The sequence below is a fragment of the Elephas maximus genome, chromosome 23 (assembly GCF_024166365.1).
Source record: "Elephas maximus indicus isolate mEleMax1 chromosome 23, mEleMax1 primary haplotype, whole genome shotgun sequence".
Taxonomy (NCBI): Eukaryota; Metazoa; Chordata; class Mammalia; order Proboscidea; family Elephantidae; genus Elephas; species Elephas maximus.
Genome location: NC_064841.1, coordinates 75,448,925 through 75,593,103, shown reverse-complemented (window position 1 = coordinate 75,593,103; position 144,179 = coordinate 75,448,925). Strand labels below are relative to the sequence as shown.

The 144,179-nt window shown below is 42.0% G+C and overlaps 1 protein-coding gene and 2 long non-coding RNA genes across 8 annotated transcripts; all 3 read left to right on the top strand.

Moving 5' to 3' along the window:
* The first annotated feature begins 10,108 nt into the window (after positions 1 to 10,108).
* On the top strand, positions 10,109 to 40,855 carry IRS2 (insulin receptor substrate 2). 2 transcript variants are annotated; one of them, XM_049867513.1, is made up of 3 exons: positions 10,109 to 14,310; positions 25,944 to 26,170; positions 40,767 to 40,855. In XM_049867513.1, the coding sequence occupies exons 1-2, from the start codon at positions 10,224 to 10,226 to the stop codon at positions 26,150 to 26,152; spliced, it is 4,296 nt and encodes a 1,431-aa protein (XP_049723470.1). In that variant the 5' UTR covers positions 10,109 to 10,223; the 3' UTR covers positions 26,153 to 26,170; positions 40,767 to 40,855. The 2 variants fall into 2 exon arrangements, with proteins under 2 accessions (XP_049723470.1, XP_049723471.1); XM_049867514.1 differs by lacking the exon at positions 25,944 to 26,170.
* A 14,748-nt stretch (positions 40,856 to 55,603) lies between these two features.
* On the top strand, positions 55,604 to 117,107 carry LOC126066456 (uncharacterized). Of its 5 annotated transcripts, XR_007515091.1 has the most exons (10): positions 55,604 to 57,191; positions 57,702 to 57,779; positions 67,327 to 67,857; positions 82,994 to 83,159; positions 106,071 to 106,216; positions 106,660 to 106,794; positions 106,884 to 107,220; positions 109,777 to 109,902; positions 116,313 to 116,427; positions 116,988 to 117,107. It is a non-coding gene; the product is annotated as an uncharacterized LOC126066456 (long non-coding RNA). The 5 variants fall into 5 exon arrangements; XR_007515092.1 differs by lacking the exon at positions 109,777 to 109,902 and having other exon boundaries at positions 82,994 to 83,102; XR_007515089.1 differs by lacking the exon at positions 109,777 to 109,902.
* Positions 117,108 to 128,122: 11,015 nt separating this feature from the next.
* LOC126066457 (uncharacterized) lies at positions 128,123 to 141,614 on the top strand. Its single transcript, XR_007515094.1, has 4 exons — positions 128,123 to 128,432; positions 128,874 to 133,556; positions 140,586 to 140,633; positions 141,196 to 141,614. It is a non-coding gene; the product is annotated as an uncharacterized LOC126066457 (long non-coding RNA).
* The last annotated feature ends 2,565 nt before the right edge of the window (positions 141,615 to 144,179 follow it).

The following is a 144,179-nucleotide window of genomic DNA, read 5'->3' as shown; positions in this document are numbered from 1 at the left end:
GGAACACTGAGCTCAGGGAATCTACCTTTTTCCTAGCAGGAAATAAGCGAGTCTGCTCTTTGTCCTGGGGGGAGCCATTACGTCTTCCCTCAGGATTTTCTGCTGCAAACACAGTCCTGAGAAATGGCCTGGGCATAGAGAAGTCAAGGCTTAGCCTTTTCTACCGGAAGAGGTGTGCTAGCGTGAGAGACCCATGGAAGACTGTCTCTCCCAGTAGGTGCAGTCAGGTGGTTGTCATAGTTTTGAGTTTTCGTACACCCACAGGACCAAATACAGTGTCTACCGCAAAGCAGATGCTTGAAAACTGTGGGTAAATTTGACTGAATCCAATATTTCATTGGACTAGTATGAATTTATCATCAGATGACCTAACTGGGAATCATATATTCAGTATCATTCTATTCTAAATGGATAGCTCCTTGTACTGTAAACATAGGCAGCATCGTAGTCTAAAATATTAGCTATACAAAAAATAAAAAACCTAGAAATAAACGAAATAGCTGTTAACCAAAAGGTTGGCAGTTCAAATCCCTCAGTTGCTCCTTGGAAACCCTATGGGGCAGCTCTACTGTGTCCTGCAGGGTCGCTATGAGTCATAATCAACTCAACGGCATTGGGTTAATAGGTTGATATTTGACTAATTAAAACTAATTTCCATGAAACAAAATTTCAGACTTTATTTAGTGTCCTCATTTTTTTCCCTCTGAGCGTTCAGTTGACAGCTTGGAAGATATGCACTAGGGTTAAGTAACCTTAATCTCTTTTAAATGGATGTGCCTTTTTTATACAATGGGGACGTGTTTATTATCACTAAAATATTTCAATTATGTATTATTACATTTGAGATTATCATCCAAACACGACTGGGAGTACTATGCAGAAAACAAACCTGGGGAGACATAAAAGGGTTTTTTCCTCCCGTGAAACTCTATACAGACGGCAAACAGCCTATAAACCAAACCACTGCCATCGAGTCGATTCCGACTCACAGCGATGACCCTCCAGGACAGAGTAGAACTGCTCCATAGAGTTTCCAAGGAGCACCTGGCGGATTTGAACTGTCGACCTCTGGGTTAGCAGCCGTAGCACTTAACCATAGCAGTAAGAAAAGCGAACTTATTTAAGAACTTAGAGAAAAACAGAACCAACGGGAAAAAAGAGTGACTGGAAATGGCAAGTAGTTCAATTATATTTAAGAAACATTTGGAAATGAATGACAGGAAACTCAAACCATTAAAACTGTAGAGTTGTGACTCTAACCAGACACTGAAGAGCTGAATAACATTAATGATGCTTTCTGTGGGGGCACACAAGAAGAAAGACATTTAACAGCGCAGGGGTGTGTCACAGGGTCCTCTGTGCAGGTAACATACTGAAAACAAAACTCAGGCTCATTTAAAAAATCAACGTAAATGTTAACTGCTCAGCCTTTAACATCGATCAATTAAAGACACTGAAAATAAGATTAATATTTAAGTTGCCTCGATTTATCTTCTGCCCTTTATCATTTATCTCTTTTCTTACTTCTAAGTGCAAACATAGTTCTAATCAGAAGATATTTCTGTTGAGTCAAGATGGAGTTCTGCTCTTGTTTTCTTCCTGTCCCATTCTATTGCCTTTTCTTGGAATTTTTCTGAATATGTAATTGGCTGTGAATATTCGATGTTTTGTGAAACCGCCTAAGCTCAAAGATGAAAAATCATTTCTTCTATCATCTACTTTTTATAAGAAGAGGCTTAAATATCAACATTAGGAATTAAAATTAAGAAAAAAAAATACCAGATGATGGTGATAATAACATCTCTTTTTTGTTTGTTTTTTTCTAAATGAAGCATGACAATATTTTAACAAAAAGTACAAAAAAAAGAAATTTCTCAAATATAAATCATTTAAGGGAAAAACCAAACCCATTGCCGTTGAATTGATTCCAACTCATAGCAACCCTATTAGGGCAGAGTAGAACTGCCCCATAGAGTTTCCAAGGAGCGCCTGGATTTGAAGTGCTGACCTTTTAGTTACCAGTTGTAGCACTTAACCACTACGCCACCAAGGCTTCCTTTAAGGGAGAGAGTGGCTTATTAGATAGAACGCTAAAGGAACAAAGACCTATATTTTTGATAATGCCGAAAATATGCTTGATGCTTAACATACATTTAACATGTTTAGTGACCTAATGTTCGCTGAGTTTTTATATCTTGTATTGACAAAGATATAAATACACATGCATGATAAAGGATAATCTCACTTTCGAATTATTCTAGAAGTGACAAAACAAAAAAAACCCAAACCTACTGCCGTCGAGACGATTACGACTCATAGCGACCTTATAGGTCAGAGTAGAACTGCCCCATAGAGTTTCCAACGAGTGCCTGGCAGATTTGAACTGCTGACCTCTTGGTTAGCAGCCATAGCACTTAGGTGAAAGACCATGCAATATAAAACAAAGTTAAATGGCAATCTGCATATTAATTTCTTTTTTAATTTGTACTGTAAGGAATATGGATGCCATTTTGAAATTATATTATATTTTTGGTATGAAGTAATTTTAAAATTTGATACAAGTTTACAAAAATACAGAAAAATATAGTCTCGAAATATAAATATTTCATTTTCTGTGTACTTTTTAATAGCAGTGGGAAATAAAATACGCTTTATTATTTCTTACTTTGTACTAACTAAAAAGACATTATGGCAGTATAAATGGTAATTTTAAAATATTTCCAACACATAGTTCTTTTAATCTTTCAATAAGGCAAAGCTAGGTTAACGTCTGAAACTTTAATAGAGAAATAGCAAATGTTAAGATACAGGCTGAGGTTTATACTTCTGGTAGTAATTCTTAGAATGTGTTTATCTGAACTGAAATCTCCATTTAACGGTCAGCAGAATATAGTAAATATTATCTGCTTTAACTTCACAAGTTGTTTGTTTTATTTATTTTCTTGTGAAACTCACAAATTCATACTTCCTTGATTAGTTATTATCATTTGTTATAAATGTTCTGGACAAAGCAATAATTTACTACATATCTAAATAATGAATTGTTCTTGTAAACTTTGTATCCATACATGGACTCATAGGACATATTAGCAAAGATTATTTAATAAGGAAATTAAAAGACCTAGGATCAATTCCTACTTGCATGATAATTATATAATCTACTTGATGAGAGAATATGTTTTTATTTACTCCACGTATTTGTAAGAAATAAATATAAAAATATGCAAGAACATACTGATAAAAAAACTCATTAGTTATTACTGTCATTGTTTATCAGGTTTTTTTTTTTTTCATCCATATGTAAAGATACCTCAAGGACAGGTTTGGTAGCAAATAAATCATGTTTTCTGATCCCTGCAATCAATTTGAATAACTTACTTGTAAACACGGTCGCTAACGTGAATGTCTCTATCATCTGCACTGGGTAAAGACTAGGACCAAGTGAATTAAGAAAGAAAAGAGTTGGTAAGTCTTGAGTACATGAGTTCAAATTGTTTTACTCAGTCCGAAAGATAGCCACATCTGACAACTAACTGCCACTTGTTTTTTAAAAATATGCTTTCTTCCCCATCATACTTTTCCACTTTGCTTTTCAGTATCTCTTAAGATGTTTTTGACTTGCTCTAGAATAAATTTGAGACTGAGAAGTCAATTTAAGGGGAAAATGTGACCTAAAAAAAAAATTTAACTAAAAAAGCCTTGCCAGACAAGTAAATCTTGATTGTAACTCTTATGGCTTGCCCTAGTAAACGTTCCAAAATAAATGCAAGTTTAAGATTTTTGTTTCTTTCTATTTTTTTGGCCAGGATAGTTTTCTAAAATCTTAATGGAGCTGACATAAATTTTTATACAACAATTGTTCTTGATAAGTCAATGTGCAGACTGAGGTATGAAATATATTAGAAAGTGTGAACATGTTGGCTAGATATTTAATCATAAAAACAAATTAATTTTTGCACTTAAGGATTTACTCATTTGTTTTCTGACACTGATCTTTAGTCATTGCTGATATTTCTGCGTCTCATCTCCCGTCGTTTCTATCAACTTTTCAAAGATTCATGCAAAGTAAATTTATGTTTGATTAGAACCAACTTTCTTACAAAAGTGGCCACCACCCTGGTTCTAACTTGCCTGAGAGCCCCAAACCTGTCTTGAGAAGAAACATTGCCAGATGGTGGCAGCATTCACGGGAGTGATCACATTTCCTCTGTTATCTTTAGGTTGAATTTCAAAACAACTCTAGAAAACAGACTCAGAGGCAAACCTGGAAACAGCACGTGAACAACTGCAGAAATGGAAGGTTTCCGAATTTAATTCAGTTCCACAAAACACTAGAGCGTCTGGTCAAAAGCAGGGTGGCTCCTGTTCTCCTATTTACCTTCCCCTGAGCAGTTTACAAAAACAGGGTGAGAGCTTGCTCCTGAAACAAACACTGGAATCAATGAACACAGGCTGATCTTTTCCCGTTTGTAACTTTGGTGCTCTGTTCAAGGACACTCCCAATCATCGATCGTCATTGTTCATCCCTCCCCCGCCCCACGCCCAGAAAATATAGCTGTGTCATTTTAGAGACATTTTTTATGTCATCTGCTCTGGAGGTACAGATTGAGAAGCAGACAATTTTCTTCTGATCTGACAGAAAAAAAACCTATCGTTTTAACCCAGAAGCTATAATACTAACAGCAAGCAATACACAGGGCATCAGTGTAGCCATGTAAAATGTACTACAGGTTTCCCCTTCTACCCAGAAGTAGATCATCTCATGAAACCTTTCCTAAGCCAAAATGGCGTAAAGTGAAGAAGAAATTATCATTAATGTATACACGAAATTTTTTTGAGCATTCCCAGACCCAAAACATAATCTACCAAGCCGTACCAAACAACACATAAAACCTTAAATAACACTACCATATAGTAACAGCAGGGTTGGTGCGATAAAAGAACCTCGAGCGCGCCACTCTTGCTGCCCGGGGTGCGTGCCGTCTCTTGAGAGGCTGCTGTAAAGCGAAGGTTGAACTCTATTTCTACTTTTTGTGTTTTTTTGTTTTTTTTTGAAAAGTGAAAATCCTCTTAGGATTTCCTTTGGTTAGTGAAAACAGTTACTAATGTAAGTCTTTCGTAAAAGTGAACCTCCGAAAAGCAGGCGATACCTGTATACTATGGGGGACAAATATTCCGAAGAAGGAAGGTGCTCTAAGAAAGAACCCTTCCACTCGTGTTTTTATTTTTTTCCTTTGTATCATTTAGTGATGCGATATAGTCATTCATGTGTAATTTTCATTTTAATCATGGAAAGCATTTTGGGAAAAGAACTTTTTAATTTAGAAATATATTTTCAAAACACAAACACAGCAAAACCTAGAGTTGCACTAATAAAAAGGAAAAGTTTCCAACTGCAGCCACTTTTTAATTGGGTGTTTATATTCCTTCAACCTAAGTATATTTAAAATAATTTTACTATGAAAATGTTGTGAATTATTGGGTTAGTTGCATTTGTGCCGACTACATAATGAGTATTTTTCTAAGCCATGTGAATTCAGTTCCTACATTTTTCCATAAAAAGTTATGGTAGTTTGCTCCGCTATGTATGTACACGAAGTAATTGTTTATCAACGCCTCCCCATGAACATTTAGGTAAGAGATTATTTAAATATATATTTAAATACACACACACACAGACACACACATTTTCTGAGCGGAATAAATATTACAAGTAGAAAGCTTTTACAATTTCCAAGGAACTAATACAATCTATTACAAAGCCTGGTTCTTTCAGTATTTGCAATACCATACTTGGAGAGTAAACGATCCAAACAGCAGTTACATTCTCTCACGTAAATAATTATGTTACAGGCACGCAGAGTTAGCACGTTACAAAATTCCTGTAAAATTTCAGTTGGAACATATTAGCAAATGGATTTGTAAAGAAAAACTTGCTCCTCAAGTGCACTGAAGTCTGCTCCTGAATTCTAGCTGAGGAAAAGGTCCTCTCTCTGTGCACAGCTCATTCAGGAGAGAAACGGACATTTAGTAGATGAGCTACACAACTACCCTGTTCAATAAAATGAAATGTGATGAAACGTTGCCACTCTTTTGAACGACTAAAAATATCATTTGATATAAACCTCTGACTGAAGTTACAATGTATACTTCCTAAAATACTTTTTAAATTAAAGCTATTCTAACTGTTCATGTAATACTCCATTTAAACACCTGCTCAGTCAGTTTTTAGGTCTAGTTCATCTTGACACAATATACTCTCAATGAAAAAGAAAAGAACAACTCAGGAGCCCTGAAGTTCTCCACCTTCCGCCTCCTATACAAGTTTGTTTCATCCATACTATGGGACACAATTCTACATTTTTTGTATTATGACTTGTGACATTTTTAACGGCTGTATTTTTATGAAATTGATTGTTATGAAAGGTAATTATTTTAGACATGACTTTCTCTTTTAACAAAAGAATCACTGTTGTATAAGAGTCTATGTAAAAAAACCTCTTTGCTAAAAAGAAATGGCCATTTTCTTATCCTTAAAGAAAGGAAAGAAAACTGCCAACGAAAGATCTTGGATCATGAGAAAAAATTTCAACCAGGCTGTTTGCTGGCAACAGGCCACACAAGCAGTGCCTGGTCCTGCAATACTGAGCTTATTGGCAGATGTTGTTAGCTGACTTTTGCTGAAAAAGTATGGGGGAACAGTTGGAAAATCACAAGGTGTAGAACAAGCTTTAAATAAATAAATAGCCTATTTGGCAATAGGAAGGAGAAAAGAAAGCATTCCTTGGTTAAGAAGACTGGGATACTTCTAATTACAGAGCTTCTCAGTGTTGCTTTCATGGACTGACTTCTTAATGAGAATTGAAACTGTACCTCCCACATTTGTATTTAGAGGTCCTAGGACTTCAGAATTACAATTAGTTTGTGGTTCTGCCCTAGGAGATTTGCAGTCTTCACTGTATGAGGCTGCCCTCTGGATATAGGTGGTGATTCTTCACTCTTTCCAGTTTTGTTCCTAACTTAGTAACTGCGACAGTAAATGAGGAAACCATTAATGGCCAAGCTTTATGCTTGTCAGAGCTTCTGACACATTAATTTAAAAATACAGGTACTTTACATTAGAGGAGCTTTAAGAAAACACTACGGAAAATCTAAATGGCACTTGTTAACAGGCAGTACGAAGAGCAAGTAAATATTCCGTAAATATATGAAAATTTAACTTTGTATTAAAAGTCAAAATCTCAAAAAAAAAAAAGACATTGGCAAAAGATAGTTTCTCAGAGGAAATTATCGCACGATGCTGAAAAAGGTCGCTCCCATCGTCACTGCTATTCGGGGTTAAGGAACCTATAGACAGAACACATTTATATATTTCATAACTGAGGTGTCAATTATTACAAAGCTAAAAAATTGGGTCATATTTTCTTCAAGTGCCATGGTAAGAATCCCTTCATCTTCTCTTTTTGATTAGACATATTGGTAGGCAACATTTGTTAACATAAAAAGGTACCAAGGTTTAAGAACAGTAGACAACATCCATAAAGGAGGTGACTCCAACACACACACACACACGTTTAAAAGGGGATTCCTTGTGGTACTCTTTTTAAAGTTATGATTAAAATGGAGGATCAATTTTAAATATACTTCTTCAAAGCAATTTTTATTATGACAATTTGCTGCACTGATTCTTCTTCCCCAAATTATGCTGTTTATCAATAATCGTAACATGCTAAAAATATAAGCAGATTTGAAGGCATGTATTTTATAAGTATTTTGAATATGTATCGACCCACTGCCTTCAAGTCGATTCCGACCCATAGCGAACCTTTTACCAGCCTTCCAAACATTACAATCTTAAATTTTTAAATTAGATTTAAGATTTAATTACATTTGAAAACAAGTTTTATAAATTATAGAGGACATTCAAAGGCAAACTTCCAGGACTTGATAAAAAATAACCAAGATCACAGTAAGATAAACACTTGTTTCAAAGTATTTCATGAAGGCACACAAATTAAAAAAACAAAAAAGTGTGTGTGGGGGGGGGAAGGGGCAAGGTTTTGTTATTTTTAGCCTTAGTTTCCAGAAGACCCAGACCCAGACCCCACTGCTTCTGAACTCAGGGAATTCCCACCGCTGTCAGCAGCCCTCCTTTGTTACTCAGGAAATACAACGGTATTGATACTTGTTTTTAACCGACTTTGAAAGTCACAAAAGCCACCCAGGCATAACAAGTCTAGGCGTTTCTTCAAGGGTATCTTCAACTCTGCAGTCTCTGGCCTGATAACGCACTTACTTATAGGTAGGGGGACGCCCACCTCCCCACGATCTGTATGCGGGTACACTGGGAGTTTTTGCGGGAGGAAGACATCCTGCCACGGATACCCGGGTTCCTGGGGGTTGTTTTCTTGCTAGTGCCCGCCCTCTTCCCTGCACTATGGAAACCGCATTTTTCTCTGCCTGCTTGTCCTCGTTCTCTTTCTCCTATTACATCCAAAACAGACGATTTCAACTTCCGAGAACCTGCCAAGTAAATAGGTGCTGATGACGCCCCAGAAAGAGCGCGCGAAGGCGGGGTGTGGAGGAGAGCGCTCCCGCCCCGCCAACGGCGCCCCCACGCCCGGTGGGAAAGCGGGAGGGGGCGGGCGAGGCTCCGGCGAGAAAGGCGGCGCAGCGAAGCCCGCGGGCCCCGGCTTTCCGGGGAGCGGCGTCCACCCGAGCCCCCGCCCGCGGCCTCCCCGCACCCGGCCCCCGGCTTTCCGGCCAGCGAAGGGCGCGGAGCGGCCGCGGGTCCCCAGCTCGTCGGCGGGCTAACGTGGGTGCCCGGAAACGAGCGCCGCCGGGCCCTGCGCACCGCCACCCCCGAGCTGCCCGGCACCCGCAGAAAAACGGGGGCGCAGACAAGCCGGCCGCGGGCGCCCGCCACCCGAGCCCGCGCGGCGGGACCCACTGCGCCCAAGGGGGGCACCCCCAGGAAGCAGTCCGAGCTCACCCCACCCGCCTGCCCCCCAGGCCGCGGCGGGGCGGGGGCGCCGGGGAGGGGGTGCGGGGCGCCGCGGAGGGGGTGCGGGGCGCCGGGGAGGGGTGCGGGGGGCCGGGGAGGGGGTGCGGGGCGCCCAGCCCTCGGCCAGCCGCTCGGCTCTTTGATCCCCACCGGGCCCCGTCCCCCCGGCCTGCTTTCCCTCCCCGGACCCCCTTCCCAGCGGAAGCCCGAAGATAAATGAATAGTCAGAGGCGGGAGGGGGCGGTCCTCCCCGGCGCCCCCGGCCCCGCGCTCCCCGCCCCTTCTCCTCGCTCCCTTTGCGCGCTCTGGGTGGCACTGCCTTCGCTGCATCCACAACAAGCCTCTGATTAATGAGGCGCCCGGGCCGCCGGGCCCCCACCCCTTCCCGGGCCCTCCAGCCTCCGCGCGGGGGGAGGGGACGGGCGGGAAAAGCGACCGAGGGAGGAGGGGGCGGGGGCGCCGCGCGGCCCGCCCCGTTCCCAGCCCGGCGCGCCATTGGCTCGGGGCGCCGTCGGTCCGGGGGCGCGGCCGCCAATGCGGGGCGCGGCGGGGGAGGAGCGGCCGGCGGCCCCGCGCTCGTGTGTGCCTGCGTAACGCCGAGTCACATGTTGTTTTGCTCTTCTTAGTTCAGTCACTCGGTGCGCGATGTGTTACTCACTGTTCAACTGGGACCCAGACGAGCAGGAGTCGCCGTTGGCAGCAGCAGCCGCAGCAGCAGCCGCAGCAGCAGCTCCGGCGGCGGCGGCGGCGCGGACCCCGAGTCCCCCGGCGCACCCCGGTGGCCCGGAGCGCAGCCCCGAGAAGGCGGCGGCCGCAGCCCCAGTGCAGCCGCGAACGGCTTAGGCTCCGGCCCGGCGGCGGCGGCGGCGGCGGCGCGGAGCCCCGGACTCTCCCCATCCAGCGCGTTATCCCGGCGGCCGCGCAGCCGGAGACCCTGGAGAGGGAGCGGCCGCGCCAAGTTGGGCACCGGGGGACGGCAGCCGACCGCGATCCGGGCATCCTCAGGGGGACCCCCGGCGGCGGCGGCGGCCAGAGCCCGGAGGGGCGCTACGCCACAGCGCGCCATCCTCCTCCCGTTCGCTCCACTTGATTTCTCTCCACCTTTCGCGCAGGAGGGGCGCTCGTGCCGGCGAGCGAGGGGAGCGGCGCCCCCGGCCGCGCCTCCCGCCCCCTCCCCTCCCGCCACTGGGTCGGGGCGGCCAGGACTGAAGCCCCCAGGATGGCGAGCCCGCCGCTGAACGCGCTCCCCGCCCCGGCCGGGGCCGCGGGCGGCGGCGGGAGCGCGGGGGGCGGCGGCCCCAACCTCAACAACAACAACAACAACCACAGCGTGCGCAAGTGCGGCTACCTGAGGAAGCAGAAACACGGCCACAAGCGCTTCTTCGTGCTCCGCGGCCCCGGCGGCGGCGGCGGCGCGGGCGGCGACGAGCCGGGGGCGGGCGGGGGGCAGCCGCCGCAGCCCCCCCGGCTCGAGTACTACGAGAACGAGAAGAAGTGGAAGAACAAGTCGGGGGCCCCGAAGCGGGTGATCGCGCTGGACTGCTGCCTGAACATCAACAAGCGCGCCGACGCCAAGCACAAGTACCTCATCGCCCTCTACACCAAGGACGAGTACTTCGCCGTGGCGGCCGAGAACGAGCAGGAGCAGGAGGGCTGGTACCGCGCGCTCACCGACCTGGTCAACGAGGGCCGCGCGGGCGCCGGCGACGCGCCCTCCGCGCGCTGCGCCGCCAGCTCCGCGTCCTGCAGCGCCTCCCTGCCCGGCCCCGGCGCCTTCGGGGGCTCGGCCGGCGCCGCCGACGACAACTACGGGCTCATCGCGCCCGCCACCTCGGTCTACCGCGAGGTCTGGCAGGTGAACCTGAAGCCCAAGGGCCTGGGCCAGAGCAAGAACCTGACCGGCGTGTACCGCCTGTGCCTGTCGGCGCGCACCATCGGCTTCGTGAAGCTCAACTGCGAGCAGCCGTCGGTCACGCTGCAGCTGATGAACATTCGCCGCTGCGGCCACTCGGATAGCTTCTTCTTCATCGAGGTGGGCCGCTCGGCCGTCACGGGCCCCGGCGAGCTGTGGATGCAGGCCGACGACTCGGTGGTGGCGCAGAACATCCACGAGACCATCCTGGAGGCCATGAAGGCGCTCAAGGAGCTCTTCGAGTTTCGGCCGCGCAGCAAGAGCCAGTCTTCGGGCTCCTCCTCCACGCACCCCATCAGCGTGCCCGGCGCGCGGCGCCACCACCACCTGGTCAACCTGCCCCCCAGCCAGACCGGCCTGGTGCGCCGCTCGCGCACCGACAGCCTGGCCGCCACGCCTCCGGCCGCGGCGGGCGCCAAGGGCAGCTCCTGCCGGGTGCGCACGGCCAGCGAGGGAGACGGCAGCGCGGGCGCGGCGGGGGCAGGCGGCTGCAGGCCCGTGTCGGTGGCGGGGAGCCCCATGAGCCCCGGACCGATGAGGACGCCACTGAGCCGCTCGCACACCCTGAGCAGCGGCTGCGGCGGCCATCCGAGCAAGATGCTGCTGGCGCCGGCAGGGGGTGCCCTGCAACACAGCCGCTCCATGTCCATGCCCGTGTCCCACTCTCCCCCGGCGGCCACCAGCCCTGGCAGCCTCTCGTCCAGCAGTGGGCACGGCTCGGGCTCCTACTCGCTGCCTCCAGGCCCACACCCGCACCTGCCGCACCCCCTGCACCATCACCAGGGCCAGCGGCCCTCCAGTGGCAGTGCCTCTGCCTCGGGCTCCCCCAGCGATCCCGGTTTCATATCCCTGGATGAGTATGGCTCCAGCCCTGGCGACTTGAGAGCCTTTTGCAGCCACCGAAGCAACACTCCTGAGTCCATCGCAGAGACCCCACCTGCCAGAGAGGGCAGTGGGGGTGAGCTGTATGGGTATATGACCATGGACAGGCCCCTGAGCCACTGTGGCCGCCCCTACCGCAGAGTTTCAGGGGACGGGGCTCAGGACTTGGACAAAGGGCTGAGGAAGAGGACTTATTCACTGACCACACCTGCCCGACAGCGGGCAGTGCCCCAGCCCTCCTCCGCATCTCTGGATGAGTACACCCTGATGCGGGCCACCTTTTCCGGCAGCTCGGGCCGTCTCTGCCCCTCCTGCCCGGCGTCCTCTCCCAAAGTGGCTTACAACCCCTACCCCGAGGACTACGGAGACATAGAGATCGGCTCCCACAGGAGCTCCAGCAGTAACCTGGGGGTAGATGATGGCTACATGCCGATGACCCCTGGTGTGGCCCCGCTCGTGGGTGGGGGTAGCTGTAAGAGTGACGACTACATGCCCATGAGCCCAACCAGTGTGTCTGCCCCCAAGCAGATCCTACAGCCCCGGGTTCCCACGTCAGCCTTGCCCCCCACTGGAGCTGGGGTACCAGCAGCAGCCTCTGCAGCTGGGAGAGGCTTTGCAGTCCACGGGGGCAGTTACAAGACCAGCTCCCCTGCAGAGAGCTCCCCAGAGGACAGTCGGTACATGCGTATGTGGTGTGGCTCCAAGCTGTCCATGGAGAATCCTGACAGCAAGCTGCTTTCCAATGGGGACTACCTCAACATGTCCCCCAGTGATGCGGGTACTTCCTGTACCCCACCCGACTTCTTCTCAGCTGCCTTGCACAGTGGTGGAGAAGTACTCAAGGGAGTACCCGGCTACTGCTACAGCTCCTTGCCTCGGTCTTACAAGGCTCCTTACACCTGCAATGGGGACAACGACCAGTATGTACTCATGAGCTCCCCAGTGGGGCGGATCCTGGAAGAGGACAGGCAAGAGCAACAGACCAGTCCGCAGCCGCTGGCCACCCCAGTGAGCACCCAATTGGCCAGCACCTTCGGGCCCAGCGGGAGCAGCCACATCCAACCTCACCACCCAGCAGTGCCTTCACCCATGAGGCAGAGCACCAGCAGCCGGCCAGAGGGATTCCTGAACCAACGCTGCCGGGCAGTGCGGCCCACTCGCCTGTCCCTGGAGGGGCTTCAGACTCTGCCCAGCATGCACGAATACCCTCTGCCCCCAGAACCCAAGAGCCCCGGCGAGTACATCAACATTGACTTTGTCGAGGCTGGAGCTCGCCTTTCCCCACCGGCTCCTCCACTGCTGGCGTCGGCGGCCTCGTCTTCCTCGCTGCTGTCAGCCAGTAGCCCAGCCTCCTCCCTGGGTTCTGGCACCCCTGGGACCAGCAGCGACAGCCGGCAACGCTCTCCTCTCTCAGATTACATGAACCTTGACTTCAGCTCGCCCAAGTCACCCAAACCGGGTACCCAGAGCGGGGACCCCGTGGGCTCCTTGGATGGCCTTCTGTCGCCTGAGGCCTCCTCGCCCTACCCGCCGCTGCCCCCACGCCCCTCCGCCACTCCTTCTTCAGCCTCCTCCCAGCAGCCGCAGCCACCCCTGCCGCCGCCACCAGGGGAGCTGTACCGCCTGCCTGCGGTGTCTGTCGCTGCCACCTCCCAGGGCCCCAGCGCTGCCTCGTCTTCATCCTCCGAGACTGGGGATAATGGTGACTACACCGAGATGGCCTTTGGTGTGGCTGCCACCCCGCCACAACCTATCGCGGCACCCCCAAAGCCAGAAAGTGCCCGTGTGACCAGCCCGACGCCTGGCGTGAAGAGGCTGAGTCTCATGGATCAGGTGTCAGGGGTCGAAGCCTTCCTGCAGGCTAGCCAACCCCCAGACCCACACCGGGGGGCCAAGGTCATCCGCGCCGACCCGCAGGGGGGCCGTCGCCGGCACAGCTCGGAGACCTTCTCCTCAACCACCACTGTGACCCCCGTGTCCCCGTCCTTCGCTCATAATCCTAAGCGCCACAACTCTGCCTCCGTGGAAAATGTCTCTCTCAGGAAAAGTGGCGAAGGCGGTGGCAGTGGTGTGGGGGTAGGCCTTGGAGGGGGAGATGAGCCACCCAGATCCCCCCACCAGTCGCAGCCGGCACTTTCTGTGCCGTCGCTTCCCCAACAGCCAAGGCCTTGGACACAGAGCCAGTCTGTGGGGTTAATAGGCTGCCCTGGGGGCAGTGGTTCTCCCATGCGTAGGGAGACCTCTGCTGGCTTCCAGAATGGTCTCAACTACATCGCCATTGACGTGAGGGAGGAGACGGGGCTGTTACCCCTGCAGCAGCAGCAGCAGCAGCCAGGAGAGAAGAACTCCTGGGGCCGGAACCATGGCCTTGGTGGTCTCATCAACACTGTAGGTGGTGGCAGCACCAGTGGGGTCTGTGGGGGGCCAGGCCCTGGCACCCTGCCCTCCACCAACGCCTACGCGAGCATTGACTTCTTGTCACATCACCTGAAGGAGGCTGCTGTCGTGAAAGGTGAGGAGGAAGGACGGGGAAGTTCCTGAGTGATTTGGGGCTTCACTGTTTTTTCCTTTTTTGGGTACCTTGACCTAAATGCCAGAATATTGGCCTTTGGCTCCCGTATTCTCCTCTTTCCTCAAAGCACTTGCCAAGTACAGTCAAATAGTCTCTGAGATGAACAAGAAGCTTCCAACGCGGGAGACTTTGATGTTTTTTAGATCCAGCCCGTTTCTTTTTTTCCCACTCTCCGTCTCTTCCCATCTGTTGACATTATGGAAGTCCTGCTTAGGTGGGCCAAACCAGGGAGGCACTAAGCAGGGCATTCCTAGTCTTTGTCCTGGAGAGTTCTGGGGAGGTGCATCCAGGTCCTCACTGCTCCCAAAGGCTGCAGCCTTCACTTTTCTCTCTGAGTTCCTGTAGCTGGAAACCAGAGTCTCCAAGTTTGTAAAGAACAGACCCTAAAATCTGCGTCCGTAATGAGCATCCATTTCGCTGGTTGCTGAGCAGTTAAGTTTTACATCTAGACCATAGATGAGTTATTTTTTTCTGAAAGGGGTGAAAAGGCAACGCTTTCGAGAAGTGGTTCTCAACCTTTGAACGGATGCGGGAATGTTTGTTAAAACATGGGTTCCTGGGCTCTGTGAACCTCAGAGCTTCTGATTCATGGTCTAGGGTGTGGCCCAGGGCTGGCTTTTCTACTAAGTTGCCAGGTTATGCCGATGCTGATTCTCTGGGGACCTTACTTGGTGCTGCCTTGGTGTTAGAATCACCTGGGAGACTTGAGAAATTATCTGCCTGGACCTCACCAGGTGAAAGAAAAGGTGAAATCAGAGGTGTAGAGCCGGGGCAGCCACAGTTCCCCGAGCTCTCCAGATGACTTTAACGTGCAGCCAGAATTTAGAATCGGTGCTTTAGAGGGAAGGAAAGACAAGACCCCTGGTCTCTTCTCGGACAATTGAATGTGACAGTGCTCTGTATTTGCTCAAGTTCTCATCAGACACCGGTGGGGAGAGAAGTGTGTGTGTACTTCGCAGCTGGCAGTGCGTCCTGGTGGTCTCACACTTGACATGTGAGGGAGGAAAGAGTGGTCTAAGTGGGGTGAATGTGGAGTTCCAGAGGGTTTCTTCTTTAATCCTGTAGCTGGTTCTTTGCTGAGTTGCTAGCAGAGGGGTGGAGAGGCTCTAAGGAGACCGTAAAACACATAGTAGCAGGAGATGCTGGCCTGAGGTGGACAGTCTGCCGGGGTTACAAAGTGATGACTGAGCTGCCTTGGGGATCCATTTGCCTTTTGTTCTGAAGATAAACAGACCAGTTTAATTGTTACTGAAATCTAGAGTATGTTTTACTGTGTTTTTTTGGGACTGTTACTTCGTGGGATTTCGAATGATAGCTGTAGGGTAAATCTCCCATTATTCTACGGTAATGGAGGAAAAACTGTTCCGTTTTTTATTAAAACCGTCAAGTCAACGATGAAAACAGGCTCAGAGAATTATCAGGAGCACAGCTCCTTGGCATCTGATTAAATCAATTGGGAGTCGTCTGAGTGGATCCCATAAAAGATGACTCTCAAGTGAAGGTCGCTTTGCTTGGGGTTATCCTAAACACCACAGGTTTGGCTGAGAAACTGCTAATGCGTCAGGGAGTTGCTGGCGAAGGCCTAGACCATGTCAGCACACCAGCACAGGTATAGCTGATACAGAAAACACACACACACACACATACATGCGTGCTCATTTGGTGTGCTCAAACGAGTTTATGCCATGCCAGTGACTCTGTTCTGTCCAAATCTGCCTCTGGTGAGAAAAACCCTGTGAGAACGTGATACGTTTTACTGTTTTTTTTTTTTTTGTGTGTGTGTGTGTGTGTGTGTGTGTGGAATAGGCGGTAAAAGCCTGGCCTGGATTCCACTGGGGCCCCAGGAAGGATAAGCGCTTGTCGTCTGCGTCTGCAGGCCTGAAAGAATGCAGAACCTTTCCCATAAAGTAGATTCAGAAATGGGGTTCACGTGTGACATAATGCCCTTTTCAGATCACTGAACGTTTTCGACTGCCGGAGCTAAGTTTATTTAGGGACCTGGTTTAGCTTGTTGTGTTGAAGCTTTCCCACCAGTATGAAATTGCCCTCAGCCTATAGGATTCACGATTCCGAAATCAAAACAGCGTTTTGCGCGTTCTGTGGCTGCTGAGCAAGGATGGGTGACCGTTTCGGCGGCTGCTTTTCCAGAGTGTGTGTGGATTCTGTTGTAAACACTCTTTTCAAAAGGAAAATGGCTGTTTTTTAAGCAACCTGGGTAATTGCAGTTGATCCAGTGGCCCAAAGTCACAGTTTTTGTTTTATTTTTGAGGAAGATCTAAATGTTAAACGGATGTCTAGTGAACAAACTCAATCACAAAGAACAGTACAACAGGGAAGGCCAGTATAGCATCTTTCTTTATTAACGTAGCAAGTAAGTTGTGGTCTGTGGGCCAGAAAGAGAACATTCAGAAACTCAAAACGAACATCCACTTTTGTTTAACTCACGTGTGTGTAGACACTTATTTGTGGTGCTTATAAATGGAAAGTTCACAGTAGATCGATGTCCTTTGAGAGAATGATTGATAGTAGCAAGACCTGCAAAGATTTCTTTGAAGATGAAATAGGAAAAGGACTTCCTTGGTTGCTGCCTGCCTTGCCCTGGCCCTTAGATGTGGCATTTGTTCCCACGTAGAGCCCCTCGTGCTCAGCACGGAGAAGCTTAACTAGTTATGCCGACGCAGAGTCGTTTGGGGTGGTGTTGAGAGTTTGCAGAAGTGGTGGCAGAGGGGAAAGGTTCCAGTAACCTTTGATAGTTGTTTACAGTAGAGTTGGGAACAGGAGTAGGGTTTAAAGTCTAAAGCCAATTAAAAAATTGGTACACCCTATGTATATAGTTTTTTTATGGGTCCAAACCAAATAAAAAAATTTTAATTCCAAATTACGCAACTTCTTTGGGGACAGCGGAAGTTTACTCGTCATGTGTATTGTGCATATGTGTGTATAGGAAATTCTCACCAATTTGTTAGGGTTTTGTTGTTTGGTGTCTGGAAATATGTTACTAAGGTCATGCTTTAAAGCTGCTTTAGAAATTTGCTTAATATTTATTTGTGTGTTTCGATTGGTTTATACCGTAAAAGTATGCTCCTGTAGTGTTTGTCTTTAGTGGGATTTTTATTCTAAAATTGATTTGTAGATGTGTATAAGAGATGAGATAAATATTACCACTGAAGGCATGTGTATTTAAATTTCGTTTGATAAAAGGACTCTCAGTGGGTATCATATAGAGAATTATAGGACAAAAGAAACGTTTCCAAAGGAACAATGGAGTCCTGATTTAATGTTTAAAAGTATTGCCTGTTGAAACTTGAAGCGGCAGATTTGAATACCTTTAGAAATCCAATCAGATGACTTGACAAACCACATAACCTTTATTTTTTCGCTGTTGTGCTTTAGGCGGCCAGCTCTTGTCGTAATAAAATAATGTTATACCCTGGCCCTCCCCGATTCCCAGGAACAGATGAGTAAGTTGCTAATGAAAACACGTCCACGTGTTCCTGAATGAAAGTCACGTGACCTGTTTCCTTCACTGAAAGAGAAACTTTTACAAAAATAGTACTTCATGGAAGGAAACCAGGTCTCTAGTCACTGATCTTAATGAGTCATTGTGGCTATAGAAGCAAGTCCCTTCATCCCTGTTCCTCACTTTCTCTACCTGTAAAATGGGCGTGATTGTTATCCTCTCCTTTCTCTGTCCCAGGCCACCACAGGTAAAGGAGATGGTGGCCATCAAGTGTGTTTGAAGCTCCGTCCAGTCGTCCCATTGGTACTTATGATCTTGAAATTGTGAATGTATATAGGAAAGGCAATTAAAAAAACAATAATAAACTCAGAGTACTCTGAAAACGGAGCCCATACCTTTTAAGAAGTGTGCTCCTTTGATAACTTGATCACCAGCTCAACTGCAGTCTCCGAGAAGTATTTTTTCTCTCTTTGTTGAGATTCGTTCACAGATAATTACCGATTGTAATGATGTGGTGTTTTAAATTACACAGTAAAATAACAAGAACAGAATTCTAATCCTGAAACACTTTTGATTACTTTTTATGATTTGTTTATGTACTAAGATGAAAATGTATCATTAGAATATACAATTTTTTTTAATTGATAGTGTTGGCTTTTGATGCAGGATGCATTAAAAGAAAAACAGAATCCTGAGACTTTCAGTTGTTTAATCATCCTTTGTTCAGCCTGGGGTTTTATTCTTTTGGGTTGATTTAATTAGATTGGCTATTCATGCACTGTTTTGACTCGTACCATTGTGCTGTTTGGCTGTCAAACAGGGTAGGAAAACCTCCATGTTTGATTACTTCCTTCTATCCAGAAAAAAAAAATGTAATTGATAATTAATGTTTTATTTTCTTTAGATTTATTTGTATTAAAACGAAGCTCCTTTTTTTTTTGGAGGACAAGCATTTGCAGAGTCTTAGTCTCAGCATGGGTATGATGAATGGGTTTTCTGTTAAAATTCCCACTTACGCATTTTGTGTAGAAGCATAGTTCCAAGAGCTAGTTAACTTTTGGTATCAGATTTGGCAAGTGGAAAGTTTTTTGTTGTTGTTGTTTTTGGGTAACACACAAGTGTCCCCATTTCACCTTAGAAACTTAAAGGAAAATGAAACTTTAGTCTTTTATCTGCATTGCCGATTGGAGTGGGGAAAACGCTCAGAAGCGCAGGGCTGTGGCTCCACCCTCCTAAGCCAGTTCTCCACTCAGGCAATTATAACAGAGTTGAATTCTCAGTAGAATTTCTCTAGTATAGACGTGATCAGAATGCATGTTTCTCTGCAAGATAGGCAAGGCATTTTAATTTTGGCATTTTAATAGAGAAACAAAAACAGAATTGTACAAATCTCTAAAATTATCACTTTTAGACATTGTTACTTATCAGGTCTTGGGTTTTGTGAAAACAATGCTATCCAATTTTAAACAGGAACACTCTCTGTTCATTTTATTTAGTGTGAATGTATTCCTCAAGATTGCCGTGATTGTTTTGCATCATTTAAGACAGATTTCTCTAGACGGAGCTCAATGTAGATTTTTCTGAAGAGAGTCAGTGCAGCCATCACTCAAGACCGAGAAAATGCTGAGCTTGATGACTGCTTCTGAATACTGGATGTCTTTCAAAAATAGCTGTGGAGACCTGCATTAATTGTGTACTAAAATAAAATACACAGAAGTTTGAATAGCAAGAGTTGGAGTGTGTGTTGTATGCTAGCATTTTTCTCCGTGGGCTCAAGTAATGTAAGAAATCTCTGGGTTGATAGCCTTCTTTGCTTAATTGGGTTCATTGTATTAGAATATGGAACTAGAATTGAGTTAAAACTTAAGGGCAGCATGTTTACAAATGAAAAAGTAGTCAGTTTAGTGGTTCTGATTTCTGTTACACTGGACAGTCATTAAATTTGGGTAAACTCACTTTTACATATTCAAAGACTTGGCATTGTAAAATTTCAGCAAGGGAACAGGTCTTTAAGTTTTACCTGCACGTATCTGTCGTACATGATATTTATGGACTCAATAAATACTTATAAAGTATTCATCATTTATTATGCTTTTATTGAAGTCTTGGAATATTTGGTCAAAATATGCTCAGTAATATATTTTCAAGATAAATGATCGTATGTATTGCACTTTGCACTTACTGTATCTTTTAATAGCAATTTTTTTAAGTTTTCCAGAAATAATTATTTGAGTGACATTCATGTGTGGGTGTGTTATGTGTGTGGTTGTCTGTATGTGTGTATTGTGAGTGTGGTTGTGTGTTCGTGTGTATTTTTGTGTGTGTGTGTGGTTGTGTATATGTATTTGTGTGTCTGTGTGTGTGTGGTTGTGTGTCTGTTTATTTTGTGTGCGTGTGGTTGTGTATGTATGTATTTGTGTGTCTGTGTGTGTGTGGTTGTGTGTATGTGTAGCCTTTCGTAATATCTAATCATGTAACAGGATTGGTGTGGCTTTATTTTTTTTCTCCTAAATTGTACTCAAATACTAAGTAATGACTTTAAGTCGTACCGTTATTTTAAGCTATCCCTAGGGTATTGGTATCAATACTTAGGGAATTATTATGATATAGTAATTTCAGCTTTTTCAGTGCATAGAAATAAGTAATATGATATACTTCATTATATTAAGTGATTTTAATAGTTACCTTAAAATCCATGTAGCTATGTTAAGACTGACTCGTGCTTTTGTGTACTATTACTCTTGGAAACTCTATAGGGCGGTTATACTCTGTCCTGTAGGGTCGCTATGAGTCGGAATCGACTCGATGGCACTGGGTTGGTGGGAATGCTGGAGAAACATATCAGTGTGACACAGTGCTGTCTGTTTACAAATACCAGAATAGCTACTTGAATTAGTTCATCTTTGTTTTTACACAAATGCAACCCAGCAGTCCCAAAATTTGGTGGACAGTTGATGAGTCTGAGAGAGTGCCATCGAAGTTGGATATGATGAGATTCTAACATTGTTTCTGATCAGTATTGAAAGATAATTGCAGACCTCGCTCCCCTTTGGGTCAAAAGAATTGCTTTTTTCTCACTTCATCGTTTTAACACATTTTCATACGTGTTGTATCACGTAATACTAAAAAAACAAAAACATAATATGGGCAAGGCAACCCAGATCTCCGTTTTTTTGGAATAAAGAACCTACAGCTTAGAAAGGCCAAGTGACTTGCTCAAGACCGCAGAGTCAGAAGGAATAGGGCTGAGTTGAAGTATAAGAAAATCTTGTTTTTATAGCATTTTCATATGATCCAACCCCATAACATCTTTTGACGCCCAGTGCTGTTTACATTATGTCACATTGTTGCCAGGCCATATAAATTGTCTACTTTGGAAGCACAATAGTTAAGATTTACCTAAGACCCCGTTAACATTGTTTATTTGACTTGGGTGGTAATTGCTTAATTTCTTTTTTATTCTACACTTAATCGTTTCTGGTAAAATGGGGACTATTAGGGAAAATGAGTGGACAAGGTAGGAAATCTTCCTAAATTTCATGCCAGTGTTCAGATCTGCCAGTTGGAAGAGCTTCGAATTTGATACTAATTTCAAGGCCCTCATTTTGTCAATGAATTGAAGAGCTGACCATCAAGTTACTGGTACATCATCTGCTCTGGTGGCTTCCAGCCCAGTTTCCTGGCTCTACAGTGGTCTGGAGAGGTGGAAGACTTTTATTCCTCCAGGTGTTTTTAGCATGTATCTGTATGTTAAAGCACGCTGTATATTATACTTGGTTAAACACTCTTTAACCTCAATCCATTAAAACTCTTTGGACTCATTGCGGCAATACTGTTTAAATCTTGACAGTCAGAGAAAAATACAAAGACTTTTGACCATAAAAGTTTGGGAGCCATGATCTAGTAATGTTTCTTTGTTTATTTTACAGTTGTGAAAACAAGCTGAGGGAGGTTGGGTGACTTGTCCAAGGTCATTGTCTTTATTAGCGGTAGAGGTGTTTGTAAACATTATCAAGAAAGAAAAGAATAATGAGTTACAAACTATTTGATATGTATCTGTTGGTTTTTTTGTTTACTGACGAATAACTTTCCCACAGGATAGTCCCTATTTAAAACAAGTTAGCCTTTTGATTATTAGCCTTTTGACCACGGAACATTTAATAAGTTGCTGCATGTATACATACAGTGGGCAGAAACAGAATAAAGAGGCACCTAAGTAAGAAAATATGTAAATCAGGAAAACACAGCTGTTGACGATCCTTTGGGCAATGTTTACCAAAGAAACAGAGTAGTGAAGGTTTGGAATGTATTCAAGGTGAAGTTTCTTACTTGTTAAAAAAAAAAAAAGGTAATGCAAATTTAAAGACCTGTATTATCTGGAAAATTTCAAGTCCTTCCTCTCTGTAGATTGTTTCAACCTGGACAGCAGGTCCAATAATTAACAAGGCAGCCTCAGTTTTTTAGTCACTAACTGTGTGTCTTCAAGATTCGTTTATTCTGTAAGTGAAATATCAGATACTCATTTTGAGTAAGTCCATTAACGGTTTCCCAAGAAATGAGTCATTAAGCTATGTAATGATGAGTTTATTTGAAAACTAACCAATTTCGGATTTGCCTAAGAACAGATAAGTAACTAATCAATCTTGGTAGGTGGTTATCTTCTGGGGGGGTGATTATTTTACCGGTGCCATTGTTATTTTTAAGATTTTTTTTTTTCCTGAGAAAAATAATTTAACTAAATTTTTATATAAAAAGGAGTGGTTTTCGAACAAATTTAATTGAATAAAAGCTGTCACCCTTCTGCTGACATGAATATAAACCCCCTTCTAAAAGCATAAAGGAATACTTCAGCAAACGCATAAAAATTCATAAGGCATCCATATATATATATATTTTTTAATTTTTAATACGCTAATATATGGCCTTGTGCTATCACGGGTGATTCAGTGTTTTGTTGACATTAGCCGTCAGTCTCTTCAACATCCTAGAAGGGAATAGGACTTCTTAGCAGATGGCAGCCTCGGGGCCATCCATGGGTCTGCCATTATGAGCAATATGCACGAGTAATCCACCCCAGCAGCACTGTTGACAACAGGCTAATGATTGGAGACTGTCTGCTTCGCGGGATCAACAAAATAGAAAAATATCCCCCCCTTACCATCCGAGATTAATGGAGCGGTGAAAAAAAAAAAAGAGTTCCCACTAGCCTGCCTTAGAGTGGTGGGTGTATTGAGCACTTATCACGTTAGAGAAATAAAGGGAATAAAGACTCAGATGCTTATCTAGGGAGTCATGATCTGTAAGTCCGGATGTCTTTTCCTGGGTGAGGTTTGGCGCTCTTAGGTGCAATCTTTCTTCTGCGGAACTGGGAATTGCGTAGTCACGTCCGTTGCCTGGTGCTCTGTTGTGGTCACCTAAAATAGGGGCTGAAGTCAGTGACTATTTGATCCTCGTGAATTCCTAGGTCTCTTGTAGAATCCATCCCTAAACTCCATCATCTGTTCCTGCCGTGCCAGGGACCAGCTCATGTTCACGTGGGCTGTGCTGCTTGCTTTTTTTTGTTTAGGTCTTTGGATGGCCTTTGATAGATGGATAAGGAGGGGGGAGGGAGTGTGAAATAGTGGGAGAAGTTTTGGAAATAGGCCAGGATGTTCTTACTAAATTTAAAAACTATGCAACGCATACTTTAGAAACTCCAGACCATAAACAGGATTAAATGATGCATGAATTAAAGCGTGTTGAACAGCTTGTTTTTGTTTGAAGAGGTCAGAAATGGAGGCCCTAGGACTGTAGTGCATTGTCAGTATCACAGGGATCCTGATCTTCTGAGGCAACAGAAATTCCTAGAAAAACCCCGTACCTGGATTACTGAAGTGGTTTGTGGCAAATGTTCATGTTCTTCTATGATACTGGGTACTGTTTTTTCTTTTTTTTTTTACTGTTTTCCTGCATTAAAGCGACACTTTAGATACGCAGCCAAATCACAAAACTAATCACTAAGTGACCCATAAACTCTCCTGGTTACATTTATCAAATGAGTTTAGTGAAACTTTTATAAAAAACCTGTATTATTTCACCAGGTAGACATCTGGTAAATGTACAGTTCAAGCAAAAATGTATTTAGGTATGTTTTGGCAAAATGTGTTCACTTTAAAACTGGAAAACCTCTATTTCTTCTTTAAAATATTATAAATCCCGGGTATAAATTTATTTTAATTGCAGTCAACTTAGCTAGTTGAGTAAAAAATAAATAAATAAAAACCACAATAATGAGCTGTGTGGAAATATTAAATATGAAAGCCTGACAGAACCATTATAAATGTAAACATTATAGAATCTTTAAACTCCCTGTATCATGTAAGGGACACATTCTTTTAAAGCTTATGTGGCTTCCAAATAATAATGACATTTTGGTATCCTTTGGGTCATAACAGCACTTTAAAAATACAGCAGAATCTATTCACCTTGATTCAGTCTTTCTTCTTCTCACTTGTTGCAACTTAATTGATCAGTGATGCTGGTTTATTAGTGGTCTTAGTTCCAAACGAAATAGCTACTGCAATAAAATATCCCAAGTTTTTCCAACATGGCAGATTTAATTAAGTTCATAGAAAAACTCTCTGGGTGATAAGCACCCATCTTAATGAATGGTCTGAGGTTAGCCAGTTCAGCTGGAATGTCCAGGATTCATTGGGTCTTCAGCCATTTCATAAAGGTGGAACAGAGCTGACTTCTGAAGCCAGTCAGCTTACTGAGAGTTCGCTAAGTGCCAACACAGGAGTAGATGTCCTGGAAGATATGGGAGAAATATGAAGCAAGGCCTCTGCTCTTCAGGCCCCTTTATAGTCTGCTCGGACAGCATCCCACCAATGGCTGTTTTCTGGGCAGCTAGTCTGGTTTCCTCAGTAGGTACCCACCCACCCTTCAGGCATTCTTGGCTGAAGACAAAGAATGAGATGTCCCTGCTTGGATTGTGGGTGTCCTTGCTGGAAAATTCTGGTGGCGCCTTTCAGATTTTAATCCCCTACACGCACACGTACGTGGGGTCCGTCAGTTGAGGCAGTATCGTTGAATACGTTTTCTCTCCGGGAAACCATAGGTTTGATTTTACTGCTGTGTCATAATTCCAAGGTACCAGTTTGCTCGGAGCTCTCGGCAGCCTTAACCCATAACTCTCGCCATATTTCTCGTTGTGCCTAGTTTTTGTTGTAAGTGGTAGTATTCCTGTCACTTCTCAGTTGGTAGGTTATTATTGTCTTTGTTCTTCTACTCCTTCTGGATTCTTCCCTGCTTACCCTCAACTGTCACTGAATAAAAGTACTCCTTTAATTTCTGTAACATGAATTTTTTCTTTGAACTCATCCCTTCTTTGGACGCCCTTGTCATATGTTTACATGTATACACATAATGACAAAACTTATATTTTAATATGTATTTAAGTATAGCTACTTGCATAAAACTGTGCCTTTCAAAACAAAATAATCGTTTTGGTTTTCATTAATATTTTTCTCATAAAGCATCCACAAACATTTAATATGATCATAGTTCTTTTCTCATTTTGTTTCAAAATTGCTTGATTTCTCATTTTCATAATTTTCAAATAGGGTTGTTTTTTATTAAGACATGCCTATAACTGTAAGACCATTGGAAACCCTGGTGGTATAGTAGTTAATAGCTATGGCTGCTAACCAGAAGGTCGGCAGTTCAAATCCACCAGCCGCTCTTCAGAAACCCTATGGGGCAGTTTTCCTCTGTCCTTTGGGGTCGCTATGAGTCAGAATTGACTCCACGGCAGTGGGTTCAGTTTTGGTTTCTTTAAGAGCATTAAGATCTGTGGCTGGCACAAATGGTTTGCGATTGGCTGCTTATCTAAAGATTGGAAGTTCAGACCCACCCAGCGACTCTGGGGAAGAAAGGCCAGGTGATCCACTTTCAAAAAGATGACAGCCAAGAAAAAACCTATGGAGTGCAGTTCTACTTGGTAACACGTGGGTTCACCATGAGTTGGAAGTGACTGGACGGCAGTGGGTTGTTCTCGTTTTGTTACTGTAACAGCGTTAAGGTGGATTTTTGAAGCCTTTTTTAAAAAGTGTTTATCCCATCCTTTTTACAGACATCCATGATCTACCCAGGAAAGCCCCCTTCCCTTCATGCGCTAAGGAGGCTTCGTTGCCACTGCCAGCCCCCACTGGTCATAGTGCTTCCTGCTCTGAAAACTTACTGCTGTTCGACCCCTTGCCTTCCACTATGGTGACCACTGTAGTTGGAGGAGGGAAACCACATTTGGCTGGGCAGCTCTGTGTTACCAACCCATCAGGCTGATGTGGCAGTCGGCTCCAGGTGAGTTTCCTGTCGTTCTTACCTTTTACCATCTTTTGCTGTTCTTTCCAAAACTAAACAAAAACGACAGGAACTTCACTTAAGGGCTGCTTGGGAAGGGCGAAAGGTGGGACACGTGGCGGAACAGGAGGGCCAGTGACAGGAAAGGTTGCGTCTGCCTTGTAATTCTTAAATATAACCGAATTATTAAAATTTTAACTTTTTTTTTTTCATTACTCAGATGCCAGTTGTTACATGTTGAAAACCTTCCAAACACTTCACCCATTCGAAAAATATTACAGGGCAGGATAGAAAGAAGTAGGTTGGGTTTTCTAGTTGAAAAGAAAAATAGAAGGTAATGTTAATAAGCCATTTACCTTTGATACCAGGGGGGAGAGGGAATAATTTTGAAGTGTGCTGAACACGTGCAGTATTGTGGGTGGTAGTAAATACTCTGGAAAAGAAAGCAGGGAAGAGTCAGGGAGAAAATGACATTTGAGCCAAACAACCTGTAGGTCCTGAGAGAGCAAGTCATGAGGATTTTTACATGGAGACACCATGTAGGCAAAGAGAGTAAATATCAAGTGCAAAAGCCCTGGGGGTGAAGATTGATATGTACAGAGAAGACAGAGACCAGTACAGCTGACAAAAGGGCATAAGGGAAAGAGTTATAGGTGAGATCAGAGACTTTGGTTCATATTTAACGGTATAAAAGGAAGGTGCGTTGTCTTTGGAACAACATGAAAGCATTTTAAGACTTTTATACCAGAGCCATCTAGTTGTGTCACAATGCGTGTGGCAGCCCTGGATGGTATCTTATACTTAGTGAGGTCAACTCTTGAATTTCTTTCTCAAAAAATTTATATAAAATTTGAAAAGCCCTGAAGTTTTCTAATAGGATGTAGACCAAAACCAAACCAAACCCATTGCTGTCAAGTCAATTCTGACTAATAGAGGCCCTATAGGACAGAGTAGAACTGCCCCATATGGTTTCCAAAGAGTGGTGGTGGACTCGAACTGCCAGCCTTTTGGTTAGCAGCTGAGCTCTTAAGCCCTGTGCCACCAGGGCTCCAGAGTGAAGACACTGAGATATAATTGAGGTTGAGGAAATTGGCGGAAACTTTTCACGAGGTAAACAACAAAATAAAAGGACAAGTGTTTAGCCACTGAATTACATACTTTTTAAAAATCAAAATGTATGTGTATAGCACCTTACAACTTACCAGTTTTCAGGTGCTACTTAATCCTAGTAACGTCCTCATAGGGTAGGTTCTTGTTACTTTATTTGACAAAACTAGGGGTGGGAGATATTAAGTGGCACCCCTAGCTCATGTTGCCTGGCTCTCTGAGCTGTATTGGAAAACCCACTTTCCCAGTCTGTAGAGATTGTTTTTCTTGAAGGCCTGTCGCTATCTGGTTCTGTATCTCCTAGGCAACACGATGCCTTCACTAAAATTAAAAAAAAAAAAAAGTTCCTCTGACAGTTTGTAAGCTGAATCTCTTAGAACTGGGTCTGTGATGTGTGTGGCTCTTTACTCCTAATTCTTGCTTGGGGCTGGGCTTCCAGGAAGTTCCCCAGTGCTGAGGGAGTTTAAGTTTAGGCTGACGAAACACATTGATCTCATCAGTTAATTTAGAAACTAAAATGATAGAAAAAAAAAAAAACCAGTGAAAGTAGCAAATATGTAGATAATTTGTTATTCCACGTATTTCATAGAGATTCTGGCTTAACAGGAAAGCACTAATGGAAGGAGCTTAGAGCTAATGGTGCCAAAAGTTCAGAAAGATTGGTATGCCGTGTGTGAAAGGACCCTGCTCTCCTTTTCACCTCTTGGTGAGGAAAATACACATTTAATAAATGGACTTGATGAGCCAAGTTTGTGCATTGCACTATAAAAAAAAACCAAACCAAACTCATTGCCGTCAAGTCAATTCCAGGTCATAACAACCCTATAGGAAAGAGTAGAACTGGCCCATAGGGTTTTCAAGGAGTGCCTGGTGGATTTGAGCTGCCTACCTTTTGGTTAGCAGCCGTGGCTCTTAACCACTACGCCGCCAGGGTTTCCACATTGTGTTATAGTTTATATAATTGCTCAAACCTGAAGTAGTGTTGTAGATGTATCTTTAGGATTTAGGCTCAGCTTTCTTTAACTTTTCTGTAGTAAGAATACATATAAATAATAAAAAAAAAAAATTTTTTTTTTAATAGCATACATAAAATGTCTTAAAGAAGTTCATTCATTTTTAATGAGATAAGAATCTTTTCCTTTATTTGTTTTCCATGTCTGGTTGCAGATACGTCTTCCAGACCAAAAAAAAGAAAAACCATGAAATTTAAATTTTTACTTCCAAATGTGTGTATTTTAGAAAAGATGTTTGTATTTGTGGACCTCCTGGGTTTCTGTGGTTCATAAGGTAACCCTTGTAAGTGGTATGTGGAAGGAATGATGGCAGGCGACGTGATAAATGAAAGGGAGGAAGGTGGTGGTTTTGTGTTGTTGGAAAAGAAAGGTGTGTTGCCAGGACACCCATGGACCTGCAGAGCTGCCCTTTAGAATCCTCTGTATGTTACAACCTGCCTTATTAGCAAATGGCTAAGATACATCCACAAATAATTTGGTTCACTTGTAGTCTTATTGTATCAGTTCAGAATGGTTTAAATGGTTAGTAAGGTTGCTATTTTTCTTTCTGTTACTCTTGGCTTAGGTCGCTTGAAAGTCTAAATGCTATTGGTCTTAAGTTCAATCAAAGAAGTAGAAGCTGTAAAAGTGCCTGTATCTCTCTAAAGAAAATCAAGAAGATAACAATTATTTTTTTTTTAATTCATCTATGCTAAGTATCACAAAGTTTAAACAACTAAAAATTTTTAAATCTGAGGGATGTTCTCTTGGACTGAATTTATAATATGTGATATAGTTATTATATATTCCTCAGAAATCTGCTTGTCTCCTGATTTTGTCATTTTAATATTAGAGATGTGGTTAAGAAGTTATGTCTCTTCTAAAGCTCATTCTTAAAAATCTTGAAGAGTTCATGTACTGCTTAGACAAATCTGGCACATGTCCCTGTAAATGATCACTCATAGTCCACCTTTTTTTTTTTTATATAATTGTATTTATTTTTTTGTTGTTGAGAATAGACACAGCAAAGCATACCCTAGTTCAGCAGTTTCGGCATGTATATATACAATTTCTCCATATACTTGTAGTTTCTACATGTACAGTTCAGACATTGATTACATTCTTTGAGTTGTGCATCCATTCTCACCCTCCTTTTCTGAGTTGTTCCTCCCCCATGAACATAAACTTACTGCCCCCCCCGGAGGTTCCTATCTAACCTTTCGAGTTGCTGTTTTCAATTCGATCCCATATAGGTAGTTCTTAACTTCCTTTTAATGTAAGAAATGATTTTTTTTTTTTTTAATTAATTGGAAAGTTTTCCCCATATCCAGAACTTTTAGCAGTTTGGGAAATCTTGTCTTTATAAAGTGTTTTATTTTTTCCTGCTGCTTTCTTCTCCTTTTGGTAAAGAGGGTAGGGTGACCAGGCATGTCTGTGATCACACCTCAGGAATGTTACAACTGTCTGGAAACAAGCCAGATCTGGCAGACTCTGTCCTTGCCTGTCTCTGTCCTTTATCACCAGATAGTGAAAACTTGCCAACACTGACATGCAGGACACAGAAGACTCCCCCTTGTTAGAAATCTAACAGTTTGTTGACCCTGGGGAAGTCATTTCATCCCCTGGGCCCATTAGGAGGGATTAGGTTCAGTGGTTCCCAACCTGTGTGGTCGTTAGAATCTCCCCATAAATCTTAACAAATACCAAGGCCAAGCTCCTGCCCAAGGCACCCCACTGCTCTAACATCCTTCTTAGCTCTGTGACTGTTTAAAAACTTGCCCAAGATCCTTGCCATTTTAGGTTTTGCTAAGACTGAAGAAGAGTCCCTGGGTGGTGCAAATGTTTATGTTTGACTACTAACATAAAGGGTGGTGGTTTCAACACACCCAGTGGCACCACAGTTGTGTTAAAGATGATCGCCAAGAAAACCCCTATGGAGCACAGTTCTACCCTGGAACGCATGGGGTTGCCATGGGTTGGAATCAGCAAGAAGGCAATGGGTTTGGTTTTGAAGGCTAAAGAAGATAAGTGCCAGAAAGTTGCTTTGGCTTAGACTTAATTTTTTTTTTCTTTTTGAGTCACATTGTAGACACTAACATTTTGGGCTGAAATTATGCATTTTATAAATGACCACGAAGGCGTGTGGAAGCTGGGGAGGAAGAATCTGGGGTGTCTGTAGGTGATGAGCAGATCGTGGGGGAAGTGGGCCCACAGAAGTTGACTTCTTCTGTCTCCACTAGTGAAGGGCTGGCCATCAGCTCCTGCTTCACCTGCTGGTTTTCTTTTTTTTAAGTATATGAACTTCATAAAGATAGTTTGTGACTTAGCACTTTCATTACTGAAATTTCAATCAAGAGTACTCCATTCGAATGTAAATCTCCTTCATCTGGGGCAGAAGGGCTTACACGCTCATCTACATTTTTGTGTATAAACCAAAGAGAACAAAAATACTGTTACCCCACGACCTGGACTGGATGGAGTCTAGTTAGTTTATGACGCATTGTACTTGCTCAGCCCATGTGAAATTAAAAGGGATTTGTGTGTTCTCCGACTGAGCAGCTGCCTGCACTGTGGACGTAGGAAGCCTCTTTCAGGGCGTTTTGTACTGTCCACAGCGTGTGAAGAAAGCAGCCAGGCAGAGGCCCTGGGTCTTTGCAGTGTTTGGGAGCTATTAGCTTTAAATGGCCTATAGTTACCCCAAGGAAAAAAAAAACAAAACAATTCTACTTCTGTTCTCCTTCTATCCAATTATAACAAGTTTATTCATTTTATTCCGAGAGCCATTTGCCATTGTTTTTGTGCATTCATCAGTTGTTTATTTGCTGTTTGAAGTTGCAATTGTTCGTGATGTCATTCATGAATATAATTTTGAATGAGGAGAAGGCCGAGATGGCAAATATGCCAAGAGCCACCCTGGCTGTGGCTCCATAAATTACCCGGGCAGGCAGAGTGGGAGGAGTAGTTTCCTTGGCATCCGAGGGCTGCCTGGTCTTAAGAAGTGTTTATAGTTCAGAGCACAGCATGTGATTACATGTATGCATCATTTAAAGGTGCATGCAGAGAGCAAAGGAAACCCAACTTCAAAATACTTCTCGTATCAGTGGCATACACATCTTTACATGTAAAAGTACATGCACGTATCTGTTTCCCTTGTACTATTTATTTGTATATTTTCTATCTAAAATCTCCTTTGATGGTTTCATAATGACCCAATGAGGAATTTAGTTCGGTCAGGAGAGAGGTAATTGGTGGGTCTGAGATTACATAGCTGGTAAGTAGTGGTTCCTGGGTGCAAACCCCGGGATCCTGACCCTGGTGTGGCCAGTGTGTTTTCCACACCTACATCATGTTTAGGCACCAGAGTGGCATGTGGTTTCAAGGCATGGGGATGCCTTCAAGGAGTCTCTCTTGTGCTCCTGGTGAACAGCAGCGTGGCTTTGCGATGACTAATTGATGGAATTTATGCTCCTGTCTGTGACTAGGGCAAAGAGAGCCTGCACTTCAGTGACTAAGTAGGGTTTGCTGCCTTAAACTTTATTAGAGTGTCTTAATAGTTACCTCTAACCATCTACACACTTGCCACCCCTTCCCTCCCCCCACAGCAAGGGGCAGAGCTGAAATCCTATATTATGTAAATGTTACAGGCTGAAAGAATATTGACCTACAGTGTTTCAGCAGCTCTGCTCAGGCCGTTGTGTCATGTGTGCCCAATACAAATGCATTATTTAGAAGAGCACTGGCCAGAGGTCTCTGGGCATCATGCCCTAGCCCTGGTGGGTGAGACCATTTTTCCTTTGGGGGGGGCGGGTGTGTGTGGTTTTTTATTTATTATTTTCTTTTCTACCATGGGAGATGAAACATTGCACTAGATGGTAATTTTTAATACATTTCCAAATCACTGCATCATTATTTAATGTGAAAGCCAGAGTATATTTAAGAATCCCAAAGACAGACCTGTTTAACCACATTCGTGAGAATGTTTCCTATTTAGTGTAATTATATAAAGGATGTGAGTTCTTAAATATATATATATAAAGGATTTGAGTTCTATTTGGCATAAATTCAGACTTCCAGAAAATGCTTATTTCGGTGTGAATTAAAAAAAAATAAATGAAGTATAAAACTTAGAAACAAACAAATACCAAGTAGCAACTCAAATAAGTATTTGAAGGAAAGAAAGGGTCGCTTGAAAAGATATATAACAGCAGAACATTTGAGATGGGTATATTTTCAGTTAATATTTATTGCACATTTCCTCCATTTCATAGGAAAAATAGAGTATTTAAGTTTTAGAACTTCAGATATAAACAGTATAAATATTTTTATAGTATACATAAATCTATTTTACATCTGTATGAAATTATAAAAGTAATTTGAATGGGACAGTAATGTATTAAATAAATCCGAGAAAAGGATTACATTGTTCATACAATATTTGCAATTTTAGTACAAGATACATCACTTGGCCCAAACACTTATTGTTTGGTATGGTAGAAGCATAATGCTTATACCCAAAACAAACAGACAAAAAAACCAAACCCAGTGCTGTCGAGTCGATTCTGACTCATAGCAACCCTATAGGACAGAGTAGAACTGCCCCGTAGAGTTTCAAGGAGCGTCTGGCGGATTTGAACTGCCGACCTTTTGGTTAGCAGTTGAGCTTTTAACCACTGGGCCAGCAGGGCTCCTTGCTAGTATAGGTTATATTTAATAACAATCATATTTACTCAGTACTTTGGTGTCATGCAGGAAAAACCAAGTAGAAGAGCAATATACAAACAAAAAAAAAGAGCAATAATAAAAAAAATTTTTTTTTTTTTTTTTTTTTGTAAATTAGGTCCAAAAGTGTGCTGGCTTCATAAATGATTTTATGACTTGCTTCCTCATTTTCGATAGGGTCTGTAATAGGATAGCATGGTTTTCAGGAGATAGTATTGCGTTTCCAAAGTACATAAGCTTGCAGCTAATTTGCAAAGGGGCTATCCATTAGCCTCTAAGTTTAACACATAAATGGGTATTTATGGTGTTATTTTGATAGATTTGCCCTTCATTCCCCTCATTATCTTCCTTAGTAAATGTTGCCATGTATGTGTGTTTCTTAGAAGAAGGACTGGCAACCTTCTTCTGTAAAGGGCTAGATACTAAATATTTTAGCTTAGTGGGTCTTAAGGTATCTGACATAACCACTCAGAAATGCCATTGTAGTGGCAAGGCAGCCTGATTTAAATGAGTGAGCGTGGCTCTGTTCCTGTAAACCTTTATTTACAGAAACAGACCGCAGACCAGATTTAGCCAGTGGACTGTATTTCTAAACATGAGGAGCCCTGGTGGCTCAGTGGTTAAGAGCTATGGCTACTAACCAAAAGGTCAGCAGGTCAGATCTACCAGTTGGCCCTTGGAAACCCTATGGGGCAGTTGTACTCTGTCCTTTAGGGTCACCATGAGTCAGAATTGATTCAGTGACAAAGGGTTTGGTTGTGTTTTTGTTTTGTTTTGTTTTTAAGAACATGTGAGCACCTCATGTGAGATGAAAAGGTTTTCTTCTGGGTCTCAGTTTTAGAGTTTCATTATCATTTAGAAGATATTATTTAGTCCATTTTTTTTTTTTTTGAGCCAATAAGTAGGGAGTACTTCGATATTAAAATAAAAGCCTTAGTTTTTGCCTACGAGAAAGGGCATAAGTTGCACATGGGTTTTTTTAATCTCAGTCAAATCAACAAACCTTTATTAAGGACCTAACAAAGCAAGAAAGTCATGGTCTCTTTCTCAAGAAGTTTGTTGTCTAGCAAGGGGAACAGATGCGTAAAGCATAAATAGGTGATCTGTGTAATATTTAATGCCTGTCAAGGACAGTTTTATAAAAAAGATCATGGGGGAGTGTAAAATTTTAAACTCCGGGGCCACAAGTGAAGGTTTCAGATATCCTCTGGCTCCTCCCCCAACCCCACCCATCTTTTGCCAGTGGATGGCCCACTGTGGAGCCTGAAGACAGTTGTCTGGGAGAACCAGAGGTCTCAGCCTTTCCGCTGAGTGGCTGTGAGATTTTAGGCAAGTCCTTTATGCTCCTTCATCTCTTCTTTAAGTAGACAAGTTCTAACATTTCATAATGTAAGAGAAAGCGTCCGTCAGCAGTTCACAGGGCATTTGTGCCCGTCAGGTGCCTATGCTGGACACAAATAGTAGTATTTCTCATATGATGGCTTTTGGACGATGGCGCTTCAGAGGTGGCTGAAAATCGTTGCCACAGAAGAGTACCTTATATGATGCACCTGTTAAGGCTTTTTAATAACAAATACAGAAAAGAAATGACTATTTCAGTATTACATTGTCAAATCTACCGAGGCTATACACTGTAAAATTGGTATGGGTTCTCGTGTATGAAATTTTGAATACGTAGGTAAAATACGAAGGACAGTATTTGACAGTTGAAGAGACATCATCTGCTGCCAGGTTTTGGGTGATTAAGACAAAGTTTTATGTGAAGGATTAAGCAGGAGCTACAGAAGGAAAGATGCCTTTTATTAATGCCAGCCTTACATGAAAACTGGATTGTCTCACCTTGTTTTGTGTTGTGTCATTAACATCAAGTTACAACTTGATGTTAGGAAATTTCTTTAATAACAGGCAGTCAAAATGGAATGATTTTAATTGTCAGTGGAATTGATGAGCTCATATGAAAGAAAGTTCTGGATCTTTCACAAGTAGGGTTCATAAAGTAATTTATTTCCCCCCATTTGCCATGGGAAACTTGGTCTTCCATATTTTCCTTTGAAGTGGACTTTTTTTTTTTTTTTTTTCAATTTAGAAGAAAAGTTCAAGTAGCCGTTTTTCTTAGAATCTCTGGCTCGTTTGTTATCACATCCCACCTTACTTTTTTTTTTTTTTTGGCATATTCTTAGACTGTTTTGCCTTTAAGTAAAGTAAGGATATATTGAATTATCAGGCTTTTTTCTAGGAATTTCTCATGTAACTGAATGGTATATTTTCCCTTATAATTCTATGTTTAACATAAAAAGCCTAAATTGGGCCCTCAGGTGTACCTAAAGAACATGTGTGGACTGATCAGTGGGTTTATTTCCTTTTTAACCCTAGTTGCTAATAGAAATACATGTTTTAATTTTTTGAAATATAAAGGATTTGTATAATATGTAAGAAAAATATTAAAAAAATGATATTTTTTAAGCATATCAATGTTTGTAACACTCCAAATTCAGATATAGCTGAAAACTGTAAGACATTTTTACCTGCTGAATGCATTTCCACTCCATCTGTTCCAGGCCTGTGGAGCACTGTTACCCCTTCAGCTATGATGCCAACCTCTGCACAGAGCCCAGTAGAGAATCCTGGTCTTCTTGGGCAGAGTTGCCAGGACCGAGGTGTATATTCTGGGCTTTGATCACTGAGATACGATCCTGAAGTCAGACATGTTCAAGTCCAAAATTTCATGAGAAATCATAACCAAAAACTAGTAGGAAGTCAGAATATACGTAGATTTCAAATGCTGGCTTGCTTTTATTTGCCCGAGCAATTTCACCTGATTGATTCTTTCAACAGTCTAGACTTTATGTGAACTGTATTTTTTTTAATGCAATTGTTGTAATGTGGCACCCAGCTCAGTGGTGTTTCAACATATTGGTGTTTTGAAGTTAATCCGGTACATTGCAAGGTTCACCTTACTGCTTTTCTAATACCGGAGTTTTTCAACCATTTCTTTGCTTTCTTTTTCCTTTTCCGTCTTTCTTTTCTTTCTTTCTCTCTCCTGTCTTTCTCTTTTTTTTAAGTAGAGCAGATTGAAGTTGAGACTTGTAGTAATAACACTCATACTCTTTTGCATTCCGATTGCTCTTTTAAGTGGAAGACCTTAAGAAGGGGAGAAATTATCGCAGATCAGCCGGCTTATGGGGGCGGTATCCCACATGCGAGGATCATTTGTCATATGTGACAGCAGACACAAAAGATGGGGACCACTGGCCTATGTGATCCATCATATGGAGGAACTTTCATCTACTTGCTACAAGTTTGTTTTAATCAAGTAACTGCATAAATGCTTCTTTTAATGGGTTCCTTTAAAAAAGCAGTGTCCAGCTGACATGGTAGTACAATGTGTGATTATGTGACAAGTTCAGTGTCTCTAAGTTTTAAATTTTTCTCATATACATTCCCTCCAGGAGTAGAATTGGTATATGTTGTTCTGTGATTGCATTCATGAGCAATGCATGATTCTTGCTGTATTTCTTTTTTGTGTTTTGCTGTTACACCTGAGTTCAAAGAATGTCTCCCATCTTAAAGAATATTCAGAGTGACCATAAAATTGATATTTTGTTCTTTGCTTCTAAGACGGTTACCATAGAACAAAAAAAAACCCAAATCTGTTGCCATCAGGTCAATTCCAACTCATAGCGACCCTATATGACAGAGTAGAACTGCCCCATAGAGTTTCCAAGGAGCAGCTGGTGAATTCGAACTGCCCATCTTTTGGTTTGCAGCTCTAGCTGTGCCCCTGTGCCACCAGGGTTCCATAGTTGACGTAGATAATGAAATAAATGTATTTTGTTGGAGTTTGATCATTAGAGGTTGAGAATGTCAGGTGAGTAGGATTAGAAGACTTTTTCCCCCTTAGGCTGGATGAACCAGGCTAATTTTCAGAGGGGAGGATAACTTACCTGACTTTAAAATTCAATAAAGAGGCAAAAATGCTTTCCCATTCCTGGGTTCAAGTCTACAATAGTACTTTACAGCCCCTGCCTTGTCTCTGCTGCTTTCTGAAGATAGGGAGGTGACGTTGACGGGTGAGTGTTTGTCAGGCGGGTGGTGGTGCCACCCTTCAATGGTGGTCTTCAACCAGGGGCACGAAGTCTTGGTTTTTGATGTCTAAATGCTGTGCCTGAACTACAGAAAAGCTGCTTGACCTACTGCCGTGTGTTAATCATTCTAGTTCAGGCATATTTCCTGTATAGCTCACAAGTCAACTCTCTTTAGGCTGGCTCCCTCTTTCTTTGCACATGCTAGAGGGTTTACAACTGGCTCACACTTGAAGAGGGTGTGTTAAATACCACTTCAGATGGACAGCTTGTGTCTCAGGCCTTCTCTCTCAAACAAATGAAGAAAGAATTGTATTTAGGTTTTTAAAATGGATTCCTCTTTTTCTGTCTGCACTTGTAGTGAGTTATTTGTTTCATAATTCTCCATTTTGTTAGAATCCTTTTGGTCTGACTCAGCGAGTCTGTAGTCCATGTGATCAGTCCATGTGATCATCTGTTTCCGGAGCCTTTTCTCTTGCTTCCCTTCTTTTCCCGCTCAATGAGGATTGTTTCTGATGGTTTACTCTGTTTACGTTTGGCGTGAGTACTTCTGAGCATCTGTCTGTATCAGCTGCAGCCGCATAGGGGAGAATCTGTAGGGCGTGCCCGTGGTAAACTGATAGGGTTTTAAGTGATAGTCTGCCTAGCAGCACGAGAGTAGAATTATAGAGGCCATAATGAGTCCTGGGGGTCGAAGCTCTCTCCCCTTAGCTGTGATAGGAAGCATCCTTAGAAACCAGTTGTTTTCTGACTTAATAGGAGACTAGTTATGTATCCACGTTGTATTGCTCTAGTGAACATTTGCAAGCTCAAAAATGTGTTTGCATCACTGCTCATTTCATATCCAAACTTCTGTCTCTGAGCTGGTGGCCATTGCCTTTCCAGTCTCTCTAGCCTGGTCCTTCCTGAGCGCTTCCCATGGGCTGTTAACAGATTCATCTTCCTGTAATAATATCACTTTTCCTCCTTCCCCAGAGTCGTCAGTAGTTCTCCCTGGCCTGTGTATAAGATCATGTTCCTGCCCATTGTTCCCTTATGTGCCTTTTCATGGCGGGCCTGGGGTCCACTCTGCCCAAGGTCTCCCCTTAGGGAATTGTGTTTGCTTTCAGTCCTGGCGTCACAGATAAAAACTTTATTGCCAGACAGTCCTCATTTCTGTTGCTGTCTTTGGAATAGTTTCTCCCTTTTCTAGTAACCACATGCTAGCAATCCTCCAAAATTCAGGTCACATCCCGCCCCGGTTTGCAGAGTGCTGTTCATGTCTGAAGTACTCCTGTTCCTTACTCCCCTGACAATTAGAATAACTATCATGTGATCTTCGTTCTGGTGGGCGCTCTCTCTCATGCATCTTTGTAGCCCATGGGCCTAGATGAGTCTCTGCATCAGGATAGAATTTATATATATGTATATGTATTTTTTTTTTATATATGTAGTCAAAAGGTCATTGAATGAGTGATTGTTTTGTCTTTTGCCAGCTCATTTCTTTCCTGATGCTAATGGTTAAAAATTGAGGTTTTGACAGTTGCGTTGTACTTTAAAAAATAAGATTACACCTTCAGCTTAATTAGAGCTCATGAAAATCTCATGAAAACAGTTGTATTGCAGTATTCTTAAAAACTGAGCATGAACTTGACTGGCCCAGGAATTTGCAAATGTAGACAGAAAGTCACATTTCCAGTAATAAATAACACCCCCCCCCCCATTTAAGTGACCGTGTTTTGATATTTGGGAAATTTAAGAACTTAGCTGTAATAGGTCTAGAGTTATCACGAGATAATTTAGCAACATTCAGCTAATTGTTAATGTAAAAATAAAGCAAGTTTCGATTAGAAATCTTGCTGCGAGTGGATCCAGAAGGTCTTTGTTATTTACTCAGAGGTGGCTGTGGAATTCACCTCACAACTCAGGGTCTGAGTTGTAAAATGCAAACTCATTTGAGGGTGAAATAGAAGTCCAGTTGAGTTTTAGCAAATGCCTGCTTTTTAAAGGATGCAAACTAACTAGGTTCTCAGTGCCGCCTCCCGGGACAGAAAATCACAGCAATAATAAATGAGTAGCTGGAGACCAGATCTCTACTTAGGAGAAAATTTTGAGCCCAGTCTTCCAACTGTTAAATTACGTATGCAAAACATTGTTTACCTGTTAAATTTTTAAAGGACTTAAGGCTTTTTTAAATGATAAGGTAAAATAGCACTGCCTCAAAATTTAATATTGTAGGGAACTTTTTTTTTTTTTTTCTTTTGGGAAACCCTGGTGGCATAGTGGTTAAGTGCTATGGCTGCTGACTCGGTGGCACAGGGTTTTGGGTTTTTTAGGGAACTTTTAAAGTGAGATATTAAAAGATATGCTGTTTACCTTGCGCTTTGACAGACATTGTGTAACATTTCGTATTTTTGGCTATACGATGCAACACCTCAAGTTTATAACAAAGAACACTAATCTAGAGAGCAGAACCTGGGGGTCGTTTTCAGACACTTTCAGCTTTAGGATACACTAAAAATGCTAGTCTTGCTGGGATCAGCCTGCTGAACTTGATATGAATAGAAAAGAATTAGATTCACAAAAAAAGTACAACAGGGAATGTGGCAAGAGATTAGCTGAATGATTTTAGAGAAGTGTTTAGAAATGAAGTTTATGTAATTACAACTGCAAAAGTAGAACATGTACTTCTTTAACATAAGAAAGGACCAGCGGTGTTTGTGTGTGACCGAATAGCAATGATTCTGGATGATGGAAATTAACAAGGTGATACATAGTGAAAGAGCCACGAAGCTTTAAAAAACAAAAAAAGTAATATGCTATTAAATGTCAGTGTTCCAATCTGGTCTGTCCCTGAAAGTAGGAATATATCAAGTAAAAAAAAAAATGCCTAAAATGTTGGAAATTGAGACAAGATTAAAGAAGTTTGATCCTCCGGCCTGGAAGGGAGGAAGCAATTAGACCTGGTTACACTTTGTACCACTGCTGAGCTCAGAGCAAGAGTAAATTACTTAACCGGAACATAGGAAGGTTGGGTAGATAAAAAGAAACCTCTCGTGGTGAGGGGTTATGTCACAGTAAAGGTGTGTCACTAAAGGAGCTTTTTGAAACCTTTGGTCATTTTCGGGAATAGGATAGATGATCCAGTTGGAAGAGCTTTCTGGGAGCCGAAGTATGGACTTAGTACTTCTTCCACTTTCTTAATATACTAAACATCTCTATAATAAGGGTAGTTTACCAAGCACTTAACACATACTGTTTCTCACCTTTCACCACTGTGAGGAAGGCGGTAGTTTTTATTTACCCTGCAGTATGCGTGAAGACACGAGATCCAGGGTGTTCAACGGATCGTTCCCATGTCACTCAGCTACTAAATTAAGGGGGAGAAATCATTCCCCTGTATCTTGTTCAACGGAGTGATTCACAGAAACACACGGAAATGTTTTTGTTAAACGGAAAATACAAACCTCACTGTGTAGACCTCGCAACTCACTGTAACCCTAATGGTTCTACTTCCAGTAAAACTGAACAGGCATTTACCCATTGAACTTGTTTCTGGAAGATGGAATGAGTAAATGTTGGCTTCTCCGAGTTGATCATTTTATGAAGATGACATGGAATTTCAAGGAGGCAGGTTCAGGAGGGCCTTTTCTGTAACTCTAAAGATTGCTCTGTTCTTGTGAGGACCACTCCTGACTTTCTTCCTTCCTTTTTCAGAGTGAAGAACTGTCTGGCTTTATCACCCTGACCTCACACATCTGAAACGTTAAAAGAAGACGCTCAACCTTCTTTTTTTTTTTTTTTTTCCAAATATGAAGCTGCTTACAGTTTACTGTTGGATTTGAGCAGTTACTCAGTTTAGAAACACTTATGGGATGGTGTTAGACCAGGAATCGACCCAAGGAAAGAATACCTGCCTCACTCACTGGTTCCCCGTATTTGGCATCCATTGTTGTGCTGCTGTTTTTGTGTTCCGTTGTGTTTTGTTCTGTTTTTTTAAACTAAGTTAGCTGAAGAAGTTACTCTCAAGAAAGTTGGATGTTTTCATTGGCCTTCTTAAAGTGTGTGGCCAGTGGCGTAATTTCTTTTTACTTTCATTTTGGCAGAGCAAATTTATCCCTCAGCATGCTAGGAGATTCTACGAATACCCATTCGAGTGGTAAAATCTGGTACTTACTGGCATACACTCAAAACTACCACAGTCCTACCTCAGTTCAAGATAAAGCCGGATTTGCGTGGTTGGGGGTACAGTAGGACTTCCCGTATGTCTGTTCAGAACGTGTTTGCAGTGTGGTCATCGGCCTTATTGAACTGGTTCCAGTAGACAGCTGCTTGTTGGACTTCAGTCCAGGTACCTGCAGTGTTTACTCACAGACAGAACCCAGTGTGGGACTGACATTTCTAAACCGAAATGAGATTTGGAATCAGACTTGGAAGATGGAATAATAAATAGTAATTATTACATGTAACTGAAGCAGCCTACTTTTGAAAATCATCGACTGTATTGGGTTGTGGGGGTGGGGAGGGGAGGGATTTGGGAAAGGGGCGAGTATCTCTTTTTACCTTTAACAGACTTGTTTAATCTCTCTGTAGATGTTTATGTAGGTACTTCAAATTGCAAAAGCCTTTTATCCTACTCACAAGCTCAAATTTCTCTGCTATCCTTAATCTTGAGCTTGCATTTCTTTAACCAAAAATCCATGTAGGCATGCTAGCAATTCAAGGGTGGTCACAGGTTTGTCAGACTAAGAAACATATTTATTCTCTTTAATATAATGCTGTCATGCCAGCCAACAAGGCTGCCCTGAACAAAAAAAGAAGAAGAAGAAACTGATAATAAAAATTTAAAAAAAAGAAGAGGCATTCCAGCCCCTGGTAGTATTCATGAGAAAAGAAGACGAAGAAGAAAAACAATCTTTCAGCACATGTCACTTGTCAAAAAAGCCCTGACAAGACCACCCTTGTTTTACGTTTTCAGTATTCTGAAAATACCAGTGTTGTGGTGATTATCGCACGTGTCACCTAGAACTGCTGAAATAGACTAGCAGAATGTTCTGTCAACTTCCTGCTCCCCTGAGACATCTGATTGGACGATTGTAGATGTTTTCCTCCCATGGGTGCATCGCCAGTGCCTGTCTTCTCTGATGGTCATGTATGTGTCACACTAATTCATTGGAGACTTTTTTTTTTTTTTTAAAAAAAAAAGATCCATACTATGGAGAAAAATATATATAAATATATAGATATATATCACTATAGAATAATGCATTAATAAAATGAGGTGTTTAGAGGAAGACCAAAAAAAAAAAAAAAGTCTTAAAAATATATTTAACGGCAATGCAAAAGTCTTCCTGCTTAACATGCTGAACTTTTGGCACGGAGGATTGTATTACAAGACAAAGCTGAATGTAAAGTCATCCCCCTGGACATTTTTAAGTTTTTTATTTTCTGAAATTATACATCACAGCAGTGCATAGGCCATACGATGGTAGTTTGAAGGTCAACTTCGGTGTATAATATACTTTATGAAAATGTATAAAATGTCCTAAAGTTTTTTTATCTAGTTTTGGGACTAGGAACGGATGGGTGGTATTTGCTATGTAACTCCCCCAGGTACAATAGGGTGAATATGGACCCTGCTGAATAGAGTATATCCATTCATATTTAAGTAGCCCCTATACTTAGAGTAGGTTTGCCACTATACGAATGCTCCATGTTCATAGTGCAACTTAAGCAAAATAAAAAGTTGATAATATACTAAATTTTCCTCTATCCTGTACATTTCAAAAAAAAAAAGGCATATGCAATATTTACATTTTTAATTTAGTTTACAGAATGGAACCAAAATGTATAAATGTTACGTTTGCTAAAACTTCACAATGTATATTGGGTCTTTGTACATTTTGCCTGACTTACCTTAAATTTAAAATATTTTTTGCTATATAAACTTTAACAGTTATTACACAGTGTTTCCTTTTTGGGTACGTATTGTTTCTGGATATCAAGATGTTAAATATATTTCTTGCTATTGTGATATGACAAGAGACTTAACTTATCTTGCTCTGTCTTCCAATGTACACGCTGTGTATAAGGATAAATGTGACGTTGCTGGAGACAAGAATAAATGGAACTAGAGTAGTGCATTGTATTTAGTCTGTATTGATCATGGATGTTCTCTCCTTAATAGCCATATGCAATAAAATAAAAGACATTATTTATGAAATAAAGCTTTGAGGGTATTTTTCTGTGTGGATCCTAAGTTTAGTATAAAGCTGCTTCAGAGTCCTAAAATTTGATACCTTTCAGTTTTGAAATTTTTCTTCTAGAAACTAGAAAATATTTTTAAAAGCCACAAAAATTATGAACATTAAATATTAAGGAAGACTTTCTTTACAAAACATGCTGGATGCTATTCTAAGTGCTTTACAAATACTAACTTCTATACAGATTATATCTACCTTAAAAACAAAAATGAAACAGTTGCCATCAAGTCAGTTTCTGCTTACGGTGACTCCACGTGTGTCAGAGTAGAACTGTGCTCGAAAGGGTATTCAATAGCTGACTTTTTTTGGAAGTAGATTGCCAGACCTTTTTCTAGGTACCTCTTCATGCATTTGAACTTCCAGCCTTTTGGTTAGCAGCTGATTGTTTTACCTGTTTGCAACACCCAAGGGCTCCATAACAACCTTATTTTGTTAGGTGCTGTGGAGTCGATCTCTGCTTATAGCAACTCCATGGGACAGACAGGGTTTTCTAGGCTGGAATCCTTATGGGAGCAGATTACATCCACAGAGCATCTGGGTGGGGTTTGAACCACAAACCTTTTGGTTAGCAGCCAAGTACTTAACCATTATGCGACCAGTGCTCCTTTTAACAACCTTGTGTGTTGTTGAGTCAAGTCCAGTTCAGTGACCCTATATGACAGAGTAGAACTGGCACTGGACTCCTTAAACAACCTTGCATGGTAGGATTTACCATGCCCATTTTATAGATGAGAAGACTGAGGCGCGAAGAGGTTTAGTAAATTGAGAGCATATAGTGCATGAGGAGTACAACCAGCAGTCAAACCCAGTAGTTCAGTCCAGAGTCCATGTGCTCATCCACTCTGCTATGCTACCTCTCAGAAACATACTCATAAAGACCTACTGGGAGCCTGGGTGGTACTGTGGTTATGAGCTTGGCTGCTAACCAAAAAGTCTGCAGTTCAAATCCACCAGCTGCTTCTTGGAAACCCTATTGGGGCAGTTGTACACTGTCCTATAGGGTCACGATGAGTCAGAATTAACTCGATGTCAATGAGTTTTTTTAATCCATACATTAAGAATACATAGAAGTAGAGGAGGTGGGCCAAGATGGCAGAGTAGTCAGACACTTCCAGTGGTCCCTCTTAAAGACTCAAACAAGTGAATCAATTATATATGACAGTCTAGGAGCCCTGAACATAAAAGGCAAAGTCAAGGAATCAAACTGAGCGGCGGGGGGAGGAAGAGACAGTTCAGGAGCAGTGAGGAGTTGGCAGACCTGACCTGTCAGGAACCAGCCCCCCAAAGGCCAAATCCACTGGCCCGAGCGTGGTGAGGCAAGTTGTGGCATTCAGGTTGCGTTTTCCACATTGGGAGAGACTAAGGGGTGAAGAGTTTACTTATGCCTCCAGAGTCAGCAAAAAGCGGACCTCTTGGCAAAAGATAAGTACTTGCGTTTTAGTCTACCACGTGAACCAAAAAACACTCCTTTGGAAAAAACTCTCCCATTTAACTGACTGCACCCCACTACACCAGATCCGGATCCAGCTTCAGGGATAGCCAATTTCCCTGGGCTGGAAGTAGGACCTGTTGCGCAGCCTGAACCATCCTCCCAGCCTTGAGAAGGAACAAATTAACAAATTGGGAAAAAATAGCCTGCCAGCTCCCCTAAGCTGGGACCTCAGGGCAGAAACAGCTCTTTGCCTGAGCACAGGCATAAGCGGTCCATGGACTTTGAATGCCTTTGACCCCTACATAGATCTGTGTGGGCCCATTTCAACAGCATAGGCCCTCATTAGCTCAGTACAACAGGGAATACACCTGAAGTCTTAACTTCAGCTATTTCAGCTACATGGTGGAGAGGCAGGTTTGTGAAGCTTCACACCGCTCTGCCTATTGAGCAGGATCCTCACTTACCCACATCAGGGGCCCGAGGACTGGTTGCTTCACCCATGCCACCTAGTCACCCTCAACAGGGATCCAAGGATAAATGGTACCTCCCAGTCCTTACAGCCAACAGCATTGGGTGCCCATAGTTTGGCTGCAAAACCCACCCACCTAGGTGTTCTAGGGAACAGAGATACGCTTTCTTCACAGATACTCAGGTGGTTGTCAGTCCCTGCCTTCCTCAGCCCATGACCCCCTACTGTAGCCAGATACCTGTGCCTGCACCAACCACCCCTGCTTGTCTAAGACTGTAGGTGAGAGCCTGCAGCACACACTTGGTGACTGACTACCTGGACACCTGAGCTGAATCCATACAAGAAAAGTAAACGGACTCCTGGGCTCATATACCAAGTAACAGCTCTAATCAACCTGGTGACAGGATGTTAGAGCTTCAAAGGCACCAATAATCAAAGTAGCTCACTTGAGCAGCTTATTTGGACATATCAAAACAACAAATCAAGAAGCTAGGACACAGCAAACATAAATAAATACAATAACTTATTGTTGGCTCAGAGACAACAGTCTATCAAATCACATAGACCATGATGGCTTCAGCAAGCTCCCAAAACAAAGATTCAAGAAATCTTTCGGATGAAGAGAACTTATTGGAACTACCGGAGGTAGGATACAAAAGATTAATATACAGAACTCTTCAAGAGATCAGGAAGGAGATCAGGCAAAATGCAGAACAAGCCAAAGAGCACATAGACATAGCATTAGAGGAACTTAAGGAGATTAGAGAAGATTTAATTTAATAGGCTGCAAGAATCCGTAGAGACAGCAAACAGAAGTTAACAATAAAATTTCAGAATTAGACAACTCAATGGAAAGTTATAGGAGCAGAATTGAGAAAGTGGAAGTCAGAATTAGTGAGATTGAAGATAAAACACTTGACACCAACATATTTCAGGAAAAATCAGATAGAAGAATTAAAAAAAATGAAGAAACCCTAAGAATTATGTGGAACTATATCAAGAGAAATAACCTATGAGTGATTGGTGTACCAGAACAGGGAGGGAAGACAGAAAATACAGACAGAATTTTGAAGATTTGTTGGCAGAAAACTTCTGTGACATCATGAAAGATGAGAAGATACTTATCCAAGATGCTCATAGAGGCCCACACAAGGTAGATCCCGAAAGAAGGTCACCAATCAAACCTGCCAAAACCAAAGATAAAGAGAGAATTTTAGGAGTGGCTAGGGATAAGCAAAAAATCACTTGCAAAGGAGAGTCAATAAGACTAAGCTCAGACAACTCAGCGGAAACTACACAGGCAAGAAAGCAATGGGATGACATATATAAAACCTTGAAGGAAAAAAATTGCCAGCCAAGAATTATGTATCCAGCAAAACTCTCTCTCAGGTATGAAGGTGAAATTAGGACATTTCCAGATAAACAGAAGTTTAGGGAATTTGGAAAAATTACAAGAAATACTAAAGGGAGTCCTCTGGTTAGAAAATCAATAACAGCAGATAACAACCCAAGACTAGAACGCAGGACAGAGCAACCAGATATCAACCCAGATAGGGAAATCACAAAAATAAATCAAAGCTAAAATGCTCAAAACAGGGAAACAGAGACGTCTGTATGTAAAAGATGACAATATTAAATTAAAAAAAAGAGGGACTAAAAAATCATGTAGTCATAGATCTCTCATATGGAGAGGAAGCCAAGGCGATATAAAGAAATAAAAATTTGGTTTAAACTTAGAAAAATAGGGATAAATATTAAAGTAACCACAAAGGAAGCTAACAATCCTACACATCAAAATAAAAAACAAGAAAAACATAAAGACTCAACAAATACAAAAGCAACAATGCAAAAGAGGAAAACTGCTCAGCGCAGGAAATTAGTGGAAAAAAGAAACTGTCAACAACACACACACAAAAAAGACATCAAAATGACAACACTAAACTTACACTTGTCAATAATTATGCTGCATGTAAATGGACTAAATGCACCAATAAAGAGACAGTGGCAGAATGGATATATGCTGCCTGCAAGAGACACACCTCAGACTTAAAGACACAAACTAAAACTCAAAGGATGGAAAAAATGTATCAAGCAAAGAATACATAGAAGTAAATCATCAGACCATCAGACCTAGGAGATGAAATTTATAAGACAAAATGTGAAACTGATGCCTGTTGATTTTTATCAGACAATTTTACCTCCTTGTTAGAAACAATTTTTGCATACATTCGTTTTACCCTAAAAGTACAGTCATGTAAATAACATGTGCCATTGCTTTAAAACACGTAAAATTAGAGCAATTTGGAAGATGCTTTTTAAATGATCACTTTTAAATCGACAAGAAGGACATATACTCTGTGGCCCTGAGAATTTGTACTGGTGGCTATATGAGTTGTTCCATTGCCACTTGTTGGTCACACAGAATAAGCAGCAGCATCTGCAGTGTTTGATATTCCTGAAATCTTGCTAACCCTTTTAATAATGAAAGGGCATATTTTGACTGTCATTCTAGAGCTGTATGAGCTAGGAATGGGCAAATGTGTTTACCCAAAAGCCAATTTTTAAATGAAGTATAGAGTTGTTTCAAAGATCTATGGATCCTGGAAATATGCATTCAAAACCAACTTATTTTTAGAGGGATGCTAAGTGTTACATGACATGATGACAGGAAAGATATAGATTGAGTTGGGGGAGTCTGATTCTGATCCACTGGTGGTCTCAACTGTTAGCTTGGAAGATGCAAATTAGCTCAGGATCTCACCATAGTATTCATGAGTCCAGTGTCATGGAGCTGACCTGCAAGATCATAGCTAGCCCCTTCTCCAAACAAGCTCTAGGTAAAGTATTACTTAATAACTGTCCAGACTGACTTGGGCAGATTGTTCATTAGTTTTTGCCTATAACTGAGTCGACTAGGTGGAGCCCTGGTGGCGCGGTAGTTAAGAGATCAGCTGCTAACCCAAAGGCGCGGTGGTTAAGAGATCAGCTGCTAACCAAAAGGTCGGATCGGCAGTTTGAATCCACCAGTAGCTCCTTGGAAACCCTGCGGGGCAGTTCTGCTTTGTCCTAGAGGGTAGCTATGAGTTAGAATCGACTCGACGGCAATGAGTTTCTTTTTTTTTTTTTTTTTTTTGGAGTGTTTTGAGTGAAGCTAGCTTTACTTATTTATCATAGTCACTTTTGGACACCACCAGTTGAAGTTCCAAGCTAATCACTGCCTTAACAATTTACATCATCGTTCTTCCCCCAGTACTGCAATACTTTCACATTTCTTTGAATTACACAACTAAATGAAATACAATGTTTATGATGCTGGAATTAAAAAATAATCTATATATAACACATAGACTTATCCTGAGCTCTGGTTGTGCAGTGGTTAGGAGCTTGGCTCCTAACCAAAAGATCAGCAGTTCAAATCTAACAGCTGCTCCTTGGAAACCCTGTAGGGCAGCTTTATTCTGTCCTAGAGGTTCGCTGAGTCAGAATCGACTCGACAGCAACAGGTATAGACTTATGCAGGTGACAGATGTAAAATATTAAACATTCTTTTAGAATCTGCTTTTAGGTTTTGGCCCTTCCAGCCGTGTTTCTCATATCTGTTCAGCCTGTTTTCGCTCCACAGTTCCAAATGGCCCTAAATGAGCAATATGGTTCTTTTTATCTGCTTATCATTAAAAAAAAAAAAAAGGTGCCCTTCAGTCAATTCCAACTCATGGTGACTCATGTGGTCAGAGTAGATCTATGCTCCACAGGATTTGCAATGGCTGCTTTTTCAAAAATAGATCTCCAGGCCTTTCTTCCAAGGCACCTTTGGGTGTACTAGGACCTCCAAACCTTTGGTTAGCAGCTGAGCACATTAACTATTTGTATCACTCAGGCTACTTGTCATTAAACCAAAACCCATTGCCATTCGAGTCAATTCCAACTCGTATCAACCATATAAGACAGAGTAGAGCTGCCCCATAGGCTTCCCAAGGAGCGGCTTGTGGATTTGAACTGCCAATCTTTTGGTTAGCAGTGGAATTTTTGGTTCCATGCTGAAACTATGTATATTCCTTGAGTCTACCTGAACTCTCAAACTGTCCATGGTATTTGCCACTGCAGGAGAAACTCCCTGTTCTAAGCATTTGATTTAATTCCTCTGCTTTGAGGTCTATCTGAGTCTGAACCTCCTAAATTTTATTTTCTATTATGAGTCAGAAACGACTCGACAGCACTGGGTTTTTGCGTTGTATTTCGGAATCTCGTTATTTTGTCTAGGACCTCTAAAAGCTCTAAATTTTTACAAAAATTCCCTACATCCCAAGAAGCCTCCTGCAACTCTCCTCCAGCCTGTCTGGGTAGCCTCAAACTCTTAGCAGTACAATGTGCTCCTATCTCTTCAGACCTTTCTATCTAATAAACCAAACCAAATCTATCGCCGTCAAGTTGATTCCGACTCATAGCAACCCTATAGGACAAAGCAAAACTGCCCCATAGGTTTCCCAAGTCTGTAAATCTTCATGGAAGCAGACTGCTGCATCTTTCTTCAGCAGAGTGGCCAGTGGGTTAAAACTGTTGAACTTTCGGTTAGCAGCCAAGGACTTAACCACTGTGGCACCAGGATCCCGTCTATCTACCACATCATTAATTCTTGGATGACATTGACGTAAAAAGAAAATACCATATTGATTGATAGATTTTCCCAGAAAAGATACATAAAATACAATAAGGTAGCTGAATTAATTAGAATGCATTTAGCTGGGAGTAATAGAAAACCCAATTCAATGGGTTAAACCAGTAGTTCTCAAACTTTGGGGCTTATCAGAACCACTTGCAATGCTTGTTAGAATACAGATTGCTGGGCCTCACCTGCAGCCTTTTTCCTTCAGCAGGTCTGGGGTGGGGGCTGAGAATTTGCATTTCTAACAAGTTCCCAGGTGATGCTGATGCTGCTGGTCTGGGGCTTTGAAAACCACTGGCTTTAAAAGTAAAGAATTTATTATCTGATGACAAGAAGCTCAGGGTTGGGTTAACTCAGCAGCTAAATGACGTCGGCAGGGGCGCAGGATTTTTTCATCTCCCTGCTAATCCACCCTCAGGATCCTAGCTTTTATCTCTCAGACTTGTCCCATCATAAGACGGTCACAGCATCTCCTCCCATGATGGTGACCAATAAAGACAGTCTCTGTTTCTCGGGTGCCTTTTTTGGAGTGATACAAATGATCCCAGAACCACCCTGCCCTCAGGAGACTCTGCCTCACTTCCAGAAGTGAATCATATGCTCCTTTGGACATTAATCACTATGAAACTCACTGCAGTTGAGTTGACTCTGACTCATAGCAGCCCTGTAGGACAGAGCAGAACTGCCCCATAGGGTTTCCAAGGAGACGCTGGTGGATTCAAACTGCTGACCTTTTGTTTAGCAGCCGAGCTCTTAACCACTGCACCACCAAGGCTCAATCGCTAGTAAAGAAGAATAGGAATATGACAGTAGGTTAACAGTTAAGGAGATTCACCTTTTGGGGCTGGAGGGGAGGTAGCATTCCGTGAAACACCTACCTGTCAGCTGAACAAAAGCTAGGTACTGGTAACAAGGAACAAGAAGAGATGATGTCTAATCACTAGGCAGTGTCAGCTACAGCAGCATAAAATGAAAGTGTGATCGAAACACTTTTTAAACACAATTATACCTTAAATGTGTCATCTCCATACGTGGTGAGCATATTCCCAAATTGACAGTGATTTTGAAAATGGGTTTATAATAGACTACAGGTAGAAAGGAGTCCCTGGGTGGTGCAAATATTTAACCGCTCAACTACTAGCTGAAATGTTGGTGGTTCGAACACACCAAGAGGCCCTTGGAAGACAGGTCTAGGAACCTGCTTCTGAAAGGTCATAGCCTTGAAAACCCTATGGAGCAGTTCTACTCTGCACACATTAGGTCGCATGAGTGGGAATCAACTTGACAACAACTAATAACAGCAACAGTTAGAATAAAACTAATAATTTATATTTATCAAAAACACAATAGTGATATTGGCCTAATTCACATAATTGTTAATTTCAAGACCCTGGGAATAATTCTACCACTATGTTCTTTACATGTGTTTGTTTTTGGTATTGAATTCTGTTCAACAGTGGAAGCTGTTTTATAAAAGATCAAGATGCGAAGGATCGGAAAATTCGACTTTTGAAGATACATTACAGAGCTAGGACTACTTAGGCTAGAAAAGCAAAATCTAAAGTATGATTTTGTATCATCTCCAGTTATTTCAGAGGCTATTATAAGAAAAAGATTGGTCATGCTGAGTGCAGCACAACTAGATGGTGCCTGGCTACCACCTCTGACTGCTCTGACAGGGATCATAATAGAGGGTCCCTGACAGAGCTGGATAAAAATATAGAATAAAATTCTAACTCGCACACACACACACAAAGACCAGATTTACTGCTCTGACAGAGACTGAAGAAACCCTGAGAGTATGACTCGAGACACCCTTTTAACTCAGTACTGAAGTTACTCCTGAGATTTACCCTTTGGCCAAAGATTGGACATACCTATAAAACAAAATGAGACTAAAGGGGTACACCAGCCCAGGGGCAAGGAAGAGAAGGCAGGAGGGGACAAGAAAGTTGAAAATGGGAAACCAGGGTCAAGAAGGAGAGAGTGTTGACACGTCATGGGGTTGGTAACTAATGTCACAAAACAATATGTGTATTAATTGTTTAATGAGAAACTAATTTGCTTTGGAAGCCTTCATCTAAAGCACAATTTAAAAAAAAAGATTGGTCAGCTGAGCTTCTCAAAAGAAAATACATCCAGAAAAAGAGACAAAATCCAGTGAGAAATGTATTATTTTCCACAAGGAATAATTTGGTAATAATGAGGGATATTAAACATCAACATTGATTTTGAAAGAATTGTAGATCTCATTGTTGGAGGCCTTAAAGAATAGGAGTTTGCAGCCCTCTTTCTTCAAGGTGATGAGAGAATATTTAGCTAGTCCTTTATACACTCAACCAACACTTCCTACCAGAACCATCATATTTGTACAACTTGGAAATTTGAGGACATTCACATTCCCATTTCCTGTCTTTTTCCCTCATGTTTATTACTTATATTATTCTTATTTTTATACTGTCAAGGTAAAAACAAACAACCCACCACCAACAAAAACAAAACCATTGCATTTCTTCTGTCGCATAATTCACGATTGTTTAGTATTCATTCTCTATTTAAATTGATTCATTATGTTCTGGTCCTTTGAACATGCCTTACTTTTGACCTACTTATTAAAGAAGACCAGTGTGGATTTTGTTACTAAAAGCAAACCAAAACACCTAACATTTTTTTCAAGAAACTTTTATACATGCTATATTCCCTAAGCCCCTTCATGTTCGGGAGTATCTGCCAGTTGCCTTTCTAGAGGAGCACCAAATTGTTTGGCTATAATGCCCTTAGGTTTCATGTTCTTCTCTTAACCACCTGATAGACATTCTTCCATTGCTTTCTGGCATTGAATGAACTTGTATAAAAATCTTAGCTAACCTAATTTCTTTCTCTTGTATTAGATTTTCTTTTCTGCTCAGTTTCCTGACAAATTCTGCCTTTATCCTTTAAGTTCAGTAGGTGAACCAGGATACACCTCAGTTTTAAGCATTTTGTTTCAAATATTCTTGACAGATGTGCTGTTTGTATTTGCAGATGCAGATTTCTTTATTTCAAAAAATTTTCTTGTATTATATCTTTGAATATTTTTAATTGAGTCCTCTACATTAGGGACAGCATTACCCTTAATTAGATGGGCTGTCCCTAACTTTATTTCTATATATTTTGCCTTCTGTCTAAATGCCTTAAAATCTTTATCCTTTTCACCTGTATTCACTATGATTAGTTGAAGTTTCCTCTATATCAGTAATTCGAACTTCATCCGCAACCTTCAGAAACATGTATTGTTTCTAATTTACTTATTAATTAATGCTGTATCAATGTTGCTTTGACCCCTGATTTGTTTCCTTTAGGCCTAGGTTGATCTATTTCATATCATTCTGATTTTTGTTTACCTTATTTTGAGCTCCTATTCCAGAAATTTTTCTGAATATTTCCTGAGTTCAGATCAGTTTGGGGGAATTTTGTTCATTTATATTTTCTTCTTGACTGACTTCTTTGTCTTTTACCTATTATATTTCTGTTTGGGAGTGTTGGGTTTATGTTTGTGTATTGTCCATGTAATTTCTTCTTGTCTTGCTCAAAATAGAATCTCTTCCCGGACCTTCAATATACTCCTATATATTGTGGGTACTTTGAGTTTCCTTGGTCATCTTATCTAAGACATGTTTGTTTGAGAGCTTGGTGTATTGTGTTTTACACTTTCTCTGTATGCTGAGTACATAATGGGAAGACATAGTTAGCTCAGGCAAGATGCATTTCTGCTCCAACTATGGAGACTAGGTGAAAAATCCTAAAATAGGGTTAATTTCACCTGGTTTAAAGGTGTTTCTAATGCCTAGTTTTAATGCCTATGGAGAGACACCCTCAGATGTCAACTCTTTCACCCAACTCGGTGTATAGCCCTGGAGCCTTCACTTCTACCGGTGTCTCTACCCCATGCAGAGATGGATTATTCAACAGGTAAGGTAAGCACAGTGCTTACCTTGCTTACCAGATCATCTGTAGTGAACAATTTCACTTTTTTTTTTTTTAACCACACCAAAGGCTTTGCTCCTATGTGTGGCTGATGTCTGTCCCTCTCCCAACCCCCCAGCACCTTCCTACAGAATCAAAGCCTATTTTCAAATTTATAATCCCTGACCAGGTCAGATGACCCAGTGAGCAAGGTAAGCATGGGCTTACATTTGCTTACTTACTCATCTATAGTGAACAATTTCACATCTTTGGTGGGGTAAAAACCATGTGAAATTATTCACTACAGATGATTTGGTAAGCAAGGTAAGCACTCTGCTTACTTTGCTTATTGGATAATCCACCCTAACATCACGTATATTCCCACTGTACCTTTTTCTCCCCAGCATCTCTTTCCTCTGTTGTTCAGTCACTCACTTTAGAAAGGGGGAGTTTGCTGTCATATTGTGGGGATTGCAACCATTGTCACAAAACAATATGCTCATAAATTTTTGAATGAGAAATTAACTCACACTGTAAACTTTCACCTAAAACACAAAAGAAAAGAAAAAACACAACAGATTGCCCTATACAACCTGTTCCCTATCTACCTAACCAAACTCAGCTTCTACCTCTTCTATCTCTCTATCCCATGGGCCCTAATATTGGTAGCAGTTGTACCGAACTTGTCACCAAATTTTACATCTCTTACTGACTTTACACCTTTGCATATAAATTCCCCTTTGGTAGAGTGATGACACCTCCTTCTTTGTCTAGAAATCTGTACCCAATCATCAAGACAAATATCATCCCTTGTATTAATCGGGATAGAATAGGTAATGCTGCAGTGATAGCCAACCCCTAATTCACAGAGGCTTATTGCAACTGAAGTTCATGTCTCATTCACAAAAACATGTCCAATGTGAGTTGGCCAAGGGGAAGGCACGAGGCGGTTTAAGCTTATTGCAGTTACCAGAGACCCAGGCTGATGGAGGCACCATCCTTTGCTTCTATGATCACTGCAGCACTGAAAAGGAAGCATGGCAAATTGCCCGCTGACTCTTAAAATTTTCGCTTAGGGAACACTGCACCAGTCCTGTGTGTAGACGTAGTATTTTGAAGGCCCTGGGAATTGTGTCAAATTTGCCACGTACAGACAGTGTAGCATTTGACATGTAAAGGCTCACCAGAACTCAAGCAGCTAATCAAAGATCAGTGCTTGCTGGCTTTGCCAGTGACAACTCCCTTGGCCTTGAGCCACTTCAAACTTCTGGGGAATTTTCATCTCCTCCTCAGGATGGGGAACTTACTCCTAGAACAAGAGACATCCACATTGCAGCTAACAAAAGAATGGTTTATTATTGCCAGGCTTTGCCTCTTTAATGCTCTCATTCTCTGCTACAGGTCATCAGAGCCACAGCTAGCTTGAATGCTAACAAGGTAGAATGGTTTTGAGGATGAAAACAATGGCTTTCTGACTGATGGCCTTGAAGGAAAAAAGAATCCTTTTTTGTGTATCATTTGCCATCCATGCAACACAAGCACTTATTTCTGGTACTTTTTTTTTTTTCTTTTCATAAAATTGCTGATGCCAAAGCTTTGTATTAAAATAAATAATAATAATTTTTTGAAAATTCCACTTAGAACTGGGACATGTCGGCTCTGTTCATTTTTCATTGACCAAAGCTTATTCCATGGCTACATCTAACTTCAAAGGGGACAGAAAAGAAATCTCTCCATGTGTTAAAAAAAAAAAAAAAAAAAAAAAATTGCCGTCAAGTCAATTCTGACTCATAGTGACCCTACTGGGTAGAGTAGAACTTCCTCATAGGGTTTCCAAGGAGTGGCTTGTGGATTCAAACTGCCAAACTTTTGGTTAGCAGCTGAGCTCTTAATCACTCCACCACCAGGGCTCCATGCGTTAGAAGGTTAAAAACCAGAAATAGTTGGTAAATGGTTATAATGACGACAATGCAACCTATTTTTCCACTCAGAGAGCACTATTTTATATAAGGATGGTCAGGAAAGGCCTCTCTGAGAAGGTGACCCTTGAGCAGAGCCCTGAGGGAGCTGCCATGTGAATACTCAGAGGAAAGCATCCTAGGCTTAGTAACCAGCAAGAGCAAAGGCTCTGGGGAAGAAGCATTACTGACACATTAGAGAAAAAAAGGAAGAAGGCAAAACACTCAGATCCTGCACTACCATTCCACTGTTTACAGTTTACTATTTAAAGCTCCCATGCTTAAGTGAAAACCAATTATTAAAAAATAATCTGTCAGAATTTTGCCACTTAAATGTAATTATGAAGAGCTGTCATTTACCACCTAATACAAAGAAGAGAATCCTCACAACTGGACCAATAAGTAACATCATGATAAATGGAGAAAATATTGAAGTTGTCAAGGATTTCATTTTACTTGGATTCATGGTCAACACACATGGAAAAAACAGTCAAGAAACCAAACAACTTGTTGCACTGGGCAAATCTGCTGCAAAAGACCCCTTTAAAAAGTGTTAAAAGCAAAGGTGTGGCTTTGCGTGCTAAGATGCACCTGACCCAAGCCATGGGGTTTTCAATCATCTCGTATGCGTGCAAAAGCTGGACAGTGAATAAGGAAGACTGAAGAAGAATTGATGCCTTTGAATTATGGTGTTGGAGAAGAATATTGAATACACCATGGACTGCCAAAAGAACAAACAAATCTGTCTTGGAAGAATTACAGCCAGAATGCTCATTAGAAGGGAGGATGGTAAGACTTCATCTCATGCACTTTGGACACGTTATGAGGAGGGACCAGTCCCTGGAGAAGGACATCATGCCTGGACAAGTAGAAGTTCAGTGAAAAAGAGGAAGACCTTCAACGAGATGGATTGGCACAGTGGCTGCAACAATCGGCTCAAGCATAGATGATTGTGAGGGTGGTACAGGACGGGACAGTGTTTCACTCTGTGGTACATGGGGTCGCTATGAGTCAGAACTGACTCGAGGGCCCCTGAAAACAACAACACACAGAGAAGGAATGGGAGAGGGAGAAGGGCAGCATTAAGCAAACAAACAGAAACTTCCCTTGACTTTGAAAGTTTTTCCCTCTGGAGTGCAGATATATTCCATAAGGGAGGTCAGGACATAGGCTGGACATGCGTGTAGACAACATGTCTTCTAGGAGAGGGTACATGTGATGCACCATGTACATGGGAACTGCTGTAAGTAAAGAACTGGGCAATAGCCAAGTGATTGACACCCAGGTTTTTGTGTCTCTCCAGCTGTTTCAACAAAGCCTTGGTTTCCTGAGTGACCCAAAACTGCCACAGAAGCTACAGCTGACAGTACAATTGACTCTGTTCATCAGGGGTGGATTATCCAATAGGCAAGGTAAGCACAGTTCTTACCTTGCTTACCAGATCATCTGTAGCGAACAATTTCACATTTTTTCACCACATCAAAGACTTCTAGCCATGGCTGGCATCTGTCTCTCCCCCAACCCCAAGGCATCTTCCTACAGAATCAAAGCCTCTTTTCAAATTTACAGTCCCTGGTGGGGGAGGATGATCCTGGAAGCAAGGTAAGCATGGGCTTACTTGTGCTTACTTAATGATCTGTAGTGAGCAATTTCCCTACAGATGATCTGGTAAGCAAGGTAAGCACTGTGCTTACCTCGCCTATTGGATAATCCATCCCTGGTCTTCATACTGATCTGTCAAAGGATAATTTGTAGGAGCAGAGATCTCCAGGGCATCAACAAGCACTGTCATTGCACATGGATGCAGGGCTGATAAGCTCTTCTACGAAGCCCCCAGTGCCTATTACTCTGCCCTGACCAAGCTCATCTCTAGTGCTGTAGGATAACACAGGTATTATCTAATCACTGTCTTATCTTTCCAGGAAATCCATGGCTGAAATGAGTTGAGGCCCAAGCTGACAAGATCTCAATGCTAATGTACCCATCACACCACATTTAAGGTATTTAATTTTATAAGGTCATCAAAATATGGAATCAAAAACACCATGTTGCATACTTTCTTTATTATTTACCAATGTAATTACTTGTTACTGGGATTATTGTGATCTTGGTTGTATCATCAGTGGCATCTGTTAAAAATGTCCACGTTGTCCAAAAGAACGTAAAAGCACACAAAAGAGGTTGTCTCTATTCTCACACTGCGATGGACGTTTATTGACTTGGCATGCTGAGAAGAGGAGATTGGCATGTCTTACTAAAATAATAAAAGATAAGGCTTAAAAATTCCACCTCTCTAGCTGTGTTTTTATACGACACATCACTCAACCCTCCAGTAATCATAAGCTATACCGAAGAATGCACAGACTTAGTCATGGCTACAATGGCTTTGTAAGATTAGATTTCTGGTTTATAACTGTGTGCTCCTGGGGGTGTGTGTGAGAGCAGATTTCTTCTACAAACAACACAGCCCAGTTATTTTACAAAGGCATTAGAAGACAAATAGCAAAAAAAACCAAACCCGTTGCCATCAAGTGGATTCTGACTCATAGCGACCCTATAGGACACAGTGGAACTGCCCATTGGATTTCCAGTGAGTGGCTGGTGGATTTGAACTGCCGACCTTTTGGTTAGCAGCCTGCGCTCTTAACCACTGTGCCACCAGGACCCCTAGAAGGCAAATAACTGGGTGTATATCTTTGTATGCCACCGGTATTCAGATACCAATGAGATGACCCATTCTGGACAGGTTTCAGCTGAGCTTCCAGACTAAGACAGACTAGGAAGAAGGACCCGGCAGTCTACTTCTGAAAAGAGTTAGCCAGTGAAAACCTTATGAATAGCAGCAGAACGTTGTCTGAAATAGTGCTGTAAGACGAGCCCCGCAGGTAGGAAGACACCCAAAAGACAACTGAAAAAGTGTTGCCTCCTCAAAGTAGAGTCAACCTTAATGATGTGGATGGAGTCATTTTCAGGACCTTCAGTTACTGATGTGGCACAATTCAAAATGAGAAGAAACAGCTGCAAACATCCATTAATAATCAGAACGTGGAATGTATGATGTATGAATCTAGGAAAACTGGAAATCATCAAAAATGAAATGGAACTCATAAACATCGATATCCTAGGCATTAGTGAGCTGAAATGGACTGGTATTTAGCCATTTTGAATTAGACAATGATATGGTCTGCTATGCCAGGAATGACAACTTGAAGAGGAATGGCATTGCATTTATCATCAAAAAGAACATTTGAAGATCTATCCTGAAGTACAACGCTGTCAGCGATAATATCTATACGCCTACAAGGAAAACCAGTTAATATGACTATTATTCAAATTTACACACCAACCACTAAGGCCGCAGATGAAGAAATTGAAGATTTTTACCAATTCTGCGGCCTGAAATTGATCAAACATGCAATTACGATGCATTAATAATTACTGGTGACGTTCACCCATATCAAGAGGTAGCATATGATCGGGAACCGATGGTATTGAAGGAAGAAGCTTAAGCTGCACTGAAGGCATTAGTGAAAAACAAGGCTCCAGGAATTGACAGAATACCAATTGAGATGTTTCAGCAAACGGATGTAGTGCTGGAGGCGCTCATTTGTCCATGCCAAGAAATTTGGAAGACAGCTACTTGGTCAACTGGCTGGAAGAGATCCATATTTATGCCTATTCCCAAGAAAGGTGATCCAACCGAATGCGAAAATTTTCAAACAATATTAATATCACATGCAAATAAAATTTTGCTGAAGATCATTCAAAAGTGGCTGCAGCAGTATATTGACAGGGAACTGCCCGAAATTCAGGCTGGATCCAGAAGAGGACGTGGAACCAGCAATATCATTGCTGATGTCAGATGGATCCTGGCTGAAAGCAGAGAATACCAGAAAGATGTTTATCTGTGTTTTATTGACTATGCAAAGGCATTCAACTATGTGGATCATAATAAGTTATGGATAATATTGTGAAGAATGGGAATTCCAGGACACTAAATTGTGCTCATGAGGAACCTGTACATAGATCAAGAGGCAATCGTTCGAACAGGACAGAGGGATACTGCGTGGTTCATAGTCAGAAAAGGTGTGTATCAAGGTTGTATCCTTTCACCATACCTATTCAATCTGTATGCTGAGCAAATAATCCGAGAACCTGGAGTATATGAAGAAGAACAGGGCATCAGGATTGGAGGAAGACTCATTAACAACTTGCATTATGCAGATGACACAATCTTGTTGGCTGAAAGCAAAGAGGACTTACTGATGAAGATCAAAGACTGTCACCTTCAGTATGGATTATACCTCAACATAAAGAAAACAAAAATCCTCACAACTGAACCAATCAGCAACATCGTGATAAATGGAGAAAAGATAGAAGTTGTCAAGAATTTCATTTTACTTGGATCCACAATCAACACCCACGGTAGCAGCAGTCGAGAAATCAAAAGATGCATTTTACTGAGCAAGTCTGCCGTGAAAGACCTCTTTAAATTGTTGAAAATCAAAGATGTCACCTTGAAGACTAAGGTGCGCCTGACCCAAGCCATGGTATTTTCAATCGCCTCATATGCATGTGAAAGCTGGACAACAAATAAGGAAAATTGAAGAAGAACTGACGCCTTTGAATTGTGGTGTTGGTGAAGAATATTGACTATACCACGGACTGCCAAAAGAATGAACTCAGCTTTGAGTCCAGGCCAATGCGCCTCACGTACAGCCACTACCCATCTGTCAATGGTAGTTTGCATCTTGCTAGAAGCAAGGATGGCGAGACAACGTCTCATATACTTTGTGCATGTTATCAGGAGGGATCCATCCCTGAAGAAGGACATCATGCTGGGTAAAGTAGAGGGTCAGCAAAAAAGAGGAAGACCCGCAATGAGATGGATTGATGCAGTGGCTGCAACAATGAGCTCAAGCATAACAGTGATTGTGAACATGGCACAGGACCGGGCAGTGTTTCTTTCTGTGGTACATGGGGTCGCTATGAGTTTGAACTTACTCGACAGCACCTAACAACAACATATCTTTGTAAGGGGACATCGGTGGGTCAGTAGTAGAATTCTCCCCTTCCACGCAGAAGACTCAGCTTTGAGTCCAGGCCAGTGCACCTCATGTACAGCCACTACCCATCTGTCGGTGGTAGTTTGCATCGTGCTATGATGCTGGACAGGCTTCAGCAGAGCTTCAAGAATAAGATGGACTAGGAAGAAAGTCCTGGCAATCTATTTCCAAAAATTAGCTAGTGAAAACCATATTGGTGAAAATGGTCCTGTCTGCATCTGATCATGGAGCCGGCACAGGACCGGGCAACGTTTCATTCCGTTGTGCATGGGTTGCCATGAGTCAGGGGCAACTCAACAGCAGCTAACAACAGCAGTGTTTTTGCAAAGCGCTTTTGTTGGTTTAGATGTATTCATATACCTCTCATATAGATTGTAACAGAGGAGGGGAGGGAAGCCTATGCTGAAGAACAGAACTCGATGCCCTAACTATAAGAAATGCCAGCAACCTTTGCTTTAGTGATAGCAACCAAAACCAAAAACCAAACCTGTTGCCATCGAGTCGATTCTGACTCATAGTGACCCTACAGAACAGAGTAGAACTGCCCCATAGAGTTTCCAAGGAGCGGCTGGTGGATTTGAACTGCCGCCCTTTAGGTTACCAGCCGACCAGCCGTAGCACTTAACCACTGCGCCACCAGGGTTTCCAAACACTTGTGTGTGAATGTTTGAGTTGTGAACTGAACCACAGCTTCCAAGGAGCAGCTGGTGGATTCGAACTGCTAACCTTTTGGTTAGTAGGCAAGCTCTTAACCACTGCGCCACCAGGGCTCCATGTTTAGTGATACCAGGACCTTTATATGTTCCAATTCCTAGCTTTTCAGCCAAGAACACCCACGAGCTAGTGGGATGACGCAGCCTTGGTTTGTTTCACCTCGAGCCTTCCTGCCATTAAGTGTGCTGTGCTGGGGTAGGGTCTATCTCCAAACATCAGGCTCAGTCTGGGCTCCTTCCCTTTGCCCTTGATCTCCCCCAATGAGACACATGAAGAGAATCTTGGTGACATGTGCTGTTACGGTTCTGCTGGGGCTGCTTAGAGCATCTCGGGCTGGGTGCAGCTCAGGCCAGGATACTCAGCCACCGCTCCAGTGGGTGGCACAGCAGCCTTTGGCTCCCGGTGGCTTCACTCAAAACCCAAGAGAGGCTTTATCAGCCAGTTTGCTGAGCTTTGGACAATCTTCTACTCAAATTCAGCGTACTCCTCCATGGCTGGTGGCCAGTATTTTGTTTACTACTCTGAAAGCAAACTCAGGATGCTTCTTCACGTCCGGTTCATTTTCTGAAAACATTAAGCTCTTGGCTTGCAGGCATGGCCTCCTGCTTTCATATGCTCAGCCTGAAACAATGACTTCCTGCCAGTGGCCAGAGCCAGGAGGCTGCTGCCCGACAGGCAGGCCATGCACAGAGGGATGGGAGTGGGAAGCGGGCAGAAATCCTCTTTCATCTGGAATCCTCGGAGGGTGGTGACCACTGACCTCGTGGAGGTCCATTCACAGCGAAGCCAACACTTGGCCATTGCAGAGAGTTACACTTTCCTTTCCCTATCACTTTTCCTCTTACGAGTTATTAATAGCGAGCTCATTTCTCAAGACTCCATTTGAAGGGTAGTGCGCATAACTCCGGTGATAGCAATAGGATACTGTAATAATAACTTGGTGTACAGTTCACCCCCACGCACACACCTAGTTCTTCAGGCTGCCTTTGCAATATGGAAATCCCCTTCTTTGCCCCTCGGTGCTCCCTTAAATCCTGGAGTTGCTGTGGTTATTGAACCTCCCTCTGGCATCCTCGAGAAGGCTAATTGAATACAGCAGCAAGCAGTCACGGAGAGCTTTTTAGGATTTCCACCCCCTTTCAATGGTATGCTTTTCTAATAGGAAGCAAAGCTGCTAAATTCAGAAGGAAAGTCGCCCCTCCCTTGCCACTTAACCTCCTCCGCCCCCTGCAACACACATTCCCATTGTTCAAAGGTATGTTTTTTATCTTCCACAAAAAGTTTTCTTCTAATTACCTAGAGGCATCCAGGTGTGGCTGGAAATATGTTCCATCTCTGGAGTAAATACCTACACTTAAGGGCAGTGAGTGCAAAGCAAAACAGCCTGTGCAGGGTCGCTGTGACCTGTAGCTATTTATTTGGTGACTCAGGCAGGATTCAGGGGCCAGATGGTTAGCATATTGCAGAGGCTGACAGTCACTTTCGTTTGCTTGTTTAAGGAAGACGTTCACACCGGAAAGGAGGCTTCACTTGGGCTCTTCCCTTCTGCAGGTTCCAGAGCTTATTCAGTTGCCCCATAAACTGTTATCTTGGGGAAGAAAAAAGGGGAAAAAAACCCTTTTAATTATGTTTGCTTTGTATTCAAGGTCAAATTGAAAAGGTGAGACTGTCAAAGTGCACTGAGGTACATGTGTAAATACATTTAAAATTATGTTGAAAGAGTTTTGGGTTGTTTTTCTAGAAAATAACTTCTTATTTTTCTATGTAAAATACTCACAGGTTAACTAGTATATAGAAATAGCCACACTAATGCCCTACAAGTAAAAAAAAGTCAATAATAGTAGAAAGCAAAAAATAATAGCTTACCTCTCTCAGCCCCTGGTCCATGGAGACTGTACCTAATTATCCAAGGAGCCTAGCAATATAAACTCAGAAAACTCTGGTCCAAGTCATGGCTCAAGTCCTTTAAGAGTATCCCCTAAATTTTTGTGTGTCAGTGAAATAGTAAGTGTTCAGGAAGGTACCTTGTCAAGAGTCCTGTACCAGCTGTTATTACACACGTCACTCACTAAGATGACCATCAACAATCAATACTGTTTTGCTTTGGTGCTTTATCACACACCTGGAATAACTCAAGTGCTGCCTTTACTGAAAGGTAAGGACATTTAAGTGTGTTGTTTAAGTTATTAAACTAAGTTTAATTCCCTCGGAAGTTTTTCTTTGGAAAAACTTATGTGAACTCTCATTTAACAACACACAATAGTTCTCAAACTTTGATGTGTACCTAAATACCCTGGGAACTTGTTAAAGTGCAGATTCTGATTCTGGAGATGTGGCGAGGGGGGAGGCTGGAAGTGTGCATTCCTGACCAGCTCCCAGGTGATGCTGGTGCTGCAGGCCTCTGGACCACACTGACAGGTAGCAAAGGTCTAAGATGCAAAGCATAGAGGGAGTGGAAATGTATATGGGAAAGGGGAGCTGATTCTTAAATGTAAATATCGTCCACCTTATTCCATTCTTCCTCACATCTTGACTTTCCCAGTTGGCACAATAATAAAGTTAAAGAGCTAGAGGAGGAATAGAAAGATTAGCTCATAGACATGGTAGCTAGGATAACTGTAACCAGTTATTCTGAGCATCTCTTCTCTGAGGCTGAAGTCTTCATCCTCCACTGAGGAGCCTCCGAAGGAGGCTGGAGCCTGGATGCTCCCAAAATCACTTGTTGAATTGATCTATCAATGATTCCACACAGCTGAAAAGATCTCTACAAAACTTCTGTGAGACAAGAGAAAGGGCCCCTGTCTTCTCGGAGGCACCTGCAGTGAGTTCTGTTTACCTTTAGGTCACCTGCGCATCACAGAAGACCTTGCAAAATCTGTTTTCTGGAATTTGGAGAGAAATAACTAGAAGTCATGTAAAAATTGTGGCAGTAATTTCTTTTCCCCACCGAACCCTGTCGTCTTAGTCCACTGTGGCCCCTGCACAAACTTCTTTTTGGCTTGGCTTTCCAGCACACTGAAAACAAAATCCACACTCCTTTCCATGGTCAAGAAATAGCTGGCCATTTGTCACACCAGTACGTACCACTATAAGCCTGTGTATCCATACATAAATTTGCCATTTGGAGCTACAGAAGCAATTGAAAATGGGAAAGGGGAAAAATCATTAGCTATTTGGTGGCACAGTGGTTAAGATCTCAGCTGCTAACCAAACTCTACGATGGCACTTGACTAAGAAAAGCCCCAGACCACAGAGGAATGGTGCATGCAGAAGAGAGACAAGAGGAAGTAGTTACTTCTCTTGGCACATGCTTATTCTGGAATCTTGTCTTTGAGCTACTTCCTTGACAGCAAGAGATCCATATTTATGCCTATTCCCAAGAAAGGTGACCCAGCTGAATGTGGAAATTATCAAACAATATCATTAATACCACATGCAAGCAAAATTTTGCTGAAGATCATTCAAAAGCGGCTGCAGCAGTATATTGACAGGGAACGGCCAGAAATTCAGACCGGATTCAGAAGAGGACATGGAACAAGGGATGTCATTGCTGGTGTCAGATGGATCCTAGCTGAAAGCAGAGAATACCAGAAAGATGTTTACCTGTGTTTTATTGACTAGGGAAAGGATAACATTGTGAAGAATGGGAATTCCAGAACGCTTAATTGTGCTCAGGAGAAACCTGTACATAGACCAAGAGGCAGTTGTTCGGACAGAACAAGGGGATACTGCATCGTTTAAAGTCAGGAAAGATATGTCTCAGGGTAGTATCCTTTTACTGTAACTATTCAATCTGTAGAAAACCCCGGTGGTGTAGTAGTTAAGAGCTACAGCTCCTAACCAAAAGGTCGGCAGTTCAAATCCACCATGTGCTTCCTGGAAACCCTATGGGGCAGTTCTATTCCGTCCTTTAGGGTCGCTAGGAGTCAGAATTGACTCGACGGCAACTAGTTTTGGTTATTCAATTTGTATGTTGAGCAAATAATCTGAGAAGCTGGACCATATGAAGAACTGGACATCAGGATTAGAAGGCTCATTAACAACCTGCAATATGGAGATGACACAACCTTGCTTGTTGAAAATGAAGCACTTACTGATGGAGATCAAAGACCACAGCCTTCAGTATAGATTATGCCTCAACATAAAGGAAACAAAAGTCCTCACAACTGGACCAATAAGCCATATCATGATAAACAGAGAAAAGATTGAATTTGCAAGGATTTCATTTTACTTGGATCCACAATCAACAGCCATGGAAACAGCAGTCAAGAAATCCAAAGACGCATTGCATTGGGCAAATCTGCTGCAAAGGATGTCTTTAAAGTATTGAAAAGCAAAGATATCACCTTTAAGACTAAGGTGCCCCTGACCCAAGCCATGGTATTTTCAATTGCATCATATGCATGTGAAAGCTGAACAATGAACAAGGAAGACCAAAGAAGAATTGATGCCTTCAAATGGTGGTGCTGGTGAAAGGTATATATACCATGGACTGCCAAAAGAACGAACAAATCTGTCTTAGAAGAAGTACAACCAGAATGCTCCTTAGAAGCAAGGATGGTGAGACTTCGTCTTACATACTTTGGACATGTTGTCAGGAGAGATCAGTCCCTGGAGAAGGACATCATGCTTGGTAAAGTACAGGGTCAGTGAAAAAGAGGAAGACTGTCAATGAGATGAATTGACACAGTGGCTGCAACAATGGGCTCAAGCATAACAAGTTGTGAGAATGGTGCAGGACTGGGCAGCGTTTCCTTCTGTGGTACATGGGGTAGCTATGAGTAAGAACAAACTCAATGGCACCTAAGAACAGCAACAAGCTTTACAGAAGCAAACTGCCACATCTTTCTCCTGAGGACTGCCTGGTGGGTTCCAACTGTCGACCTTTCGGTTTAGCAGCCAAGTGCTTAACCACTGCACTACCAGGGCTCTTTTCTTGAATACTGGCACCTAAATAGAAGATCTGTAGTAAACACAAGATTAGCTGTCATGGAAAATTCTGGGACTAAAGTAAATTATGATTATGATAAAATAATTGAACAACGTTCTTGGGTTTGATTTCCCAAACCATGGTCTTAGGAAATTGGCAGAGAATTTGATTCCTTACATTAAAGAATAATCAATTTCATACCTTATATCACACTAGCTACAATACTTTTAGGGGGAGAAGGGCTAAGTAAAAATTATGATGCAACTTAATATTACCATGTCTTCTATTATTTTCTTTTCTCTTATGAGTTAGAAAAATACGAATGAACCAGGAGTAAAAAGGAAATGAGGATCCCTGGTGGCACAAAGTTTAAAGCACTCATCTGTTAACTGGAAGGTCAGTGGTTTGAACCCACCAGTCACTCCATTGGAGAAAGATATGTCACAGTCTGCTTCTGTAAAAATTTACAGCCTTGGAAACCCTGTGGGGCAGTTCTACTCTGTCCTATAATGTCACTATGAGTTGGAATTGACTTGACAACAATGGGCTTGGTTGTTTTGGAAAAAGGAGATGGGGTGAACTAGCATTCAGGAAACAGATTCTTCCTCTGTGCGACATTGCGCAAATTATTTTACCTCTCTGGGCCTCTCGATTTCCTTATACATGAATCATCTGACAGGTTATTGAATTAGATTCATTCATCAAATATTTATAGTGATCATCTACCTTGTATCAGGCAAAGCTCCTTGATAAAATTCATTAATTTTATAATAAGCGACAAGCACGAAATAAATCATATAAGAAGCCTGATTCACTAAACTGCATTCACCATGACAGGTTATAGTAACAACTAGCAACTGGTAGAGCCACACGTTTGGCCTTATCAGAAGCTGAATGTGATCCATCTCCAAGATTTTGAACTCTGAAGTCCCCGTGCCAGACCACAACGCCCCTCTCCTCTGTCCTGCTCAACTTCCTCAAGCTTCCTGTGGTAGATGTATTGCAAGAATGTTCCACGTATTTCCTCCTCCTGCCTTGCCCCATATCTACACACCCTGTCATGTGACTTTGCTGCCCCTTCCATCAAGAAGTGGAATCAGTTTCTCCACTCCCTGGATCTGGTTGACCCTGTGACCTGATTTGGCCAGTAGAATACTGTGGAAGTGACGAGATGCCAGTCCCAAGCCCAGTCCTTAAGAGGCCTCACACGCTTCTGCTTAGTCTCCTGGAAACCTGCCTTCGCCGTGGGAACAAGCTCAGGCTAGCCTTCTGGATGATGGGAGGCCACATGCAGAGACACCAGTCAGTCCTGTTATCCCACACATGAGTGAGAAGTCGCCCAGTTGACTCATACACTCATGAGCAAAGGTAAATGCTTACTGTTGTCTGCTGTTGAAGTTCTGTGTTTGTTCAGTTTACAGCATTATTGTTGAAATTATCCCTCAGCCAGTGGTTACCTCCAGGCCCTCACCTTTTCTCTGTCTCTCTGTCCAACACACTTCCATGGATTCACTTGTTTTTCTATCCACATTTATTCTAAAACTGATGTGCAGATATGTAGAGTCAAAAGACCAACAGAGTAAGGCCTGACATATCTCAAATCCCCAACCCCAAATGATCCTGTTTCAGGGGCATTCTTGACCTTGGGTTGCAGGGGATACCCCAAGTCAAATGTGTAATATCTATTCTCAGCTTAAATGTCATTCATGCCTGGTTATTCTTTTCTCTTTCATTGAAATCTCTGGATATTTAATACGAGGACTTTTTCTCTCTATCTCTTCTGTTTTAATCACTCAACAGTGTCCCTGGTTCTACTGCAGTAACCCTTGTTTTCAGGAGCTGAATTCACCAAGCAGGAGTGCCGTTCTTTACCCTCCTCTCCTCTTTAACATCTTCCAGGTTTTTCACACATCCTATCTTCCTTCATTCTACTTCATCCATAGAGTCCATCATCTATTCAAGGATTTATTTAAAACATGTCAGGATATTCATGACAAAGAAATTCTTTCTGTCTTTGGGCCATTCTCAATATAATTGTGGTGGGCGAGTTGGTGGAAAACCAGCATGTAAGGAAATAAATTATTGCATCATATCATGGGGTAGGGGGGCTAATAGAAAGAACAAAGTCCTATGGAGACATTAGAGGACAGAGTCACATTCTGTTTGAGAGAGTGAAGGAAAGCACTAGAGAGAGAAAACTTGCACCACAAGTCAAGAAAGGAAGGGAGGGAGGGAGGGAGGGAGGGAGAGAGAGAGAGAAAGAGAGAGAGAGACAGAGAGAGAGAGAGAAAGAGAGAGAGAAAGAAAGGAAGAAGGAAAGGAAGAGAAAGAAAGAAAAAATGAAATATCTCTTTCCTTCGTAGTCACTCCCTCCCTATCCCCTTGCAATCTGGCTTCTGCCACCTTCTGCCTGAAGTGCTTGTGTTGACAACCTTCTAGTCACCAAGCAATGTCTTACTCCTTTCTGCAACAGCTCCCTCTCTTGACTCATCCCTACTTAATGAAGGTCATAGGTGTCACTTCTTGAGTGCTTATTGTGTGCCAGGCCTTTTAGCAAACGCCTTCATCTTCACAACAACCTTTAAAAACCTGAGGAAATGTGGGCAGAAAAGTTGGATAAAACTTCCAAGGACACATGGTGACAAAAAGGCAGAATCAGGGCTCAAGTCCAAGTCTGTCTGATTCTAAACCTGTGCACAAAACTGCAATGCTCCTTGGTTGGTTTTGGTGTGACTGAATGGTCTTCTTTCTTCAGCTACTTCCCTAACTGTCCCTTCTTTTCTCCTCTGCTCTGTAGATGTCATTAACCACCAAGTTTCCATCTTTGACCTTCTCTCCATTTTTTTTTCCTCTGTGATCTCATTCTTTCCATGGCTTCTGGTTTCATCTCTCCATAGCTGCCTCTCAAATCCCAGAAGCCACAATCTTGCATCTACAATTGCCTTCAAGGTGCCTTAATTCGGCTTCTAATGCCATCTTAAATTTAGCATGTCCAAAAACAGATCATTGTCTTTCCTGAAAACCAATTCCACCTCCTGGCCACTTTCTCTGAGTCACTGAGGCTAAAACTTAGCACTAGCCTCTTCTTTCTGATAAGTTCCTTTCTTCCCCATAGACAATCAATTTCTATTTTGAAATGTCACCCGTATCCATCTCTTCTTGACATTTGCACTGATAACACATTCCTTATTATTTGCTATTTCTCACCTGGGCCATGATAACCCTTGACTAGGCTTCCTGCCTCCAGTTTATCTCCCATTCTATCCACCTGTTCAAATCAGGTTATATTACTTCTGTACTCACAAAGCTTTAATAGTTCTACATGCTTACTGGATAAAGTCTAACCTCTATATTTTAGTTTCCCAGGCCCTTACAACTTGAGCCTAAACATCCAGCTTTATTTCCAGTTGCTCATCTGCACATTCCCTGTGCAGCCCAGCAGCAGGAATAAATCAAATACATGTCCTGCCCATATACACCTTCATATCTTCATGCATGCTACTTTCTCTTTTCTCCTAGTTCAGCCTGATAAAAGCTTTCCCATTATGGAAGCGTTGTCTCCATGCCATCTCTTCTATGAAGCCATCCCTAAACCAACATTGCTCTCTCGAGTCGATTCTGAGATTCTGATGCATAGCAACCCCATAGGATGGGGTAGAACTGCCCTGTAGGGCTTCTGAGGCTGCAATCTTTATAAAAGCAGGCTGCTATGTCTTTCTCCTGCAAAGCAGCTGGCGGATTCAAACTGTCAACCTTTTCCTTAGCAGCCAAGCGCTTAACCATTGTGTCACCAGGGCTCCTGGAAGACTTCCCTAGTCCCTTCAAAAACATGACTAACTTACAGCACTATTATCTGCTCATAATATTTGCCCTTCAATTTAGGGTAACTATCTTATCCCTCTACTAAAGTGTGTGTTCCTCACAATAATGTGAAAGTCAGCACAAGTGGACTAAACCGAAATCTAAGAAGTTTCCTGAATACAATGAAACACTTTCAGGGACAGAGTAGCAGGGGCGGGAATCTGGGGACCATGGTTTCAGAGGGTATCTAGGTCAATTGGCACTTTCTTGTTGTTAGGTGCCATCAAGTTGGTTCCGACTCATAGCGACCCTCTGCACAACAGAACGAAACGCTGCTCGGTCCTGTGCCATCCTTACAATCGTTCTTATGCTTGAGCTCATTGTTGCAGCCACTGTGTCAATCCACCTCGTTGAGGGTCTTCCTCTTTTCTGCTGACCCTGTACTCTGCCAAGCATGATGTCCTTCTCCAGGGACTGATCCCTCCTGATAACATGTCCAAAGTATGTAAGACGCAGTCTCACCATCCTTGCCTCTAAGGCGCGTTCTGGCCATACTTCTTCCAAGACAGATTTGTTCGTTCTTTTGGCAGTCCATGGTATATTCAATATTCTTTGCCAATACCACAATTCAAAGGCATCAACTCTTCTTCGGTATTCCTTATTCATTGTTCAGCTTTCACATGTATATGATGTGATTGAAAATACCATGGTTTGGGTCAGGCACACCTTAGTCTTTAGGGTGACATCTTTGCTCTTCAACACTTTGAAGAGGTCCTTTGCAGCAGATTTGCCCAATGCAATGCATCTTTTGATTTCTTGACTGCTGCTTCCATGGGTGTTGATTGTGGATCCAAGTAAAATGGAATCCTTCACAACTTCAACCTTTTCTCCGTTTATCATGATGTTGCTCATTGGTCCAGTTGTGAGGATTTTTGTTTTCTTTATGTTGAGGTGTAATCCATACTGAAGGCTGTGGTCTTTGATCTTCATTAGTAAGTAGTTCAAGTCCTCTTCACTTTCAGCAAGCAAGATTGTGTCGTCTGCATAATGCAGGCTGTTAATGAGTCTTCCTCCAATCCTGATGCCCCACTCTTCTTCATATAGTCCAGCTTCTCATATTATTTGCTCAGCGTACAGATTGAATAGGTATGGTGAAAGAATACAACCTGATGCACAACTTTCCCAACTTTAAACCAATCAGTATCCCCTTGTTCTGCCCGAACAACTGCCTTTGATCTATGTAAAGGTTCCTCATGAGCACAGTTAAGTGTTCTGGAATTCCCATTCTTCGCAGTGTTATCCATTGTCTGTCAATTGGCATAACAAAGTTTATTAAGAAAATGTTCTGCATCCCATTTTGATGAGTGGCATCTGGGGTCTTAAAAGCTAGCAAGTGGCCATCATTTGGTCTCAACTTACCTGGAATAAAGGAGAATGAAGCACACCAAAGACATAAGGAAAATATTAGCCCAACAGACAGAAAGGGCCATGTAAACCAGAGACTCCATCAGCCAGAGACCAGAAGTACTAGGTGGTGCCTGGCTACCACAAATGACTGCCCTGACAGGAAACACAGAACAGTCCCTGATGGAGCAGGAGAAAAGTTGGTGCAGAACACAAATTCTAGTAAAAAAAAAAAAAAAAAAGACTTAATGGTTTGACTGAGACTGGAGGGATCCCAGAGACATGGCCCCTGGACTCTCTGTTAACCCAAAGCTGAAACCATTTCCGAAGCCAGGTCTTCAGACAAAGATTAGATTGGACTATAAGACATAAAATGATACTCGTAAAGAGAGTACTTCTTAGCTCAAGTAGATACATGAGACTAAATGGGCAGCTCCTGTCTGGAGGCAAGATGAGAAGGCAAAAAGGGACAAGAGCTGGTTGAACGGACTTGGGAAATCTGGGGTGGAAAGGAGTGTGCTGGCACATTATAGGGAGAGCAACTAGGGTCACATAACAATGTGTGTATAAATTTTTGTATGAGAAACTGACTTGAGCTGTAAAGTTTCACTTAAAGCATAATAAAACAAAAATAAATACAGTATGTATTCTTTGAAGGTAGGAATGAGTGACTATCCAGTCTACCATGAACCTTGGCTCTCCCAGATGTAAATATTTAGAAAGCTGAATCAAAACGATCAGTTATGATATAAGAATATGGTTGTAACTATGATTTTACAACTCAGGGATAATCCTTTTAAAAATGTGAAAATATTCCACAGAAAGCGGACTATAGAGGTATGTCATGTGGTTGCTAAGGAGCAATTAAACCTAGGGCAGTATTAGCCTCTTACTGATTAAATTTTTTTCTCCAATACCATTGGATCTCTCAAATAACATGAATGTTTGAGTCTTCAAAGTAATTTGTTTATAGATTGTGGCTTGGTATGAAAAGTCACTTCTGTAAAGAACTAATTTTGGATTTTGATACATGACTTCTGAGTCCAATTTGGGTAACCTAGCTATACTCTAGGGAATTCCAGAACACTTAATTGTGCTCATGTGGAACCTGTATATAGACCAAGAGGCAGTCGTTCAAATAGAACCAGGGGATACTGAGTAGTTTAAAATCAGAAAAGGTGTGAGTCAGGGTTATATCTTTTCACCATTCTTATTCAATCTGTATATTGAGCAAATAATCCAAGAAGTTGGGCTATATGAAGAAGAATGTGGCCTCAGAATTGGAGGAAGACTCATTAACAATCTGTGATACGCAGATGACACAATCTTGCTTGCTGAAAGTGAAGAGGACTTAAAGCATGTACTGATGAAGATCAAACACTACAGCCTTCAGTATGGATTACACCTCAACATAAAGAAAACAAAAATCCTCGCCACTGGACCAATAAGCAGCATCATGATAAATGGAGAAAATGTTGAGGTTGTCAGGGATTCCATTTTACTTGGATCCACAATCAACGCCCATGGAAGCAGCAGTCAAGAAATCAAAAGACGTATTGCATTGGGCAAATCTGCTGCAAAAGATCTGTTTAAAGTGTTGAAGAGCAAAGACGTCACCTTGAAGACTAAGGTGCGCCTGACCCAAGCCATGGTATTTTCAATCACATCATGTGCATGTGAAAGCTGGACAATGAGTAAGGAAGACTGAAGAAGAATTGATGCCTTTGAATTATGGTGTTGGAGAAGAATGTTGAGTATACCATGGACTGTCAGAAGAACAAACAAATCTGTCTTGGAAGAAGTACAGCCAGAATACTCCTTAGAAGCAAGAACAGCGAGACTATGTTTTACATACTTTGGACATGTTGTCAGGAAGGATTGGTCCCTGGAGAAGAACATCATGCTTGGTAAAGTACCAGGTCAGTGGAAAAGAGGAAGACCCTCAACGAGATGGATTGACACAGAGTGGCTGCAACAATGGGCTCAAACCTAGCAGCAATTGTGAGGGCTTCACAGGACCAGGCACTGTTTCATTCTATTGTACACAGGGAACAACTTGAGCTGGAAGCAACTCGACGGCACCTAACAACAACAACAGCAAGCTATACTCTATTCTATGTATTTCGGCCAGGCCTGTTTTTGACAGATAAGATTATGTATAACTCAGGTGAATACATCCTAAGTGTGTATCTTCCTTTTTTTTTTTTTTTTTTTTGGCCCCTGGATGTGAACTATTCATAGCAGGAACCCTACAAATTTCTTTAGAAGATCTGACTAATTGATATTGGCATTATGAGAAATCCTTTTGCCTGAATTCTCTCATTTATTGAAAATTATGTTAAAAAAATCCATAGTATGCACATTCTTTTTTTTTTAATGCGTGGAGACATTATAAGGAATCAGTTTGAATCAAGGGTCAATGTTGTCAAGCTTTCCCTCCCGAAGGCCAAGTTGTTTTAACTGAAAAGAGCGTCATTCCTTCAATCCACACTTCTTACTCCATCAGCCTGCAAACAAAAAGATTCCCTCAGTTTCCTCACCCGAGTAAGTTGGATGTTTCATATTCTTGTACTATATTTAAGCTTCAAAAACTCTGTTTTGGTATCACTAAGGTAAACATACAAACAAGGAAACACAATGCAGATTTGTTTCTGTTTACTTTTTCTTCTTTTCTTCCCTCCTCCTCATTCTCTCTTTCTTTCCCCATCTTTCCTTACAGAATCCCTGGCTGGTGCAAAGTCAATGTGCTTGGCTGCCAGTGGAAAAGTTGGCATTTCAAGTCCACCCAGAGGCACCTTGAAAGAAAGGCGTGGTGATCTACTTCCAAAAAACTCAGCCGTGAAAGACCCTGTAGAGCACAGTGCTGCCCCGACGTACACAAATTTCCCATGAGTCGGAGTTGACTTCAGGGTCACTGACGCTGGTCAGTTTTCTGCCACGTAGATTTGACCTAACAGCTGCAATTGACACAATTGACTATTCTCTTCTCCTTGAAACGCTTTCTTCACTTTATTTCCAAGACATCATACTCACCTGGTTTTTCTCCTTCGTACCTGGCTACTCTTTCTTAGTTTGTTTTGCTTGTTCCTCAGGGCCTCAGAAGTATGTCTTACTTATCTACCCATGCCAAGAAATTGATCTCATATGGCTCCATGGCTGTAAATACCATCTACATTCTGGCGACTCTCCGTTTTATGCCTCACATTCACATAGCCAGCAGCCTCCTCAATTTATCACTTGGATGTCTAATAAGAATTTGAAGTTTAGCGTGTCCAAAATGAGCCCCCCCCCCCCCCGCCACCAGAGCAAACACTACCTTCCTGTTGCTGCTCTCTCCCCAAACACATGGTATGGCAAGTCCATTCTTCTAGCTGCCCCATAGGGTTTCCAAGGCTGTGAATCTTTATGCAAGTAGACTGCCATGTCTTTCTCCCATGGAGCAGCTGGTGGGTTCAAACAATTGACCTTTTGGTTAGCAGCCTAGCACTTTTACCACTGTGCCACCAGGGTCCCCTAGTTGCTTGGGCCAAAAGAGAAATATTTTTGATTTTCAGTATATCAGTCAATCCCATAGGCTCTACTTTCGAATATATCCAAAATCCAAGCACTCCTTATCACTCCCACTGGCACCACCCTAGCCCAAGCTCTTGTGCCCAAATTTTGACGATAGCTTCCATCCTAACTGGTGGTGTAGTGGTTAGAGCCTGGCTGCTAGCCAAAAGGTCAGCAGTTCAATTCCTCTAGCCTCTCCTTGGAAACCCTATGGGGCAGTTCTACTCTGTCCTATAGAGTCGTTATGAGTTGGAATAGACTCGAGGCAACAGATTTGGTTTGGTCTGGTCCTTCCTAGCTGGTCTACCTGCTTTTGACATTGCTCCCTTTCAGTTTATTTTATTACAAAATAACTGTGATCCTATTACAAAAATAGGCCAGATTTTGTCATAGCTTTACCCCCAAGTCTTTTTTTTTTTTTAATTGTGATTTAGGAGAAAGTTTACAGAGCAAATTAGTTTCTCATTAAACAATTAACACACAGGTTGTTTTGTGATACTGGTTGCCAACCTCATGACGTGTCAACACTCTCCCTGAATAAAAGTCTTACCGTTACCTAAAATCGTTCGTGGTTGGTTACCAGCTTCTTCTCTGATCTTGTCTCTACCTGAAACTGCTGTTTCCATAGCCTGTTTTTTCCCAGATAACTTCATGGCTGCCACCTCAACTATTTCAGGTCTTTATTCAGAAGTTAAGACCACTGCAACCCATTCTTTTGGTGCCCTGCCCCTTTCCCCTCAGCTCACAGCAAAGGTTACTTGGGGACAGTTCCATGTGCATTGATGGCTTTATACCTCAAGCCCCCGTGTCTCTCTGTCGAAGGGCATTCATAGCCACTGAGGCCGGAAGTGTCAGGGAGTTGAAGCCCCAGCTTCCTTGTTCCTCTGGAGGAAAATGCCCAGATATGTTCTACAGGCTCTCAAAGGCTCCTCGGCAAGACCGACCACTAATTGCTCATGAGAGTAACTCACTCACTCATATACCGCGTTTTATTTTTTCCTTTCCTTGATTCACCTCCACACTTTCTCATTCTGCTTCATGGAATTGCCTTCCAAATACATTTTTGTTGTTGTTGGTTGCTTCCCAGTCGGCTCTGACTGGTAGCGACCCTGTGTACAACGGGAAGTTACTTCGACCGGTCTTTTGCCATCTTCGCGATTGCTAGTATGCTCAAGTCCGTTGTTGTGGCCGGGGTGGATTAACCAGTAAGCAAGGGACGCGTGGGCTTATGGTAAGAAAGGCATGTGCTGGCTTTATTGTGCTTATTTACTAATCTGTAGGGTACAATTTCACATAGGTTTCACCACATCTATGATTGTGCACTACAGATTAGTAAGGAAACACAAGTAAACCCTTGCGTACTTTGCTCGTTGGGTAATCTGTCCTTGGTTCTGGCCACTATGTATTTTGAATGCCTTCCAATTTAGAAGGCTCATCTTCCAGCACTATTGTTGTTGTTGTCATCTTATGGGGATACCAGGAGGATTGTTTTCTCAGTAAAAACTTCCCTGCCCACTTATGTGAAACGAAAGCTCCGGCCATTCCCTCGATATTTCATATGCTCCTTTCCCATTTTACTCTTTTTAGTACTTGTCACTTTTTAAAGTACTCCACATTTTACTTATCTATGTTGTTTATGGAAACCCTGGTGGCGTAGTGGTTAAGTGCTTCAGCTGCTAACCAAAAGGTCAGCAGTTCGAATCCACCAGATGCTCCTTGGAAACTCTATGGGGCAGTTCTACTCTGTCCTATAGGATCACTATGAGTTGGAATCAACTCGATGGCAATGGGTTTTTATGTAACCTCTGCTTCATTCTCGTCTGGTTATCCAGTCCCTGGAACAGTGCCTTGCTTACAGTAGGTGCTCAATAGATTCTTTGTGACTCCTTCTTCACATGAAGATAGCAAGATTTATTTTCAGACAGGCGTAACCAAACCAACCAAACCCAGTGCCGTGGAGTCGATTCTGACTCATAACAACCCTATAGGATAGAGTAGAACTGCCGCATAGAGTTTCCAAGGAGCGCCTGGCAGATTTGAACTGCCAGCCCTTTGGCTAGCAGCCGTAGCACTTATCCACTACACCAGCAGGGTTTCCTCAGACAGGTATAGCATTATAGAAGAGGCCTCAGAGATGACTGAGTCCTATTCCCTTTGTAGTACATGTATACCCGGAAAGACAGTCCTGATAGGCCATCAACCATTTCTCCTCTTCTTCAGTTATTTTGGAAACCCTGGTTGCGTAGCGGTTAAGTGCTATGGCTGCTAGCCAAAGGGTGGGCAGTTCAAATCTGCCAGGCGCTCCTTGGAAACTCTATGGGGCAGTTCAACTCTGTCCTATAGGCTTGCTATGAGTCGGAATCGACTCCACGGCACTGGGTTTGGTTTGGTTTGGTTTTGGTTCAGTTATTTTAGTGATGGGGGAATTTGCAGTTTCATCACACAGCCCGTTCCTGTGTTTGAGAATTCAGGTCTTTCAATTCAACCAACAATTCTAAGAGGACATTGATTCCTATGTAGACCATATGCCTCAAGGGACCCTGACTCCAGCACCAGCTTCAGGAGCGATGACTCAGGTCACCCTCCTTGCCACTAACTGGTTCAAGAATGGCATGTCAGGAGAAGTTTTCAGGGGGGTTATGGGAAAGGCTTTCCTCGCCCTACTGAGAAATCTGAAACCAACGCAGTCTATAGATACAAATAGGTTTGCACGCAACCTGATAGCTACTGGCAATCAGCCTATGACTCCAAGAGATGCCAGGGCGGATGAAGCTAATGTGGATGAATGAGCAGAAAGATCGAAAGAACCTGAAACTTGGATGACATCAGTGAACTCCTGGCTTTTCCAGTCACTAAGCAGACCCTATCTCTGGACTTAGAGTTATGTTGTTGTTGTGGTTAGGTGCCGTTGAGTCAGTTTCAACTCGTAATGACCCCATGTACAACAGAATGAAACACTGCCAAGTCCTATGCCATCCTCACAATCATTGTTATCTTTGAGCCCATTGTTGCAGCCACTGTGTCAATCTATCTCCTTGAGGGTCTTCCTTAATGACCCTATGCTTTACCAAGCATGATGCCCTTCTCTAGGGACTGGTGCCTCCTGATAACGTGTCCAAAGTACATGAGACAAGTACCACCATCCTTGCTTCCAAGGAGCATTCTGGCTGTTCTTCTTCGAAGACACAGTTGTTCATTCTTCTGGCAGTCCATGGTATATTCAATATCCTTCACCAATAGCATAGTTCAAAGGCATCAATTCTTCTTCGATATTCTTTATTCCTTGTCCACCTTTCACATGCTGTGTCTTAGCCATCTAGTGCTGCTATAACACAAATGCCACAAGGGGATGGCTTTAACAAAGAGAAGTTTGTTCTTTCACAGTTCAGTAGGCTAGAAGTCTGAATTTAGGGTGCCTTCTCCAGGGAAAGGCTTTCTCTCTCTGTTGGCTCTGGAGGAAAGTCTTTTGATGCTTCACTCTTCCTGTGGTCTGGGAGCATCTAGCACAGGAGCCTCAGGGACAAAGGACATGCATGCTCTGCTCCCTGCACTGCTTTCTTGGTGGTATGACGCCCCCTTTTCTCCCTGCTCGCTTCTCTTTTATATCTCAGAAGAGATTGGCTTAAGATGCTATATAATCTTTCTTGTATCTTATTTTGATGTGTAGGATAGTTTGTTTCCTTTGTGGTTACCTTATTATTTACCCCTATTTTTCTAAATTTAAACCTAAATTTTATTTCTTTGTATCTCCTTGTCTTCCTCTCCATATGGAAGATCTATGACTACATTTCTTAGCCCCTCTTTATTTTTTTAATGTTGTCCTCTTTTACATAATAATATTGCTGTTTACCTGTTTTGAGCATTTTTTTTTAATCTGGATTTATTTTTGTGATTTCCCTGTCTGGGTTGACTTCTGATTGCTCTGCCCAGTGTTCTAGTCTTGGGTTGATACCTGATATTATTGATTTTCTGACTAAAGAACTGCCTTTAGTATTTCTTGTAGTTTTGGTTTAGTTTTTATGAATTCCCTAAACTTCTGTTTATCTGGAAATGTCCTAATTTCGCCTTCATATTTGAGAGATAGTTTTGTTGGATATAAGATTCTTGGCTGGCAATTTCTTCAGTTTTTTTATATGAGTCATCCCATTGCCTTCTTGCCTGCACGGTTTCTGCTGAGTAATCCAAGCTTATTCTTATTGGCTCTCCTTTGTAGGTGACTTTTTGTTTATCCCTAGCTGCTCTTAAAATTCTGTCTTTATCTTTGGTTTTGGCAAGCTTGATTATATTATGTCTTGGTGACCTTCTTTGAAAATCTACCTCATGTGGAGTTCGATGAGTATCTTGGATAGATATCTTCTCATCTTTCATGATATCAGGGAAGTTTTCTGCCAACAGATCTTCAACAATCCTCTCTGTATTTTCTGTTGTCACTCCCGCTTCTGGTACTCCAATCACTCGTAGGTTATTACTCTTGATAGAGTCCCACGAGATTCTTAAGGTTTCTTTTTTTTTAATTCTTTTATCTGATTTTTCTTCAAATATATTAGTGCCAAGTGCTTTATCTTCAAGTCCAGAAATTCTGCCTTCCATTTGGTCAATTCTGCTCCTCTGACTTTCTATTGTGTTGTCTACTTCTGTAATTTTATTGTTAATCTTCTGAATTTCTGATTGCTGTCTGTCTATGGATTTTTCCAGTTTATTAAATTTTTCATTATGTTCCTGAATAATCTTTTTTAATTTCTTCAATTGCTTTATCTGTGTGTTCCTTGGCTTGTTATGCTTCTTGCCTCATTTCCTTCCTGATGTCTTGAAGGGTTCTGTGTATTAATCTTTTGTATTCTGCCTCTGGTAATTCCAGGAATGCACTTTCATCTAGAAGATCCCTTGATTCTTTGTTTTCAGTGCTTGTTGAGACGATCATGGTCTGTTTCTTTACATGACTTGATATTGATTTTTGTCTGCAAGCCATCTATAAATTATTGTATTAGTTTATTTTATGTTTGCTTACTGTGTTTAGCTTCTTGCTTTGTTCTGTTCTGATATGCCCAGATGTGTTGCTTGAGCGAGCTAGCATGATTATTTTTGCCTTTGGAGCTCTGACATCCTGTCCCCAAGTGGCTAGAGCTGTTATCGGGTATATCAGTCTAGGAGTCCATTCACTTTTCTTGTATGAATTCAGCTCAGGTGTCCAGGCAGCTCATCACCAAGTGTGTGATACAGACTCTGTCCTACAGTCTTAGAGGGGCAGGGGTGATTGGTGTAGGTACCAGTATCTGGTTGCAGCAGGGGGTCACAAGGCAGGGGGCTGAGAATTGTCCCCCACGTATCTCTGAGGAAAGTGTGTCCCTGTTCCCTAGAGCATATAGGCGGGTGGGTTCTGCAGACAGACCATGGGCCCCCAATGTTTTTGGCTGTAAGGACTGGGAGGTACCAGTTATCTTTGGACCCCTGTCGCAGGTGCCTGTGTAACCTGAGTGGAGCCACCAATCCTTAGGCCCCTGATCTGGGTAGGTGAGGACCCTGTTTAATTGGCAAAGCAATGTCAAACATCAAACACCTGCCTCTCCACTGCACAGCTGAAATGGTTGGAGTCTGCCAACAAGGGCCTATTCTCCTGAAATAGGCCCACAGAGGTCCATGCAGAGGGGAAAGGTACTCAAAGTCCATGGAGAGTTTATGCCTGGACAGGAGCTGCTTCTGTCCGGAACGCCCCTAGTTAGTGGAGCTGGCAAATTATCTCTTCCTCCAATTGCAAATTTATTCCTTCTCCAAGGCCAGGAGGATGGCTCTCTGCACTCAGCAGGGCCTATCTGAGGCCCAGGGAAATCAGCCACTGAAGCCGGCTTGGTGGTGGGGGAGCATGGTAAAATATATGCAAGTACTTATTTGGGGGAGCATGGTAAAATATATGCAAGTACTTAGCTTTTGCCAAAGCACCATTCTTCTCTGGTTCCAGAGGTGTGAATAGGCTGTGTGGCCGGCTGCTTCTCCCTGAGGAAACTGCAGCCAAATGCTAGTACCAGCCCTCCACCGCCACTCCCAGAATGGTGCCTGAGAGCTCCCTGCAATTCAGGTCCAGGAACTCCTCCCCGCTTCTGAACCATCTTTTCCTCCCCCTACCCCTCTGTTCTTTTTCTAAGCTTGCCTTTGATGTTCAGGGTTCCTAACTTGTCATAAATATACTCATTTCCCTTGTTTTTTTTGGTTTTTGTTCTAAGAGGGCTCGCTGGAAGCATCTGTCTATTCTGCCATCTTGGCTTCACCTTCAAGATGCTATCTAATCTTGTAGACCTCATCAATATAACTGCCACTAATCCATCTTATTACATCATAATGATAGGATTTACAATACATGGGGAAATCACATCAGATGATAAAATGGTAGACAATCATACAATATTGGTAATCATGACCTAGCCAAGTTGACAGATATTTTGGGGGGACACAATTCAATCCATCACACATGCATACTAATGGTTGAAGATACCCTGGCTTGGGTCAGGCACACCTTAGTTCTCAAAGTGACATCTGCTTTTGAACACTTTAAAGAGGTCTTTTGCAGCAGATTTTCCCAATGCAATACATCGTTTGATTTCCCGACTGCCACTTCCATGGGTGTTGATTGTGAATACAAGTAAAATGAAATCCTTGACAACTTCAATCTTTTCTCCGTTTATCATGATGTGGCTTATTGGTCCAGTTGTGAGGATTTTGTTTTCTTTATGTTGAGATTCTATGAGCCACTAAACTTCCTTATTAATTAAATTAATTTAATTCATGTTTCCTGCCATCCTAACTGACATACCACACACAATACCCAATAGAAAAAAATATATAGGGACATGTTTATTCCCAAGGAATAAATCAGTAACAATGGACTTCCTGATGATACAGCTGACATGTGTTACAAAATTCAACTTTCCATGCCCATCACCTCAGCTTTCATTACAATTAATCCTGAACTTCATTAGCCCCTCTGGAATTTTTTAAATAAAGGCTAAGTAAGAACATGGAGTACTTTTTTTTTAAATCAGCTAAATTTACTTATATTGGTATCAACTTCCAATCTATTATGCAAAATTTAGAATAGTCTGCTTTTTGATATGTAAACTTAATTTGTCTTCATTACAGAGTACCAATTGTCGCTACATTTTGCATTTCATGGTTTAAATCACCTTACACTTGAAAGCAAATAGTTCCCTATAGCCACAATCTAAGAAGCACGTAGACACAGTCCAAATTACAGCTCAAAACTGAAAAGAATGTATTGAACTACAATGTCCAACAGCTAAGGAGGTAACTGTGACTTAATTTTATTGTCTTTGAACAAAGTTACATTAATCATATGTGTTGCTGTTAGTTGCCATTGAGTTGGCTCCAACTCATGAGGTCCTACGTGTAACAGAGCAAAATATTGCCCAATCCTGTGTTGTCTTCCAGCACAATACTGGACAATTTTCTGTTGTGATCCATAAGGTTTTCATTGGCTAATATTCCGAAGTAGATTACCAGGGCTTCCCTCCTAGTCTGGCTTAGTCTGGAAGCTCCACTGAAGCCGGTCTCCCATGGGTGACCCTGTTGGTATTTAAGATACCAGTGGCATAGCTTCCAGTATCCCAGCCACATGAAAGCCACCACTAAAGTATATATGACAAACTAACTGAAAACAATCCTGGATTATCTTATATCTTAAACAGCACTCTGAATCTTCAATTTTTTTTTTTTTTTTTTTTTATGATATGTGAAGCTACAAATCGGAGCACAGAGGCTGACAATGGAACGGATTGTTTGGAATCTGGAGTCTATTGAACAATTCTGCACTTTCCGTGGCCACAGTTCTTGGTTGCCCTCCAACTGTGAGATACCGTGATTTCCCATACATGAATTGAAACAAACCAACTTGTTCATAAAATGTGGGTTATCTGCACATGTTTTCCAAGCATTGTTGGAAAAAAAAAATAGATTCTTGAATGAATTGACTAGATTTAGAGCAAAATGCTCGGAAGATTTCTTGACTATTTCTTCTGCAAGACAGCTCCCTTAGCTTTTCACAATCTTCTTGGGGGTGAAAAGCCATTACTTTTTAAAGACCATATTAAAGCATGTACTCTATATAAGGATGCCAGTGAAGGGAGGAGAGTGGGTCTCGGGCAGACTTGGGAAAGTTTTACTCATTGAACTATGTAGAACAACCTTGGCAGGAAGGAGCTGGGAAATGGAACTGCCTTTGCAGAACTAAGCTAGCCTACAGGCATTCCTGATCTGAGGAAAACACTTTAATTAATATGTAAAACAGCAGTGGGAAGAAAAGGGAAGGTTAATTCCAAACCACATCACAACCAGTGGGACTCAGGTTATGAAACCTTGGGAAACTTATAGGTGTTTCTGTTTAAAGGCATAGAGGTGCTTTTGTGTGTGAGCAGCTTCTAAGATATCCAAAAGCACTTTTATCCACCCCCCACAGTGGCATTACTTTTTCTGTGCTTAAAAACATTGCCATTGACTGGCAGGCTGTTGTTTTTAATTTGCAACGTGCCCTCCATTTTGTGAAACCACTGGGGGATTCTCAGTGACTAGAAGGCGATTGTTTGGGGCCAGAGTTAAAGGAATTTATGAGAGGGAGAGCTGTTTCCTTTCCTCTCTACTTTCTTGCTCCTTCCTTTGTTCCTGCTGCCTTTTGGAATTTGCGAAACAGCCTGTCTTAGGCTGTTCAGGAAACTGTTCCGTACTTGCCTGAGGTAAGACTGAAGCTCATTTCCTGGGCTGGGGTCTGAAATCCTGGCCTGAGCAGAGTGTATCAAATTCTCACTGTGCCAAGAATCAAAGGCTGGCTAAAACAGTGGGTTCTCTGAGGTAAGACATGTGAAAAAACAGAGATGGCAAGTCTTTGCTTAGACTGAATTGAAGCTACTTCACCCAGTGCATGAACAATTAACACAATTAAAGGACATGTGCAGCTTCCCAAAGATACGCCAACATGAGAATGTGTATGTGCGCCCGTGGTCACGGCATGTACAGGGGTGTGTGTGTGTGTTTCCTGACTCTCTCCTCGGAGTCTCACAGATTGCTCCAAAGCAACATGTCTGCAAACTGCTTAGGAGGAGTCAGAAGTTTGGAAATAATGCTGTATTCTTCACATTCCTTATTATTCAATAAAACTCAAAGTCATAGCCATCTGACCCCCAGGTATCTTCAAAATAGGATAACTAAACTTTCTTGCCACCAATCATCTGTCAGTTTGTTGTACTGTGGTGGCCTGTGTGTTGCTGTGATGATAGAAGTTATGCCACTGGTATTTCAATAACAGCAGGGTCACACATCGTGGACAGGGTTCAGTGCAGCTTTGAGACTAAGACAGAATAAAATGAAGGACCTGGCAATCAACTTGTAAAAAAATTGGTGGCCAGTGAAAATCTTATGAATAGCAACAGAACATTGCCTGATATAGTGCCAGAAGATGAACCCCTCAGGGTGGAAGGCACTCAAAATACGACTGGGAAAGAGCCACCTTCTCAAAGTAGAGTCGACCTTAATGACATGGGTGGAGTCAAGTTTTCAGGACTTACATTTGCTGATGTGCTACAACTCAAAATGAGAAGAAACAGCAACAAACATTCATTAATATGTTTGAATCTAGGAATCAAATCACGAAGTATGAATCTAGAAAAAGCTGTCAAAAATGAAATGGAATCCATAAAGATTGATATCCTAGGCATTAGTGACCTGAAATGGACTGTTGTTAGTCATTTCAAATCAGAAAAGTGTATGGTCTACTATGCTGAGAATAAGAAATTGAAGAGGAATGGAGTCGCAGTCATTGTCAAAAAGAACATTTCAAAACCTATCCTGAGGTACTGCGCTATCAGTGATATCCATAGGTCTACAAGGAAGTGATATCCATGGTCTACAAGGAAGTGATATCCATAGGTCTACAAGGAAGTCCAGTTAATATGACTATTATTCAAATTTTCACACTAAACACTAAGCCAAAGATGAAGAAATTAAAGATTTTTACCAACTTCTGCAGTCTGAAATTGATCGAACGTACAATCAGGATGCGTTGATAACTACTGGTGTTTGGAATTTGAAAGTTGGAAACAAAGAAGAAGGCTCAGTATTTGGAAAATATGGCATTAGTGATAGAAGCCATGCCGGAGATCGCATGATAGAATTTTGAAAGACCTACGACTTCTTCACTGCAAATAGCTTTTTTCAACAATCCAAGTGGCAACTATACTCTTGGACCTTGTCAGATAGAATACACAAGATCAAGTCTAGTACGTGTTTGGAAAGAGACAATGGAGAAGCTCAATATCATCAGTTATAACAAGGCCAGGGTCCAACTGTGGAACAGACCATCGATTACTCCTATGCAAGTTCAAGTTGAAGCTGAAGAAAATTAAAAGAAGTCAAGAGCCAAAATACGACCTTGAGTATATCCCACCTGAATTTGGAGACCATCTCAAGAATAGATTTGATACATTGAACACTAATGACTGAAGACCAGATGATGACATCAAGGACATCATATATAAGAAAGCAAAAGGTTATTAAAAAGACAGGAAAGAAAGAAAAGTAGATGTCGGAAGAGACTCTGAAACTTGTTCTTGAATGTACAAGCTAAAGAAATGATGAAGTAAAAGAGCTGAACAGAAGATTTCAAAGGACGGCTCAAGAAGACAAAATAAAGTATTATATAATGAAATGTACGGAGACTTGGAGATAGAAAACCAAAAGGGAAGAACATGCTCGGCACTTCTCAAGATGAAAGAAATGAAGAAAAAATTCAAGCTCCAAGTTGCAACATTAAGGATTCTATGGGCAAAAAATACCAATTGACATGATTCAACAAATGGATGCAATGCTGGAGGTGCTCACTCATCTATGCCAAGAAATTTGGAAGACAGCTACCTGGCCAACCGACTGGAAGAGATTCATATTTGCGCCCATTCCAAAGAAAGGTGATCCAACAGAATGAGGAAGTTAGTGAACAATATCATTAATATCACGCCCAAGTAAATTTTTGCTGCTGTACATGGACAGGAAACTGTCAGAAATTCAAGCTGGAGTCAGATGACAAGACGGAAGGAGTGATATCATTGCCAGTGCCAGATGGATCTTGGCTGAAAGCAGAGAATACCAGAAAGATGTTTACCTGTGTTTTATTGACTATACAAAGACATTCAACTGTGTGAATCATTACAAATTATGAATAACATTGTGAAGAATGAGAGTTCCAGAACACTTAATTGTGCTCATGTAGAACTTGTACACAGACCAAAAGGCAGTCATTTGAACAGAACAAGGGCCTATTGCGTGGTTTCAAATCAGGAAAAGTGTGCATGGGGTTGAATCCTTTCATCATACTTATGCAATCTATGCTGAGCAAATAATCCGAGAAGCTGGGCTATATGAAGAAGAACATAGCATCAGGATTAGCAGAAGACTCCTTAACAACCTGTGGTATGCATGTGACACAACCTTCCTTACTGAAAGTGAAGAGGACTTGAAGCTCTTATGATGAAGATCAAAGACCACAGCCTTCAGTATGGATTACGCCTCAACATAAAGAAAACAAAAATCCTCACAACTGGACCGATAAGCAACATCATGATAAATGGAGAAAAGATTGAAGTTGTCAAGGATTTCATTTTACTTGGATCCACAATCAACATCCATGGAAGCAGCAGGCAAGAAATCCAAAGATGCATTACACTGGGCAAATCTGCTGCAAAAGACTTCTTCAAAGCATTCAAAAGGAAAGATGTCACTTTGAGGACTACAGTGCACCTGACCCAAGCCACGGTAATTTCAATTGCCTTATATGCATGAGAAAGCTGGACAATGAATAAGGAATATGGAAGAAGAATTGATGCCATTGAGATATGGTGTTGACAAAGGATATTGAATATACAGTGGACTGCCAGAAGAATGAACAAATCTGTCTTGGAAGAAGTACATCCAGAGTGCTCCTTGGAAGCAAAGATGGAGAGACTTTGTCTCAGGTACTTTGGACATGTTACAAAGAAGACCAGTCCCTGGAGAAGGACATCATGCTTTGTAAAGTAGAGGGTCAGTGAAAAAAAGGAAGACCCTCAACGAGATGGATTGACATGGTGGCTGCAGCAATGAGTTCAAACATAGCAACGATTGTGAGGATGGTGCAGGACAGCACCTAAGAAAAACAACAACAGACTTCCTTGCGTGAGAGACTCCTTTGAGAATCTACTAAAACTCTCCTCAGGAAGAAAAGGATATCTGCACATATATGCAAAATTTGCATATATAGTCAGGGTTTTCACACAACCCCCTCAAGCCCAGTTAAGATTTCCATTCTAGAATTGGTCCCTGTGTTCCATTTCCACTGCCACTGCCTCTTGCCTGGAGACTGACTATAACCTCCTGGCTGGTCCCCCAGCCTCTAGCACTGATTCCCTTTCCAACCATCCAGGCTGACCAAACTTGTCTTTCTTCATCCCTCATTGGGAGTCCCCCAGTGGCCTTTAGAATAAAGTCCAAACACCTTAGGTTGTCACTTAAGGTTGTGCGAGTTCATCTGTTGCTCTAGGAATTGTAGTTGTTGTTGTTACATGCCGTCCGTTCTGACTCATATGACCCGATGTTACAGAGTAGAACCAGGGTTTCAAAAAAGTTCTGGTTCAAACCCCTGCTGAAAATTTGCATTTTCACCCCAGATACACTGACTGAATCAGAATCTACATTTTAACAAGATCCTATTTGATTCTTAAGTATTACTTCTTGGGAACTTGTTAGAAATGCAAATTCTAAGCTGGAAACTTGTTACAAATGCAAATTCTCAGTGGGGGTTTGAACTGGACCCTGTCTGAAACCCTGAGCAGAACCGCCCCGTAGGGCTTTCTTGGCTGTAATCTTTATGGAAGCAGATCACCAGGTCTTTCTCCTGTGGAGCCTCTGGGTAGACAACCCACCAGCTTTTTGGTATGCAGCCAGCGCTTCACCGTTTTCATCACCGGGGCTCCTTGCTCTAGGCATACCCCTTGGATTTTCCTGAACAAGACTTACTCATTTTGTCTTCCTGCTTCTCTCAACACATGCTGTTGAGTCTCCTTATAAGCCCTTTCCCCTTCTCCAACTGGATAAATCTTATCTGTCCCTCAAGTTTCAGGTCACAGTCGCTTCCTCTGGGAAACATTACCTGCACCTCTAGTTGGATTTTATGCCTCCCGGGTATACACTTATTGTACGCTGTGTATACCTCCTTTAGAATACTCGGCACACTTCATTACTGTTGACTGAATTGATTATCTCTTTCACTTGACTGTGAGCTTCTTCATTTGGAGCCTGTCTTTATCTCTGTATCTCCCAGTACAGTGGCAGCCTCATGACTTCTACATAGGAGGAGATTAGAACCCTAACCTGTTGGAAGGTGGTGATCCAGATAGGGCACTTGTTATGAAACTGTTTCATAGCATGGACAATGTTCTAATTTATATTCAATATATATTAAGGGTGACTTGAGGCATTGCCGGAGATTATACAGGTTGGGAGCCAAAGACCCACCATGCTACCTCGTTGGGAGTTGCTACTGTCCCTGTGCATAGCCAGGACATGTAGCAGGTGCCCAGTAAATATTCGAATAGATGAATGACTGGGGAGATGTAGACAGAGGTATGGGTGAAAAGAGCAAAGAACCCAGGAGTTGGAAATTAGGGATTCCAGACCACTTCTGCACTTCTGCTTTCAAGCCTATGATATTTCTCTATCTCTCTCTCTCACATACACCTGCACCCATGAACCTCCCCACTGCCTCTTTTTCAAAGGTGTTGCTTTGTAGATTATCTCATATCTCCTACTTTTCCGTTTCTTTGGACTCAATCCTATCACTTGGGTTATAAACATGTAGCAATCCCCTCACTTCTAAAATAAGCCTCCCTCCCAGCTCTACTATATTTAATCATCCCCCCCTTCTCTACTCTTTATCTCCAAGGTGTCCATCCTACAAGGACAACTGCTTGTATCATCTATTGATTCCCTTTCCAACTGTAGTTTGACTCCTCTGTCCACCAGTCTGTTGTAAAAGCTCGCTGGCCTTCTTAATTGCCAGATCCAAAGGGCTCTTCTGTGGCCACAGCCTGGCACCTGAGAAGTGTTTAAATCACTGACCATATTCTGCTTCTTTTGAAATGCTTTACAAAGTTATCTTCCATGTAAGTACTCTCCCCTCTTTCCTTTTTAACTCCCTGATCTTTCACGTTGTCTTTCCTGGCCATTCCTTCTCAACTTAGCCAATGTAAGTATACACAAACATTTTATTTTCAACAGCTTTCTCTTCTTTGTAAGAGTTTTATGTTGTTTTAAATGGTTTGTGCTTGACTACTAACTTAAAGGTTGACAGTTTGAACCCACCCAGCAGCGCCATGCAAGAAAGCCTTGGAGATCTGCTTTTGTAAAGATTACAGCCAAGAAAACTCCATGTTGTTTTTGTTAGGTGCCATCGAGTTGGTTCTGACTCATAGTGACCCTATAGGACAGAGTGGACCTCCTCCATAGGTTTTCCAAGGAGCAGCTGGTGGATTTGAACTACAAAGCTCTTGGTTACCAGCTGACCTCTTAACCACTGTGACACCAGGGATCCAAGAAGTAGTTGTATTCTGACACACATGGGGTTGCCATGAGTTGAAATTGACTCAATGGCAACAGGTTTGGTTTTTGGTTTTTATCCAATGGCCAGATCTAGCCCTGTTCACTTCTCAGTGCCCCATACTCTTATTGCTAACTTCTATTTAACTCCCATGTATAAATAGAAGGAGATGTCCAGCTGAGCATGCATCAGACTCATCTTGATTGCTAGTCCCACCACCAGAATTTCTAATTCAGTGGCTTTGGGGGTGGGCTGCTGTTCTGGGGACCACACTCCAAGAACTACTGACCCAGAGCTTCAGGCACAGCTAGACTCACAGACTTAAGCAATATTACCAAGAGTCTCTCAGTTTCTCTGTCCATGTCTCCACTCTGTTTTCCTCTGTGTCGATTTGGTGTTCATTCTGAGCGCCCCCCATGCTTATGTTCTCTTTACAGTTAGTAATTTTCAGAGATTTTTCCAAGGTATATACAACTTTAACCCCAAAACTGACTCTGGCTCTACCTGGATCCCATGCTCTCGCCTGAGCCAGTCACTAGGGTATCTGTGGGATGTCCAGGCTCGCCAGCCTGTGTCACGTGTGAGCCCAGGGTGGGCAGGTATGCTTCTGGACTAAATCCTATGTCCCATCTCACATTCAAAATCCCATCCAAAGGAAGGAATGAATGTAAGGCAGGTAAAAAGTCATCTTTCTCCCTTGGAGCAGCTGGTGGGCTTGAAATGCTGACTGAGTGCTTTAACCACTGTGCCACCAGGACTCCTTATGATGTCTTAGGCAATATCTTTTTTCTCATCGAATCCTCACAAAACCAATGAGTTAGGTAATCAATTTTACGGATGAGGAAACTAAGGCTTAGCGAGACCAATGGCTTCTCCAAGCTCGCACAGCAATCCACGGTGTGGTAGAGCCAGAGTTCCAGCTCAGCTCGGGCTGGTGCCAGAGTCTGTGAATGCAGACCTTATGTTGAACGTGCACTGTTCTTTCAGGTCTCCTCAGACCTGGATGGGATTTCTCCCCTCAAGAACTGGGCACCGTTAAGTTGTTGATGTTGTTGTTGTTGTTTTAAATTGGATTACATATAAATTCTCTCTCCCTCCAATACTCAGTGAGCTTTTTGGCAGTCAAAGAAGATCCCTTGCTTAATTGTTGCCATGAGTGATTTTTCTCAAATCACTGCTCTCGGCCTGGGGCCATCACACCGATTTACCACTCTTAAGAGATGCCTTTGTTAGTGGAAAGGCAACCTCAGGTAATCCACTGATTGACCCACCTCTGATTTTAAGCACCAAATTAATTCCAGAGGTTATGTAAGGAAAGGTTGACCCTTGTGTTTTTGTTTAGAGTGGCAAGAGAGTGGCTTGGTGGGGGATGAGCAGAGCTCTGCCTTTGTCCCAGTCCTCATCCTGTGGAAGCAGGAGAAGCATGTGGGTTGGACCAGTGCTTCCTAACCACTGGACACTCCTGCCCCAATGTCGCTGGCAAAGAGGAGACATAGAATACCCTGAAGACTAAAATACTAGGCGTAGAATCATGAGGGGTCCTGCCACAAACTGTCAGGAAACCATCAGCATCATTTGCTTTCTTGAGAGATATATTTAATTACTTGATTTACATTTCAGTGGTTTCTAAAAGTTAAAAATGATTACAGTTTTGGGGACCTTAAGTGGTTTTATAGGAGCCCTGGTGGCGCAAGGGTTAAGCACTTGACTGTTAACTGAAAGGTCAGCAGTTCCAACTCACCAGTGGCTTCTTGGGAGAAAAGAGCTAGAGATTTGTGCCCATAAAGATCACAGCCTAGGAAACAGTACGGGGCGGTTCCACGCTGTTTTATAGGGTTGCTGTGAGTCGGAATCGACTGGGCAGCACACAACAACAACAGCACATGGTTTTCTACCCTCCCTGCAATTCGTCTATTGGCAGGTATATTGCTCTGACCCAAGTGTTCATCTAATGAAATAAAACACTTGAGAATAAAAATGATAATAAATATATAATCATATTTCTATTGGGGTCCAAATAATGCTCCTTAAAGTGTTGAGACTAATTGAAAAGCATGCCCAATTAGTGGTGAAAAAAATCATAAATCCTTAGGTACACGAAACTGCAGTGGAGACAACGTCTTATCTATCGGAGGAGATTTAAAACAGCCCCACTTTAAATTAGTGCCGTATCTTCGAGGCTTGTGAAAGCCAGGGCTCGACTTTGTCCTGAAAAGGGTTCATTGAATAATGGTCACATCTGATAAGATATCATTACAAAGGTTTTATTAGATTCCCCCAGGGGGAGGGCAAAGCATGAGTTATACTGGTAAGGCAAACCATTTTACCTGGTCACCTTTCTAACTTACTTGATTTTTCCTTTTTTGGCGGGGGGCGCGGGTGGTGGGGGAACTATTACCTGAGGAGGGAAAAGCCTATCACCATGTGACTGGATGTTGAATTTAAGGAAGCCTGGAGGTGAAAATAGGAAACAGTGTGATTGAATTTTGCCTATTAATGAAAGTTCGTATAAATCAAAGCTCACATATTCTACTTTATATGAATAAAATATGATACCTGCAGGCAGGAGGGTGTTATATATTTTACTATCTTCATTAATCTGAAAGTTTGCTGTTCAAGGCCAAGGCTACAGATCACTTCAGAAAAGAGATATTTCCTTTGTATTACTATTTTCTCTGGCCAAGAAAATGTTCTTACTTTGGTGAGACAAATCTCTTTTTCTCGATAAACAGCTGACTTCAAACTCAGTGGTTGAAAATCCTACGGAACACAGTTCTACTCTGACCCACATGGGGTCGTCACAAGTTAGAATGACTAGATGGCAACTGGCTTGGCTCTTGGTTTTCTCACTTCTTAAAAGACTTACTAAATTAGGTATATTCAGGCTCAGGGGTTGGCTAAGTGTTTGAATCATCCTTGGAAGGTGATCACTGTTTGATATCTCTAGTTCATAGTCACGTATTTTCCTCAGTCAGAGTCAGATCAAATATCTTATCACTGTAAAGACTATTGTGGAGCCCTGGTGGCACAGTGGTTAAGGGATTGCCTGCTACCCAAAAGGTCAACAGTTTGAATCCACCAGCCGCTCCTTGGAAACTCTGGGGAGCAGTTCTACTCTGTCCTATAGGGTCGCTATGAGCGGAATTGACTTGACTGCAGTGGGTTCAATGGGTTTAAAGGCTATTGTGGAGCCAATGTAGTAGCTGACTGGATCTACAAACACAGTGGCTGAAGTGGTTTGCCATATTCAAAATACATGGCTTTATGAATGAAGGAAACATTGGCGCTCAAGCCGATGTCTTTCGTGAGGCAGGTATCATAAACTCTGGAAAATTTGATCTATTAAATATTTTGGTATGGTTTAATCAAGCAGCGGTTGTGACCTAGATTGACAGTTATTCAGGATATGCAATAAGGCGATTTTTCTTTTGTTGTTGTTGTTAGGTGCTGTTGAGTGGGTTCCCACTCATAGTGACCCTGTGTAAAATAGAAACACTGCTCAGTCCTGCACCATCCTCTCAGTCATTATTATGCTTGAGCCCATTGTTGCAGCCACTATGTCAATCCATCTTGTTGAGGGTCTTCCTCTTTTTTGATGACTCTCTACCAAGCATGATGTCCTGCTCCAGGGACTGGTCCCTTCTGGTAACATGTCTGAAGTATGTGAAATGAAGTTTCCTCATCCTTGCTTCTAATGAGCATTCTGGCTGTACTTCTTCCAGGACAGATCTGTTCTTCTGGAAGTCCATGGTATATTCAATATTCTTCACCAACACCGTAATTCAATTTATTTGAGACTATCTTATCAACCAGGCAGGAGATCTTGTGGCACCGTGGTTAAAGTGGTTGGCTGCTAACCAAAAGGTTGGTGGTTCGAATCCATCAGCTGCTCCTAGGGAGAAAGATGTGGCAGTCTGCTTCTGTAAAGTATTACAGCCATGGGAACTCTCTGAGTCAGGTCTACTCTGTCCTATAGGGTCACTCTGAGTCAGAATCCACTTGATGGCAGTGGGTTTTGGGGATCAATCAGGCAGAATCATCTGTGTGGCCATCTGCTCAGTTTTGCAACCCTCAGCTGTTCTCGGAGCTGAAAAAAATTCTACTGTGGGGGGAAAAAATCAATATACTTCTGTCATATAGACATAGATTTAATGTGCCACAGAAATAGATGGTATAGAAATACCTGAATTGATAACATCGGTTATATCTCCGTTTGGCTGAGAAGATCTAAAGGTAAACAAAACAGGGCTGGATTTAGGGTCAGTCAGGTTATTAAGCTTGTATTTTCTTTTTTAAATGACTAATTCAATAATTTTAGAAAGTAAAAATAATAACACCGTAGCATTTTTATGCTGAAAAAAGATTACAGGCATCTTGCATGTAGGTACCATCTTGTTGAGACTATTTTGCTGGTGTTTTTAAAACTGTAGTTTCATTTGTAGTTTAAAAAATAAAAGTTTCAAATTTGGCTGTGTTTGAAGTTCAGCAAATTAGTGCAGTTTGTTCTGGTTTTTATTTGAGATTCTGTTTGGTACAAGTCCCTGGAGTTGATTCTGTGTTTGTGAACAGGGCCCACTTTCATCTGACCACGTCAATAACAGGAAAAGCTAGGTTGGCAGCACGCCCCCATAATTGCCCCCAGAGCATTTTTGTTCATATCGACTTCAGCATACAAGACTCGCATTGGTACCTTCAGGAGAAAGATGGGTGCCTCTATCCTGCATTTTCAGGTGTGAGCTAATGAAAGACAGCTAGGGTGTCAGTTAGTGGATAAATATAGAAATCCAGACGTCTGAATTCTGCTCCCATCACTAGCACACCTGCTGATTCAATCTAGGTCAAGATACACACATATTAAGGCTTCCATTTGCCACTACAAAGTGTGGAAGCTCAATAGCTGAGTGGGAGCTTTCTAAAGGAGCGGGGAGTGGATTAGCACCAACCAGTGCCTCTCGTGGGCCAGGCAAGGCATTAACTTGTGCAGCTGTTACAAATGCTCTGAGGTTGTTTTGTCCCCATTTTTACTTTTGAGGCAAGACTTGGAGAAGACTCGCATTTGAAAGTTCTATGGCAGTCAGTGGCAGGGTTAATTCAAATATTTTTGGCTCCCAAGCTGGTCTGCTTTCTCCATTGCAGCGTCCATAAATATACAAGTAGTTGGTAGCATATAGATTGTAAACATCAGTTATTTTTACAGCTGAAGCATCTGGGAAAGCAATGCTATTGTAACTAGAAAAATCTCGTATAAATACAGATACGTCAGAGTGGTAACGTCACACAACAGCAGCACCTTTTACCTGAATATAGCCATTTTTTTTACAGGCCAAGCAGTGCTTTCTTCAAACATAATCATGATGTCTAGTAAACTTGGTATTTCTTGGAAACAGTTTCCCTCGTCCTTGCTACAAGAATGGCCTTATCTAGATAAAATACAGCCTCTGTCTTGTTTTCCTGTCCCCCAGAAGTAGGCCAGCTTGTGGAGTTGGTGGAAGCCATACAGTCACTGTTGTTTCATTAAGCCCCCTTGGCCGTGTGCCCATGGAGGTGGACAAAACCCATTACTGCTTATTCAATAAGGTAAACCTCGGAGTTCAATTAGTGACTCCGTGACAATCTAAAATTTATATAAATTCCCAAGTTTACTGGATCAGTAAAAACCAAGCAGGCAACTGGAATATGCTCCTGTTGTAGAAAATGAATAAAATAAACAAATGAAGTCTTTACAGCAGCTGTAATTGTTAATTTTTAGTCTGCAGTAAAACTCTTAGAATGCTGCTTTAGGGCTTTATTTGTTTTGTTTTTGTTTGCTTTTTAGTTTAGGGATGATGTTTCCTATTTTATCTTCATTTGCTGTACTTGGTAGTTTATACTCCTAGAAATCCCCATAGTTTTACCCCATTTTCATGTCACATGCGTCACCCTTAGCTATGTCTTAATAGATCACTGCAGTGACCCCTGAAGTGAACAAAATGGCCCCTTTGAACTGTGGAATAGGTGAACAGCCTTTTGAAATAAATACGCACTGTGGTGCAATGCAGCCAGAAAAATCGAATGAACCGACAGCCAAATTAAAAGTGATTGGTTCAATTGAGGTACACCTGCCAAATCAAAGCTGCCAGGGCAGGAAAATTCTTATGCATTTTCCTAAGTGACTGTTACATAAAATATTGAGGCTGTGTGCAACTGTAAGTAGCCACTGCTCTGGTATTTAAAGATCCTTGTTCTTTTTTTATTTTTCCCCCTGGAATGGAGACTCAGGAGACCAGGGTTTACATATTAAATATGAGAAACCAAATCAAATAGTGGCTTATTCTTTAAAGTAAACAGAGCAGAGGCTAGCTATGGCAGATGCAACCAAGACTTGGCTCTAAGCAGACAAAGAGGAAATGATGAAAACAAAAAATGTCTTCCACTGAAATAATGATCTTTAATTACTGGTCCAGGGACTGCATTTGATGGTTTTCATTTCCACAAAATTTTAAGGGTAAGTGAGGCTGACAAATACTAATCAATACGCTGAAAAAGTTGGTTCACAGGGACTTTTGTTTTGTGTGTGTGTGTGTGTGTGTTTGGTCTCAAAGTCCCTCTCTCCTCACTTTGCCAATTTAGACCCTACTTCTTCAAAAGAGCACTCGTGGTGCAGTGGTTAAGAGCTCAGCTGCTAACCGAAAGGTCGGTAGTTGGAATCCACCAGCCGTTCCTTGGAAACCCTAGGGGGCAGTTCTACTGTGTCCTATTGGGTAGCTATAAGTGGGAATTGACTTGAAGGCAATGAGTTTTTTTTTTTTTGGTTTCTCCTTCAAAGCCCTGCTGAAATCCTTCCTCCTCAAGGAGCCCTCCCTGAACACCCCAGGCCTTTCTACCCTCCTCTCCTCTGTCTAGAAGTCCCCGGCTGGTGCGAACGATAGAGTGCTGACTACTAACTGAATGGTAGCTGGTTTGAACACACCCAGAAATGCCCCTGAAGAAAGGCCTGGCACACCCCATGGAGCAATTCTACTCTACAAGTGGGGATGTCATGCGTTGGAAACCACTCAATGGCAACTGTTTTCTTTCTTTCTTTCTCCTCTGTATTTCTGAAATCTACAAAATCATCCTACCAACCCGACACACCTTGTCACTTGGTTTTACTGCTTCCCTTTAGCTGATAACTGAAGGGAGCAAAGATTGGCTTCATTCAGGACTCATAGTTGAAAAACTAAATAACAAAAACGTAGAACGTCTGTGATTGATTCTATTCAGTTTTGTTTTATCTTCTCTGTCGTACCATCTTCACAGAAGGGCTTTCAAGGGCGGGGTTATTTTAAAGCTGTTCTCAGCACAAGGCTGAATAAATAGCAAATGATTGATTGATTGATGCATGGGGAAACTTGTCCAAGCAATTGCATTACTGTTCTAAAAGTTTGTTCAGATATTTGGAACAAGATCACAGGCTATCTCCAACAGGTAGTAAAATTCAACCCTTAGCCAACTAGCCGAAGGTGAACAAGGCTGACTGTAAAATTGCTCAAGTCATTCCTGACGTCAGTTGGCAGAAAAGTTGAGCTCTGTCTATCATGGTTTGACTTTGAGTTTCGCGTGCTCAGATGACAAAGCTGATCTTTCAGGGCTGTGAGATTTTCTTTTGTTTGCTTGTTTGTTTTTTGGCTTTTCAAGTTTGTACTCTGATTGGAGTCAACCTTTGTTCTAATCCGTTCTGAGCCCAAGAGAACAGTTCAACAAAGTGGCCAAGGGCTGGAATGGGAGCTTGATGTTTTCTGGTGGAATCATGGGGACCTTTGTAGTTACGGGACTAGCCTCTTATCAGAGGTCATTAAACAGAATACCGCCAAGGAATTAAAGGCCTTCGTTAATGCCGGTGTTGCCAATGCACCCATTTACCCTAAATAAAAACAAATTTGTACTTTGGACTCCGTCAACATTTCATGTAAATATTACTCAACGTACTAGTTTTTCCTCTTCTGCAGAAGCAGCAGTTCCTTCTACTATTTTTTATGAAGTTCCACTGAGAACTTTTAGACTTTTAATTCCTGCTGTGTATGAGAGACCAGCTATGAATTCCAAGTAAAAAGCTAAACTTTAATGTAAATATAAGGAACCCCGGTGGCACAGTGGTTAAGAGCTTGGGTGCTAACTCACCCTCTGAGGGAGAAAAATGTGGCAGTCTGCTTCCATAAAGATTACAGACTTGGAAACCCTATGGAACAGTTCTACTCTGTCCTGCAGGGTCACTATGAGTCAGAATTGACTCAATGGCAATGGGTTTTTAATGTAAATGTAGGACATAGTGTCTAGATTAGCACTGTGATAACATATCTCCATTTAAATGCCAACCGTGGTATGCAAGGATGGTTCAATGTTACAAAAACAATTAATGTAATCCACCATATAAATAAAACAAAAGACAAGAACCACATGATTTTATCAATTGATGCAGAAAAGGCGTTTGACAAAGTCCAACACCCATTCATGATAAAAGCTCCCAGCAAAATAAATGCCAACTGTGTAAGGATGATACCAAGGTAGTAAGGACTGGATTTGGTATGAATCGTTATTACTGGTGTGTTTATGTGCATGTGGTATACGTGATATGTGGTATAAATGGGATACATTTATATGATATGTATATATTATATAGGTACCTATACATACTCCTGCGCATGTTGTTGTTGTGTGTCCTTGAGTTGATTCTGACTCATAGCGACCCTATATCACAGAGTAGAACTGCTCCACAGGGTTTCCTATGCTGTAATCTTTGTGGGAGCAGGTCGCCAGGTCTTTTCTCCCTCAGAGCAGCTGGTGGGTTTGAATCAAAGACTTACCAGTTATCAACCGAGCACTTAATCACTGTGCCACCAAGGCTCCGTTTGTGTATATATATGTGTGTGTCATCAAAACCAAACGCATTGCTGATGAGTAGGACCGCTTCATAGGGTTTCCAAGGAGCAAATAGTGAATTCCAACAATTCAGACTTTTTGGTTAACAGCAGAGCTCTTAGCCACTACACCACGAGGGCTCTCTCTCTATGTATATGTAAATAGAGAGATATACATATTTCAGTCCTTTTGGATATGGTTTCTATTTCTTTACAAAATGCATGTTTTTCATCCCAAGGAAACATTTGTCTCACAAATGTGCACTCAAAATATTCAGGTTGTTGATTTAAAAATAAGTATCCCTGAGAAATGCTTGATATTTGTTTAGTTTCAAAGTGTGGTTTGATTCCTTCCCTTGCTCTAAAGGACTATACTTAAAGGAAGTTCATCCTTTTGCCCTTTCTTATAATTCACCAGCAATCATGGATCTAGTCCCAGGAATAATCGAGGCTGTTTTACCGAATCAGTAGAATCAATTTGCTTTTTTTTTTTTTCTTCCCTGGGCTTCTTTATTTTCTCATTTTCCTAAGTTCTTCTGTTTTAGGATACCTTTTTCAATAATCATTCAGAGTCCCTATATAACTTATCTGAGTTTGCTATCAACCGGAAGAATGTCCAAGTACTCCTTTGAGAAAAAGTAGCATAGTTCACAGGCTACTTGACTTATAACCAGTGTGCACTTTGGAATAGACGTTTTGAGTTAGAATTTTTTTGTGTGTTTGTACCATTTATTTTTTTAAAAACCCATTGCTGTCGAGTTGATTCCAACTCATATCGACCCTATAGGACAGAATAGAACTGTCCCATAGGGTTTCCAAGGAGCAGCTGGTGGATTCGAAATGCCAGCCTTTCAGTTTGCAGCCGACCTCATTAACCACTGTGCCACCAGGGCTTCTATTATGTAAAAGGACATTCTTATTTCTCATTTTTAAGTTATAATTCAATCATTTAGTAAACTAATAGGCTTGTATTGAGTACCGTTATGGGCTTCTTAGGAAAATGAGTTTGGCCTTTGAAATAAGCAGATTTCTCTTGCATTAAAAACAAACAAAACAAGACCAAAAATGAAGTTGAATTCAAGTGCTATCAAATATCCATTGTGTCCCGACTCCCACAGGAGCTTCTGTTTCCCCCACGCTATCAATTTGGTTACAGTTAAGCCTAGTTAAAAACAGGACCGTTGCCTTTGGATCACCTCTTGGGATGCCTTGCTCCCAAGGTGACTCTGAGGAGACAGAGAAGATGACCCTGGGGCCATTTTCTACTAGATTCCGTCTATGTGCTCAAGGACCACCTTTGGAACAGTTTTGGTGAAGCGTGTCCAAGTGACATTCACCAGGATTCCCCTTGTGCTGATTCCTAGACTGACTAGGGTCATCCTTACTGGTCTAGATATTTGGAACCTCACATAATTTCAGGAAGGAAAAAAGGAACAAGAACAACAAAAACTTGATATTTTGTGTCTGTATCGTGTGTCAGCACTGGGTTAGGGCTTTGTATACACTATTTCACTGAGACTTCATGCCAGCTCTGAAACAAAGGCGTTTGTATCTCCCTAGTGACTCACAAACACATTTAGCTCCAGGGAGGTCAACTAGCCCTGTCACACTGAAAGTGGTGGAGATGGGACCTGAACCCACGTCCACATCAAGCCTGTTTTGCTGCAACATTCTTTCTGATCCTGATTCCTCTGTGGCAGTCCCTGCTATTTCCATGTCTATTTCCAAGCTCCCGACTAGGTACCGTATGTCGTTATTGTTAGATGCCATTGAGTTGATTCTGACTCATAGCAACCCCACGTGACAGTGTAGAACAGCCCCATAGGGTTTTCTTGGCTGTAAAAGACCACCGGGTCTTTCTTGCAGCATTGCTACTGGGTGGGTTCGAATCGCCACCCTTTGGGTTAGCATCTGAATGCTTTACCGTTGCACCACCAGGGCTCCTTTGGGTTTCTTGTGCACATCTGTCATTTATCTTCTCCAGAAATTTTGAAGGACTACTAGTTCCTTATTGTATTTCCGTTGGATATAAATCCTTAATGTCAACATTGCCAACCATTCATTCATTAACATATTAACTCAAAGTCATCTATCTTATTCAAGGCAAACTATTAAAAGAAAAAAACCTGTTGGCATAGAGTCGATTCCAACTCATGGTGAACCCATGTGCTATAGAGTAGAACTGCTTCACAGGATTTCTTGGCTATGGGTGGCAGAGATTATTAAGCACTTGCCTAGTAGCTGAAAGGTTGACAGTTCAAAATTACCCAGAGATACCTTGGGAGACAGGTATGGTGATTTGTGTCAGAAAGGTCACAGCTTTGAAAACCCTATGGAGCACAATTCTCCTCTGACAATCATGGGGTCACCTGGAGCCTGAATCGGCTCTACAGCAATCAGCAACAACAATCTTTACGGAAGCCAATCACCAGGCCTTGCTCCTGTGGCACGGCTGGGTGGGTTTTGAACTGCCAACCTTTCAGGCTAGTAGTCAAGCACAAACTGTGTCACCCATGGACTCAGTTTCAAAGGTATTGTGTACTTCCCTGGAATGAATGCCTTAAAATGATTATAATAATAATTAATATTATTATTTGTTAAAACGACAGCAATTCCTGAAGTTCACCCTTCAGCCAAAGATTAGACAAGTCTATAAAACAAACAATAACACATGTGAGGAATATGCTTTTTAAATCGACCATGTATATGGGACCAAACGGGCAACACTTGCCCAAACGGAAAGACAAGAAGGCAGGAAGGGACAAGAAAAATAGATGGATGGAAATGGGAGCCCCAAGGCAGGGAAAGGGAGAGTATTGACACATTGCAGGGGTTGCAACCAACATCACAAAACAATTTGTGTACGAATTGTTGAATGATAAACTAATTTGCTCTATAAACGTTCACTTAAAGCATAACAACAACAACAAAAAAGCAATGACTAAAAAATAATAATAACAACATGTACTCTGTATCCCTGAGAACCCCTGGTGGCAGAGAGGTTAAAGTGCTCAGCCGTTAACCGAAAGGTCTGTGGTTAGAGCCCACCAGCTGCTCTACAGGAGAAAGGCGTGACAGTTTGCTTCCATAAAGATTCCAGCCTTAGAAACCCTACATTTTACTCTGTCCTGTAGCGTCGCTATACTCTGTCCTATAGCGTCGCTATGAGTTGGAATCAACTGGATAGCAGGGTGTTTTGATTTTTGGGCGTGTCCTTACTGTGTGCAAGGGTCTCACTTAAAGTCCCAATCTCCTTAGCGTTACCATCTTCACTTTCCAGATAATGGAAACTGAGATTTAGAGATGGAGAAAGTTTCCCAAGACCACACAACTAGTGGGTGAGAAGTCTAGGGTTCAAATCCTCATCTTGGACTCCAGAATGTGTAGTCAAATAACCACCACTGTGTGTTGTTTCCCTGCGTTCAAGCTTCATGAAGTCTTTCAGTTTGCTGGATCTTAGTCCTTGAAGTCTCCAGTGTAAATGTCAGGCAGTTTTACTAAAACGACCCTCCAGGATTTTTTCAAATCAGTATAATATTCAGAAGACATTGAGTTAAGTAGGAGTTCTTATATTCCTGGTCCCCCCTCCACCCCAGTTGAAGAATCTGTTAGAGTGAAGAAGATACTCTCATTTAGCAAACCATAACCATGGAACTGAAAAGTAAATGTTGTTATTTCTGGCAACAGAAAGTTTGGGTTCTGAACAAAAGTTAGCCTGGTGCAACATAGTATCCTTTTTATGAATAGGTTACTCTGGTTGTAACACAGAACTAAATGTTGCTTCAGAATCAGCCTGGCTTCCTGTCATGTGGGTGAATGGTTGGCGGTGATCAGTCTGGATGTGGCAGCTCTCAGAGCATTCATGAGGAGAGAGAAGATTTTCGGGTCCCTTTTTTTTTTTTTTTCTGCCCCACCCCCTCACTGGGGCAGCTGAAGAAGACCTTCTCTCTTGGCAGCTTGGGAAGTTGTTTGCCAGTGAGGTCATAAGGAGAAAGAGGCATTGAAACTCAGACATTTTCGGGTATATATCATACATTTTGACGAGCCCTTGTTAGCACTATAACTTTCAAATAGATCCCTTTTGGGTTGGACTTGGCTTTTGTAAGTTGGTTTCTGTGTCTTACTTTTTCTTATTGTACATTTATTGCTTCTCCTGAGAATTATTGAGCTTTCATACAAAGATTTCCATATAAGGATATCAGAATAATTTTTTTTTTAGCATTTACATGGCTAACTATGTAATGGAATTTTCCCCTAAAATTGTTTAAAGTCCAAATCTGATAACAAGAAATCACCTCTCATTTTTGTGTGTTCTCAATTGAATTAGATAAATTGAATTACTGTTCCTGTCGACTTTGCAGGATTCTTGTACTAACCCAATACCCACACCTGTTGCTGTCAAGTCAATTCTGATTCATAGCGGCCCTATAGGACAGAGAAGAACTGCCCATAGGGTTTCCAAGGAGCAGCTGGTGGATTTGAACTGCCAATCTAGTAAGGTAAAATAAATGGCAAACCCAGTAGTTGCATTCATCCTCATTACATTTTTCCCTAACCTGCTTTTTTCAATGGATTTAGGGAGTTTAGCACCCTGTCTTTGTTTCCCCTAAAATACGGCTAATTTTGCCATTTAAAAAATAGATTTACATGCATCTATACATTTTAACAATCTTTCTTTCTCAATAGCTAGGAGAAGAAAGTGAGAGAAAGATACGGTGGGAAGATAAGAGGCCGTGAAGTCTGGTAAAATTACTTCATAGGATGACTGTGATAATTAAATAGGTATTAAGCACGTGACAGGAGCCCTGGTGGCCCAGTGGTTAAGCACGTGGCTGTAACCAAAAGGTTGGTGAGCTCAAACCCACCCAGCAGTTCCATGGGAGAAAAGACCCGGCGACCTGCTCCCATAAAGATTACAACCTAGGAAGCCCTATGGGAAAACTCTACTGTGTTGCATGGGGTCGCTATGGGTCGGCATTCGCTCTATGACAACACACAACAACAACAGCAGCAGCAAGCATCTGACAGACGAAAAAAAACAAAAACAAAAAACAGTTGCCATGGACTCTAATTCATGGAGGCCCCATGTGTGCCAGAGTAGAGGGTTTTTAAACAGCGATTTTTCGGAAGTAAATCACCAAGACTTCCTTCTGTCTGCGCAGACTGAACCTTTTGGTTAAAACCCATTGCTGTCGAGTCAATTCTGACTCATAGTGACCCCATAGGACAGAGTAGAACTGCCTTATAGGGTTTCCAAGGAGCACCTGGTGGATTTGAATTGCCGACCTTTTGGTTAGCTGCTGTAGCACTTAACCTCTACACCACCAGGGTTTCCTCAAAAATCAAAATAAAACAAAACAAAAAAACCCCAAACCCAATGCCGTAAAGTCGATTCCCATTCATAGTGACCCTATAGGACAAAGTAGAACTGCCCCATAAGATTTCCAAGGCCCTGGTGGTACAGTAGTTAAGAGTTGGCTGCTAACCAAGAGGTCAGCAGTTCAAATCCACCAGCCGCTCCTTGGAAACCCAGTGGGGCAGTTCTACTCTATCCTAACAGGGTCAGGGTCGCTATGAGTCAGAATCAACTCAATGGCAATGGGTTTGGGTTTTTTGTTTGTTTGTTTTTTAATCTTTAGGTAAGCAAGCTGCCACATCTCTGTCCTGTGGAGTGGCTGGTGGGTTTGAACCACCAACCTTTTGGTTGGCAGCAGAGTGCTTTAACCACTGCGCTACTGTTCGCACTATTGAAGACTCTGACACATGCATTATGAATGGTAGTTTTCCCTTCTCAATGAGCTTGACTCTTATCATACAGTTTTGAAATGGAAAAGAATCTCATTTTGGCCAAATGTTAAATTTTATGGGAGAAAAAACCAGAGCTGAGAGACAAAGTGACTTGTCCAAGGTCACACAGCTAGTTAATGACAATACTGAGGTTATAAACCATGTCTCCTGATTATCGGTTCAGTATTTTTCCACAGAAGGTTTCTAGTTATTTTGTAAATTAGACTCAGTCTGGGAATTGCTACATTATGCTGCCCTCAAAGACAGCGTCTGTGTTTGCTTTGCTTCTCATTTTCCATCCAGTGCCTATCACAGCACCTGCTGTACAAGAGGGCTTCCATGGAGCGGTTGGTGGATTTGAACTGCTGACCTCTTGGTTTGCAGCCATAGCTCTTAATCACTACCCTACCAGGGCTCGTGTACAAAAGGAGCTCAAATAAAAAAATATATTTGCCAAATTAAAGCACTAAAGAACAAACAGTGTTTCTCCTAGCAATCACTTTCAAAAGAAATCTAATATTCATTTACAATACTACTAGTTTTGATCCTTCCATTACCCGTGAGGGAGACCTGGTGGCACAGCACTTAAGTGTTTGGCTACTAACCAAAAGGTCGGCAGTTCAAATCCACCAGACACTCCTTGGAAACCCTATGGGGCAGTCGCTGTGAGTCGCTGTGAGTCGGAATCAACTTGATGGCAATGGGTTTGGTTTTTGGTTTGGTTTATTGCTCATGAGTAAGGAAAAAGAAGTAAAACTCACTTCCATTTTGCTACTTGTTATGTCATGGTAAATAAAGATAAAAATCAACGGGAAAATGGAGTTTGGAAATTACCTATGATATTGCCCATTTATGCTATATATGTTCCCCATTATCACAAATGGAGAAGTGGAGGTAATATTAACAGAATTTATATTGACAAAGCTCACAACATATTCAGCAACCTGAAGGCCATCAGAGTCTACCAATACAGTCACAGACCCAAAGAGGTCAATTAAGCTTTGAAAAGCTTGTTCAGCTTTATTGCCTCTATGAAGTCTGTAGGAAAAAGTACAAACATATTTCAACAATATCCTCTGTGATATGGTTCCAAGAAAGCATTGGGACAGACTTCTGCCCTAAAGTGATCAATATCAATATAAGTAGATGTTTGAAAGTAATGTATAAAAACCCTCAGAGTGGAAGGCACGCTATATCCAGAGCAGTAAGAAAAATTAAAAACAGATTCCGGAAACAGAAGAGGAATAATATTTTTCCTACGTCCTCAGTAATACTGTTTCTTATAGGTTATCTTACTTGCAACACTAGAAGAGTCTGATAAATTTTCAATATGCAGATTTAGTATACTTGCTATTTCTGTCGACTGTGTTCTTTACCTTAAAACACACTTGTAATTCTTTTTTCAATCGGATCTTACATATACACCCCCCAAGGAATGCCTAAATACATTCTAAAATGAGAAAGGCAATAGTTTCTAACTGTAATTAGACCAATAGTGGGTTTGTTTTGTTTATTTTGTTGCTTTTCCTTCTTTCAAGCTGACTGACACGGCTTCCAAGATAATTTGACCAGCTGTGCTAAGATGGCTAATATATAGCAAAACACTAGCCCATCGTTGGACAGTCTTCTTGGTTACAGAGTCCCAAGTTTGAGGATCTCTGCTGTGGACCTAAAACGCTTTTGAGTAGGTGAAAAGTGTCAGTTTATCAACTAATCAACAGATGTGCTGACTAGTTAACCTTTCTCCTGGAGGCAGATCCTCCCTGCTCAGCTCCAGGCATCTTGCCTAACTCTTTTTTTAGTTTCTCTCAGGTGGGGGGGGTCTACTAATCTCCCTTTAAGTGTTAGCTGATAATTTAAGGTGTGATCACTCCCAGGGGTATTGCATTTCAAAAGAGGCCTCCAAGATAGGAAAATACTTCAATTAAAGGAGCTCGAGAAGGGAGGAAGGTTGTTATTCTTTAACCTACTTGTAAGTTGAGTTCCAGGCCATTTAACACTAGGGCCCCTCTGGGCTCCTCTTCCTCCGCAAAATTCCCTCCTGTTCTTAGAGCCCCTCCTTCAACCATCACATTGGCATCGTTTCAGCTTAAAATTTTATTTCACTTTCCTGTGTCTTCACTACAGATTGTAGCTCTATAATTGTGGTTGAAATCATTAGAACAGAAACATTAAAGCCATTCAGTACCTGCGCTGGTGGCTTCTTAACAGAGTGTGAAAGAAAGAATCTATATTTCCGGAACTCGGCATCTGCTGCAAGATGTAAGTGGACTAGGTTTTCGTAAACATAGTGACGTATTTTATGCTTTGAACTTAAATGCTATTACAAACTCAGTTCCCTGTTTTTTCAGATATTTGGAGACATGCAAGTATGGATCAACTATCATGCCAGGGTTGCCTCATTAAGGCAACCTGAACTCAGGTGCTCCACTCACGTCTGTATGAACTACATACAATCAAACCAAACCAGCTGCCATTGAGTTGACTTCAACGGATGGCGACCCTGTGTGTGTCAGAGTAGAACTGTGCTCTGTAGGTCTTCAAGGCCGTGACCTTTCAGAAGGCTTTTCTTCTGAGGTACCTCTGGTGGATTGGAACTTCCAGCCTTTCAGTTAGCACGGAGTATGTTAACCATTTGCACCACTCCGAGGCTTCTATATACATGCATACATGTACATATATACACAGGTATGTATTATGCTGATATTTTCAATACATTCTCATGTAATTACAGGTATAATAACCATGATTTATATGTTTAAGAGCAAACATTTCTTTAGTTTTTCTCTACATTCAGCCTATACTGGACGCTGGATATGCAACTTAACCCACTGCCCTCGCGTTGATTCCTACTCATAGGGACCCTATAGGGCAGAGCAGAACTGCCCCATACTGTTTCCAAGGCTGTAAATCTTCACGGAAGCAGACTGCCACATCTTCCTCCCACGGAAGGGCTGGTGGGTTCAAACCACCGGCCTTTCAATCAGCAGCCAAGCCTTTTATCCACTGTGCCACTAGGGCTCCTGAATATGCAACTAGGAATGTATATATAGAATTGAGGTTATGACGGCTTTTCTCCCCCTTATATCTTATCCCAATTCAGTCTTGCTCCATTTTTCTCCTTCAAAAATAGCAACTGGTAAAATGAAGACCGCCAATTGTTCTCACAATTCAGTGAGACACACCCAGTTTTAGCTTTCCTTAGCCCTTAGGGTTACAACCATCTACTTTTTATTTGGGTTTGTCAAGGACGGCAGTCCCCAATACGAGAATGTACTTCCTGATGTGGCTTTGTCTCACATACATAATGGAGAAAGGTATACCTTATATTCTCACACACACACACACACGCACACACACACTCCTAGTATAGGCATTCGTACATAAATAGTCAACCTTACGGGCTTTCCCAGAGGTGAAGGCGTTCACAACAGTTTGCTGTTTTCCAATCTGCTCCCACTTACTGGTTGCAGTAATGTGCACCTGTGTGTAAAGCTCTATTTTGGTATAAGGGCAAAAATAAAATCAGTAGTCTTGAATTTGTAGGATTTGATGACTGCTTCAGTTCTCAGATACTTAGGTCTCTATAAATTCTTTTAATCTTTTTAGAATAATAATATTGGTTTATTTTATGTTTCTTATGTCTTGGGTGAAACAAACAAAACAAACAAAAAAATAGCTTTCTCCCTGAAACAATTAGGCAGTTCTCTGTTCAGCAGAAAGTTATACAATACGATAGAAGATGTGGCAGTGACCTTTTCCTCCCCTTCTAGTGGGGGTAACCTCCCAAGTTACCTAGGTCAGTCACCTATGCTTAGTGATCTCATACACCTCCATTCAGCTGCTAAGGAACAATTGTCAAGGTGCCTGAATTATCCATTGCGGAAGCAGTGTTCTTCCGAACGGAACTCAGTAAGTGAATTTTGAATGGCACATTTGTTAATGAATAGCATTTTTTGCCCTCATTTAAAATGTTTTAACTGAAAATTTCAAAAACTACACAAAAGTGAAAAGCATGGTATAATTAGTGGCCATGTATCTATCTGTCACCCAACTTTAGATGACAGAGCCATGGCCAGTCTTGTTTCATGCGTATTACACAGACTAGAGTGGAAAAATGAAGTGTTTCCAAGAGTGGCGAATTCAGAAATTAATATTCTTGGTGAGCAGTGTGTATGTGTGTGTGTGTGTGAGCGTCAGAGAGAGACACAGAAAGTTTCGTAGGATTAGGGTTTCATTAATTCTTCATTTCAAAGGTATTTCAATATGTAACATGGTTAATTGCCTCTTGTAATATTAGTATCATCAGCATGGGTCCAGAAAATTTTATGTATACATTTTAATTTTTTAAACTTGGTGTGCATATGCGTAAGACATTGGAGACCCATCTGTAAACAGAAAAACAGTCATCTCTCTGGAAGCTCCATATCCCCAGATAGCGGTCTTCTGTGGCGAAAACATCTAGTTTATGTTTAATAATGAATGAGGCAAGAGTGACTTCTGGTTATGGCTGAACAATGAGCCTGGAGTCTGGTCACTGCTGAGTGACCTTAGGTAAATCACTAAAGCTATCACTCTGGGCTATGCTTTCCAATTTCTCTCACTTGTGTATTAAATATCTGTTGAGTGAGGATTTTCTGCCTGGCAGTGTGGGGAATACACGGACAAAAAACTCACTTCTCTTGACATCAAAGTGTTATGATCTAGTGGGAGTTAGATATTCTCTAAGGCCTCTCCCAGCTCCGGTAGTGTTAATTTGTTTATTTTCTGTTAATCTTCTTTCCCAAAGCAGTCACTAGTGCCGTTGCTTATAGAAGGAGCCTATAGTCTAATATTCGAGAAATACCAGACTGTGATCCAAAAGTACCTTTCCAACTTGCGTTTTCACTTCTCCTCTACCACGACCATTCTCATCGATTACAGCGATGTCTGTTATTATTGTCGCCAGATTGTTGGATCACCGAAGTGTTCCCTCTGCCTCCTGGGTCCTTGCTGCTTCTCTCTAATCTCCAGTTTCTCCCTGTTCTTTAGGAACCAACAGAGTTATTAACGACTGTACAAATTCTTCCCCAACCACTTCCTCCAGAATTATAAATTCCCAGCACTTACAATATCCCTTCTCATTTAGTACAGAATCGTGGCTTCAGATGCCCACCATTTCCAGAAAGACTTTCTGTCCTACCCCATCTGTTCTGAGTTCTTATAGCAGCCTGTGGTTTATCTGTTGCATCTCTTTCCCACCAGGAAACTTAGGGACCAGGATTTTATGGGCAGAAGCTTGCCTTATCCATCATGAATCTCCGGTGCCTAACACAATGACTGACAGTGTAGATGTTCAAAAGTTTGATGAAAGGATAAAAGGATACCTCAGTAAGCCTCTTTCTGTCTTTTAATTTTATTTTACCTTGAGTATATGTACCTGGGGAAACCCTGGTGGCATAGTGGTTAAGAGCTATGGCTGCTAACCAAAAGGTCAGCAGTTCGAATCCACCAGCCACTCCTTGGAAACCCTATGAGACAGTTCTACTCTGCCCTATAGGGTCACTATCAGTTAGAATCGACTCAATGCCAACGGGTTTGACTTTTCTTTTTTTGGTTATATGTACCTGGTGGCACAGTGGTTAAGTGCTATGGCTGTTAACCAAAAGGTTAGTAGTTTAAATCTACCAGTCGCTCCTTGGAAGCCCTGTGGGGCAGTTCTACTCTGTACTATATGGTAGCTATGAGCTGGAATTGACTTGACAGCAACGGGTTTGGTTTTTTGTTTTTATGTGTGAAAAAGTATCACAAAACTTTGATTACTTCTCAGCATTTATACTGTGATCTACACAGTGGATTTTCAATTAATAACTGGTTTCCATTTCGAACTTGTGAAACTAGGTTTCCAGGTCTTTCTCAAGCATAATAATTTTTTTTTTAATTAATCAGTGTCTAATGATTTTCTAAATTATGATAAAGATGTTCTATGATAATTGATGATTATACACAATCTCAAATGTTTAGATATTTGGAAAACTTGAATGTCCTTGTACTGGGTATACAAATTTTGTTTTATGATGTTTTTCAAAATTCCAAATGATGGTAGAGTAACCCTTGTGGTCAGAACCCATGAAAGGCAGTCGAAGCACTTTTATGAATTCTGTTTTATTTGAGCCTTATAGTAAAAAGTGAGGTAGGAGGTTTCAAACTTACATATTCTGTTACATTTAGATATGAGGAGAGTAGGTTTAGCAGCCATCTTTGTAGACCTGAAGAGAGAGCAATAAACAAATCATAATCTGTTTTATTTGGGTTATCTGTTAATCATGCCACCTTAATGCTTGAACCACGTCTGAAATACACATAATCTGAACAAGACGTAGTGAAAAGCCAGTGTGACAACCAAGAAAAAACATGGATTCTAAAAATTGGTGTGACTTTGCCTGTATGCAATGTAACAGAGTGGCTGAAAACCGTAAGTCTAGTTACCGACTGCCCGAAGTCAAATCCCCCTCTGTCCTTCATAGCTCTGACCTAGCAGTTAAGTGCTGGGTTGTTCACCTAAAGGTTGGCGGTTTGAACCCATTAACAGCTCCTCTGGAGAAAGACCCGGCGAGCTGCTTCCATAAAGATTACAGCTTTGGAAACCCTATGTGGCAGTTCTACACTGTCACTATAAGTCACTATATAGGTCACTATAAGTCAGAACCGAGTTTTGTTTTTTGGTTTGGAAGGCAAGTTGCCTATAAAGTTACATTTTGGGGATTTTGCTCCCTTGTCTATGAAATAGTGATTGTGTGAAGACTGATATGATTTAATATAGGTAAACCCTGGTGGCGCAGTGGTTAAGTGCTACGGCTGCTAACCAAAAGGTCAGCAGTTCAAATCCACCAGGCGCTTCTTGGAAACCCTGTGGGGCAGTTCTATTCTGTCCTGTAGGGTCTCTATGAGTCAGAATTGTCTTGATGGCAATAGGTTAGGTTTAAGTCTCTTCTATCAGTACCTGGCATACAATCGACATTATACAAGTTGTTGTTGTTGTTAAGTGCCGTCGAGGTGGTTCTGACTCATAGCGACCCTATGCACAACAGAACAAAACACTGCCCGGTCCTGTGCTATCCTCACAATTGTTGCTGTGCTCCGGTCCATTGTTGCAGCCACTGTGTCAATCCATTTCATTGAGGGTCTTCCTCTTTTTCACTGACCCTTTACTTTCCAAGCATGATGTCCTTCTCCAGGGACTGATTCCTCCCGACAACATGTCCAGAGTATGTGAGACATAGTCTTGCCATCCTTGCTTCTAAGGAGCATTCTGGTTGTACTTTTTCCAAGACAGAATTTTTTGTTCTTTTGGCAGTCCATGGTATATTCAATATTATTTGCCAACACCACAATTCAAAGGCATCAATTCTTCTTTGGTGTTCCTTATTCATTGTCCAGCTTTTGCATGCATACCAGGCAATTGAAAACACCATGGCTTGGGTCAAGCGCACCTTAGTCCTCAAGGTGACATCTCTGCTTTTCAACACTTGAAGGAAGTCTTTTGCAGCAGATTTGCCCAAATGCAATGTGTCTTTTGATTTCTGGACTGCTGCATCAATAGGTGTTGACTGTGGATCCACGTAAAATGAAATCCTTGACAACCTCAATCTTTTCTCCATTTATCATGATATTGCTTATTGGGCCAGTTGTGAGGATTATACAAGTATCTATTATTATTACTACTGTACAAATAAACTTGATAATAATAGTGACTGAGAGTCCCTGTGAGGTATTTGCGATATCTTGTTTTTGTTAATTGCTGTCAAGTTGGCTCCGACTCACGGCGACCCGTTGTGTAACAGAATGAAACATTGCCCTGTCCTGTACCATTCCCAAAGTCACTGGCATGCTTGAGTCCATCACCATGGCCCCTGTGCACTTTGAATGTCTTCCAACCTGGGGAACTCGTCTTTCAGCACTATATCCCACAATATTCATTGGCTAATTTTCAGAGGTACATCACCAGGTCCTTCTTCCTAGTCTGTGTTAAGTCTGGAAGTTCCACTGAATCCTGTCAGCCTCGGTGACCCCGCTGATATTTGAGATACCAGCAGCATCACTTCCAGCATCATAGCAACATGCCAGCCACCACAGTATGACAAACTGACAAACAGATGGTGGTACAATATCTTCCTTGCCTGTATTTTACTCTGTGTTGAAATCATTTACTTATTTGCTGAAAAAGCAAATATTTTTAGTAATTCTCATCCATGTATTCATAAATATTTATTGAATGTCTACTATGTGGAAAGAGTCCTGGTGGTTAAGAGTTTGGCTGCTAACCAAGAGGTCAGCAGTTCGAATCCACCAGCCGCTCCTTGGAAACCCTATGGAGCAGTTCTACTGTGTCCTGTAGGTTTGCTATGAGTCAGAATTGGCTCCACGGCAGTGGGTTTGGTTTTTCTTACTATGTAAAAATCAGCACTATATCATTTTCTTTAAGATCTAGAGAGCCACTCTCCCTACATGGACTCCCTACAGTGGCAGAAGGGTCCTGTGTAGAGTGCATGTGATTCTCACCAAGCCATCTCCAAAGGCCAGATAGGCTGGGGATCCCCAGGAGAGGCCCTGGTCCTAGCATATACATCTAGGTGGCTTTCCCTTGCTTCCAGTTGTCCTTTCTGTTGGCCGTATCTGCACACCCCTGGCCGTGACCCTCACCATCCGACCCTTACTTATTCTGAAGCAGGGACAGGAAGGAAAGAAGACTCCCCCTGCCCTCCCCTATCAGGACTCCAACCAAAACACTGGGAGTAGAGACCACTAACATCGCTCCCCTTCATACTTGTTTCTGTAAAGGAGCCCTGCTGGCTCAAAGGTTACTTGCCCGCTGCTGGCCGAAAGGTTGACTGTTCAAACCCACCCAGTGACTCTGTGGGAGAGAAGACCTGGCGATCAACTTCTGTAAAGATTACACCCTAGAAGACCCTGTGGGGCAGTTGTACTCCGTCACATGGGGTGGGTATGAGTCGGAATTGACTAGATGGCACCCATCAACAACATAGTTTCTATTAATATTCTACTCAACTCCCTCTTCCCACAAGGCATTCTGAAATGAGCACGCCTTCTTTATCCCAAGGCTTGCGTTGAGACTCCCCACCTGCAGTTTTTTTTTTTTCCCTCTGTTCTTTAATTACTGGAACCTGATTTCTCTTCTAAACCATAATTCGTTTCCATAGACTTTCCCAAGAGGTCCCCTGCCTTATGCTGCAACTGCTCAGCTCTCACTCAGGGTCCCCTTGAGGATTTCCACACCAGCCCAGGAGCAGCTCCCTCTTCTCTTTAAGTTTCTCCTGCGAGGAGGTGCATATGGCTTTGCATCAGGTTGCATCATAGGATGTCAGAAAGCTGAAAGAAAACAAAGTTCTTTCCCTAGGGAGCTGGGCCCTTCCAACAACAGAAAGGGAACCTGCGGGGAAGCGGCGAGCTGGGGTTGGGGCTGCAGTACCTGTACCACTGACTATCCTGGAACCACCACCTCCCTTCTGGATTGCATTTTTTTCCACAGACCTTTAAAACACACCCTTAATTCTCAGATATTTTTGGAGGCTTAAAATTCATTTTGCTTGTTTAATAACATTCAAGGCTCTGTACAGTCCAGCGGTTTTGTGTTCATCCTATTCCGAGGATAAATGATTAAAGTGTTATCACTATGAGGCACCTTGTGAAGAACTTCACCCCGGAACTAATATCCGATGGATGACTGTCCCCAATTGCTAAAAATTCTCTTATCATCAAAGACTTTCCTGGGATCAAATGCTTTCAAACAAAAATTTGTGGAAAAAAAGTTGCTTATTGTTGTTCTGTTTAAAGTATTATTCTGTATAAAGGTAGCAATAATGATACAAATTTTATTTTTTATTTATTTTTCATGATTACTTCTGCTGGTGATCTTTGATTAAACATCAAGAAAGAGGCTTTCACCTGTGTTAATGCTACATCTCCTGTGGGAGGCCTGGAGGCGCAGTGGTTAGGAACTTGGCTGCTAACCAAAAGGTTGGCAGTTCGAATCCACCAGCTGCTCCTTGAAAACCCTAAGGGGCAGCTCTGCCCTGTCCTATAGGGTTTCTATGAGTTCGAATCGACTCAGCACCAATGGATTTGTGTGTTTGATTTCTCCTGTTAGGAGCCCTGGTGGCACAGTGGTTAAGAAATCAGCTGCTAACCAAAAGGTTGGTGGTCAGACTTATCAGCTGCTTCCACAGGAGAAAGATGCGGCAGTCTGCTTCCGTAAAGATTACAGCCTGGAAACCTAACGGGGCAGCTCTACTCTGTCTTACAGGGTGGCTATGAGTCCGAATCGACTCGATGGCAATGGATTTGTCTTGGTTTTATTTTTCCTGTGAGCCCCTGGTCCAAATGCTAATGTAAGATTAGTTGAGGATTCAGTGCCCTTCAGCCACACTGGTTAAGAATCTTTCTCAGAAGGGTGAGACGCAGCTGTCAAGTCCTTGGGAAAGGCTCTGATCCACTCACAGACACGGGGCTGAATCTGTGGGAAGGCTGAAGTGTGCTGAACATCTGTGAAGACCTGGACACGTGCACACACGCCAACACTGGACAGTAAATGACACGCTGTGACCTGCCCCTAACTCTCACAGTTCTATTACAAGCATAAATGAGATAAAATTATTCCCATTTCCCTTCCTGCTCATAATTTTTCCACTGACGGGAAATCAGGCTAACATGAAAAAAAAAAAGAGAGAAAAACAACCAATCCCATTGCCGTCACATTGGTTGTGACTCATGGTGACCCCATGTGCTGCGGAGGAGAAGTGCTCCACAAGGCTTTCATGGTTTCGACCTTTCAGCAGTAGATTGCCAGGTCTTTCGCCTGCAGTGCCGCTGCGTGGACTCGAACCACCAACCTTGCAGTTTGCAGCCAAGAGAGTTACTCATTCACACAACCTGGGGACTCCTGCCTAACATGTAAACCATTGCCACTGAGTCGATTTCGACTCATAGAGACCCTATAGGATAGAGGAGACTGACCTATAAGGTTTCCATGACTGTAAATCTTGACGGAAACAGACTGTCGTGTCTTTCTCCCTGAGAGTGGCTGGTGGGTTCAAACTGCCGACCTTTCAGTTAGCAACCAAGTGCTTACCCACTGTAGCACCAGGACTGCTTGACTAACAAATAACCAAAAAACCAAACCAGTTGCTGTCGAGTTGATTCCGACTCACAGTGACCCCATAAGACAGAGTAGAACTGCCCCCACAGGGTTTCCAAGGAACAGCTGGTACCCCATAAGACAGAGTAGAACTGCCCCACAGGGTTTCCAAGGAACAGCTGGTAGATTCGACCCTACCGACTTTTTGGCTGGCAACCAAACTCTTAACCACTTTACCACCAGGGCCTCTGACTAACATATATAGGTCCTTAAAAAGAGTGTGTTGCTCAAGGGCTAATTAAACCCCAAATCCAAGCCTATTACCACCGAGTCAATTCTGACTCATGGCAGCTCCATAAGTTACAGCGTAGAACTGCTCCATGGGGTGTTCTTGGCTGTAAACTTTATGGGAACAGATCATCAGGACTTTCTTCCTTGGCTCTCTTGGGTGGGTTCAAACCAACAACCCTTAGGTTAGTAGTTGAGTGCAAACCATTTCTGTCACCCAGGGCCCTGTGGGAAATCAAGCCAACATGAAATCTTAGGGGCTGTGATTCGCTGCACGTCTTCCCCTCCCCTTCCACAGACGAAGAAGGGCAGCAAAAGGGGTAAACTGGGAATTCTGTTTTATGCTCTCTTCTCTCAGGATCATCTAGAGTTTCCCACTGTCTTTGAGGACTTTTTCTCCATGCCTTTTAGACTCGAGACAACTGTGATGGCTATGCTGGTGGGAAAATTACGGTCTGCAAAGGAAAAGAACTGTAAGTGGATAATTGGATAATGACCTTTATTTTGTTTGGATTTGGCCCCAAGCAGGCCCGGGATCATTTAATCCCCCACTAGACATAAGCAAATAAACAGCTCTTGTGGGTGGTGTCGTTTAGAACACGGTGTAGGCCAGGTAGTTCTGGAACTTCTTGATCCTTTTGGTAGGTGGATGACTAGGTAATCAGTTAAAGGTCACAGAACTAACCCTGACGGGAATCAGGCGCTGTAATTTTCATTTGCTCTACAGCAAGAGCTTCCCGACCATTCGGCCCTCTTGCCATCTTGCCCCTTCCTGTTTTCATCTGAGCACAGGAGACATAGTCATGTTTTAAAAATGCAAACATGATCTCTGCTCTGCCTGAAGGCCTTGGCTGCCCATGGCTTTGCATCTATTTTCTCCTCCCTTGTTGTTGTCAGCTGCCGACTGATACACAAGGGAATGAAACAGTGCCTGGTCCTGCGCCATCCCTGTGCTGGGTTGTGGATCCAGAGGGTTTTCACTGGCTGATTTTCAGATGCAGATTACCAAGCCTTTCTTCCTACTCTTCCTTAGTCCGGAAGCACCGCCGAAGCCTGTTCAGCATCATAGCGACATGCAAGCCTCCACTGACAGATGGTGGCTGCTGTGCGTGAACTGCACTGGCTGGGAATTGAACCCCGGGTCTCCAGCATGAAAGGCAAGAATCCTACCACGGAGCCACCAGGGCTCCCGTTCTCCACCTGTATCTTACCCTCTTGTTTTCACTTTTCTCCAGCACACTCATTTGTTCTTGCTGCCTCTGGCTCTTTGGTATGCTATCCTCTTTGTCTGAAACGCGCTTCACTTCCCCTCTGACCAGGTGATTCCCACAGAGCCTTCAAAGCTTCTCTCAAACATTACTTCCTCAACAGATTTTTTTTTTTTCTGCCCCCTCTGAGGTTAGGGCAAATTCCCCCTTTTTATGATGTCATAGTCCCAGGTACTTCTCCTTCAATTGTTATAAAATAAAGTAAATATTTTTAAACACACTGATGTAATTCTATGCTTTACATTTCCTGGCATATGGCCTTCCCCTCCTCTGCCTGGGCGGCCATCTGCCCTAGGTGGGGTTGAAAGGAGGGTGACCAGCAAGAATGCAAAGACAAAGGTTTATTCACACATGTAAGGAAAAGCAGTTTCTGGCATGCCCATTAGGATATTTGAGTTCAGAGAACCACACAAGGCCTGAAGCCTAAGCCTTGTGGAAAGAGAAAATAACTTCCCAAGTTCAATTAACTCCCCCTGGACATACTCAAAACTCATTGTGGGGTTTTGTAACTAAGGAAGATTCTGACTAAACAGAAGAAGAAAGGAGGCTAACCCTTCAGGCCCCACTAAATCGTGGAACAGAGAAAGCAAAGCAAAATGAGATAAAAGGCAATAGTGTACCAGGGTACCTGTTACTGCCTCCAACCTGGGCCTCCTCTTCAAGGCTGGCAAAATGAGGGAGGAGTGGAGTGCGGTTGTTCTGCAAAAATCTAGGAAGTTTGAGGCTAATCTGTCCAGGTCAGAGGTTTTGGGCCATGCTCCTTGCTAAGGACTTAGGGAGTGGACGGCCTTGTTGGCTGTCACTGGTGTTAACAGATCCGTCGTGACTGCACAGCACACTCAGGTCGTGTACATTTAAACGCAACCTCTTAGTTGTCTGTGGCGTGGAAAACATCAAGATGTCCTCACACGTCTGTGACTGGAAAGGAAGGCAGCTGAGAACATTCCAGAGGGCATCTGTCTGGTGCAAATTGCCTGGACAAGGAGCCCAATAGAGCTCACAGACAAATTTCGGGGCAGGGGAGGACTGTGGGCCAGTGAGGAGTCTCTGGGTGGTGCAAATGATTGACAGGTTTTGCTGCTAACCAAAAACCAAAGGTTTGAGTCCACTCTCAGGTGCCTCAGGAGAAAGGCTTCGTGATCTACTTAAAAAAAATCAGCCACCGAAAACCCTATGAGGCACAGTTCTACCCTGACATACGTGGGTCGCCGTGAGTCAGAGTCAACTCGATGGCAACTGGTACGGGCCAGCGAGGTGAGACCCAGTAAGCGAAGAGAATGGCTGGTGTTTTGGGGTGTCTTAGTCATCTAGTGCTGCTATAACAGGAATACTACAAGTAGACAGCTAAAGTTTATTTCTTCACGGTGAAGTAGGCTAAAAGTCCAAATTTGGGGTGTCAGCTCCAGGGGAAGGCTTTCTGTCTTTGTCAGCCTTCTCATCAAACTTCCCCTGGACTAGGAGCTTCTCTGTGCAGGAACCCCAGGTCTAAAGGACACACTCTGCTCCTGGCACTGCTTTCTTGGTGATGTGAGGTCCCCAACTCTCTGCTTGCTTCCCTTTCCTTTTATCTCTTGAGAGATAAAAGGTGGTGCAGGCCACACCCCAGGGAAACTCCCTCCACATTGGATCAGGGAGGTGACCTGACTAAGGGTGGTGTTACAATCCCACCCTAATCCTCTTAACATGAGATTACAATCACAAAATGCAGGACCACCACAGAATACTGGGAATCGTGGCCTAGCCAAGTTGATACACACATTTTTGGGGGACACAATTCAATCCATGATACCGGGTGATTGCCTGAGGCAAAAGGAACCAGTTGTTCACCCTTCATACACTGTCGTGTGAAGGCAGGAAAGCATCAGGATGGGTCGTATGGGGTGGTTAGAACGGAGGCCCAGCAAACTGGGAGGATGGTGTGCACTTTAGGCCCTGAATAGAGAGAAACATAGGAACCCTACAGGATAGAGTAAAACTGCCCCACAGGGTTTCCAAGTGGTGGCTGGTAAATTCGAACTGCCAACTTTTGGTCAGCAGCTGAGCTCTTAACCATTGAGTAGGCACCTGTTAGTGGTTTGTCCATTCATAACAGTAGGCTTTGTCATGAAGCAAATCTATATTTGAATCCTAGACCCATCACATACAAATTGCATAACCCTGGGTATGTTATGAAAACTCAGTGGGTACTTTATAAAGTTTCTGTTTTCTTATTGGTAAAATCTCATTTTGTTAGTTTGAAAAGTCAGTGAGTGAGAACAAGTAAAGCAGTGAGAACAGTGCCTATCACGTAGAGAACATTCACCAAGATTTCTGTCCTTGATATTTTTAGAATGTAAGTTTCACGGTGGCAAAACCACATATGTCTTCACACCGGGGTATGTCCAGAGCTAGTATGATGCCATCCATTTAAAACAAACAAACGAGAAAAACCATTGCTGTCAAGTTGATTCTGACTCATAGTGACCCTATAGGATGGAGTAGAACTGCCCAATAGAGTTTCCGAGGAGCACCTGGTGGATTTGAACTGCCAACCTTTTAGTGAGCAGCCGTAACTCTTAAGTACTATGCCACTTAACCACTTAACCACTGTTGGTTTCCGCCATATATTTAGTAGGGGATTAAGAAGTATTTGTGGTACCAATGGATAAATAAATAAATGTAAAGCTTTCAGCTGGCACAGGGGGGCAGTTTTTACAGATGCTATATGCCTGAGGTAATAGCAAGAAAGAATAACAGCAACAACAAAAAGCCAACAGAACCATTACCAAGAAGGTAACTCATCACAACATAAAATAAATATAGATGGGTTAAATGTCTCTAATAAAAGACAACGACCCTGTTATTAAACTTTACATGTACACAGAGGATGCATCATGAAAGAAAATGACACAGAAAATATAAAAACAAACTGATGAACAAAGAAATATAAGACCAAAAAAACCCGAAAAGAACCCTAAAAAGCAATATTAGTATCCGACAACTGGAATTTAAGAAAAATTAAAAAATAACTAGGGATAAAGTGGGCTGCCTTTATTGATTTTAAAAAGTACAATTCATTCTGAGAATATAATAGCCAGGAAAATTTATGAGCAAATAACATAGCGTCAAAACGTATCAAATAAAGACTTAGAAGTACAAGAAGAAATTGGCAAAGCACCATTCTAGTAGGATATTTTAATTATTTCCCCGTTTTTTATATACATGAAGCAGAAAAAAATATTAAAGAGAAGAATTAAATAACACAGTAAGGTTTGTTTACTCAATATCGATACGAAATATATTAATTTCAAAAGTTCATGGTATATTGAAACACTGGTTATAGCCTGTATCTCAAAACAAAAACAATAACAAAAACAGGAAATTCCACAGCCATATTTTTTGACAACAGCAATAAAATTAAAGCAATAACAAAAAGTCCAACACAAAAGCTAAAGCCATGTGGAAAGTAAAAATACCACCTAAATAATCCTTGAGTTACAGAGAAAATTAAACCTGAATGTCATTTATCAGTAAGTAGGAAAGGATGCAAATAAACTATCCCATTCCATGATAGAAGCAAAACAGCAACAATAATGATTTGGAAATGAATAGGGGTGATTGTTGTACAACACGATGAACATAACATGGCTAGTACATGTAAAAAATGCAGAACTGGCAAATGTTATATAAATATTACCACAATAAAACAATAAAAAACAAAAAACTCTGCAACAATAGGCATAATGAACCCTAAGGAAAGTGTAAGTAAGAAATTAATAATGGTACAGCAGTAGATAAAGAAAACAACAATCCTCACAACTGAACCAATAAGCAACATCAGGATAAACAAAGAAAAGACTGAGGTTGTCAAGGATTTCATTTTACTTGGATCCACAATCAACACCCGTGGAAGCAGTGGTCAAGAAATGAAGAGACACATCGCATTGCGCAAATCTGCTGCAAAAGCCCTCTTTAAAGTGTTGAAAAGCAAAGATGTCACTTTGAGGGTTAAAGTGTGCCTAACCCAAGTCATGATATTTTCAATGGCTTCATATGCATGCAAAAGCTGGACAATGAGTAAGGAAGACCGAAGAAGAATCGATGCCTTTGGATTATGGCATTGAAGTAGAATATTGAACATACCATGGACTGCCAGAAGAACAAACAAATCTGTCTTCAAAGAAGTGCAGCCAGAATGCTCCTTAGAAGTAAGAATGGTGAGACTTTGTGTCACATTCCTTGACCATACTAGGAGGGACCATCTCTGGAGAAGGACATCATGCTTGGTAAAGTAGAACATCGGTGAAAGAGAGGAAGACCCTCAACGAGATGGATTGACACAGTGGCTGCAGCAATGGGCTCAAGCATAACAACAATTGTGAGGATGGCGCCAGACTGGGCGATGTTTCCTTCTGCTGTACATACGAATAGGACTATGAGTCGGAACTGACTGGGCGGCACCGAACAACAACATTTTTGAAAATGTCAGTTAGACAGATCGACCCTCCTGGATATATTTTGTAAGATTTTTAAGTTTCCATTTGTTTGTTTGTCTGTTCATTTTTGCTTTTAAATCTGAGAGATTTCCTTGTCTTTACCCTCTAGCTACGTGATCTCCACAGTGGAAGAGACTACTCCCTCAGAGAGCCAACTCAGTGTTCCACTTGATTTTTTAGGCTGTCAGTTTAATTCTAATCACCAATACCTCTTCTCTTTCTGTGAGCGCTATTCTTCTCTTTCCCTCCCTCTGCCCTTCTCCTCTCCTATTCCCTCCCCTTCCTCCTCCTTCTAATTGTAGCCAATTCTGATTTTATGGGGGCAATTTCCTCTCTAATCTCAGAATCAAACTGGGGTTTTTATTATGATTATTATTATTTCTGCTTCCTCTCAGGTGAGCTGTTTTATTTGCTCGTCATTATCGTTATCTTTCAGGCTGGTATTTCCCTCCTGTCTCTGGTGGCCCTGGGTTTTGGTTCATTTTTATGAATGAAGGACTGGGTTGATTTACGTAGGTGGTGATTGTGGGCTTCCTTGGCAGTTACGCACATCTGTTTCCTGTGCAAGACTCTTCCTTGAAAGGCTAACTACAGGCCCCATATAAGTGGGTGAGGCACCAGGAGCAGGAAGGGCAGGCAGGCAGTCTGGGCAGCTCCTCCTTCTCCACGCCCCTGCCGGGCCACTTGCCAAACTGGGGAGGCTTTTTCCATGAGAGTTACCAAGCCCAGTACAGAGGTTTCCTACATTCTTTGGTTCAGGATGCCCCTATTGTCTCAAGAGTTTTTTTTTTTTTTTTCATAGCACCAGCAGGCCAAAAGGCTTTCTTAGCAGTTTTGTTTGAGTATTTACGTCCAAGCAACTTAGTAACTATTTATGTTCTAACAACGTAGTAGCTGTTTGAAAAACTAAGACAAATAGATGTAATTTTTTTTCCCTTTTATTCTTACATAACTGTCATTCTATCCTAGCAGAATGTTTGTGTTTATTGGGAACTGCAGAATTTCTCAGACGGAATCAGATTCTAGACCTCCACTCAGATTTTTTGTTCCACGTTGATTTTTTGTGCAATGCTTTTTTTTTTTTTTTTGATAGCAATCCCTGAAAACACCACTTTGCAAAGATTTGACACCATGAAAAGGAATATAATGCAATCTAATGTTGAAACTGTGAACTGCCCAGAGCCAGCGTTCCCTGTGGTGTCTGATAGATGTCCAAGATTGCTACGTTTCCCTTAAAATTTAAAAAAAACTGCACACTGCACCGATGAGTTTTCCACAGCATCCTTGGGCACCTCATTACAGTTCAGAGTCACAGCTACCACAATTTTCTCTTGGTGGCCTTGCTTTTCTTTCCTCCCGTGTTGACTAGTGTGAAAGACTAGAGTTACTGCAAGCCCTACTTTGCTTTTTTTAGGTCTCAAAAAAAAATCTCACTTGGAAATGTATCCACTTTCTTTAGAAAGTGGTGTTTGGCCTTTATCTTTGGGGAAAAGTTTCCTCTGACAACCATTTAAAAACTCAATTTAGAGGATCAGTGACAGGAGTCTAATTGATCCAGAAGCTTCAAATCTTGTTATTTAATTAATCATCCTGATGTTTGGCTCATGGCAAACTCTTTATACTTCTTGACTTTGAGCTTGGAGCTTCTCCCAGGCTCACTCAGGAAGGAGCTTTCAACATTTCTATTCCACCACTGTTCCCATTTTTTTTTTCTTTTCCTACACTTTCATGTTTTTATTTTGAAATGTATATAATTTTTAAAAATAGAAACTTGGGAAATAAGAACGATAGAGCCATCTGCTCGGTCTGCCACTTTGAATTCTCTCAAGATTCTAATTGGACCGGGCGGCAATTTAATTTTAAAACTTTATGTGAACCGGAACAGTGGATTTTGCATTATATTGTATCTTTTTGTACTCCAAATTTTGCTCTGTCAGCTACTATTTAGTTCTACATGCGTTCCAAAGCTTGAGAAATAGTCACGCTTTCATAATTTCTACATTTTTAAGTCAGGTTTTTTTGAGGTTCGAAGTTAGCAAATAATGCAATATATTTAGGAGTCAGTGAGAATAGGCATGGAAAATAACTTTTTTATGAGGCAAAGAAGACTAAATCAGAACTGCGGAAAGTAGATTCCTGTTAAAATGAGCTCATTTTCAAAGTGAAAGTGAAACAACAACAAGGACCACAAACACTCATCCATCTTACAAAGTAGCTGAACTCTACCTTTGGGAAAAAGCAGTTAGATTCATTAGTCAAGGCCAGACCAGGGCTAGATAACCTTGAAAAGTCAAAACCTAACACATATCGGAAACCTTGAGAGAAGTTTAAGAAAGATACAATAGAAATCCCTTAAATTATTGCAATAGGACTCAGAACACGAAGAGGCTATAACGACACACAGCGCGGATTTTCCTAGCTGTTGCTTGGTAGAACATTTACAAATTGTTGACAATGTTACACTGTAGCATTGTATATATGTCTCTCCGAAATATAAGACATTTTACCACTGGATAGGAGATATATATGTATTTTTTTATTTCCTCATGCTAATATTTCACAGAAACAAGATATTATTATAGTCCCTATTTTATGTGTACAGTCACCCCTATGATGGAATTTGCTGAGTGGTCGGGCCCCTGGCAGCTCACCACCCCCTCAACCTTCATCTCTCTGCTCTTTGCCGTCTACTTCCTGCCTGCTTGCCTTGCCAAGGCTTTTGGCTTATTCTGGATCCTGCAGCTGCCTCTGGTTTGTCTGACCTCTAATTCTTGGGACCTGAGCCAGCAGCGTAACTGCCAATCTTCGGATTTGTCCATCTTCACAGGCTGTAAGCAAGTGTCCTGCTCTCCGACCTGCTGACCTTGGGTTGGGCAGCCCGTGGAGCTGCGTGAGTCAGAAGCCTCTATCCTGACCCTCAGACTTGGGATGTTCCAGCCTCGACAATCGAGTGAGCTATTTCCTTGATATAAATCTCTCTCTCTCTCTTTCTATATATGTATTTATATGCTTTACTGGTTTTGTTTCTCTAGAGAACTCAGTCTAAGACATATATATATGTCATAAATTATATATATTATAAAATCGTATAATTTTCATTTACTGAGATTTACCTGGAAAGGACTGAGTGAGCTGAAAATTTGGGACTGTAATGCATGACATTTAACCCACTGCAAAGAATAATTTCTGTCATATAATGAATTAGTTGTAAATGTTTGAAACAGGTATGAGTTTTTTTTTTTTTTTTTTTCTCCAAGTACTCTACTGTTTAAGCCACTAGAAGGCTGGGATACTCCAGTTTGTAGGAAATCCCATATGCATCAGAGTTTCTCCCTGCCCTTGGCGTAATGGGAAAGAAAATGGAAAATTCAAGGCTGGGGCAAAATAAGATTTCAATACAGTTATCTGAGAAATCTATCTGGAAACCAAATTCGAGAATTTTTATGGTTAGTTCAAACGGTACATGTGTATGTTTGTACTCCCCTCCAGGAAGGGGACAGGAAGGTAAATAAAGTGGCCAGTTAGATTGGTAGCCACCAATTGAAAAGATAGATAGATAGAAAACTGAAATCAAACCAGTCATTCGAGTTCTGATTATTTGTCTTGGGATGGAAGGTGTTTTTGTCATATAAGTGGATATAAGAGCAACTGGTAGGAAACATGTGTTGACGATCAAGAAATTTATTTTATGGAAGACTTGTTAAAGAAGCCAGCTATTTTACTCCAACCACTGGGCAATTTGGTTGTCCATCCCAGCTTTACCATGAATTAGATATGCTATCTCAAACCAGCCGACTAGTCTCTAGGCCTCAGTTTTCTCAGCTGTAAATGATATTTGGACAGGGTAACTGTATAGATCTCTTTTGGTGGCCCGTCTTAGTTATCTAGTGCTGCTATAACAGAAATGCCATAAGTGATGGCTTCAACAGACCGAAGTTTATTCTCTCACAGTCTGGTAGGCTAGAAGTCCAAATTCAGGGCATCATCTCCAAGGGAAGTCTTTCTCTCTGTCAGCTCTGGAGGAAGGTCCTTGTCATCAATCTTCCCTTGGTCTAGGAATTTCTCGGGCACAGGGACCCTGGGTCCAATGGACGTGCTCTGCTGCTTTCTTGGTGGTTTGAGGTCCCCCTCCCTCTCTCTACTTGCTTCTTTCTTTTATATCACAAAAGAGATGGGCTTAAATTGTAGATTAATCTTGTAGATTGAGTTTACATAACTGCCTATAATCCCATCTCATTAACATCATAGAGATAGGATTATGACACATAGGAAAATCACATAAGATGACAAAGTGGTGGACAATCACACAATACTGGGAATCATGGCCTAGCCAAAGGGACAAATATTTTTGGGGGACACAATTCAATCCATGAAATGGCCAAAACCTGTGACTTCACGATCCTATGAAGAGCTCAGTTGCTGTTCCCATGTTGTCAGATGTAACAAACCAGACTTAGAAAAAGTTAGAAGTGAGTACTCTTGACTCTTTTCTACTTTGTCTTCACAAACATTACTTCCTCCTTGTTCTTTTCCCATTCTCGTTGGAGAGGCATTCCCAGTTTCTTTTTACTTTCTGTTCTTTTCAGATATTGCTATTTCCCTGGGTTCCATTCCCAAACTTCTTTTTCCCCCTTACCATGTATAAACACAAAACTGAACCCATTACCGTTGAGTTGATTCCAACCCATAGGAACCCTAAAGGACAGAGTAGAACCGCCCCATAGGACTTTCAGGGAGCATCTGGTGGATTTGAACTGCCAACCTTCTGGTTAGCAGCCTGATCTCTTAACCACTGTGCCATCAGGGCTCCCCCATACCCTATATACAATTTGGAGAATGAGAGCTCATCCATATACATGGATTTAACTATCAAATTGTTATTATTAGTTGAGACTTCTTTCTGGAACTTAGGACTCAGATATTCAACCTCTATAGACATCTTTTCTTCAATGTCCGGTAAGCGTCTCTAACTTAGTATGTCCAAAGCCGAATTATCTCTTGCCCTGCATTGATGTCTTCGCAATAGAATACTAACTGATTTCCTTCCTTACAAAGTAACCCCCTCCAATCCATCTTCCATCCTGTCAGCTGAATGACCCTCCTAAAACCTAAATCTAATCATGTTTCTCTCAGGTTTTAAAAATCTTTCATTTCCCCATCCCATTCAGAATTCATTTGAAACCTCTTTGCAGCTGTTTACCGGCAAGCGTTGGCCTGCCTCTCAAGTCTTTATTTTCTGCCAACTGACTCCTACAAACACAGAAGACCACTTGTGTTCCTCTAAGTGTTGTGTGTGATGTTGTCTCAGACTTACATTTTTATTTTAAAATTATCATACAGTAAAATTGACTTTTTTTTCTTTTATGCACAATTATATCCATTTTGACAGACATATAGATCCGTAGGGATGGCCTCCCCCACTCTTAACCCCTGGCGAGCACTCATCCATTCTGTCACTGGAGGTTTGTGTCTTCAGTCATGACATACAAATGGAATCATACAGCTCATAACCCTTTGAGGTTGTCTTCATTCACTCAACATAATGCCCACGCTGTGTGTGTTTATTCCTTTTTATGGCTGAGTTGTATTCCATTGTATGAAGGTACCACACTGCAGTTATTCATTTGCCTGTTGATGGATGTTTGGGTTGTTTCCAGTTTGGGGCAATCGTGACTAGAAGTGCTATGAACATTCATGAACAGTTTTTTGTGGGAACACACATTTTTACGTCTCTAAGGTAAGTGGGATATCCCAGGAGTGGGATAGTTGAGTCATTGGTAGGGGTATGTTTAACTTTATACGAACCTGCAAAACTGTTTTCTGGAGTATATGCCTTTTTTTTTTTTTTTTTAAAGCTTTCTGGGTGATTCACAACCAGACTTGGAAACCCAAGGCCGTGTATAGTCATTTATTTGTCAGTCTCCCCCACTGACTATGAACTGCTCAGGGACAGAGACTTTGTGCATGTGTGTGTGTTTATTTTCATAATCTGAAACCCTGGTGGCACAGTGGTTAAGAGCTCTGGCTGTTAACCAAAAGGTTGGCAGTTCGAATCCACTAGCTAGTCCTTGAAAACTCTATGGGGCAGTTCTACTCTGTCAAAATTGACTAGACAGCAACAGGTTTTCCTTCCCAAAGCCTAGCATAGTCCCAGCATCTAGGTGAATAAATGAGAAAGGTTATAGCCCTCCTTGGGGCGGGGGGAGTGGTGATAAATAACGAGATGTGTTAGTCCGCCTGCCCCTCAGCCCAGCTTCCCTGACGTGCAAGACAGGCTGTCATTAACATCCCCCTCCTCCATGTAAGAAAATAATTTTCTGTGTTGACTTCATTATCAATAGGAATCATTAATTTCTTCATTTTTTTCTTAGTCTTAAAACGAATAGCAGCTAACAGTAATATACCCCCATTAAAAAAAAAAAAAAAAACAGCTGTTTTTCAAATGTTCTTTGTATGAACTAAAATATGCACTTACCATACGGAAATATTACATCTCACATTTCACCTTCTGCATCACTGCCTTGGATCAAATAAAAGGTCCAAATTGTCGCCTCGAATGATAGCGTTGAAGTCACTCAAGTTGTGTTTCTTGGTCTTTACAGTCACTGCGCCGTCACTATTTATTGAGAATCTAAGATTTCATTGCAGAAATAAGTCTTCCCACAGCTGGTGGAGAGGCATCTGAAGAGAGCTTGAAGAAGTCTATCCCATTAGGAACTTCCTCTCTGCGAGAAGGTAAATAGCCGAGTCCATATGTGTTGGAGGCCAACCGTATAATTTGGAGTTCTTCAGATTAAGTTTCATGTAGAATACAATGTTTATTAAATGACAAATAATAAAAATGCATTAACTGGAAGCTTATACATATATTATAACTCAGGGAACTCAGCAGTTGTTTAGAATTTAGATCAACAAATGATTTGTGTGTGTGTGTGTGTGTGTGTGTGTGTGGTGGAGTATTTGATCAATAACTTTTAAATGGCTAACTTATGGTATAATAAAAACAGACCGATTTTAGTCAGTTTTATTATTGTTTTAGAAGTTTCTGCAGACAATGTCACTCTTTATTGGCTGCACCTGGGCGAACTGCTTCCCCAGCCCAGCCATGGCCCCCATAGGCCATCAGCTAGCATGGGAGAGTGTTTGAAATTCCTGGTTATGTTTGTTTTGCCTTAGGGTCATGCTTTTCAAACAGAGGCATGCTTTTCAAACCCTAAAGGGAAATATGGCTATATTGTGGTGTTACAGGAGTCCTTGAAGCTCAAGGCATAAACATGACTTTTCTTCCTGGACCGGGAATTTTATTAGATGGTAAGCGATTTAATGGAGTCCCTGGGTGGCTCAAACAGATAAGAGCTTGACTACTAACTGAAAGGCTAGCAGTTCACACCCACCCACTCAGAGGTGCCTTGGGAGGAAGGCCTGGCGATCTGCTTCTAAAAGTTCCCAGCCTAAAAACCCTGTGGGGCACAGTTCTACCCAGACACATTTGGGGTTGGTAGGAGTTGGGGAATTGACTTGATGGCAACTAGTTAAGCAATTTTCAACATTTAAAAATGTTTAACATAAATACAGAATGAAGTCAGATGGAAATTTTACGTATATTTTTTAAAAATTAAATACAAGATGACAAAATATTACTGTGACTCCAGGATCCTAAAGGCATGAGTTCGCTTTTCTCTGTTGTTACAGTAAACAAAATAAACTAAAACGTGGAAAGGGATCTGTCTCTAATCAATATGATATTTAGTATTTCTAAGTATGACTTCATTTATTTACTTTTAATTTGTAACTAGAAATGAAAAATGAAACCTCCTTCTTGTTAAGTTGGTGAATAAGTTTGTAAGCAAAGGATATAATATGTGAGTAAATGCTTCCAGCTTTTCAGAGGAACATTGTTTTGCCAGTGCTCAGGAATCTCTTACAATGGGGGTCGTTCGTCTTTTTCTGTAAATAGGCAGTGAGTAGATACTTTAGTTTTTGTGGACCGTACCTTTTCTGTCACGGTTACTCACCTCCACCTTCACGGTGAGAAAAAAGCTGTCCATCACACATAAACAAATGAAACAGGCTGTAGACCTGATCGGCCCATGGGCTGTCGTTTGCCAACCTCTGACTTAGAAGACAAAATAGTCGGAAGAGCAGAGAGGGCACTGATAACATGGAGTTTAACAGAAAACAGTGCTGTTTTCTGTGTATTACTTTTCTATCGTGATGGAAAATTTGAGTGTTTTTTTTTGTACCTTCATAAAATAGAGAAATCTGTGACTCAGAGTTCACAATTTGTATAGTTCACTTCATGTAGTTTTTACACTTCAAGCATTTGCTTTCTTTTCAGATACTGGGGTGTAACATGGAGAGGAGGGGAACAAGGGCCCCTGTTCTCTGCGAACCCCCACCATGCTAAACAAACCCAGAGAACTGCTAAACCAGTGTTTTTCAAGCTGGGGGTCCTGACTGTTAGCAGGTCATTAAGTCAATTTAGTAGGTCATGACCTGCATTTAAAAAAAAAAAAAAAAAGGCTTAGCTGGACTAGATTAGATGAGAATGGAAAATAACAAGGTGCGTCATTTATCCTAACCGTTATTTTGTGACTTTCTGTTGTGCATATATAAATACGTGTGCTAAGTTGCCTTGAAAAAAAAACAAACCAAACCCGTTGACATTGAGTTGATTCTGACTCATAGTTGCTATAGGTAATAAAAAAGACCTGTAAGTGGGAAAACAAAGTTGTTCCTATAGAGTTAAAGCTTTGGAAAGAATGTAGTCAAGCCACTAACAATTTAATTTATAAATTTACTTTCATTCTGTTAAATTATATGTAGGTGCAATAGTTTTGAGCAATTGGGAATCCTAAAAACCTAGAAAGACTTCACATTCAGATTGCTTCACAAAGGCTTCATACGTTCTTTGAAGAAATCCGAAGTGGAATTTGGAAATAGGCATTATAAGGTGTGATTAATGCAAAAAAAAAAAAAAAAAAAAGGGTGCTGAACTCCAGCCAGCTGATCCACCTTTAAGAAAACTCTTCATCTCTAAAGAAAAAAGCATGTGCATGAATCTACAATGTGTGGATAGATTTTTTTTTTTTTTAAATGATTCCCAGCTTGCACCCAGCTGTTTTTGAACTGATGACTCCTGGTACTAATTCAAACCTTGCTGTAGCTGGCAGGTACTCTCTCTACCTCCCTGTGAGTGGAGATAAAGGTGAGAATGACTTTAAGAGAGGTTGTTGTTGTTGTTAGGTGCCGTCCTGTTGGTTCTGACTCATAGCGACCCTGTGCACACCAGAACACAACACTGCCTGGTTCTGCACCATCCTCGCAATTGTTGCTATGTTTGAGCCCATTGTTGCAGCCACTGTGTCAATCCATTTCGTTGAGGTTCTTCCTCTTTTTCACTGACCCTCTCTCTACCTTATCAGGCATGATATCTTTCTCTAGGGACTGGTCCCTCCTGATAACATGTCCAAAGTATGTGAGGTGTAGTCTCGCCACCCTTCTTCCAAGGAGCATTCTGGTTGCTCTTTAAGACAGGTGGTAAGTACCAGTTTCCAACCTTCTCTTCCTCACAATCTTGGAACAGTTGGCTCTGATCTCGTCTTTCCTATTGTTCCCTCGCCCTGTGCCAAGAGAGACCCACAGCTCTCTGCTGGGCTACATCATGTTTGAAAAGTAAAGAAGCTGGTGTATAAAATGGACTTCACTGATGCAGCCAGGCAAAGCGGTTGGACTTTCCCTAATACTTCCCTTCTTCCACAGAGCATCCCTGGATTGCCCTAGGAAGCCAAGTCTGCAGGGTGCTGTTCTCTCTGCATCCATTCCAATGTTCCTTTCCAGATGCAGCCTTGGGGGTGCCCCCATTTTTATGAGGCTTGGACAGCCATGGGAGAGCTCGGGGTTCCTTCTGGATAGCTGCACCTGTGCCTTAAGAGGCATTTGCCTCCCCTGACTTGATTGTAGGTTGGGTTTCCATCAGCATTGTGATAACCTCATCGTACTGATAGGGCTTCGGAGAAATCAGCAGAGTTAACCCAACATCTGCCAGTGCTAATAGGTTCGTGCTCAGAGCAGAAAAAATACAAAAGTTGAGCACCACACTTCACAGCCTCAAGAAGGATTCAAGTTAGATACCCATGCCGCGTTGAGGCCACTAATGATTTGTAAAGGATGTACCACTTGACCAAAGAGACAATAAAAATATCCTGCTTTTGTTTAGTTTGATGTACACTCTTTAGGAGGGTCTCTCAGGGCCAGTGCAAAATAAAAGTAACAGAAACCGGGAACTACATGGGTTAAGCGTCAGTTTCTGTCTCCTGCTTTCTTGCCCCAACCCTGGCACAGGCTGTCTGCACTCAGGTGACAGGCCTTAACCCTTTAAAGCCACCTCGCAGTGCCTGCTCTCAGATACGGAGATTGGAGCCCACATCTCGCTGATTGCAACTGGATGTGTTACATTTCTCACAAAACAGCTAGCAATTCTTAGCACAGTGGGAAGAAATGTTTTGTTACCAGCAAGGCAGCTGGAAGGTGTAGCCTTCTGGAGTTTTTAATTACATTCTTTTATAACATATTCAATTAACCAAAAAATAGATGTAGTAATTGTGAAGTGATTATGTTGTATGTTTTTCAGAAACCTCTGGGGAGAGGAGGGAGGAGGCGAAAAATTAATTGCAAACGCTCTAAATAAAAAAGGATACGGATGTATTTAGCTCTAAAAATGAGTGACGCTCACAATGCCCACCAGCGTTTTTATTAATGTATTTTCACTATTAAATATATTTATTATTAAATATGTACATACAAAAAGATAGACTGATAAAATGAAAAATGCATGTCCGCGTCAATCAGCTTTGTTGTATTGTAGCATTTTGCCATACTCGCTTCAGATATTTTTTTCAAGAATTAAAATGTTAGGTGCTATAGAAGCCCATTTCACTTCTTACCTTCTGAATATTTTAAATTAACATTGTTTTAAAGGCATCAAGTCAAACATCTGAACAACCACCGTCTAAGCGTTTTCTGTCCGGTAGCGAAGCGAGGCTTTGTGGGAGTCATGCCCAAGAGCACTGCAGATGAACACAAGCTGTACCACAGGCCGTCCGAAGGGAAGAGCTGAATTTTCAACAAATGTCCTTTCTGCTTTTAGCCCTATTTTTGGTTTTGTGACAGATAAGATATATTTGCTACCATTAGGACGCTTTCTCTGCCCTGATAGCACATTTTATACAGGGGATGCCAGGAGGCGTGATTATGAAATAAAAACATTAATATAACGTCAGGTTGTACACTAAATGCCCTAGCAGCCTTGGTCTCTTAAGTTAATGTGCAGATTGGCATTACCCAGAGGGTATAAGGGATTAGGGTCATTATTCTGCATTTCTGTGAGAAAGTAACTTCCTAGGAAGAGCCACTGAGCTATTTTTAACTGTATAGGAAGATGAAGTCAACGATTCTGATTCAGAGGTTTGCATCCTGATATTAGTAAAACTCCCAACAAAAGTCCCCAGCCTTCCCGGCCCCCTGCCACGTTTGTGGTAAAAGAAAAATGGAGACTCACAGCCGTAGTGGGCCAATGTAAGATTGCTCCTTGCAGCTTGTGGTGAGAGACGAAAAGCCTTTCGCAAAACGTTATTCTGAAAAGTGATTAGGTGGAGCCAGTAAGCCAAAGGTGTTACGTAAGTCTTTTGTGAAAGAGACTGGATAAAGCTTTTGGGTGTTTCTGGTGCTAATTCAGCTGTGAAGTTGCCTATGATTTTGAGCACTGACCTTCCGCAGACCCAGCACCGTGGCGACCCAGGCCACCGCAGAAGATGACACAGATTAGTACTCGGATCTATGGCTCCTGTCCCCAAACAGGTGAGAGCGAACCTGGGTAGGCCATTCGTCTTTGCTCACTTGTCTTATCTGGCTGTTGATTTCAAAGAAACCTGGGTCAAATAAGGAAACTCTCAAAGAATTTTCAGGAAAACGTGGAGACGGGCTTTGGCAGGGATAAGGTACACTCTTAAAGGAGAATTCTGCTTACAGTCACAGTGAATTTTCTATATTAACTAAATCTGATCCTTTGTCCCCAGTGAAGAGCCCCAATTAGTGGAAAAGTAGAAAGAATACTTGAAAACTCGTGTCTGAGGTTGAGTCCAAAAGGAGTGCCTGGTGGAAGTGATACTGGAATTCTGGAGAGACAGAAACGTTAAACGCAAGAAGCTTAGATTTTACCCTTATAAAAGAAGTAATTTGGCAGCTATTTAAAGGTTGAAAGATACGAAGTCTTTGTGGACAAATTACAGTAGTTCTAAGAGGGTTAAAGAACAAATCCTGCCTCAGAGCCAGTAACCCTGCTGGTCCCTCTTCCTGGAAGGCTCTTCTCCCAGATTACTGCATGCTTTGTTCTAGATTTTTGTTCATTTCCCTGTTTAAATGTCACCTTATCTGAGAGGCCTTCCCTAACCACCCTAACTGTAACATCCTTTCTATCCACCGTACCCTGCTTGTTTTTAATGACTCTTTCTACCACCTGGTGTGTTAATATTACTTAACATATATTTAATTGTGTATCTCAACCTGTGCACTCCTTCCAGGATGTGAGTTCTAAGACACCAGGTACTAAAAAAAAAAATTTTTTTTTTTTTATCTGCTGCTCTATTGTCCTTCCTGTAACACTGTGTAGCACAAGATAAACCCATTGCCGTTGATTCGATTCCAACTCATAGCGACCCTATAGGACCCAGTAGAACTGCCCCATAGGGTTTCCAAGGAGCACCTGGTGGCTTTCAACTGCCCACTTTTTGGTTAGCAGCTGAGCTCTTAACCACTGCGCCACCGGGGCTCCAGTAGTATAAAATAAGCTCTCATTAATTATTTGTCAATGAAGAAAGGATTAAAAAAAGGACTAACCACAAGCTTTGAAGCTGTAAATCCCGAGCCCAATGTTTGTTTTCAGGAAGGTCAGTTTTGTTCAACTTTGTATCGTATTAAAATCTTTTATTTATTTTTTGCCTCTTCCAAAAGGGATGTAAAATGTCTTACAAAATGTAGACAAAAAATAAGATAAAAATACATCATAAGATCACAGCAAAGAGAAAAAGAAAGATGGTTTTATGCTTGTACACACGAAACATGTATTTTAAGAATAAATTATATTCTAAGAGCATAAGAAGTGAAAAGCATCTTAGGCCAATGGTTATCCAACTATGTTCATGCAGAAAATTGGTATTCTGCAAGCTGAATCAGGAGTTTCACCATTAAAATAATCACCTGTCCCCAGTGCCTGGACAAGTTTCAGATAATGGATAGACTTTTCTCAACTTAAAATGCTCCTCAGTAACTTTTTTTCTTAAATCTTTGGCACATTCTACTGCTTATCTGCCAAAAAGCACTTAAATTGATAAGAAAACGAGTGAGCAAGTACCAGCCCCCTAGCAAAATACCTTGGAAACAGCCAAATGAGGTAGTTTGACAGCTGCATCTGGATTTTCATGGGTCTCTACGCTCCGAGTTGTGAAAGTTTTACATACACTCAGTGTTCCATGCTTTTAAATAAGGGGGAAAAATCATAACTTTAAAAATGCTGTTAAATAGATCGGTATTTTATCAGGCGTCATCATTCCTAAATAATTTTTAGGAACCACTGTTTAGATAATGGGGCTCCATCAAATAGTCAGAAATGTGAACTGATGCATTTTCCTAGGGCAATTTATACCCATAAAAGTGCTACTGGGAATAAAAACGGATAGGTTCTATTGTCCTCTCCCCACCCTCTTGGTTTTCTTGTTTTTATTATGTGAGGAAAATTAGCCCTTTTCATTGATTAGATTGCCCAAAACAATTATTCAATACTTCAGCATATTTTGGTGATTCTGTCACACCCTAAGATGCCAGAAACAGCCAGATTTGCATCAGGGCCCTTGGTCCAACATGTCTTATATTTGGCTTCAAAAGGCTCAACTTGCTCTAAGAGATTTGTATTGAAGAACTCCACACAAAACTGTTTGTGGCTGTAGATATAACAGGGGCAGATTAACCAGTAAGCAAGGTACACATGGGCTTAGTTGTGTTTACTTACTAACCTTTCACATGGGGTGAGATTATGCACTATAGATTAGTAAGTAAGCACAAGTAAGCCCGTGCATACCTTGCTTATTGGCTAGTCTGTCCCCGTAATAGAGATCTATTAAAATATAATAAAAAGTGATGACAGATTTCAGGAGCATAAACCAATGTAGAAAGCACAACGATCCTCTATATAAACAACACCAAAAAAAAAAAAAAATCCTCGTACCCATTGCCGTTGAGTCATTCAGACTCGAAGCAACCCTATAGACAAAGTAGAACGGCCCCATAGGACAGTGGTTAAGAGTTATGGTTGGTAATCAAAAGGTCGGCAGTTCAAATCCACCAGCTGTTCTTTGGAAACCCAAGGGGCAGTTCTACCCTGTCCTCTGGGGTCGCTATGGGTCAGAATTTACTCGTCGGCAATAGGTTTGTATTATTATTATTTTTTTTAATCTTTATGGAAGCAGCCTGCCACATCTTTCTCCCACAGAACTGCTGGTAGATTTGAACCAAGACTTCAGACTGGTTCCTTCCTATTCAAACCCCTGCTGAGAATTTGCATTTCCACCCCAGATATACTGAATCAGAATCTAAATTTTAACATGACCAGGTGATTCTTACGTATAACTTCCTCAGAACTTGTTAGAAATTCAGATTCTCAGCAGGGAACTTGTTAGACTTGGGGACCCTCAGCAGGGGCTCAAATCAGAACAAATGGGTTTGAAGCCCTGGTTGGAACCAGCAGTTAGCAGCTGAGCACTTAACCGCTGTGGTATCACGGCTCCTTACATAAATAATAGTTTTTGTGTAAATCCCTATAACTCCTTCTTCTCTGTCTGCCTTTGGCTCTCCCTCCCTTTCTCCTTCCCTCCCTTCCTTCTTCCTCCTTCCCTCCCTTCCTTCTTCCTCCCACCACAGAGATTATGGGGCACTGCAGGTAGGTTAGTATGTTTAATTCCACACGGGGAGCCCTGGTGACACAGTGGTTAAGAGCTACGGATGTTAAGCAAAAGGCTGGGCATTCGAATCCCTTGGAAACCCTATGGTGTAGTTTAACTCTGTCCTGTAGGGTTGTTATGAGTCGGTATCAACTGGACAGCAAAGGGTTTTTGGGTTTTAGTTAATCCACACAGAGGGCAAATCCAATCCAAATCCAATCTTGAGGGACTGACTTTAGGGCCAACTTTACCCAATTAATTTTCTTAACCCTTGGCTTTATTTTCACCTACTGGCAAAGGCTCAATGGACTCCAGAGTCCATTGTTTTCTTTTTTTTTTTCTGGCTCTTTTCCCTTTTCTCCTCAACATGGCAGAGCTGTCTTTTGCTAGAGCTGATTGCTATGGTCCTGCTACTGTCCTGTACAGTCCTGTAGACGCAGTAAATTCACTTTTCCCCAGCCCTCAAGTAAACACCACCTTTTCCCTAGTTGACCTGCTGAAAACACACCCACTCCTTCCTGCTCATATTACAAACTTAGACTTGACCACGTGCCAGGCTCCTTTTCACCGGGGAGCGGCTTCTCTGCCCCACACTCCCTGTACGTGGAGGCAATGACCGAGGCTGGCTGGCAGAGCCCAGAGACTGTGTCTACAACTTTTCATCCCCTGAACTACTGAGACCCAGCCACATGACGTTTATTTTGATTAAGTGAAATTTAATGTGATGAAAGGGACTGGAAGATCATTTCTCATGTGTCCCATTTAAAAAAAAAAAAAAATCCTGTCCATTCTCTATTCAACCCCATTTCCTTCTTTTCAAACAAACTGTATGACTGCTGACTTAAATTTGCTCAACCCCTCTCCTGTTCTCAGGAGCCGATAAACTCTGTGAGGGCTAAAAATCTGGGACAATCACAGGTTTGCCCCAGAGTGGGCCCTATTAAATAGATGGGTTATCCTGGCTCTTGGAAATGTGAGAAAATTCCAGGGCTGGGAGGTTAGTTATGCCGTGAAACACACTAGGAAATATTTTTGACATGCAATAAAAACATATTGGAGGACTGGAAGCTGCTAGGGTAGCCTGAGTATCCTGAGAACAGGGTCAAATTATCTTACAAATTCAGGTTGACTTACATGCAGTTTAAACCGACAAATCTCCTCAGTGCTATGAAGCAAAAACTTTCAAACTGCCGTACACTTTTGATGCTAACCTCCCTCCACACATATACATGATTAGACACTAGTCATGGATCGTTTTTTTGAAGTCACGAACCCCAGTTGTGGCTTGTTTCCTTTCAAGATCTGATGGTCTGCTTGGGCTGAGAGCTTATTCTCCGCAGTGAGTCCTCTGTTCTTCACCTCTGCACCTTTGCTTCCAAAACCCTTGTTGGGAAAATTGCCAGCTGTGGCAAGTGATGCAGTAGATTGATGATGTCTGAAGGGCTGGGCGTTCGTGTTGCTGGGGACCTTTCTCAGCCTCGGCAAGCTGGCCTTCCCATTCTCCATGGGGGATATTTCAAACTTTAACCATTCCCTGAAACTCCCCACCCTATCCCTTCCCCACCTCCACCTTGAGCAGCTGGTCTTGACTCACACTTTTCTAAGAACCCAGAAATCATGAGGACAACCCCCCTCAAATTGACGATCCCTTTTCTACCAATTTGTCTTTGGACATATCTTTTAAGGTCCTATTGGAAGAGAATTTTTCTTACTCCTTAAGGACACACTCAATACTTGTCTTTCTTCCTTTTTTTTTAAATCAAGCCAGCCACTAAATCAGTCATCTCCCCTTCTTGTGTCTCGTCAACCTATTTTGCTGCTGTCTTAAAGACAAGAGAAAACCTTGCGTACACCTTCAGCTTTGGTTTTTTCTGTTTAGCTTCCACCTCTTTGCTCTTTTCTGTATGTCCATTCATCTCACTTTCTCTAAAGTTTTTTTTTGGTATACTCAGAACTTCATTACCACCATCATATCAGTGCTTTCCAGTAGACAGTCTTCCAACAAATTTACTGAGCATGTACTTTGTGTCAAAAGCTGGGCTCGATCTTCAGGGTAGAAAAAGAAAAACTACAGCTGTGGAAACCATCGTCTCCGAACTATCTTGTTTATTTATGTGATCCCTTGTTCATAAGTATCATAAATACCAGAGTTTATGCCTTCACTGTTGTGTTTTACACACACACACACACACATACACACACAGAGCAGCAGTTGCTATCATGTGGATTCTGACTCATGGGTACTCCTTGCTTGCAGAGAAGAACTGTGCTCCGTAAGGTTTTCAGGCTGTGACTTTTTGGAAGCAGGTTACCAGGCCTTTCTTCCAAGGTGCCTCTGGATGTATTCAAGCTGCCAACATTTTGGTTAGTAGCCAAGTGCTTAACAGTTCGCACCACCCAGGGACTGTGTCTGGTATTTAATAAGGGATGAATAAACAGCTTTTGAATGAATGATTAAAATGCCCCCAGGAATCTACAGTGAAGAGATTGGACTAAAAACTCTGTAACACAACTGCACACGTGTAACGTGCCATGGCGAATGTGTTCAGGATGTGCTGTGGGAGGCGGAGCTCCTGACTTTGGCTGTGGGGTCAGGAAGTTTTCCTTGAGCTGAGTCTTAAAGGATGTGAAGGAGCAGGTCAAATGAAGGCAAAGAGAGGGCATAGGGTCTTCTTGGCAGAGAGGACAGGTCCCTGGGCAGTGCAAATGATTAAGCCCTTGGCTGCTAACCTAAAGCTTGGTGGTTCCAGCCCACCCAGGGGCACCTTGGAAGTAAGGCCTGGCAATCTGCTTCTGAATCTTGCAAATCCTACGGAGCAGTTCTACTCTGCACACATGAGTTGGCATCGACTTGATGACAACTAACAACTAACCACAGGATGGGCATGGAGGAAGCAGAGGGTTCAGTGATGAGGGGCACAGGCCTGATGCGTCCAGTAGGACAGAGCTACTGGAGTACCAGAGGTACGAGGCGTGGCCTAGAGGGAAGCAGGTGACAAAGACAAGCACTAGCTTTGTAGCTTATAACATGGGTAGCCATGGAGATAGGATGCTCAAATTTATGTTTTAGAAAGACCCCTCCCCTGGTCCTCTGGATTGCAGTGGAGAGCAAATGCTGAAATGGGGCAAGACTGGAGGAGAAAGTTCTTTCTACCAATACAGATGGGGAATAATGAGGGTCTAACCATTGCTTAAGTGCCTGGCTGCTCACCGGAAGGACAGCAGTTCGAATCCACCAGCTGCTCCATGAGAAAAAGATGTGACACTCTGCTTCTGTAAAGATTACAGCCTTGGAAACCGGATGGGGCCATTCTACTCTGTGCTATCAGGTCGTTCTGAGTCAGAATCAACTCACTGGCAATGGGTTTCGTTTTTTGCTTTGACCATTGGCAGTGATAGTGGGGTTGAAGAGAAGATGACAGATTCCTGCAATATTGAGGTAAACTGAGGCAGATCCAAGAGGGATAAAGAGCCCAGAGAGTGGGGAAGCGGAGACGTCGCGGATGTCACAGGTTTCTCTTGAGTTTCTCTTGGTTTTAGAAGAGGTTTTATTCACATACAACTGACACTCTGTTATTTATCACTCTGGTGTCTTGAAAAAACAACCGTTGTGCTACAGAGGGACTGACAACCAGTTTTCCTAAGTAACCAAGAGTATGCATCAGGGCAAAAGTGCAGGAAGTGAGGAGAGACCAGGAGTCCCCTCCTTCCCCTGGGCAGCTTTGTGTCCTCTGTTCCCAGGCCTCAGCACGCCCTGGCTGTGGATTGTATTTCTCAACCCAGCTGCATTGTCCTTCTTGTTAGCTGGCACATCTCCCAGATTCTGGTAATGGGCTGATGGACAGTTCTAGTTCTGTGTGCTGTTGTGTTTTTATTCTTTTCTGTGTTTTCCTAGGTATTCTGGTAGGAAATTGGAAGTGTCGGAGTCGGGGCTCTTTGACAGGTAAGATTTTAATCCTAAAGCACCCTCTGCTTGAAATAACTGTTTTGGGGAGGAAAAAGAACATTTTGGAAAGAAAAAAAGGAGTAGATGCAATGAACTACTTGGTATCCAAGACCTTCCAAGTATTATGTGGTTGTGTGTGTGTGTGTTAGTAGGGGCTAGGTCTAAAGAAATGTGGATCCCAGAAAAAGCATAGAATTTAGAATAATATAATCTGAGTGTTGTCAGCTATGTGATCTTGGTCATTCTTCAACCCCTCTGAACTTTATTTTCATCGCTGGAAAAGAAGAGTAATAAATCATCAGTCCTGGATTTCTACAAGGAATAAATAAGTATTACCTGGTTTTGTGACTGACAATCACAATCTAACATGTGAATACAGAAAAAAACTCCCTGTCCCCCGAAAACAAAACAAATGCATTTTTACAATACAGATCTGTTTTTCATGTTATGTAAGTGTGTATTCTAAATAAGCACATTTTGAATTTCTTCAAAACAAAGGTATTTCATCAGTTTTGTAGTTCTGATTTTTAGTTATTTCTATCCATGTCTTCTGTCTTAGAAGAAGTACAGCCAGAATGCTCCTCAGAGGCAAGGATGGCGAGACTGCGCCTTACATACTTTGGACATGTTGTCAGGAGGGATCAGTCCCTGGAAAAGGACATCATGCTTGGCAGAGTACAGGGTCAGCAGAAAAGAGGAAGACCCTCAACGAGGTGGATTGAGACAGTGGCTGCAACAATGAGCTCAAGCATAACAACGATTGTGAGGATGGCGCAGGACTGGGCAGCATTTCGTTCTGTTGTGCATGGGGTCACTATGAGTCGGAACTGACTCGACGGCACCTAACAACAAAAACAACAACATCTATGCCTTAGACAAGCATAATAATCAGCCACAATTATTTATAAAAAGAAAATAACTGTGCTAATGAATTATATTTTAAAAGTTGACAAAAGGATAGCAAAATAAATCGAAACTCTGGAATACAAACTGAATATGAATGTTTATATGATACATACCACACTTTTTCAATTTTACTTATTTTTTTGCTGTTGTGGAGACTATACACGGCAAAACTTTCACCAACTCAGCAGTTTCTACATGTACAGTTCAATGAAATTGATTACATTCTCCGAGTTGGGCAACCACTCTCACCCTCCGTTTCTGAGTTGTGCTTCCCTCAATAACATAAACTCACTGACCCTCAAGGTTCCTATCTAATCTTTCCAATTGCTGTTGTTGATTTGTTCTCATATAGATAGTTCTTAAAAGAGCCTTAAAAGGCTCAAGGCAGACGTTTTTTACTAGCTAAGCTGAACTATTGTTTGATTTTGGAGCCCTGGTGGTACAATGGTTAAGAGTTCAGGCTTCTAACCCAAAAGTTGTCTGTTCGAATCCACCAGCCACTACTTGGAAACCCTACGGTTCTTCTCTGTCTTGTAAGTTTGCTGTGAGTTGTAATCCACTTAGTGGCAACGAGTTTGGTTTTAGGTTTGGTATTATTTGATTTTAAGATCAAAATGTCAAATTCTTATGGACTCTAGACTTTCTGGAGCCATGGAGGCTGGAAGAATCCCTTAAACTATTGCCCCGAGAAAAATTTTAAAGTACGTCACATCTGAAAGCAAAAACTATTTTAGTTTGTGTGTGTGTATGTGTGTGTCTTTTGCAGCAAAAAGGAGAATGACAGTTAAGTGCCCAGTGCCAGTGTTCAGTCCTGATAACTGGAAGCTAGTGTTTTCCAGGAGCGTTTGCTCCCTGCTCTGGAATAGCTCCTGCCCTGATTTGCTATTTCACAGGTGTGCGCTGTGGCTCATCGTGAAGAGACTGGCAGTTGGAAAGTGCCAACTGATCACCACAAATCCATCCATGTTGCTGGAGATACAATCTAACCCCCATGCCTCCTTCAGGATTAGTAGCAGAGACAAGTATGAAACATTGTAAATGTATCCAGAACGCACAGTATTGCCCTGTAGAGTAATGACTGGAAAGCCAGGCAGACCTTACTTTCTAGATTGATCCCGAGCCTTGAAACATATAGGAACATAGATTGAAACTATTAACTGCAAGGGAACTCAAGTGCAATCGGTTACAGAAAACACATTTTCAATGCGCATATAACTGCATTTCTCCATTCTGGGAGAAACTGAAGAGGCATTTAGGGTCTCTAGATCATAGTCCATTATAGTTGTTCTTGTCCGTGTGAAGCCTCCAGATCCAGCTGGGGTTGGGGGAAAACTTGATAAAACACTTGAAGACAACTGTCCACAGAGATAGGTGGCTCTGGTACCCTCCCCTTTATTGTGACCACAACAACCAAGACCACTGCTTCTGAGACCTAATGGCACATGCTTTCTGCCATTTAACTTTTTGTTCTTACTGTTTGTACTTTACCATTAACGCCGCATTATGAATCCCTGTGTTTCTTGTTAACTGTACGCCTTCTTAGCTCTTCACTGCATGCTATGACTTGCTTGGCCCCCAAACTTTCTATTAATCTGGTCCTACTGTTACGTCTCGAACTTCACCCCTCTGTTTGACACGTCAGGCAAAGCTCAGATGGGCCTGCAGCTTGAAGCTTCCATACCTTTGCTCAAGGCTTCCTCCCAGAGATGCCTCCCTCCACGTGCTGAAATCATCTTCCATCTTCAAGTTCCAGCTCCGCAAGAATTCCCTTCACCCAGAGGTCACCTCTCTTGTCTCCAGGTTGGCATAGCATCTGCTTACATCTCTGTCGTGGCACAGACAGTTTTCTAACTGGTGGGGTCGTTATTTGTGGATGGAATTTTGCATTCCTTCTGGACTATAAACTACCAATGGCGTGGTCATGCCTTAGTTATATTTTAATACCTTTCAACATTTACAATCGTATCCTACCCATTGTAGGCGCTTAATTGCACTTTTATAGGGACGACAAAGCTGACTCCTTTGTTGTTACCGTGGTTCAAGTGCTTATGTCTATGTAATAATGCTACAAATAACATTAAGAAGTCATACACAAAGCTTTTTCTTTGTTTTTCTTTTCAGTCTCTACCCAAAAACGTTGAAGTGAAGTGCTTAAAATTCACTTATTCATTCAACAAATATTTAGTGTGTACCTGCTAAGTTCCAGATACCAAAAAGAAAAAAAAAATCCCTGTCCTCATAAAGCTTATCTTCTAGAAGGGGAAAACAGATAAGAAACTATACATTAAATATTATGTTAAAATATGATAAGTGCTATCAAAAAAAAAAAAAAAGAATAAAGCAGAGCCAGGTAAGGGGGATAGAAAGAGCTAGAGAATAGAAGAGTCTGCAATTTTAAAAAGGGGCTTCAGGGCCAGCCTTTTTGAGACAATCTGCCAATTCAGATAGAAAGAGGTGCTAGCTAAATTTGCATTGAAAGTTACAAATGTTCACGAGTATAATTAAAAGAAATTTTGATTGGGAATGTAATTTATAAATAAGGCTATGCGGGTTTTGAACATAATTTGGCTATATATTTTTCTTTGGTTCTGTGTTACGACTTTCCTAGAGATAATGAAGAAAGATAATTGAATAATG

Coding starts and splice junctions, on each gene's coding strand:
- IRS2 (XM_049867513.1), top strand. CDS start 10,224: ATGGCGAGCCCGCCGCTGAACGCGCTCCCCGCCCCGGCCGGGGCCGCG. Junction 14,311..25,943: donor GGAGGCTGCTGTCGTGAAAG/GTGAGGAGGAAG, acceptor TCCTTTTTACAG/ACATCCATGATCTACCCAGG.